General features: G+C 41.2%; 9 protein-coding genes across 9 annotated transcripts in view; 4 read left to right on the forward strand and 5 right to left on the reverse strand.

The window, feature by feature from the left end:
- fads6 (fatty acid desaturase 6) overlaps positions 1-3,181 on the reverse strand; it is a 6,513-nt gene extending 3,332 nt beyond the window's left edge. The window contains exons 1-3 of the mRNA XM_063002734.1: positions 2,823-3,181; positions 1,279-1,445; positions 1-33 (exon numbers count right to left, since the gene is read on the reverse strand). The exon at positions 1-33 is cut by the window's left edge and continues 148 nt beyond it. Of these exons, the coding sequence (XP_062858804.1) occupies positions 1-33; positions 1,279-1,445; positions 2,823-3,063 (441 nt within the window). The 5' untranslated portion in view covers positions 3,064-3,181. The remainder of the gene's footprint in view (positions 34-1,278; positions 1,446-2,822) is intronic.
- A 1,471-nt stretch (positions 3,182-4,652) lies between these two features.
- Positions 4,653-8,554, reverse strand: ush1gb (Usher syndrome 1Gb (autosomal recessive)). The gene is made up of 4 exons (XM_063003504.1): positions 8,391-8,554; positions 6,432-6,882; positions 5,495-6,034; positions 4,653-4,931 (listed from the first exon to the last, which is right to left on the reverse strand). The coding sequence occupies exons 1-4, from the start codon at positions 8,552-8,554 to the stop codon at positions 4,653-4,655; spliced, it is 1,434 nt and encodes a 477-aa protein (XP_062859574.1).
- Positions 8,555-10,721: 2,167 nt separating this feature from the next.
- On the forward strand, positions 10,722-14,773 carry LOC134321572 (proton channel OTOP3-like). The gene is made up of 4 exons (XM_063003380.1): positions 10,722-11,011; positions 11,854-12,559; positions 13,838-13,963; positions 14,426-14,773. The coding sequence occupies exons 1-4, from the start codon at positions 10,722-10,724 to the stop codon at positions 14,594-14,596; spliced, it is 1,293 nt and encodes a 430-aa protein (XP_062859450.1). The 3' UTR covers positions 14,597-14,773.
- Positions 14,774-60,515: 45,742 nt separating this feature from the next.
- chst3b (carbohydrate (chondroitin 6) sulfotransferase 3b) lies at positions 60,516-62,517 on the reverse strand. Its single transcript, XM_063003505.1, has 2 exons — positions 62,438-62,517; positions 60,516-61,716 (listed from the first exon to the last, which is right to left on the reverse strand). The coding sequence occupies exons 1-2, from the start codon at positions 62,515-62,517 to the stop codon at positions 60,516-60,518; spliced, it is 1,281 nt and encodes a 426-aa protein (XP_062859575.1).
- An 8,998-nt stretch (positions 62,518-71,515) lies between these two features.
- Positions 71,516-76,159, forward strand: ghitm (growth hormone inducible transmembrane protein). Its single transcript, XM_063003507.1, has 9 exons — positions 71,516-71,608; positions 72,608-72,757; positions 72,912-73,014; positions 73,312-73,423; positions 73,525-73,666; positions 73,818-73,926; positions 74,204-74,392; positions 74,487-74,658; positions 75,466-76,159. Exons 2-9 carry the CDS (start codon positions 72,641-72,643, stop codon positions 75,551-75,553), a joined length of 1,032 nt encoding a protein of 343 aa, XP_062859577.1. The 5' UTR covers positions 71,516-71,608; positions 72,608-72,640; the 3' UTR covers positions 75,554-76,159.
- A 3,125-nt stretch (positions 76,160-79,284) lies between these two features.
- On the forward strand, positions 79,285-90,301 carry LOC134321573 (cadherin-related family member 1). The gene is made up of 17 exons (XM_063003381.1): positions 79,285-79,345; positions 81,163-81,240; positions 82,290-82,435; positions 82,503-82,553; positions 82,912-83,001; positions 83,342-83,428; positions 84,285-84,401; positions 84,506-84,649; positions 85,693-85,775; positions 85,979-86,075; positions 86,402-86,605; positions 86,733-86,885; positions 87,012-87,176; positions 87,605-87,672; positions 88,122-88,350; positions 88,770-89,024; positions 89,699-90,301. The coding sequence occupies exons 1-17, from the start codon at positions 79,285-79,287 to the stop codon at positions 90,299-90,301; spliced, it is 2,631 nt and encodes an 876-aa protein (XP_062859451.1).
- A 989-nt stretch (positions 90,302-91,290) lies between these two features.
- Positions 91,291-93,755, reverse strand: LOC134321694 (leucine-rich repeat, immunoglobulin-like domain and transmembrane domain-containing protein 2). Its single transcript, XM_063003508.1, has 2 exons — positions 92,977-93,755; positions 91,291-92,078 (listed from the first exon to the last, which is right to left on the reverse strand). Exons 1-2 carry the CDS (start codon positions 93,740-93,742, stop codon positions 91,291-91,293), a joined length of 1,554 nt encoding a protein of 517 aa, XP_062859578.1. The 5' UTR covers positions 93,743-93,755.
- Positions 93,756-96,401: 2,646 nt separating this feature from the next.
- lrit1b (leucine-rich repeat, immunoglobulin-like and transmembrane domains 1b) lies at positions 96,402-100,727 on the reverse strand. The gene is made up of 5 exons (XM_063003382.1): positions 100,603-100,727; positions 99,473-99,933; positions 98,843-99,148; positions 97,986-98,378; positions 96,402-96,448 (listed from the first exon to the last, which is right to left on the reverse strand). Exons 1-5 carry the CDS (start codon positions 100,725-100,727, stop codon positions 96,402-96,404), a joined length of 1,332 nt encoding a protein of 443 aa, XP_062859452.1.
- Positions 100,728-102,237: 1,510 nt separating this feature from the next.
- Positions 102,238-105,462, forward strand: rgrb (retinal G protein coupled receptor b). The gene is made up of 7 exons (XM_063003383.1): positions 102,238-102,310; positions 103,050-103,206; positions 103,514-103,635; positions 103,901-104,060; positions 104,316-104,433; positions 104,520-104,633; positions 105,334-105,462. Exons 1-7 carry the CDS (start codon positions 102,238-102,240, stop codon positions 105,460-105,462), a joined length of 873 nt encoding a protein of 290 aa, XP_062859453.1.
- The last annotated feature ends 32,031 nt before the right edge of the window (positions 105,463-137,493 follow it).

The following is a 137,493-nucleotide window of genomic DNA, read 5'->3' on the forward strand; positions in this document are numbered from 1 at the left end:
TATACCTGCCCTCGCTGTGAAGGCACCACACACCTGCAACACACACACACACACACACACACGCACACACACACACACACACACACACACACACACAATTACAGGAGAAGTGTGTAGTACAACAGTAAATGAGCTGAAGGATCCATGAAGAATGTGAGACTGGAGGCCTAAAGATGAAACCACATGCAAACAATGAATGAGTTAAATTAAAAACACCCACAGAACCCGGCGGGCACCTGGACCTGGCACCTGTCGTGCCATGGCTGAATGAACAATGACTGGGTGTGTAATCACTTTTGTGCAAAATCCCATTAAAAAAAACACCATTCATGTTTATTTATTTATTATTATTGGTGTTTTCTTTCTATTTGTATTTATTATTTATATATAGTTTTTTTTAAATTATTTTTATTTATTAATATTATTGTTGTTTTTAGTTTTGTCAGTAATAAAATAATAAAAATATTTATAAAAAGATTTACATTAAAATAGTCTGAAATAATTATTAAAGATGCTTTTTTGTTTAAAATAACTATTATAAATAAAATAAATAATACTAATAAAATAAATAAATAAATAGAACATAAATAACAGAAGCAGCAACAAAAATAACATTAAAAAACCTAATATAATAATAATAAAACAAGTTAACATTTATTTATTTATTATTATATTGGTGTTATTATTATTAGTAGTAGTATTTATCTATTTATGATTAATGTATTACTATTATTAATATTATTATTTTTGTTGTTCCTGGTTTTGTCAATAATAATAATAATAATAATAATAATAATAATAATAATAATAATAATAATACCAAGTTAACATTAAAAAAGTTTGAACATATTATTAACAGAATTATTATTATTTATGGTCAAAATAATTATTAATAATGACAATTGTAATAAAAGTAAATACTTTAATTAATTGATTAATAACAGAAGACACGGCAGCAGAACAGAACTGATTTTAATAGCATTTAAATTGGAATTTTGGACCCAGTGAGGATGAGGATGGTGACTTAAATCTACACTTTAACACTCCAGAATTATTATATTATTTTTAGATAGATAGATATAGATTTGTAAGACCCGTGAGAGCAGTTTTTGCTGATTGTTGTGGCTCGGCTGTGAAATAAGAAATAAAAACCACTGATTTGATCAGCTCAAGAGTTATTTGCCTTTAAACAGCACTTTGTATTTGATTGTGGGTTTAAAATAAATGGTTGTATACAGTGATGCATTAGAAACACTACTAGGATGCAGGACGCGTCACCTCGATGAAGAAGACGGCCCAGAACTCGGACCACGCCGCTGATTCGCTCAGAGCTCCGTGACTGGCCAGGTGAGTTCCTTTTACTGTGATCACCGCATGAGCGAACCCCATCAGGAACAAACCCAACAGGAACCAGACCACCTGAGACGAGGACAGGAGCAGGAACGCTGAGAACGAGACAGAATAACACAGTCAAACAACTTTGTCCGTGGAACATCATTGTGAGGTCATTAGTTAGACTCCTGATAAGGCTATGGCTATTTGGGTTGGAAGTCTAGGAGGGCACAAAGCACCTTCACCACCCTCCCCTATCCTGCAACGTGATGAGTATTTTGGGCATCTGTGACTGTATAATGTATCCAGAATGAAGCAGTTAGAGCCTCCAGTTGTGCTGCATAAACAGCAGTTCAAGAAGCGACAGTGGATTCACATGACTAGGAGGAAGCACGTGTTAACCATCAACTAAAATTGGGGTAAATGGAGTTAAAAGAAAGTCTTAAACCAAAACTCAAAGAGGAATCGTCTGGTGTCAAGAGCCGCCCATCACGGATGGTGTTTACCCAAGTGAACAGTGATCCCCACCCCAGCACACAGGGTTCATCGTAAAGTTCACTGATGAATTTTTAGTCTGTTTAAATAAACACTGCAGTCTTCTGCTCTCGCACCGCGACTGAACTTTGGATTTTCTGTCACTTTGTTGATTAAGGAAGAATTTGGGATTTAGCAAGAGTTCGCTGGTTCAGTGACAGAGGTTACTAGAGGTTACTGTACACGGAGTTCTGGCTCTGTTTGAACTCTGCAATCATTATGTTGTCAGATTGTTTATTGGACTGCAGTTTGGGACTTTGGTGGTGCTATTTAGCAGATGCTATATAATTTATCCCCTGTTGCTCAGGGGCCCAACAGTGGCAACTTGGTGATGGTGGTGCTCGAACCAACAACCTTTTGATTACTAATCTAGTACCCTAATCACTGATCTATTAGTTTTAAGCCACAAACTGCATTTTTTCCTGTAGAACATTGGAATGAAGTCAAGCTCAGTTAATGTTCTCCAGTCATCGGATCTTAAACATCTTTGAAGCTTCTAAGGAAGTTCTGGAGCGCCACCTTATTCAAATGTGGAAGAACTGGAAAGTTTTCCACTGGAAGTAGCTTCATCATTTCATCCAAACATTCAGGACATGTGATGAAGCTTCTTTCAATTAAAACCATCCACGTCTTTAAGAGCTAAATGAGGCAGCGCTCCAGAACTTTTTTGAAGCTTTGAAGAAGTTTAAGATTTAATTACTGGAGAACATGGATGGAGCTCGACTTCATCCCAATGTTCATTAACGTTCTATGAAAAAAAAAAATGCAGTTTGTGGCTTAACTGCATAAACAGGGAAGAATATTTGCACCATAATGTCCATAAAGTCTACAAATGAGTGAGATTGTGTAGGGAAGCCCTGCAGCTCCAAATTCACTGATGTTTTTCCTCCTGTATCAAAAATGTCCTGAGTTGTGAACTGTGTATATCCTTACACTGGTGTGTGTGTGTGTGTTACCTGCAGGCAGGCTAATGAAAGCCAGTGCCAGGATGGTGCAGTCAAGTCCTCGCCTCTCCCACCAGCTGCTGTCCCTCACCGTCTTCTGGACCAGACGATTGAGCTCCATCATCAGCATCTCGCTCTCCTCCTTCATCTTCTCCTCAACTTCTTCATTCCCTGCTTCCCTTGGCCGTGGCCCAGTCTCGCCTGTTCCTCCTGTCTGACGCTTCTCCTGACACTCTGCCGGGACGTTCTGCATGCTGCGGATGCCGGCCGGATTACACCCTCACACACACACACACACTCACATGCATACACACTGCAGACGTCCTTCAGCCACTCAGCCTACACTGTTTGCCAGACATGATCCAGTTTCAGACTGAGCAATTTGATCTCTCTCTCTCTCTCTCTCTCTCTCTCTCTTCATCTCTCTCTCTCTCTGTCTCTCGTCCTTTCCCACCGTTCACTCCTCCCACTTCCTTTCTTCCTTCTTCCCCACATCTGAAGACCTACACACCCAGGGGAGCTGCAGACAGGAGACTAGGTTGTGTTTTTGTCCTCACATCAACCCTCAGTGCCGCTCCTCGTCCTCTTCCCTCTGCACTGTAGACAAGTTGGGACGGGATGCAGCAATTGTGCACTACTGTGATCAAGTTCGGGTTATTCAGTCACACCCAGTGCAAACAGTTATATTATTATTATATATTGTAAACATTTTATACATTAAAACATTGAGGCATGACTGTGAACCTGGGCACCAAGAACAGTCCATGATGCCATGGTTTAACAATTCTGGAGAGCAGGAGCTGCCTAAAGCCCTGACCTTAACCCCACTGAACCCTACTTTCAGAATTAATTTGAACTTTGGACCTTAAAAAAGACTCCTTTGACTAAAAGGGCACAAACAAACTTTGTGAAAGACCCTCCCAAAAGAGGGAATTGTTTATTATTTGATTTTGTTAGGATTTAACGTCATGTTTTACACACTTCCATTCATCCATCCATCCATTCATTCTTTCTTCCATCCATCCATCCATCCACAGACTGTCAAGGTGGCTGATCTACAGATGGATGGATACTGGTGTGGCTACAACATCTGGACTATTGTGTCCACATACTTTTGACCATATAGTCTAACTGTATCTTGGCTTCGTGATTCGATTCTGTCAGTGTCCACCAGGTGGCGCAAAAAAGCTCAAAACATTTCAATACTCGAATCATTTTCAATGATTTATTTGATGGTGTAGAAAGTTGTATAATGTTATTCTGCTTACTGATTAGAATTATAGACAGTTTATGACTTCTCTGTGCCCCTAAAATAGGGCTGATTTAAAGGAATTAATTATGAAGTGTATGGAAGGGGTGCTCAGGTGGTGCAGCGGTAAAATACATTAGTGCACTATCTAGGATTCAAATCCCAGCAGGTTATTGGCATTTACATAGGCATAAATGGCTATGTCTGAGGGGGGAGGCATGGCTGGCCGATGGGAGGTAAACTTCTCAGTGCGCTCTCAGTGCCGGTCCCAAGCCTGGATAAACAGTAGGGTTGCATCAAGAAGGGCATCTGACATAAGGTATGTGGATCAGAAAGAGCCACTGTGGCGAGTACATGGAACAGTGGTCTCTACCTAGGATTGTAAGGAAAATCCAGTCACATTATGCAATGATCACTTTCGTGTGTATTTAGAGAAGCCACCAGCTGTTGGATGTATATTTTTGATCCATCAGATTTTCAGAAAACTATCAATGAAATGAATCAATGTGCGTTTCGATCATTCAGTCACAGAAAAAGAAATCACTGACATTCCAACACTGGTGTATGTAAACTTTTGACCCTAGACTGTGGATCTAGAGGTGTGTATCGAGCATGGCCCTGAAACGCCGCAGCGTGTGTGTACGCCGGCTGCAGGCCTCCAGCAGCTTCTTTCTAGGACTGAGCGGAACGTCGAGGACGGCGAGGTCAGCCTCAGAGCAGAGGACCAGAGCATCCAGGTCCATCCGTTCCTTTAGGAACAGAGAGTGGAGCTCACCAAGACCGTGCGACTCCAAAAACACCTCGAGAGGAGACGAGGAGGACTGCAGGTTCTCTTCATCATCACAGTCGAACGTATCATCACACAGCAGATCCTGAAAGAGATGCTCATCATCATCTTCATCATCGTTATCAATCATGATACACTAAGAACATCACAATGCAACGTCTAGACTGTCTGCATCTTTATAAGTGCGTGGAAGGGAAGGGTGTGTATAAAGGGGTGTGGCTAAAATGCCTTTACGTATTAATTAGAGCTCAGCACTGCTACTGGTCGGCTGGGCGCCCCAGGGCCTGCAGCAGACAAAATTGGCCATTAAGTCTGCCGGGTGGGAAAAGAACGGACCGAAAAGTGGGTGGGATGCTTAATGCTGCAGAAGGACCCTGCTTAGTAGACCAAGGCACCTGTACATGAAGGGGAGGAGTCTGGAGATCAGGGCGTGGCTCTCTGCACACAAATTTACTAAAGGTGTGGACTAGGCAGGCAGAGTTGCCCTCTTTGGATGCGACCGGGGTCTCCAGCAGTGGAAGACGAAGAGAAAATGCATAAACAGAATACCAAAAAAACAAAAAAAAACGTGATATTTTGAAGGGGTGTCCACATACTTTTGACTACATGAGTAAACCTGTCTAGCCGTGAGGTTGTGTGTTTGTGTACCTGTGAGTTTTCCTCCGGCAGACCTGCGGTGCTGCAGGTGCTCTCCTGATCGAAACTAGGTAAACGGGGTCGTACTCGCCCTCTTGATTGAACATTCGTCGTCAGCAGCTTCCCCAGTGTGTCGCTGCCGGCCAGGCTTTCCGAATCGAATCCCGAAAGCCCGTCGTTGGTGTAACTCCGGCGGAAGATCATGGTCCCCAGACCAGGCCTGGAGAACAGAGAGTCTCGCCTGGAGTTGGAGAACATGCTGGTGTACAGACCCAGATCGCTCACTGCATCAGAGACAGAGTCCACGTCTGAGTCCGCATCATCATCATTCAGGTTCTGAGGGAACATGTTCCTGACGTGGATCCTCTGCCGATGGCCGGAACACGTTCCCTGTTTCAGGAACATCACGTCGTTTCCCATCTGCAGGCCGGAGAGAGAACGGACGCTCCTCCGGCCCCCCTCGGAGATCTTAAATGTGCTGTCACTTGGCTTCTTCTTCTCCAGATGTTTCTGGATCTTTGTCCTGCTTTTGGATGTCGAGTTCAGCATCGCCTAGAGGGGTACATGTACAATCGGAATCTTTTTAATGCACATAAATATTACATTTATGTGACCCAGGCAACACAAACAATGCTTCTTTCTCTCTCTTCTCTGCACAATCTGGTCCCACTGTGGTTTACAAGATGTAACATAAAGCCTCCACTAGGGGGCGTTCGCGTACAAGTTCATTTTGCGTTTATGTGCTGGTTAAAATTTGTTTATTAGTGTGATTGCAGTAGGCATGATAATGACCCTATGACCTTTATACAACTTTTGGATACACACACCCGCTCAACTGCCACGCCCGTTTTTTTTGGCCCATTCATTTTTTAAAACTCTAAATTGCCCATCCCGATGTAGACAAGCCCACCAAGAATCCCCCGAAACCACAAACACACGACACGTTTACCTGCGTGTAGGTGATGCTGGACTCCACGCTGCTGAATTGTGGGATTTTGTGTCTCACGCTGCTCCTGTATCTGGAGAAGCTCTTGGAGACGGTCGCTCCGGACTCCATCGTCTCCCTCAGGAACTGCTTCTCCATGCGCCGCTGGTGTTGGTGCTGTAGTTCGGCGTAGCGTTTTGCTCGCTGTTCCGCGTTGTGGAAGGCGCGCTCCTTCAGCTTACGCACCAGTTTGGGGTTGAGGGCGCTCTGCTTGGCGGCCACGGAGTCCAGGTAACGCACGGAGGCCATGTGTCCGTGTACGGCGGCCGCGTCCAGCGGGGTGTGGTAGTCGTTATCCAAACACCACACGTTGGCGCCGAACGAGACGAGGAAGGACAGGCAGTTCAGGTGGCCGTTCGCTGCGGCTAGGTGCAGAGGGGTGTTCCCCCAAATGTCGCACCTATCCGGGTCGCCCCTGAGGGATGGACGGGGGGAGAAGAAGAATCGAGTTACCCACATGCACCTGGTCAAACCAAAGGACACAGAGAAAACCCAGAAGATGCAAAACTCCTTACAGACCACCGTACCCAGAGGCAATGATTGACCGCGTACCCAGGACCCGCTGTACCAGCTGTGCCACCGCGGCTTTTCGCTCCCAAATATGAGTGGCGACGCGCAAATGTGATCTTATTAAACCTTTAGGTGATGCTTTAATATTTGCATACAATTTTTATTTGCTATGGTCAAAAGTATGTGGACGCACCGTCACCACGTACAGAAGAACGCACCAGGCTCCCTGTGTTCCTTCACTGCATCAACCTGACAGTAGGTGTCGCTGTTTCAGCAGCAAGGGGGGTGTCTCCTAATCCAGCCTTTACTCCCTCAGACACGCTGGATTGTCCAGTACAGCTTATGCTTGACCGGGTGTCCCTGCAGAGACGCCCTCAGGGTCCTCCGGGTTTCTTCTAGATACTTCTAGAAACATGCCAGTAGGTGATCTGATTGCTCTAACTCTAATGTGAGTAAGTGAGTGTGTTTCCTGTGATGGATGAGCACCCAGTGACAGTGGAGTGGTCTTTTTTTTATTATGAACTGTCCATAAAGACGTGGTTTGGTGTGAAGGAACCAGAGAGCTCTGACCCCAACCCCACTGAACATATTTGGGATGAATTAGAATGTCCATAATGAGCCAGGCTTTCTAGTCCTTTCATCTAAACTGGCACAAATTCCCGCAAACACTTCAAATTCATGCCTCTGGTTTCGGAATGGCATTTCGAGCTCATAGTTAGGCGTCCACATACTTTTGGTCATGTGTCCATTTTCTCTTTGATCCTCAAAGGAATAGACGGTGGATGAGTGATGCCTGAGTAATCGGACACGCCCACAACATGAACTTTGACCTTTATTATAAGTGGATAGAGGGTGGATAAATTAATTCTCAGAGAATTGAGTCATAAATACTGACTCATAAAGCTGTCACTGACCTTTACACACACACACACACACACACACACACACACACTATACGGCCAAAAGTATTTGGACACCTGACCATGATCTTGTCGGACATCCCATTTAAACAAACTGAAATCAGCTGCTCTTATGAAGGTTTCTCACAAGACTTTGAAGCATGTCTGTGGGAATTTGTACCACTTCAGATATTCCAGTTAATTCCAAAGCTTGATTACCTTTGATCTAATGTGGCCCGGTCAGAAACAAACAAAGGGCCGCATGTGACCCAGTGCCCAGTCTGGTACAGCTGGTTCTGAGACCTGAAGTAGTCGTATTAATATGGACACATACTAAATAAACAAAACAAGGAATTAATCATCTAGGTCTATTTTGTTTGTATTTCCAGAAGATTCAGTCACAGAAACAGAACAGTTGCAGAAATCAGATGAAGAACAAGTCATGCATGTTCCTTACAGTAGTATATAAACACTTCAGCATTTGCCGCCTGACGTTGGTCGATTTTGTACTCACCCTCGTCCCAGCATCACCCGGAGAGCCTCCAGTTTGCCATGATGTGCAGCCCAGAGCACCGGGGTCAGACCGTCTTCGTCTGGCATGTTCAGCTCCTTCCTGTTGGCCTCCTTCAGTAAGGACAGGAACCCGTCTCTCGCCGCTCTGTGATATTTATCGTTCATCTCTGCAGGAGCGGGAGTCGATGCACAGAAGAAGATAAGAGGTGAAATGTTGGCGGTTCCTCTCTGGGGAAAAATAGGTATAGATGGGGGTGGTGTGAGGGGCGTCGCGATGGGAGGACGAGGACGCTGGAGCCATAAATCTGAGGTGCATTACTGGCTGAATCCCAAATAGCTTCGAACACACCACAATATCACCCAGCAGGGTCTGAATACACGGACACCAGTGGACACTAGAGTGGATTCAGAAAGTATTCGGACCCCTCGATTCTTTGCACAATTTATTGTGTTGAGGATTTAATTTTAAATGAATAATGAATTTTTAATTTTAAATGAATTAATTGCCATTTTTATCACCAATTTCCACTTAATAACCCAGAATAACAAAGTGAAAACATCTTAATATTGAAGGATAAAATAAAAATAAAAAACTCACTTGTTTACAAAAGTATTCAGACCCTTTACTGTGGGACTCCAAATTGTAGTCAGGTGCATCCTGCTAGCTTTAATAATCCTTGAGATGTGTTTAAAACTCAATTGGACTCAAGTGATTGTCCTGATGCAGTGTAAGTTGGAGGCCCATGTTTGCCTTTCCAAACTACGTCCAAACACCAAGCCATGTCTATTAAACTATTGAACATCTGTGGAGAGACCTGAGGGTGGTAGTTCCTGCTTTCTGACATGCACAACGGGATGTATCTGGATGTGTTTAAGAAGACTTGCGGCTGTAATTACCACCAAAAGGGGCTTCAACAAAGTATTGAACGAAGGGTCTGAATATTTTGGTGAAGAAGAGATTTCAATTACATCTTAAGATGTTTTCTGGATAATTGAATGTAGACTGATGTAATGTTAATGGAAAAACTATTCAAAATCAAATCCACAACACAGTATGGTCTGCAAAATGTCAGTGGTTACAAGATAAGTCCAATGTAAACACTCAGCAGACACAATAGGCTGAGAAGGAACAGTGACTCCTACTGTCTGGTTGGAGAATACAGACGGAGTGAGACGGCCGGTGTAGCCGTGCTGGTTGGATGTAACATTGAACTTAGTTTTAGTTATAATAAATGAATTGGGGGCGTCCAGTGCCGAGATTCTAAACTCTCAACTCAGTCTGAGTTTGAGTCTCAGCTTTGCTGCTGGTCGACTGGGCGCCGGCCTGGAGAGCGTGGAGATGAGTGCGTGACTCTCCATGTGTGAGATGGCCTCATGCACAAATCCACCACAATATGGGTGAATAAATTAGGAGAAAAATGGAGAAAATGCATAAATAAATTAATAAAAAATGATTTATTTATTATTTATTTATTTATTTATTTTGTTTACTGGAAATTTTGACCTCATTTACTCAAATCTAGTTGGGTGCTGGAAAACCAGTCTAACCACTTGCAAGAAGATTCACGGCTTTTATGATCTGATTTGAAAGGGAAATTCTGTTATTGGAACTCTGACAGTTTGTTGATGAAGGCGAGTGTTACAGTGATACGGAAAGTAACAAAAGGAAGAACGGTGCAGGATTTGGAGGGACTTTAAACATTGACTTTTTGATAAGATGAGTGTTTGGTGTGGTGCGCTGTAGCGTTAACAGAATTAATGACCATGTGGGAGTTAATGTGTGCGCTTCTGCTTCTGTCTGGACTTGTCATTGAGACTGCTGACTGTACGACTACAGCACCACTCAGCACCATTTTTCAGACACTATATGACCAAAAGTATGTGGACACCTGACTGTGAGCTTGTCGGACATCCCGTTTCTAAAGCAAGTGGTATTAAAACAGAGTGACCTGTATGTGATCTTTTCAGTTATAACAACAGCCACTCTTCTGAGAAGGCTTCTCACAAGACAAGACACAAGGCAAGTACATCTGTAGAAATTTGTGCTTACCTTACACTCACTTTTCTTCCCTTTATTTCATCTTTCCCTTTGGCATTAGCCTTCACATGCCAGAGATCCGATAAAGCTGATGTATTGTTGGAGCAGTTGGAATATTTACCTGTCCCATTTTCGGCAGTCAGACACGCCCAATCTCTGACTACAGAATATAATCTAGGTGAGTCACCTTGTACTCACACACTTCCACTAAAATATTTTACCTCCACGACCTTTCCTATAAACTACAGGGAGAAGCCAGAGAGCCGGAGGTACATCAGGACGAAGGATCGAGGCATGCAGGCTGAAATGAACCAAAACGAATGCCTGGAGCTGGAAGAAACAAAACACTCTAAAGACTTGGATGAAGACTCGGATCAGGTAGACGGTGCGGACGCAGACTTGGACTCGGCATTGCTGCGGGTTCCCACCGAGCGCAAGCTCATTTCAGGACTGGTAGGGATAAACGTGGTGCTGCTCGGAAGCACCCTGGTGGCCGGGGACGCCTTCCGTCCTCTTCACCACCACGAACCTGCTCTGTTTCTGTTTTTGATTGTGAAAGAGACTCCAAACTTGCAACTCTTCTGGTAATAGCCTAGTGGGTAGGCTTTGGGCAATCAACTGAGAGGAACCACTATTGGGCCCCTGAGCAAGACACTAAGGGCGCCGACTTCCAAACAAGCTGGGATATGCGAGGAAAGATTTTTGTTGTACTGTACATCTGTATATGTATATATGACAATTAAAGGCGTTCTCTTCTATCTTTGTGATGTGAGATGTTTAGATATAATTGGCAGAGAACCAGATTAAATGGCCAGTGGTAGGCTGGAGATCTTTTAAGGGAACTGCATAGTGAATTCCAGAGAGCCCTAAGAAAGGACAAGGTCAGTACTACAAGAACTACAAGAACATCTGTACAGAACAAAAACAAGAAGAGTTCCAGATGATACATGAGATCAGAAATAGATTTTAACCTTAGTTTTGTATGGTAACAAGTAATGGAAGCAATTAAAGGGATAATGAACAAACCATTAAGAAGCCAATAGACCCAAACAATAGACAAATACCAGATCCAACATTAATGCTTTACTTTGACTGAATGGGCACAGGTTTCTACAGACACAGCACAAAATCCTCTGGAAAGGCTATGCAGATAACTGAAGGCTAATATATTGCTAAGGGGAGGTGGGACTGATAACTCAATATTTATGGTTTTGGAATGAGATGTCCAACAAGTGTATGGTCGGGTTTTGATCAGCGCTAGATTAGATGGTTTATGGAAAATCTTTACTCAGGAAAAACCTGGCAACCTCATATATTAGAAGTGATTTGTATGTAAATAGGCAGCATAGAAAATGCAAAATATAATATTTTTTATTTATTTATTTTTAGAGGAGCAGAGTGACAATGTGACGCGATGCCATTGCAGCGGGCTGCCGACGTGCATGGTTCTACGCAAAGGCTACGAGGTCATGTACCCGTTCAACATGGAGTTCAACCTGATGGCCGGATGCATGCTGTACATCATGTGGAAGAACATAGGACGTCACATAGTCGGGTCCCAATCCGGCCACGCCCAGAAGATCACCTTGCGGATTGTGTGGTCCGGCGGCGTTCTGATTGGTCCTGTTCTGGGCACATTGGTGCTGATTTCCGGGGTGGTCATGTTTGTTCTGTACCAGGTGTGGGTGGGGCAGGAGTTTGGCCGTTTAGACGCTTTTTTGATGTTTTATGGGTTTCATGTTTGTGTGATGCCCGTCATGGCCGTGTGCTCACTGGCTGGAACGCTGGTGTACTGCCACAAGAAAAACAAATCAAGGGGGCAGCATGAAGAGGGTAAAAGACATAAAAGTAAAGAGAGCAGAGCCAAGAACCCGACACGCAGCCTGGACGTCCTGCTGCTGCTGGGTGCCGGAATCGGGCAACTCTCGCTCTCGTATTTCTCTCTGGTGGCTGCCATCAACCTCGGAGCAGAAGGAATTATGGGAGGTTTAGACCTGTCATATTCTCTGCTCAGTTTGCTGGAACTGGTACTGCAGAACATCTTCATCATCCAAGGACTGCACTCGCACACACACTCACATACACGGAACAGGACGGGGCCAGAAAACACCACGATGGACGTCACCTTACAGGTAAATTTCACTTCACACTTTTGAAATCAAACGTTTACACACACGCACCTTAATGACCAGTTCATTAGGAACATCTGGATGTATATTCATGTCTTCTGCTTCTAATGAGTGTCCTAATGAAAAATGACATGAATATGCATGTTTACAGGCGTTATTGATAACGTGAGACTACAGTTCTTCATGCAGTGGGGGACGAAAGTCTAAGACCACCAGTAAAAAATACTTCTGTCTTGCATTTTGCAGTGTTTTTTTTCTGAGGATCCACATTCTTCCAGCATCATCTCACAATACTTCAAGGATCATCTTGTGATGTCTCTCTAAATGCTCAATTTTGCCCATGTTCAAGTGGCTCCATAAGTGCTAAACTGGGTTTAGATCAGGAGACTGTAGATGAAATAACATGATAGTGAACAGTTTACACCTTGGCACAGTCATGTTGGAACAGAAAGGCGCTTTACCCAAACTACTAAACAAAACTGGTAGTGTATAATTGATTTTATATGCCTGTTAGCAATGGGTGTAAATAAAACACCTGAACTTAATAATTATATGGGTGTCCACATATTATAGGACATATAATGGATGTATTATATATAATATCCTATAATATCCTTGCAAGTCACATTTACATCTAAAAGTCACTTAAAACAAAATAAAATGCATTTATTTAGTTGTATTGTAGTTTTATAAAGCTAGCACTGGTTTATAATGCTAAGAAGACCGGGAGAGATTGTAGTTGCACGTTGGCGCCCTCTAGCGGTGATGTTAAAATCTTCACCCAAGAATCAGTTCATGTCTGGTTGCTCCACACGTCATGTCTTATCTGTCCAAAAAATAGTGATTCTTACTTTTATCGGCACTCAGTAACATATTCATATGCAAATTAAAGAAAAAAAATCCTATAGAGTCCTATAGACTTGACCCTGTGCTCAGAAACAAGCTGGGATTGCAAAAGAAATAATGACAAATGATTGCACTGTACACCTGTACACTGTCCCCTTCACAAGTACTGACACACATATTTTTAATTAAAACTTATTTAGAATTTGTTTATAAAAACTTGGTTTATAATTCCTGATTGTGAATCTGATCCTGCTTGCACAACCCCTGATCTGATCAAGGACAGCCGCATCACTCTGACTCATGTCCAATCTGCCGCTTCTTTTCACCGACCAGTGTTCGCATACACAAAACCATGCTAATAATAAAATTCTAAATAAATTTGGCTTTGGTGCATCTTGACGTCCTCAGGCTTAGTAATTTGCATTTTTGGAGCAGGAGGGGAGGAGTGGTGTGGACGAGGAAGGAGGACAAACGTCCCTACAGAAGAAGAATGAAGCTCAGAGCTGGAGTAAGAGACTGATCCAGGAGATCTGCTCCTTCCTCATCCTTTCCAACATCATGGTAAGAACAAATCTGGAGTGCAATGATAGTGTCCAGACATGTAGGAGCCCACAAAGATTGTAGAATTACATTTAGTTACATATTAAGGGCTGTTAAAAAGTATTTTTGCATGTTATTTATTAAAAGAACAAAGGTTTCCAAAACCCAAATTACCCCGACATAAACCAACAGCCCACCTGGTTACCTTATCAACCGGTTAACCAATCCCAGTTGGGCAAAATGACGACAGTCAGGCGTGTTTAGATACTCTGAAGATTATAAACTGCTCTTATCTCAAACCTTTCCATCAAAGTCAAGCAGTAACAGTGACGTTTTTGTGGACGTGGTTGACGCTGGTGTGCTAGTGAATTAGATCTAATATAAAATCAGTTCCAAAAAAGGGTGCAATTACTTTTTCACACAACTGTACAAATATTTGTTCTGTCAAGTGGCTCAGTTCTCCTTGTGTGTGTGTGTGTGTAGTTGTGGATTATACCAGCATTTGGAGCTCACCCTCAGTTCGAGATCGGAGTGGGGAAGAGGTTTTTCGGGTTCTCTGTGTGGTTCGTGTTGGTAAATCTGGGCCAGCCGCTCATCGTCTTCTACAGGATGCACTCGGTTGGAGCTTTGATGGAACTGCTCATCTCAGCATGAACACACACACACACACACACACACACAGAAGGGAAAAACAGCAGGTGTTGTGGTAAGGTGTTAGGCCGCCACACAGTGCCAGTGTGGGTTGGCATCAATTGTACAGTTTTTGAAACTGCAGTGGAGAAACAGAAGAACGTTCCACCAATCATCGATCTTCAGCTCTGCTCTTGTGCATTTCATGACCACAATTCATTCTTTAATTTAATATAATTTTATTTCATTTTATCCTACAGTAGTTTGTTTTGTCCTTCATTAAACCAGAACAGATTCCTGAAACAGATCTGTAACAGACACATTTCATTCCACAGTAATAAAAGTATTGGGACACCTTTTCTAATTATTAGGTCCATGCATTTCAGTTTGCTTAGATGTGTATAAAACCAATTATATACATTATATGCATATAGTTTTGTGGCAAGTTTAGGGAAGGCCCTTTATATATATCTCTGTGAACTGTGTATCGTGTGGATACGTAGTGATTATATATAAAAAAGCTTGTTTAATATTTTATTTATGAACTGCTTTGTTTTTTTAATGATGTGTGTTGTTAATGGGGGACAGGTCTGGAATGCAGGCAGGCCAGTCTAGCGACTGATAGCAAGTCCCAGACATGGACACACTCTTGCTTGTAAACAACTGAGCCTTTTTATTAATGCTCCTTTTATATCCAGTTATGATCGAATCACCTGTAAAAACTTACAAGAAGATGCTTTACATCATGAGATGATTTTTTATTGCTCCTGTCTCAACTTTCTTGGAATGTGTTGAAGGTATTAAATTACATATCAGAGTATATTTAGAAAAATGATAAAGTAAAACATTTAACTACTCGTCTTCATGCTGCTTTCAATTAAATCACTGCTTTCTGTTTTTATTTGCATTTTACTGACTGTCTTAACGCATCTTAATGTTGACTGCTATGCTGTGGGTGACTATGACCTGAAATAACCAGTTCAGAGACACCACAAAACATGTGACATGAAAACACACAGTTCTTTAAATTCTTTATAAACACCAGGTCTCACATGCCACAGCTATTTAACTTTAGGAATGAACTGGTTCTGGGAACTTTTGCTATTTCCTTGTGCACACTTTTAAGCCCTGTTTTCAACTACAACTGTTTTGATTCTCTTTGATTTTAATTATTTAAGATTTATTTGAAATTTAAGCCAGTACTGACTGAATACAACAGTGGCAGTGGTGGGGCTTAAACCAGCAACCTTCTGATTACTAGTCCAGTACATTAACTACTACATTATTGTAGCCTTGCAGCCAGATCCACTGTTGTCTAAAACGAAATTGCACATTGCATTATTAAAAAATGACATACAGATTATGTTATATATGTATAATACAACCCTCCTATCTATCCTGACTTGGGACCGGCACTGAGAGCCAAACCACCAAACAAAAAAGAACAGGTCCGCTATGAATTTAATTAAATTTGCTTGAACGTGGGTTACACTGTTCAAAGTCGAGCAAGTTTTGCATTTTCATGGGCATCAAATGTCAGACCAGCTTTAGGGTGCTGATTTTGGATGTTTGGAAAACAATGTCCTCACACAATATAAGAGCAACTGCTTTCACTGATGGCACTGAGGTCTCCACCCTGCTTCTTAATAGTGTCAGGGTTATTAACAGTATTAGTGAGAAAGTCTGACTCACAATCAACATTCCAATTCCTCCCAAATGCTTTATTGATTTAGGAATCAAGGTTCTGTGCAGACCACTGAAGTTCCTCCACACATGACCATGTCTTTATAACCTCACTGTACACACAAACAGCACAGTCGTGCTGGAACAGTAAAGGACCTTCCCCAAGCTGTTGACACAATGTTGGCAGCACATCGCTTGTTTTATACAACAGTTTGTTGGGTGCGGCAAGGATTATATGCCGCAAGGATGCCAGTGCAATTCACATGGATGCCGAAGCCAGCGCGGTTCGCAAAGGCAGCACGGATGCCAAAGCGGTTGCGGTTCTCATGGCCAGCGTGGATGCCAAAGCGGTTGCGGTTCTCATGGCCAGCGTGGATGCCAAAGCGGTTGCGGTTCTCATGGCCAGCGTGGATGCCAAAGCGGTTGCAGTTCTCACGGCCAGCGTGGATGCCGAAGCAGTTGCAGTTCTCATGGCCAGCATGGATGTAGAAGCAAGTGCGGTTCCCATGGTTCTCTAAGTTCTCAAGGTTCCCAAAGTTCTTATGGAAGTCAGAGCGGCCAGCTTATGCCACTTGGACACCAAATGTTTGGAGATCTTTCTCTGATGGCGAGGGAAGCTGATACAATACGGGAACAGGTGATTTCTCCTTTTAATTATTTATAGGTGCATAAGGTAGAATTTTGTGGTTAAAAGGTAAATGAAGTGAATATTAAGAGGATGAACCCTGTCTGCATGAGTGTAAGTAATACGATAGGTGCATTTATAGAGAGCAATGAGTTTTGTAGTGTTTTACACTTTTAAATCTTTACATTTTGTAGCTCTTTTATGCTCAGTAACCCAATACGATTGGCTAAAGAGTCTGAAGGGCTCATATGTGGTGTTTTTATGTTTTTACATGATGTGAATGTTTACCTCATGTTGTTACTATGCAGTAAATCGTTTTTTTCTTTTTTTCTTTCTGCAGTTCCAAGCGAAGTACAGTAAACGCTCATATGTGATGGATTCGGATGGGAGAATGAAGGCTGTGGAGTAAGTGATTTCTCTCTTTCTCTCTTATGGCTGAATCATATCTGAGAAAGTCCAATGTATTTTTAATCATAGGAATACTCATTTTTAATAAAAGATGTAATTCTGCCCAACAATCAACGGTTCTTGGATCAGAATGAAGCAGTTAGAGAAAATAAATTAATAATAAAGTATAACATTATGTTTCAGAAATGTTAAAAACTATAACATCTAGAAGTTTTGCATTCTATACAATCTTCTAAAAATACATATTAAAACATGTTAGATTTAGTTTGTATTGTTTGTTTTTAAACTATTTATTGCTGATTTCTTTTCCCATCAGTTTCAGTCAGTCTCGTACAGTGAATATAAGAGGTTTCGGTGAAGATTCTGATGATGAATATTAAAGCTCAGGGGAGAGAAGTTCCATCTAAAATAAAGTTCTTTGTGTTTGATATCTAATCTGTCAGTTTATGAATCCAGGGTAAATTCATTTTCTGTGTGAGATTTATTTACTTTTCTGTATCTAATAAGATCTTTTATTTTCTTATTGTTTTAAATCTAGTCTGTATGATAATAATCTATAATGTGATGGTGTTGTGCTGTGTGAAGCTTTCTGTAAAGCTACAGTATTAAGTTTTAGACTCAGAAATGTCAGAAATGACTTGAGTAATAAATTGTTGTGTAATAAACTGGACGGTGGATCAACATGATGTTTCTCCTGCTGGTTAATAGGACAGATTAGTTAGGATTTATATGACTAAATATATTCGAGCTCAGCATCTTTGCCTTTGTTTAATGTTGTTATTTCTTATTTACGAGTCAACTTGTTCAATTAAACACTGAATAAAACTGTTAGATAAAAGACAACAAACACCTGATTCACTTAGTGAGAAAGAAACTATCGACCACTGATACACCTGAACACAGTATTAGTAAAAGAAAGTTCTACTAGAGCTAAAGACTCTATATTATATATAAGGGTTATTTATAGTATTAGGGAGAAAGTCTGACTCGCAATCAACATTCCAATTCCTCCCAAAGGTTTATATTGATGTTGAGATCAAGGTTCTGTGCAGACCACTGAAGTTCCTCAACACCAGACCATGTCTTTATAACCTCACTGTATACACAAACAGCTATAACACAATTAAAGCCCAAACCAGATTGTGTGAAGCTGAAACTCACCCTACCAGTCAGTCATTATAGTTAAAGATGTTTTTTTTTTTTTTTTTTAAATAAAACCAGCATCAGGTCATTTCCCCGTGTCTGTGAGGGTTTCTTCTGGGTGCTCCAGTTTCCTCCCACAGTACAAAGACATGCACTCAGGTTCACTTGTGATAGACTGGTGACGTCTCCAGGGTGTTTCCTGCCTTTCACCCAGAATGTACCCACCATGACCCTGAAGGATAAAGCGGTGATAAAACAGACAACTTTACTGTAATTTGTTGACAAAAGAACATTTAGAATTTGATGACTGCAACAAAGTTGGGACCAAGGACTGACCAAACACTCAGTCTGTACCAAAACGTGGGGGGGGGGAGGTCATGGCTCACCACTGTGTTCCAAATGTGACTCTTGCGTTGTGTTTTTTTTCCTCTGCTTTAATCACGACAGACACCAGACTGAGATGATGCAGTTTTATTATCATCTGAAGGGAATATGACAACCAGAGTAAAAGTCTTCTATACTGTTTTCAGTCAGCACACAACTCAGGAGCACAGTCAAACTACTGCCTCTACATCCTACTGATAAATTTTACAACATTAATTAAAAAATAACCATACATTAAAAGTGTGCAGCTACATCACCCTTATTTTAAATAAAAAATAAATTTAAAAGAATATAGTGAATACATGAGAACATGGCGAACATGGAAAAATACCGACTGCATGGCATGGTACAAACTAATTAGCATTACATTTACATTTTCAGCATTTAGCAGACGCTTTTATCCAAAGCGACTTACAGTTGTGACAGTATACTGTTTTAGCAATTGAGGGTTAAGGGCCTTGCTCAAGGGCCCAACAGATGCAACCTGGCAGAGGTGAGGCTTGAACCGGCAACCTTTCCTTTTGATTACTAGTCCAATACCTTAACCACTAGGCTACAGCTGCCCTCGCACAGATCCACAAAATATATATTTTAAACACAATAAAGTACAACAAAACACATGAACATACCTGAAGGGAATATGACAACCACAGTATAAGTCTTCTATATTGTTTTTGGTCAGCACACAACTAAAGAAATAGCAATAACTAAATTAACTTCAGATTAATTAATAAAATGTCATTTTCAATATACAGATCTCTATTATATATATTTTTATTTAAGCGGATTACTGAGATTTCATACAATTCTAATGAAGCAACTATTGTACACAGTTACACAAACATCATGAAAGCATCATCGATCAGTTTTACTGCAATTCCCAAAATATTTTCCAGAAATCTGCTTTGTACTCTGAAAAGGTAAAAGAAGGGACAGTCAATCAAGCCCTATTTATAAGGGCACAGAGAAGTCACCAGCTGTGGCTGATCACAATAACTAAAAACAAATCACAGTATAAATTCATGTCACAACTTTAAACGATATTAGAACCAAAGAACAGAAATCACTGAAATCCCCAAACTGACATACAATCCACGTCTTTATTTTAACTGTAAATGATTTCATCTGTTTTTATCTTGAACTTCATGATGAATGTTTCTGCTTTTTAAGTGATGCAATAAACAAAGTGAACAACTACAGATCATAATTCACCAAAGATCCTGATAATCCAGTACAAAACATGTGAAAAGGAAAGTAAAATAGCATCAAGGTGCCACAACCTGTCAGTATAAAAGCAAACAGGAAGTTTTTTTTTCACAACAGAATTGATTCGTCTGAAGGTGAGAACAGGTGAGAGACCACAGGTAAGAAAATTATTTCAATCAAAATAATTCTAAATAATTTAAAGATCGTTCTCAAAAACTCAGTGGTACAATTTGAATGAACCAAACGTTTTAGCATTAATAAATAAAATAATGTATATATACTTCAGTGGAACATGAGAACAGGACACAGGGACAAAAACCAAAAACCATGAACAAGAATCAGGGAGCCGGGCAGTTTTATGTTGGTGGGACTTGAACCAGTGACATTTTGATTACTATTCTAGAACCTCAACCACTTCATGTGCACTACTTACACAAACACTAATTATGAAGACAGTGGAGAAATAGATGAATTGTATCTTTATTTATAGATGATAGAATATTTGTTTATTGCATGAAACAGATTTTGTGACTATTTTAGTTTTGGTCCTCATCTTCCTCTTATGTTACTATAAACACTGTATTCTGTTGATGTTCTTTGTGAAAGTTCATATTTTAATATGATGTATCTGGAAGTTTTATATGAAATATTGTATTCAGTAACCTCTGTTAGAACATATTAAGTTAGTGAGTGAGATCCATTTCTCTTCAACTGGTAGTTCTGTTGAAGATATTTTGCTAAGGGCCAGTATGTCCCCTTGGGGCATTCTCACATCTGGGTTGCATTATTTGTGAGGCCTTGCTGGCGCCATGGGTAATGATGAAGACTGTGTCTCATCTATAGGAGATGGTTGATTAATGTATACAATCCTGGTGCCTGGTGACCCCTGAGGAGATCAGATTTCTGTTGGGGTCGCATGGGGCAGTAGGCAATCTAGAGCTAATGTTTTTGGTAGACAAGAGGCCACAGCACTCTTTCTTTGTGTTTGAATGCTATTGAAAACAGATGTGCTGTATGTAAATTACTGGGGTATTTAAACCTAAGGTTGGCGTAAGGAAAGCAGAGAGCAGCAGATCCGAACACAAGCTCTCTCCGGACAAAGCCAGGCTGTCCGAGCGACACTGCTATTATTCTATAATAAACTTCTTAATTACAAATAAGCTGTGTCAACGGAGTCGTCATTTCCTCATCAAACACCTCATCGCTAAAGCAAGACAAAAGACACTTCAAAATGGCGCCCAACGTGGGGCACTGATGTGGATACTTCACCACTGATGACATAGCGACATCAGGTGAGCGTTCTATTTTTTGTGATGATAGGGCGTGAGCCTGTGTGTTGTAATCTGTGGTGTTTGGCTGCACTGAAAGATCTGGTGTGAGCTATGAGGTGTGGACGGTGGAATGATGCTTCGTCTAAATTTGAGGTTTATTGCATAGTCAACTTTGCAATAATGGGGGGAAATATAATTAATAAGGATAGACAAGGAAAAAGTTTAAGTAGAAGTAAGAGAAGAAAAAAAAAAGTGTGTGGAAAGCCTTAATTAGTAACGGTTACAGTGTGTTAATACGCCATGCACGTTATAAAGTACAGGGCCCAATTGGCTTTATAAGCTGTAAGACATGAGTTTTAACCATTGCGTGAAAAGTGGCTAGATATAGTTGTGTTGTAAACTTTGCAATGAGGGGAAAAGAGGTAACATGGGAATAGAGATGATACAGAAGGAAAATAAGTTTAAGAAAAGAGTTGAAGAGAAAAAAAAAAAAAAAAGAAGAAAAATAGCCTTCAGTAATAGCGATTAAGATTACTAATTGCGCCACGTAAGGGAATATTGCACAGGCCTGTTTAGCATTATTAACGGTAAATCGTGAGTGTTAGTCTCTTGTCGTTAGGAAATTATAAGGTGAGAGTTAATTGAAGGTAAGGATTAAGAGAAATAGAGAAAATAAGTGGTAAACACAGAGGTAAATAAGAGGAAAGTGAAGAGATTCAAGGTAACAAAGGAGAAGTAGTTAAACAGGAACTAGGAAAAAAGAGGATTATGCTAGTTTAACGGGACCTTTGAGAGCTATGATTAAAGATACAGGGAATGCGCAATTGCATTGTAATCTTTCGTGGACACAGGATGGCCTTTTGGCTTTTGAGACGATCAAAGGGAGGTTACAGGAGGTTCCAGCGCTAGCGCTTCCAGACTATTCTAGGAATTTTCTGTTGTATGTGTCTACTTCTATTGGGGGTAAATATGCATGTGCAGTTCTTTGTCAGCCAACAGGAACAGGAACAAGCCCTCAACCTGTTTCTTATTATTCTACTGCGTATTCAGAAGTAGAATTGGGGTTACCCCTGTGCTATAGAGCAATGGTGGGAGTTTCTTTGATGTATGATAAAGCATCATCTGTTACGATGGGATATCCAGTGACAATTCTTACCCATCATAGCCTTAGAAATCTTTTGAATTATGGCAAGTATACATTGACTATGCCTAGGCTTAGGGACTATCATAGACTCTTAGAGCAGGAAGATGTCACTGTAGTGAGGTGTGTTACGGTGAACCCAGCTGAGACTTTGCCAACTCCTGAGGATGGTGAACCACATGATTGTGTTAAGGAAGCAGAGAGGTATATGAAACTTAGGTCAGATTTGCAAGCTCTCCCACTGCATGAAGCAGATGTAGAATATTGGACTGATGGTTCTTGTTATCGTGTGGGAGATAAGTTGAGTGCTGGTTATGCAGTAGTGAAAGCCCAAGGAGCTGGATTTGTTATTGAGAAGGCTGAAATAATACTGCAGCCTGCATCTGCGCAGCTTGCTGAACTTGTGGGGCTAACTGAAGCATGTTTGTTGGCGGAAGGTAAGCGAGTGACAATATATACTGATTCCGCCTATGCGCACAATGTGTGTCATTTGTTTGGATCAGTGTGGAAGAACAGAGGGTTTAAGAAAACTGATGGTTCCCCAATACAGCATCATGCTCAAATAATGAAACTGTTGTATGCTATGATGAAGCCCAAGGAAATAGCAATAGCTAAATGTGCAGCACATAAAAAGGATATGTCAAGGGTCACACAAGGAAATAAAGCAGCTGATGAAGCTGCAAAGGCAGTTACAGGAGCAGACAAAGTGGGTGAAGTGTTTCTGGTTACGCATGAAGTGAATTTGGAAGAGAAAATTACACTTAAGGATGTGATTTTACTTCAGGAAGCTGTTCCTGATGTGGATAAACAGTTGTGGCTAGACCGAGGTGCCACCAAGGATTCTACAGGTCTTTGGAGAAATCATGAGGGATTGATAGTAGCACCTCCAGACCTGTTAGGTCTAATGATTCAGGAAGCACATGGGTTGGCTCATGTTGCAAGAGGGGAAGTTAAACGTAAGATTACAAAGGAGTATGGTTTTTGGGCACCATGTCTGCTTGAGCAGATTGATTATGTTATAGGTAGATGTACTATCTGTCTGAAAAATAATGTTCGAAGGGGAGTGATGGTTCCTCCTGGTTATATTCCAACACCGAGAGGTCCTATGCGTGAGTTGGTTGTGGACTTTGTGGATATGATAAAGCCAGTTGAAGGAAAGAGGTATATGTTGGTTGTTGTGGATAGATTTTCACGATGGCCTGAGGCTTGTCCAACCAAGCGAAAGGATGCCCAGTCTGTTGCTAAGTTTTTGTGTAGAGAGGTCATAAGCAGGTGGGGACTTCCAGATCGGATATCCTCAGATAATGGGAAAGAGTTTGTGGATAAAACAGTGAAATTGATTTTGCAAAAATTGGGAATTAAACAGCGTCTTGGTGCGGTCTATCATCCGCAGAGTCAAGGGATTTGTGAAAAGATGAATGGTGTTTTGAAAAATCGCATTGTGAAAATTTGCCAGCATACGGGGTTGAATTGGATAGCAGCGCTTCCATTGGCGTTAATGGTGTGTCGCTCGAGTGAGCTGCGTGAGTTACATATGACACCTCATGAATTGATTACAGGTAGATTGATGCCGATGCCTTGTTTGCGTACAAGTGGAAAGGGTCCAAGCTTAGCCCTTTTAGAGGATGAAATGAGAGCATATGTTGCGTATATGGCTAATCTGCATAAAAGAATATCCGCGTACGTTTCTGACAGGCAAAAGAAAGAGGAGGTGCAGGAGAGACTGGACGAACAAAGGAAGTGTTCAGTGCAACCTGGGGACAAGGTGTTTGTGAAGGTATTTAGAAGAAAGTGGTATAACGAACGTCGTGAAGGACCATTTGAAGTTGTTCGCAGTACAGGAACTGCGGTTCAGGTTAAGGGGTCTCCAACGTGGTACCATTTGTCGCATTGTGTTAAAGCGCCAAGTGAGGAGGTACTAGATTCACAGAGTCAGGAAGTTGAAGGTTCAAGAAAGTTAGAAGGGAATGTTGTGGAAGATAATGTGGAAGATAATGTGGAAGATGTTGATGGGAGTGTGCATGTGTCTGATGATGTCAGAGATGACTCTGCAGTTAGTGAGCAGGAAAGGAGATTTGGAGACATTGATTTTCAACATGTCCCAGGAACAGCAGAGCTTGTTCCTGAGGAGTGTGAAGCGCCAGAGGTTACAAAGGGAAGTGATTCTGATGCAGGAGAATGCAGAGACACAGGTAGACAAAGGAGTCCAAGACCAGCTAGGAAAAGGGTTAGACCAAAGCGTTATGACGACTAGAGTGGTAGGAACTTCAGGGAAGTGTAATCTTTCAGCACTGAATGATTCTGAAAGTATGAGTGTGTTATGTTTAACTACGGTAGCGCCTCAGATGGTGACAATGGTGTCAACTCTTAAGAAGAAGGTAGTTAGAGCCAAGTTAGGGGGAGCAGTTTATCTTCCCTGTAAATGCTCGAGGTTTAATGTTGGTGGTAATAATTCGCCTGTGTGGAGCGATAGTCGTGGTAAAGAAGTGTTGCTAACAGGACCTGAGGTTGATACTGTGCCTCTTGATCAGAGGAAATATATTTTGCTGAATGATGTAAGGTGGTTGACAGTCAGTGATGATTGTACACTTTTTGTGAGAAATATTACTAGAGAAGACCTAGGGGAGTATACATGTACTTATTATGAGCCGGAGTTTAAATTCATTCCTTTGGTAAATAGTTGGAGAGGAGGTTATATAACTCGTAAAGTGGTGGTTATGATAGTAGATTTGAGTCCTGTGGAGATGTTTACGGTTGCTAAGAGAATTGAGGAGCAAGCCACTACAGCGACTACTCTAGGGGTAAATAGAACACGGATGAGGAGTATTACTTTAGTTCCGGAAACAACTAAGAGTGTTAATACATCAGTGGAGATTACTACTGTAGCTTCGACTTTGAAGGGAATGGAAGCTACTACAGTGATGGTGAAAGCATCTACTTTTGTCACTTCTGGAAATACTACAAGTAAGGTTGATATAAGGGCAACCTTTGTTAATAATTCGGTGACGACGGTGTTGCCTAAGACTTTTGTAAGAGTGACTCAAACACCTGACATGACAACTTTGAACTTTAAGGAAGTGGAGAATATAACTCAGAAGCCTATGTTGAAGCTAAAGCTTAGTGTAAATAGTAGTAGTAAGATGTCTGAATCTGGAAAGCAGATGGAGGAAGAGAAGGGTGTAGATTCATCTGTGACAACTCAGAGGACTGTTTTAGATGTTAAAGATCAGTTCTTAGATTTTGACTGGACATCAGAAGAAATGGCTGACCAGTACCGTTCATTACAGAAGAGAGAAACTAAGTGGAAGGCATTTGGATTCGATTCTTCAGTGTTACAAATCTCAGACCCATGGGCAAGTAGGAATTTGTGGTTTCAGCAATTAACTCATTCAGTAAGATCAGTTAGACGACTGAATGGTCCATGTATAGTGAAAGTTCCAACGCCTGGGACATGGCCTTCAATTTTGGAAACGGAACCAGAGCCGTTGCTTTCTATATGTCAATACTATGTGCTGTCATGGTTATTATTTCAGCAGCAATCAGGAGGAGATAGATTGATGGCTTTGTCAGTGCATTTGTTTAGACCTAAGAATAATTGTTCTTGGTTGAGAGATTTGCCATATGTGAATTTACTTGATCAACATGAGAATGTGTTGACAGCGGTTCCTGATGAAATAGAGGTAAGATCTGTTGGAGCTAAAGATTGTTTTTGTTCAAATGAAACTAGTAAAGGAACTAAAATGTTTATGGGAATATCAGATTGTGACAATTATATAATGGACTTGGGTGAGCGTAAGCAGAAGGCTAAGAGTGATTTATTTAAGGTGACTTTTTATATGCCACACCTCAAAAGGAGTAGGACTTTGATGGTGCGGAATCAGATTTTGCCTGGAAATGTGACTATAGGAAATTTTAAAGATATTTGGTGGGTTTGTGGTGATAAAGCTTATATATTTCTGCCATATGGATGGATAGGATGTTGTTACATGGCAACATTGAAGCTGCCATATGAGGTTTTTACTGTTCAGAGAGGTGAAAGACCGGATGAGAGCCGATCTGAGGCTGTTTCTGGAAGTAGAAAGAAAAGGGACATGGCACAATTTCATAATCTAGAGGCCTACCATTGGAGAATAAGTATAGGAGAAAAGTGGGGTATAGGCTTATTTCCATGGTATGGTGTGACATTTTTAGCAGATCACATTGATAATATTACCTACACCCTACAGGGTTTTGCGAATGAAACTGTGAGAGGATTTGAATACTTATCAAATACTCAGAAAAGTCACAGATTGACGTTATTGAAACATGATATGGCTCTTGATTACATTTTGGCCAAACAGGGTGGCCTATGTGTAGCTTTGAACTTGACAGGAGATGCCTGTTATACTTTGATTCCTGATAGTTCAGATAATATGACTAGTGTTATAGATGCATTGAAGAATATAAGGGATGCGTTTGGAGCGTCAGAAGGAGCTGGATGGTCTGCGAATGCTTGGTTGCAGCAGAAATTAGGGCCATTGGGAGCAGTGTTAGTTCAGATTTTGGTAGCGGTTCTTCTGTCATTATGTGTGATGTTTTGTTTTTGTACGTTATTATTGACCTTTGCGAAGGCTATGATAATGAGATGGGTAGGTGTTGTGATGCCTGGTGATAGGATGCAGATGCCTTTATTACAAGGGATTGACATGGATGATGACGGAGAAGTAGTAATGGAAGGTGAACTGATGGAGACATATCCATTTTGAATATGTAATCTCATTATGGTCTTATTGTGTGGATGTGGTCCCAGCATTTGTTTTAGTTATTTTGTTTACTAGTTTTGCTGTTTGAGTGATGTGATTAGGGGGAATATGATAGTATGATAGTATAAGTTTTACATTTATGTATGATGTTTTAATTTTGCATCTGATGTTTTTGCAAAAGATACTGGTTTGTTTGTTTTTTTCTTTCCTTTTAGTATGAAAGGGGGGAGACCACTTTTTGGGTGATTGATTAGTCGAGGACCCTGATGTGCTGAAGGGGTTCATACAGCTCACATGAGGACAATAAGAATGGACTGAAGGACTCTGAACAAGGACTCTGTGATGAATGTCAAGATTCAATACATCATCAAGACTGCATGGAGTCACATGGAGAGTCAATGCTGCTGAGGAGCTGCAGTGTGATACATTCTTATGTCTTTCTTATGTTATACTATGCAAATAGATGTGTGCTGTTATAATTGTAGTATGTAATTATGAGTACTTAATGTGATATTATGTTGTTTTTGGGGGTATTAGTCTTTAATGGAAAAATGTTCAGTTATGAGGTAGGTACATTGGGGACCTCAGAGTTTTTTGTTTGTTTCTCGATGGATTAGGGACAGATTGATTAATAGGCAGGGACAGGTCCTTATTGACGGTCCGATGGGTTGACCAGCCGGAATTGGGACATTATTGATTTTCTTTTCTGAGGTTTTCGAATGTATTTGCTAAAATCATAATCTTATCAAATATAATAGTTCCACTTTTAGTTTGGGGTACAATTGGACGTGATCCTTTCAAATAGAATGGTTCCTCTTTTAGATTCTGGGGGAAAATTGGACTGGAATACAATATGTGGCCGCCTGGGGCAGAGGGGTCGCGAGTGAGTTTTTTCCTATCTTGATTGATTGATTGATTGATTGATTGATGGTCATTTTAGAAAGACAATACTGCCTGATAGGTTTTTTCACTCCCGCATTCCATAAAAGTCGCTAAATGCTGCTTTTAGGTTGGAGATATATATATATATATAAGTGGAACAGGTATTATGTTATGTTTATATCCATTATTTACTATGTTATTCTTTGGATTATTGAGACTAATTAGTCTCAAAGGGGGGAATATGATGTATCTGGAAGTTTTATATGAAATATTGTATTCAGTAACCTCTGTTAGAACATATTAAGTTAGTGAGTGAGATCCATTTCTCTTCAACTGGTAGTTCTGTTGAAGATATTTTGCTAAGGGCCAGTATGTCCCCTTGGGGCATTCTCACATCTGGGTTGCATTATTTGTGAGGCCTTGCTGGCGCCATGGGTAATGATGAAGACTGTGTCTCATCTATAGGAGATGGTTGATTAATGTATACAATCCTGGTGCCTGGTGACCCCTGAGGAGATCAGATTTCTGTTGGGGTCGCATGGGGCAGTAGGCAATCTAGAGCTAATGTTTTTGGTAGACAAGAGGCCACAGCACTCTTTCTTTGTGTTTGAATGCTATTGAAAACAGATGTGCTGTATGTAAATTACTGGGGTATTTAAACCTAAGGTTGGCGTAAGGAAAGCAGAGAGCAGCAGATCCGAACACAAGCTCTCTCCGGACAAAGCCAGGCTGTCCGAGCGACACTGCTATTATTCTATAATAAACTTCTTAATTACAAATAAGCTGTGTCAACGGAGTCGTCATTTCCTCATCAAACACCTCATCGCTAAAGCAAGACAAAAGACACTTCAGATAAGAATCAGTCAAAAGTAATTTGTTTCATGTTTTTTATGTTGGAAGGTGAAGAAAAATGAGTTTCTGCTGCAGTTGCTCTCATTCCGATCACGGCATTCGCCAATGTGATGCTCGTTCACTGCAGGGACGCCAGTGCAAGTGTGCTGGTTTTCCGCAGCTCCGATTCAACAGTCCGACCAGTTCGCCACAGCATCACAGAGTCCAAACCGAGTATGCAAGTAGAACCGCCTATATAAGGACACGAGATGGGGGACTGAAGGCTGTGGAGTATGTGAAATATATTATTTTAGATTATATTTAATATTAGATTATATTTCATACATTATGTATTTTTAGATTTTGTAAGATTATTGCTGGTAGCTGGATCATGTCTGATGAAATCAGACGGTGTCTTTTTAATTATGTGAATAAATCTTTTAAACGAAAGGTTTAATTCTGCCCAACACTCAACAGTTCCTGGTGGTTTTATACACAGTGGGACCTGGAGTAAGCAGTTAGAGAAAAAAAAAAAAAATATGACAAAAGGTTTCAGAGATGTTAAAAAAATTAAACTGAAAGTTTTGCATTTTATACAATCTTCTAAACACGTGTACTATTAAAACATGTTAGATTTAGTTTGTATTTTTAAGATCGTATTTGTTTTTAATCTATTTATTGTTGATTTCTTTTTCCATCTGTTTCAGTCGGACTGATATGTTGAAGAAAGAATTTTTATCATCCGAGTGTGAACACACTTTAAAAAAGGTGTAAAAGATCTACTTCAAAAAAACGTAGGAAAGTTTTTCCACGTTAAAACTGCTAGTAAATTTAACAGACCATATATTCAAATAAAGGTTACTCACAATTTTATCTGAATTTTACTAGAAATTCTTCAGTAAAGGTCACTTATGCGAATTTGTATTTGAAAGACCCGGGGCTACAGCCTCTTACAGATTTATTCTCAAGTGCCAAAAATGGGTTTTCATAATCATGAGACAAAAGAACTATTTTTGAACCAACATTTTAAGTTCATGTACATTAAACGGAACATGTTATCACGACTAACATAACTACATATCATTAATTCTGCGATGCTAACAGACGCTAATTTGGCGCAATGAGTGTAGAAAGTTAAACAACGTTTTAAATATTAATAACTGGCACGGTAATATATTTTCTTAAAAATTGACAACTTACCATAAAACAGTCCCCAAAATGATCAAAAACTCATCAGGTGCTTTGCACTCGTGAGTGAAACATGTCCAGACTTTGCCAGCCAGGCAATCGCACTGCGCATGAGTAGAACGTATAAGTAATATTTACTAGTAGTTTTCAGTTTTGTTTCGCTTTAATCCAAGAAATAATAAAAAAAAAAAACATAGTAAATTTTACTTTGGTATTTAAAATAAAACTTACGAATGTATTTCATGACAAATAGTTACAAAGAAACACCAAGTAACACACTAAATTATGTTTGAATTTCTTAAGTGGCAAGACTACTACATTCTTGTAGAAAGTACTTAAACAATCTTCACTCTATTTACTAAGTAAAAAAAAATCATTTTTTGCAGTGCATTGAAGCAGCACAGGGGAGCAAAGTTACATCTTATATAAAGTTCTTGATGTTTTAATCTGTTAGTTTTTGAATCCAAGGTAAATATGTTTTGGTTTTTTGTGTGAGATTTATTTACTTTTCTGTATCTAATAAGATCTTTTATTTTCTTATTGTTTTAAATCTAGTCTGTATGATAATAATCTATAATGTGATGGTGTTGTGCTGAGTGAAGCTTACTGTAAAGTTACGATACAAGATAAGATAAAACAAGATAAGATAGCCCTTTATTATTGGGGGGGGGGGCAAAGAAATGCCAGAAATGACTTGAGTAACAAATTCTTGTGTAAACAATTGTTGTGTCAACATGAGATTTCTCCTGCTATTCACAAGTCATCTTATTAAGTTAAGCACTAAATAAAACAAAAAAAATTTGAAAAAGTAATAAAGTCAATTGTTAAATGACACTTTTTGTATTTCATTCAGTTTTCTAGACACTGTATTGGTAAGACAACATTTTAATACATTAAATCCACACCTGTCATACACACCTACACATCTGTACACACACACACACACACACACACACACACACACACATATATACTGTATATTTATATATATATACAGTGGGGAAAATAAGTATTTGATCCCCTGCTGATTTTGTAAGTTTACCCCCTTACAAAGACTTGAACAGTCTATAATGTTTATGGAAGGTTTATTTTAACAGAGAGAGACAGAATATCAACAAAAAATCCAGAAAAAAACCACTAAATAAAAGTTATAAATTAATTTGTATTTAATTAAGGGAAATAAGTATTTGATCCCCTACCAACCAGCAAGAATTCTGATCCCCACAGACCGGTTATGTGCACAAAAGGCACACAAATTAGTCCTGTCCCTGTATAAAAGACACCTGTCACAGAATCAGTTTCTCTTGTTCAAATCTCTCGACCACCATGGGCAAGACCAAAGAGCTATCAAAGGACGTCAGGGACAAGATTGTAGACCTGCACAAGGCTGGAATGGGCTACAAGACCATCAGCAAGACGCTTGGTGAGAAAGAGACCACTGTTGGCACGATCATTCGAAAATGGAAGAAATACAAGATCACAGTCAATCACCCTCACTCTGGAGCTCCATGCAAGATCTCACCTGGTGGGGTAAGAATGATTCTGAGAAAGGTGAGGTCAGTCCAGAATTACACGGGAGGAGCTTGTCAATGATCTCAAGGGAGCTGGGAGCAGAGTCACCAAGAAAACCATTAGTAACACACTTCGCCGTAATGGATTGAGATCCTGCAGTGCCCGCAAAGTCCCTCTGCTCAAGAAGGCTCATGTACAGGCCCGTCTGAAGTTTGCCAATGAACACCTGAATGATTCAGAGAAAGCTTGGGAGAATGTGATATGGTCAGATGAGACCAAAATTGAGCTCTTTGGCATCAACTCCACTCGCCGTGTTTGGAAGCAGAGAAATGCCCGGTGGGTGATGGTGTTCTTGGGGTCATATCCAGCATTTCTCTGCTCCCAGCTCCCTTGAGATCATTGACAAGCTCCTCCCGTGTAATTCTGGACTGACCTCACCTTTCTCAGAATCATTCTTACCTTACCAGGTGAGATCTTGCATGGAGCTCCAGAGTGAGGGTGATTGACTGTGATCTTGTATTTCTTCCATTTTCGAATGATTGCACCAACAGTGGTCTCTTTCTCACCAAGCTTCTTGCTGATGGTCTTGTAGCCCATTCCAGCCTTGTGCAGGTCTACAATCTTGTCCCTGACGTCCTTTGATAGCTCTTTGGTCTTGCCCATGGTGGTCGAGAGATTTGAATGGAAGAAACTGATTCTGTGACAGGAGTCTTTTATACAGGGACAGGACTAATTTGTGTGCATCATGTGCACATAACCGGTCAGTGGTCAGAATTCTTGCTGGTTGGTAGGGGATCAAATACTTATTTCCCTTAATTAAATACAAATTAATTTATAACTTTTATTTAATGTTTTTTTTCTGTATTTTTTGTTGATATTCTGTCTCTCTCTGTTAAAATAAACCTTCCATAAAAATTATAGACTGTTCAAGTCTTTGTAAGGGGGTAAACTTACAAAATCAGCAGGGAATCAAATACTTATTTTTCCCACTATATATATACAGTATATATATATATATATACAGTGTATCACAAAAGTGAGTACACCCCTCACATTTCTGCAAATATTTCATTATATCTTTTCATGGGACAACACTATAGACATGAAACTTGGATATAACTTAGAGTAGTCAGTGTACAGCTTGTATAGCAGTGTAGATTTACTGTCTTCTGAAAATAACTCAACACACAGCCATTAATGTCTAAATAGCTGGCAACATAAGTGAGTACACCCCACAGTGAACATGTCCAAATTGTGCCCAAATGTGTCGTTGTCCCTCCCTGGTGTCATGTGTCAAGGTCCCAGGTGTAAATGGGGAGCAGGGCTGTTAAATTTGGTGTTTTGGGTACAATTCTCTCATACTGGCCACTGGATATTCAACATGGCACCTCATGGCAAAGAACTCTCTGAGGATGTGAGAAATAGAATTGTTGCTCTCCACAAAGATGGCCTGGGCTATAAGAAGATTGCTAACACCCTGAAACTGAGCTACAGCATGGTGGCCAAGGTCATACAGCGGTTTTCCAGGACAGGTTCCACTCGGAACAGGCTTCGCCAGGGTCGACCAAAAAAGTTGAGTCCACGTGTTCGGTGTCATATCCAGAGGTTGGCTTTAAAAAATAGACACATGAGTGCTGCCAGCATTGCTGCAGAGGTTGAAGACGTGGGAGGTCAGCCTGTCAGTGCTCAGACCATACGCCGCACACTGCATCAACTCGGTCTGCATGGTCGTCATCCCAGAAGGAAGCTGACGCACAAGAAAGCCCGCAAACAGTTTGCTGAAGACAAGCAGTCCAAGAACATGGATTACTGGAATGCCCTGTGGTCTGACGAGAACAAGATAAACTTGTTTGGCTCAGATGGTGTCCAGCATGTGTGGCGGCACCCTGGTGAGAAGTACCAAGACAACTGTATCTTGCCTACAGTCAAGCATGGTGGTGGTAGCATCATGGTCTTGGGCTGCATGAGTGTTGCTGGCACTGGGGAGCTGCAGTTCATTGAGGGAAACATGAATTCCAACATGTACTGTGACATTCTGAAACAGAGCATGATCCCCTCCCTTCGAAAACTGGGCCTCATGGCAGTTTTCCAACAGGATAACGACCCCAAACACAACCTCCAAGATGACAACTGCCTTGCTGAGGAAGCTGAAGGTAAAGGTGATAGACTAAACCCAATTGAGCACCTGTGGCGCATCCTCAAGTGGAAGGTGGAGGAGTTCAAGGTGTCTAACATCCACCAGCTCCGTGATGTCATCATGGAGGAGTGGAAGAGGATTCCAGTAGCAACCTGTGCAGCTCTGGTGAATACCATGCCCAGGAGGGTTAAGGCAGTGCTGGATAATAATGGTGGTCACACAAAATATTGACACTTTGGGCACAATTTGGACATGTTCACTGTGGGGTGTACTCACTTATGTTGCCAGCTATTTAGACATTAATGGCTGTGTGTTGAGTTATTTTCAGAAGACAGTAAATCTACACTGCTATACAAGTTGTACACTGACTACTCTAAGTTATATCCAAGTTTTATTTCTATAGTGTTGTCCCATGAAAAGATATAATAAAATATTTGCAGAAATGTGAGAGGTGTACTCACTTTTGTGATACACTGTATATATATATATATACACGATGATACAAGTAAATTTACATTTACGGCATTTAGTACACACTTTTTATCCAAAGTGACTTATGACTGAACACAATAAATCATTCTTTAACATCATTTTGCAATTAGAGAAAAAAAGAAAAAAGCCCAGGCCTTGTTTTCAAGTAAATGCAGAACAGATAAAAATATAATCTACATTGTGACCTAGTCAGACTATTGAAATTACTCTAAATCAATCAACAGCATTCATACTGAATGTTATAATTAATGTTAGGGCAGGCCTTCAGTCATAATTGTAAGTTGCTAATGTAAATGTAAGGTCCTTGCGCCCAGATAAACATCTCAGTTGTCAGTCCTACTTTCTACAGAACTACTTTCACTGATGGCACTGAAGTCTCCACCCTGCTCTCTGATAGTGCCAAGCTTATTAATAGTATTAGTGAGAAAGTCTGACTCACATTCACCAGACCATGTGTTTATAACCTCACATTATAAACAAACCGCAGTCATGCTGGAACCATAAAGGACCTTCCCCAATCTGTTGACACAATGTTGGAAGCACATCCCTTTTTTCCCCAAAACTGTTTGTTGGGTGCGGCTGAGAAATTCAGCTAAAATATTTTTTTGCTACTTCTCAGGAAACTCATGAGAATTAAAGCCCAAAACAGATTGTGTGAAGCTGAAACTCACCCTACCAGTCAGTCATAGTTAAAGATGTTTTAAAAAAATAAAATAAATAAAACCAGCATCAGGGCATTACCCTGTGTCTGTGAGGGTTTCTTCTGGGTGCTCCAGTTTCCTCCCACAGTACAAAGACATGCACTCAGGTTCACTGGTGATAGACTAGTGACGTCTCCAGGGTGTTTCCTGCCTTTCACCCAGCATGTACCCACCACCACCCTGAAGGATAAAGCGGTGATTAAACAGACAATTTTATTGTAATTTGTTAACAAAAAACATTTAGAATTTGATGACTGCAACAAACTCCAAAAAAGTTGGGACAAGAGCAGAAAAACTTTCACTATAAGCGGGTGAGTTTGTAACAGGTGAGGGAATCATGATTGGGTAAAAAAGAGGATCAACCAAAGACTCAGTCTGTATCAGAATGGAGGGGTCGTGGCTAACATTAGGAAAAATTCATCAGTCAGTTTTATTGCATTTTACAAAATGTCCCAACTTTTCCAGAAATGTGGTTTGTACTGTGAAAAGGTAAAAGAAGAGACAGTCAATCAGGCCCTATTTATAAGGGCACAGAGAAGTCACCAGCTGTAGCTGATCACAATAAAAACAAATCAGAGTATAAATTCATGTCACAACTTTAAACGATATTAGAACCAAAGAACAGAAATCACTGAAATCCCCAAACTGACATAAAATCCACGTCTTTATTTTAACTGTTAATTATTTCATCTGTTTTTACCTTGAACTTCATGATGAATGTTTCTGCTTTTTAAGTGACGCAATAAACAAAGTGAACAACTACAGATCATAATTCACCAAAGTTCCTGATAATCCAGTACAAAACATGTGAAAAACATGTGAAAAGGAAAGTAAAATAGCATCAAGGTGCCACAACCTGTCAGTATAGAAGCGAGCAGGAAGTTTTTTTTCACAACAGAATTGATTCGTCTGAAGGTGAGAACAGGTGAGAAACCACAGGTAAGAAAATTATTTAAATAGAAATAATTCTAAATAATTGAAAGATCGATCTCAAAAACTCAATAGTACATTTGGAATGAACTAAAGGTTTAAGAATCAATAAATAAAATAATGCATCTATACTGGAATCAGTGGAACGTGGGAACAGGACAAAAACCATGAACAAGAATCAGGCAGTTTTATGTTGGTGGGACTTGAACCAGTGACCTTTTGATTACTATTCTAGAACCTCAACCACTTTATGTGCACTACTTACACAAACACTAATTATGAAGACAGTGGAGAAATAGATGAATTGTATCTTTATTTATAGATGATAGAATATTTGTTTATTGCATGAAACAGATTTTGTGACTATTTTAGTTTTGGTCCTCATCTTCCTCTTATGTTACTATAAACACTGTATTCTGTTGATGTTCTTTGTGAAAGTTCATATTTTGATAAGAATCAGTCAAAAGTAATTTGTTTCATGTTTTTTATGTTGGAAGGTGAAGAAAAATGAGCCGCTGCAAGTGTTGCTCTCATTCCCTTCACAGCCTTCGCCCATGTAATGCTCTTACACCACAAGGACACCAGTGCCAGTGTAATGGTTTTACGCAGCACGGGTTCAACAGCCCGACCAGTTCACGTCTGCATCACGAATTCAAAAGCCCGACCAGTTCACGTCTGCATCACGAATCCAAAAGCCCGACCAGTTCACACCTACATCACGAATTCAAAAGCAGGTTTGGTGTGTTTGGTTTGCTAAGTGAGCTGAAAAATCCGCTAAACCCTTTTGGAAGTCAGAACAGCCAGCTTAAGTCACTTGCAAACCCAATGATTGGGAACCATTCCTCTTCCACGGTAAAGAGGAAAACTGAGACAAAACGGGAACAGGTGATCTCTCCTTTTGAACTGGATCTACTTTAAATTATTTATAGGTGCATAAGGTAGAATTTAGTGGTTAAAAGGTGAATGGGGTGAATATTATTAAGAGGATGAACCTATTCGCATAAGGGGTGGCGGAGTGTAAAACATTACAAAGTGCATCTATAGAGAGTTATGTAGTGTAAAAGGAGACCAGTACAGTCTGTAAATCTTTACACTCTGTAGCTTTTCTTTCTGTGTAACTCCTTTATGCTCTATTACCCCTCTGCACTTGGTTAAAGAGTGTGGAGGGGTTACTGAGTGTAACGGGGTCATACCTGGTGATTTATATGTTTTAGATAATTTTATGCAGGTAATTTGATAAATGATCTTATTTCGTACTATGCAGTAAATCATTCTGTTTTTTCTTTCTGTAGCGCCAACCATCGGTCAGTAAACACGCCTATATAAGGACTCTAGATGGGGGACTGAAGAGTGTGGAGTATGTAAAATATATTATTTTAGATTACAGTATATTTAATATTAGATTATATTTCATATATTATATTTTTAGATTTGTTTTAGATTATTGCAGATAGCTGGAACATGTCTGATGAAATCCGATGGTGTCTTTATAATCAGGAATTCTTTGGAATAAATCTAATAAAGGTGGAATTCTGCCCAACACTCAACAGTTCCTGAGGGTTTTATACCCAGTGGAACCTGAATTAAGCAGTTAGAGAAATTTTTTTTTTTTTCAGAGATGTTAAAAACTAGAACATCTAGAAGTTTTGCATTTTATACAGACTTCTAAAAACATGTACCATTAAAACACGTTAGATTTACTTTGTATTTTCAATTAGTTTAAAGGTAGTATTTGTTTTTAATCTATTGTTAATTTCTTTTTCCATCTGTTTCAGACAGAGTAGCACGATGATGAAAAAAAATGTCCCTCTTTCATCCGATTGCACATTCTGAAGATTGCACATTCATCTAATATAAAGTTCCTGTTGTTTTATATCTAATCTGTCAGTTTATTAATCCAGGGTAAATATGTTTTGGTAAACAGACAGTTTTCTGTGTGAGATTTATTTACTTTTCTGTATGTAATACCATCTTTTATTTTTTTATTGTTTTAAATCCAGTCTGTATGATAATAATATATAATGTGATGATGTTGCTGTGTGAACTGCTGGTTTTAGACGCCAGAAATGACTTGAGTAATACATTTCTGTATAATAAACTGGACAGAAGATCAACTTGATGTTTCTCCTGCTGGTTAATAGGACAGATTTACAGTTATTTTTTGGGTTGAAAAAACTGCTTTAGATCATGATATGAAATATTGCTCCTGTCTCAACTTTCTTGGAATGTGTTGCAGGTATTAAATTAGAAATCACTGTATATTTAAAAAACGATTACATACTTGTAAAATGCACTTTAAAATGCACTGCTTTCTGGTTTTATTTGCATTTTACTGACTCTCCAAATTTTTTTGCAACTATACCACACTACACTGTACACCCAAAATGGTCGACTGTCCAGAGTTAAGCTAACCAATGCCATCTGTTTCTTTGCCAGTTGTACTGCCCTCTAAACAAGCATTCAATTTATTTAATTTAGATGTGTACATCAACAAAAGATCTTCAATACTTCAATACAATTAAATTATTTTTTCAAGTAAATGAAAAAAAAACACTGCTGTGTCTGTTCCACTTATACCAGCACAACACACACTAACACACCACCACCATGTCAGTGTCACTGCAGTGCTGAGAATGATCCACCACCTAAATAATACCTGCTCTGTGGTGGTCCTGTGGGGGTCCTGACCATTGAAGAACGGCATGGAAGGGGGGCTAACAAAGCATGTAGAGAAACAGATGGACTACAGTCAGTAATTGTAGAACTACAAAATGCTTCTATATGGTAAGTGGAGCTGATAAATTTGAATTTCAACGTCTGGTAAGCTCAATGAAGCGCTTTTTTTGAAACATTTTTTTTGCACACAAACTTCAAGTTAAGAAGTACTTAGTGAGTTACGAATTGGTCAGACTACTCGTAATTTATGAAAGATTTTAAGTACTACTTTAGTTACAAGGGTTTCAGGAAACACTCCTAAATTTAAGAATGTTGTTAATTAAGAGGTTACGAAGTGCTTAGCATCACGAACGTTTTGGGGAACGCACCAGACTGAATGAACTAAAATAACCAGTTCAGAGACACCACAAAACAGAACATGTGACACAACAACAAAACACACAGATCTTTAAATTCTTTATATATTTTAACGCCCTGTTCATCAGTGTAAACCACAGCTATTTTTCGCTGGGAATGAACTGGTTCTGCCATTTCCTTTTATTCATTTCTCAGTCCTGTTTGCTAACTTCTACTTTTTTATTCTCTTTTATTTTAATTATTTAAGAGTTATTTAAAATGTATCCCAGTAATTTACACACTTACATTTGTGACATTTATTCAAAGCGACCTACAATTATGACAGAATACAATTCGAGCAACTGAGGGTTAAAGGCCTTGCTCAGGGGTCCAACAGTGAAACCTTGACAGTGGTGGGGCTTAAACCAGCAACCTTCTGATTACTTGTTCAGTACTACACTAAGCCTATACTGCAGCCTTTTATACATGTAAATGTGGACCAGATCCTCTGTTGTCAAGAAATTGCACAAAGCATTATTAAAAAAGCAATTTTATGCTATGAATTCAGTTAAATCTGTCTAAAGTCGAGCAGGTTTTGCATTATCATGGTAACAGAGGCTTTTTTAAGTCGTGTTGTAAGCAATAATTGTCAGACCAGCTTTAGGGTGCTGATTTTGGATGCAAAATCAGTTCCCTAAAGCTGGACTGACATTCGTTGTTTACAATACAGCCAAAAAAAAAGCAGATTTAATTGAATTCATGGAATAACACTGTGATTTTTAATAATGCTTTGTGCAACATATGATCTGGTGCACATTTACATTTATAAAAGGTGCAACTATTGTAGTGGTCAATGTACTGAACTAGTAATCAGAAGGTTGCTGGTTTAAGCCCCACAACTGCCACGATTTCACTGTAAGACCCCTGAGCATGGCACTCAACCCTCAATTGCTTAAACTGGATTCAGTCATAATTGTAAGTTGCTAAATGTAAATGTAAGGTCCTTGCACCCCAAAAAACCTCTCAGCTGCCAGTCCCTGATGGTGCCAGGGTTATATAAGAGCAACTACTTTCCCTGATGGCACTGAAGTCTCCACCCAGCTTTTTAATAGTGCCAGGCTTATTAATAGCATTAGTGAGAAAGTCTGACTCACAATCAACATTCCAATTCCTCCCAAAGGCTTTACTGAGCTTGGGATCGAGGTTCTGTGCAGACCACTGAAGTTCCTCAACACATGACCATGTCTTTATAACCTCACCTTATACACAAACAGCACAGTCATGCTGGAACCATAAAGGACCTTCCCCAAGCTGTTGACACAATGTTGGAAACATATCGCTTGTTTTATACAACAGTTTGTTGGGTGCGGCTGAGAAATTCAGCTAAAATATTTTCTTGCTACTTCTCAAGAAACTCATTAGAATTCTGCATAAAACAAATAAAGGTTTAAAACCAGATTGTGTGAAGCTGAAACTCACCCTACCAGTCAGTCATCATAGTTAAAGATGTTTTCATAAATAAAACCAGCATTACATAAAATCACTCTTATTCTTCCACTGAAGCCCTGTTTACTGGTAATGGAGGTTATTTATGCTTTCATTCAATAAATGCTTCATCCTAATCAGGGTCACAGTGGGTCTGTACCACCTGCAAGCACGCTGGGCAGTTCACTCATTCATTAAGACAGCACACACTTACCCCATTCACTCATTCACTTCAAACTTGCATCAAATGTGTTTGGAAGGTGGGAGGAAACCTCAGGTGAAACCTACAGGACACGAGGAGAACATACTCCAAACATACTCAACTCCAAAATGACCAAAGCAAAGTGTTTTACACGCTTTCTTTCATTAATTACAATTCATAGATATAATAGTAATTGAAGAGCAGCAGTGGCAGTGTAGAAGAATGTGTTGGTGCTGCACAGCTTCAGGATCCTAGAGACCAGGGTTCAAACCTCACTCCTACATTCCTGTAACTGTACACTGTAATAAAACTGATTTAGGAATTATCTGTAGATAAATGTTTTATGTTTTAAATATATTTATAATTAATCTTGATTAGACCAAAATCACTACATTACAAACCCCATTTCTGGAAAAGTTGGGACATTTTGATTCATGCATTAAACAGAAGAATCTGTTATTTGTTCATTCTCTTTATTTGTTAATTATCTTTATTTACTAACAAAAGTAGAAAGAAAATATTGTCAGTGTTTCACTGGACATGGTGGCTTGATGGGTAGCACTGTCGGATCACAGCAAAAAGGTCCTAGGTTCAATTCCCAGAAAGATTCACCAAAGACTCAGTCTGTACCAAAACGTGGGGGTCGTGGCTCACCACTGTGTTCCAAACATTATAAAAGAATTAAGTTTAATTTATAAGGACACAGAGGAGCCACTGGCTATATCTGATCACAATAACTAAATAACAAACTATAAATTCATGTCACAAAACTGACATAAAATTCACGTCTTTTTTAACTGTGAATTATTTCATGTTGAACTTTATGATGAATGTTTTTGCATTTTAAGTGACACATTAAATAAAGTTCCTGATAATCCAGTACAAAAAAATGTGAAAAGGTCACTTCTTCCAAAGAAAAGGAAAGTAAAATAGCATCAACCTGTCAGTATAAAAGCGAGCAGAAAGTTTCCTGACACCAGAATTGATTCGTCTGAAGGTGAGAACAGGTGAGAGAGCACAGGTAAGAAACTGACTTCAATAGAAATATTTCAAAATAATTTAAAGATCATTCTCAAAAACTCAGTGCTACAATTTGAATGAACCAAAACGTTTTAGCATCAATAAATAAAAGAATGCATCTATACTGGAATCAATGGAAGATGAGAACAGGACACAGGAACTCGAACCAAAAACCATGAATAAGAATCAGGGAGCCGGGCAGTTTTATGTTGGTGGGACTTGAACCAGTGACCTTTTAATCACTATTCTAGAACCTCAACCACTTCATGTGCACTACTTACACAAACACTAATTATGAAGACAGTGGAGAAATAGATAAATTGTACCTTTATATATATATATATATTAGGGCTGTCAAACGATTAAAATTTTTAATCGCGATTAATCTCAGAATTTCATATAGTTAATCGCGATTAATCGCATAAAAAAAAAATCTGTGTAAGTGTTATAGAAAACAAGGATTTTTATGTGAAATGTTACAATTAAAATGGTGAACACATTTTATGCTAAATGTACTGATGTTAAAAACTGCTGGGACAAGAGAAAACTGTAAGGGAGTTTTATTCACTCACATACTAGGCAGTAAATGTCAGATTGTAGTTTAGAATTTCTCCATCAGCAAACATTGTAGATCAGCGGTGCTTTAGGTGGGATAAGGCGTAGTTATTGTAACAGACTTTTCTGTGGTTGTATTGTGACAATGGTTTGATGGACGTTTCTACACGAAGTGAGTGTGTTTTGACCCTTTGGGGCTTCCATAGTTCATGGACTAACGTGCTTGACTCAGCTTTCCGGTATTTGGTACCTTAACAGAATAAGTTAATAAAAGTGTTCTGCTCCTGACAACTTGTGAATATAGCGTGTATTTATTTCTTTATAAGTGCATCACTACAACGCTCGGTTACATTATGCTAACAAACCGCAAATGAAAAACGGTGGCAAGACTAGAGTCAAGTCTCAACATTAACTAGAATTTGCGTTAACGGCACTATTATTTTTAATCGCGTTAAATTGAAATCGCGTTAATGCGTTATTATCGCGTTAACTTCGACAGCGATAATAACGCATTAACGCGATTTCAATTTAACGCGATTAAAAATAATAGTGCCGTTAACGCAAATTCTAGTTAATGTTGAGACTTGACTGGTAGAACTACAACGCTCGGTTACATTATGTTAACAAACCACAAATGAAAAACGGTGGCAAGTCCGACATTAAAACGTCGGACTTGCCACCGTTTTTCATTTGCGGTTTGTTAACATAATGTAACCGAGCGTTGTAGTGATGCACTTATAAAGAAATAAATACACGCTATATTCACAAGTTGTCGGGAGCAGAACACTTTTATTAACTTATTCTGTTAAGGTACCAAATACCGGAAAGCTGAGTCAAGCACGTTAGTCCATGCACTATGGAAGCCCCAAAGGGTCAAAACACACTCAATTCGTGTAGAAACGTCCATCAAACCATTGTCACAATACAACCACAGAAAAGTCTGTTACAATAACTACGCCTTATCCCACCTAAAGCACCGCTGATCTACAATGTTTGCTGATGGAGAAATTCTAAACTACAATCTGACATTTACTGCCTAGTATGTGAGTGAATAAAACTCCCTTACAGTTTTCTCTTGTCCCAGCAGTTTTTAACATCAGTACATTTAGCATAAAATGTGTTCACCATTTTAATTGTAACATTTCACATAAAAATCTTTGTTTTCTATAACATTTACACGGATTTTTTTTAATGCGATTAATCGCGATTAACTATATGAAATTCTGAGATTAATCGCGATTAAAATTTTTAATCGTTTGACAGCCCTAATATATATATATATATATATATACAGTGCCTTGCAAAAGTATTCAGCCCCCTTGAACTTTTCAACCTTTTGCCACATTTCAGGCTTCAAACATAACGATATGAAATTGTAATTTTTTGTGAAGAATCAACAACAAGTGGGACACAATCGTGAAGTGGAACGAAATTTATTGGATATTTTAAACTTTTTTTAGAAATAAAAAACTGAAAAGTGGGGCGTGCAATATTATTCAGCCCCCTTGCGTTAATACTTTGTAGCGCCACCTTTTGCTGCGATTACAGCTGCAAGTCGCTTGGGGTATGTCTCTATCAGTTTTGCACATCGAGAGACAGAAATTTTTGCCCATTCTTCCTTGCAAAACAGCTCGAGCTCAGTGAGGTTGGATGGAGAGCGTTTGTGAACAGCAGTTTTCAGCTCTTTCCACAGATTCTCGATGGGATTCAGGTCTGGACTTTGACTTGGCCATTCTAACACCTGGATACGTTTATTTGTGAACCATTCCATTGTAGATTTTGCTTTATGTTTTGGATCATTGTCTTGTTGGAAGATAAATCTCCGTCCCAGTCTCAGGTCTTTTGCAGACTGCAACAGGTTTTCTTCCAGAATGGTCCTGTATTTGGCTCCATCCATCTTCCCATCAATTTTAACCATCTTCCCTGTCCCTGCTGAAGAAAAGCAGGCCCAAACCATGATGCTGCCACCACCATGTTTGACAGTGGGGATGGTGTGTTCAGGGTGATGAGCTGTGTTGCTTTTACGCCAAACATAACGTTTTGCATTGTGGCCAAAAAGTTCGATTTTGGTTTCATCTGACCAGAGCACCTTCTTCCACATGTTTGGTGTGTCTCCCAGGTGACTTTTTATGGATATCTTTGAGAAATGGCTTTCTTCTTGCCACTCTTCCATAAAGGCCAGATTTGTGCAGTGTACGACTGATTGTGTCCTATGGACAGAGTCTCCCACCTCAGCTGTAGATCTCTGCAGTTCATTCAGAGTGATCATGGGCCTCTTGGCTGCATCTCTGATCAGTCTTCTCCTTGTTTGAGCTGAAAGTTTAGAGGGACGGCCGGGTCTTGGTAGATTTGCAGTGGTCTGATACTCCTTCCATTTCAATATGATCGCTTGCACAGTGCTCCTTGAGATGTTTAAAGCTTGGGAAATCTTTTTGTATCCAAATCCGGCTTTAAACTTCTCCACAACAGTATCTCGGACCTGCCTGGTGTGTTCCTTGGTCTTCATGATGCTCTCTGCGCTTTAAACAGAACTCTGAGACTATCACAGAGCAGGTGCATTTATACGGAGACTTGATTACACACAGGTGGATTCTATTTATCACCATCAGTCATTTAGGTCAACATTGGATCATTCAGAGATCCTCACTGAACTTCTGGAGTGAGTTTGCTGCACTGAAAGTAAAGGGGCTGAATAATATTGCACGCCCCACTTTTTAGTTTTTTATTTCTAAAAAAAGTTTAAAATATCCAATAAATTTCGTTCCACTTCACGACTGTGTCCCACTTGTTGTTGATTCTTCACAAAAAATTACAATTTCATATCGTTATGTTTGAAGCCTGAAATGTGGCAAAAGGTTGAAAAGTTCAAGGGGGCTGAATACTTTTGCAAGGCACTGTATATATATATATATATAAATTATATATTATTATATATAAATTATATTTATTATTTATAGATGATAAAATATTTGTTTATTGCATGAAACGGAGATAATTTTGGTCCAAACAATGTATTCTGTTGATGTTCTTTGTGAAAGTTCATATTTTGATAAGAATCAGTCAAAAGTAATTTGTTTCATGTTTTTATGTTGAAAGGTGAAGAAAAATGAGTTTCTGCAAAAATTGCTCTCATTCCGATCACAGCCATCGCACATGTAATGCTCGTTCACTGCAGGGAGACACGTGCAGGTGTGATGGTTTTCCGCAGATCGGATTCAACAGTCCGACCCGTTCGCTACAGCAAGTACTCCAAAGCCCGACCAGTTTGCGTCTGCATGAAGAATTCCAAAGCCCGACCAGTTTGCGTCTGCATGACAAATTCCAAAGCCCGACTGGTGCGTTCGGTGAGCTGAAACATCAGCTGAGCTCTTTTGGAAGTCAGGGCAGCCAGCTGGCAAACCGATTGACTGGCTCTGCCTCTGCCGTGATGGAGAGGAAAAGTGAGGTAAGACATGAGGAGGTGATTGCTGCTTTTGAACTTGATCTACTTTAAATTATTTATAGGTAGAATAAGGTATAATTTATATATGCTGTAAGGTAGAATCTAAAATGTAAATAGGGTGAATATTAGGATTGAGTGTAAGGGGTGGACGTGTAAAACGTAAAGTAACGAATTACATTTACTCGTGTTACGGCAATTGAGTAGTTTTTTTTTTGTGTACTTGTACTTTTTAAAGTAGATTTTTCAACTAGTAATTTTACTTTTACTTAAGTATGTTTTGTATTAAGAATGGTAATTCGCTACATTTTAAAAGATACGATTTTAAAAGTTTAACATGTTTGGAGTTTGCATGATGTTTCGTTATTTGATAACATAGTCTGATGTAAAAGAATGGCAAAGTTTTGTCTTACATCTTGGAGGTTTTCTTTGGGTCATTTAGTGAAAGTCACAACACCTGTAACCTTGACATGTTTTGAGTTATGGATTTGCAGTAGGATGTTGTTTGGTATTTGTTGGTGATGAAAAGAAGGCTGGTCTATAGAATCCACAATTAATCCACATTAACTTCAGTGGTTATACAGTTTGAAATAGTTTTATGGGATGATCAACATGTTTTCTTCTATTATATATTAATTAAAAACAACTATTGTGAGATTATATCCACTTGTCCTGTTTGCATTACACAGAAGAGACCCCCCCTGCTTTTAAAAAACATTTTCATTTTAAATTAGTTACTTTTTACTTGAGTATATTTTTAGACTAGTAATTGTACTCGTACTTAAGTAAAAAATCATTAAAGTAATAGTACTTTTACTTGAGTACAATATTTTAGTACTCTTTCCACCTCTGGTAAAACGTTACAAAGTGCATAAGAGTTATGGAATGTAAAATGAACCCACTACACTCTTTACACTGTAAATCTTTACACATTGTAGTTTTATGCTCTGTAACCCTGCTCTGTTTACCTGATGTTGTTACTATGCAGTAAATCGTTCTCTTTTCTGTACAGCACCAATCGTACAGTTCACACTCGTATTCAAGTTCTTCGAAAACTGTATCCTCGTCTGTGAGGTAAGTGATTGCTCTCTCACTCTCTTATACAAATATAATATTTTATATTATGTATAAAATTAGATTATATTTCTTATATTTTATTTAGTTCTTATATTTTTTATTTAGTTTTTAGATTGTTGCAGATGTTTTTTAATCATATAAATTCTTTGGAATAAATCTTTTTAATAAAGGGTTTAATCCAGCAATCAGGCAGACCTGGATCAGAATTAAGCAGTTAGAGGAAATAAATGAATACATAAAAGATTAAAATATAATATTATGATCCAGAAATGTTAAAAACTAAAACATCTAAAAGTTTTGCATTCTATACAATCTTCTAAAACTTGTACCATTAAAACACTTTAGATTTAGTCTGTATTTTTAATTATTTTTAAAAGTCTTATTTGTTTTTAATCTGTTTATTGTCGATCCCATACCCCCCCAGCTATTCCAGTAGCTCTCGTGTGGTGAAGAAAGGTTATGATGAAGATTACGATTGTACACATTGAAGAAGCGCAGGGGAGCAAAGTTCATCTAATATAAAGTTCATTTTGGTAACCAGTTTTCTGTGTGAGATTTATTAACTTTTCCGTATCTAATAACATATTTTATTTTCTTATTGTTTAAATTTAGTATGTATGATAATAATATAGAATGTGATGGTGTTATGCTGTGAGAAGCTTTCTGTAAAGCTACAATATTAAGTTTTATATTCAGAGTTGCTGGTTTGGATTTGGCACAAAGTTTTGGGCTAAAAAATGCCAGAAATGACTTGAGTAATAAATTGTTGTGTAATAAACTGGACGGTGGATCAACATGATGTTTCTCCTGCTGGTTAATAGGACAGATTTACAGTTCAGATAATGACGAGCATCATTCTTGAATTCTAGCTTTTGTTTTTCGAAAAGGCCAAAAGCGCTCCCTATAGGCCTGAACATATAAAACACATTGATCCTAAACTTTAAACCCAAAAGAAAACATACTACAGTATAATGAACATTAAACCACTGGGTGGCGCTGTAGACTATCATGATATAAACTGTGTGGTGTTGAGTTCGGGTTATGAGGATGTATAATGGTTTAGGTTCTGTACAAACCTTTGTATGTGAAATGTTATCTATATTCAATTAAACCCCATTTAAAACACTTGAAATGTGTTGTTTTATTTGATAAACTTGATTTGTTTTAAATATATGCTCATTTTAAACATATAAATGTTCCAAAAAAAGTTGGGACAGCAACTACACTTAGGCCTAATGATTGCAGAGGAAGATGCTTATGAATTCACTTTTAAAAGTTTTTAAAGTATTTTTGACATTATTCTGTCTTGCATGCTGATACAGAGCTTCATTGTTGTATTTTGTGCTTTATAATAGATAGATAGATACTTTATTTATACCAGGGTAAATTATTGGCCTTAGCTGAACAAGAGGAAAAACTAATACAAACACAAATAAAGTAAGTATGATGTAGCAAATGTACAATGTGCATATAAAGAATATACAGTATGCAAAAAATATGTGCAATGTTGTTTTAACTACACCCAAAAACAATAACAGCAGCAGTAGTATATACGTGTATATTTAATAAACAATATATTCACATATATTACCATAAATCTAGAAAAAAAACATACAATGTATTATTTAGCAATAGTTAATAAAATAAAATAGATTAGATATCAGAAATATCAGACCTATCACACATTTAGATATGAATATAGTATAGATTATAACACACCTCACATTTTTAATAGGGGACATTTCTGGAATGCAGACAGGCTAGTCTAGCAGCCAATAGTACCCTTCGACTACACAGCTTAAATTTTGCCATGTGTCTTGACGTTGCCATGAAAAAAGACATTACTGCATTTTCTATTACATGAAAGGTGAGCTCATTTATGTTTTCAGCATGTAGCAGACACTTTAATCCAAAGCGACATACAGTATACAGTCTAAGCAATTGAGGGTTAAGGGCCTTGCTCAAGGGCAACCAGACAGTGGTGGGGTTTGAACAGGCAACCTTCAGATTACTAGTCTAGTACCTTAACCGCTAGGCTACACTGCCCTCACATGTTGAGATCACATGTTAAGATCACGTTTCCAATGTACACTGATTCATCTAAGGAGGGCTCTAAATCATCAGAATTGACACTAAATGGTTTGGATGAGCACAAAAAAGCCAGGCAACACCACTGTAAAATATGGCGGTGGTAGCATTATCTCATGGGGATGTTTTTATAGCAGCCAGAATGTCTCTCACAGTCATCAACCTTACAAACACTCTTTGGACTAAATGGCCACAAATTCCCACAGATATACACCAACACATTGTGGAAAGTCTTTTGTGTGCACAGCAGCAGTGAAGCCTCCTGCATACCAACCTGCCACATTTCACACCGATTCGAGAAAACACCAAGCACAAGCCGTTCTGCTAATCTGGGAAACATTTCAGATGTCGTACCTGAGCGAGACTTCCTGTTAAAATGACCGAACACTGAATAAGCGGCTTATAAAAAAGCAGGATTTTGTGCCATGGATGGTCAAACTGGCTCTGTTTAAATGGGCACAGAGAAGTGTCAGCTGTTAAGGACAACATTCCAGAACTTTCTACACACCCAAGTTTTAATTTCATAGCTCTGCTATTGATTGTCAGGGCGCCCTCTAGCGGGCACAATTGGCAGCGCCTGTAGCAGGCAATAATTGGCCACTAAAGTCTGCTGGGTGGGAAAAGACTGGACTGAAAAAGAGTGCGGGGTCTTCGACACTGTGTACGTACCCTAGTTAGTAGCCGGAGGTGACTGAACTGAAGTGGAGGAACATGGAGATTAGCGCGTGACTCTCCATGCGCAAGACTGACCTCATAGACTGAGCTTACAGATACACACTGTTGGTGTATATCTGTGGGAATTTGTGGCTATTTAGTTCAAAGAGTGTTTGTAAGGTTGATGACTGTGAGAGTAAAGTTAGACTCAAAATCAATGTTCTTTTTGGTCCATTATTTTTTTTTATCAACCAACATTCTGGCTGCTTAAAAAACATCCCCATGAGATAATGCTACCACCACCATATTTTTCAATGGGTACAGTGGTGTTGCCTGGCTGATGTGTCTTTTCAGATTTACTCTGACCTCACGAGGGAGTAAACCAAAAAGTACGGGTAAATAAGAAGGAGTCAGTGGACTATACTGTATATATATACATTCTGAAATAAAATTCGGAAACTGCCACGCCCCTTACAGGTGTGCTATGCCAACTTGTGACCTCTATTGTGCTGGTGTTTAACTCTTACTGATGGGCTACTAGCACTTTATTTTACTAGCTAAGGCAGCTAAACCGTTCTTGTGAGTATCACTGTACACAGATCTGCCCGGGAGAAACCATCCGTCCAGCTCTCTGTTAGCACAGTTGTCAGATTGTCCTGCTGTCCTGTTTGTTTTGGAAAAGCTCCTATCTTTAAATCAACAGCCCCGTTTGTGACCCTGCGAGGGGGTGCCGAGGAATCCGAGGGGTCGAGGAGCTAAATCAAGCAGGAGTGGACCTACGGGAAGTGACGGCTTCTGGTAAGTGTGTGGCAGTGAGAAAGCAACATGAAAATGGGAGACCCCAAAAGTTTATACAGGAGTGTATAAATGAGGGTGCTGGAACACGATATCAATCTAATATTCTTTATTTGCAGTTTCTTTTGATAAAATGAGGAACAGTAATGAAGTATCAACCTGATTAAAAAGGCTCAGAATATTTTGTGAGCTGTTAAAAAGGCTCTGAAGTCTCAGGGACCCCAAACAGAACACGAGGCTTAATTGAATAGTCTAAAATAGTACAGAAATATAGAGAAAATCCACCAGACACCCTGTCGCGCCTGGTGCAAACGTTTTTCATATGAATCCGACAGTAGGTGTTAAAAACATTGATTATAATGAACATTTCAGGTTGCCAAGTCATCACTTCAGAGAGATGAAAACAGATAAATTATACACTGTGTGACGGAGGAATGCACAAACTGAAGCATTAACCTCCAAACTGGCAGAAAGTGTTTTTAATCTTCACAGGTTAAATTGCAGGGAAGAGAAACAGTAAAATGTTAAATACTACACTGGAAATCATTCCTCTGCATAAAATGGTCTGTTTCGGGCAGACGGAAAGGGGGGGGGGGTAACTTTAGTCGCTCAGGTGGCTCAGCAATAAATTACACCAGGGTTTTTCAAACCTGGAATGGCGACCTGTCTGAACCGGACCAACCTCAAACCTAAAAAGGAAAATGCCATGGTTAAAATATAAAATATAATAAATTGATAAATAAATGTTAATTTTGTGAACCTGTTAGCAGTGGGTTTGGCTACAATTCCTTAACTTGGTCATTAGGAGGGTGTCCACATACTTTTGGTCATATAGTATATATAAGTTTCCTTTATGGAGGGGGGGGGGGGGGTATATACAATAATCATCATATTATATATAAAGGAATGTAAGTATGCAGAAATACACTAAGCCTGATTTGGTAAATCAGCCAACTGACAAGATATGTGCTATATATTAGCCTATAAATGGTTACAAAGCCATTATAAAGGCACTAGGACTCCACCGAACCACAGATATTATTATTTCCAGTCATTTTCCAGGCATCCAACTGAAGGAAACATGGAACAACAGAGTAGAAAGTGAAAATCTGTCCCGAAAGTTACTAAAAATCTACAGAGCTCCAAACGCTTCTAGTCTGGCTAAGGTCAGAGACTCGACGCTGACAAGAATGAACCATTTCTGACGTTTTCACATCACCGTGTTTCTCTAAGCTGAGCAAACGTCCCACTTTAAAACGAGCTGAAGATGGAAAGAAACAAAACAAACGTTGGTGCTAAAAGAAAGCGGCTATAAAAAGCCCGCAGGGGTTTGAAGGGTGTGGGGGAGGAACTGCAGGAACTCTCAGAACACAATGTTGACGTTTCAGGCTGGGGCCGTGTGGACAGGCTGACCCGTGTCATTTCCTCTGCCGGGGTTTCAGTAGCTGGAGGATTTTTCTCCTACACAAACAGAAGCATCTGAACCAACAGAAGAATGTGCATTTTTAGTCATGCCCACATGCCGCTCAGATTCTGCAGAGTTCTGGTGACTCAGGTCTAAATATGGAAGCAGAATGAGACGAGGCCACAGCTGAGCGCAACCAAATTACAGGACGGTGGTTTCACAGGGCTGGACAGTCGGATGGAATAAGTTCTCAGGCCAGGTTGTGAAAACAGTTGCAAAACATTTGTTCAGTGATCTGAACAGACCCCCCACACCCACTTTCAACAACATTAATACTTTTATATGTTTTTACAAACTTGCAAATAATGCAAATAATTACAAAAAATGCAAATAAAATAAAAACACTTCTTACATTCTTACATTTACTTTGACTTTTATTTGATGTCAGACAGGATGAACCTGAGATATTTCATCTTTTATCTGCTCAACTTCATTTCATTTATTAATAAACATCCATTCCTGCATTTCAGGCCTGCAACACATTCCATAAAAGTTGGGACAGTAAAGCATTTACCACTTTGTAATGTTGCCGTTCCTTTTGACCACTTAAAAGAGTCTCAATGTATTTTTCTGCATTAATGCTGCCATCACAGAAGTGTAAATGACCTTTGCCAAGGGCACTGACACAGCCTGGCTTTTGGACTTGTTGTTGATAACAGTCTGGATGGTCCTTTTCGTCTTTAGTCTGAAGCACACGGCGTCCATTTTTTTTCCCCAAAAAAGACCTGGAATGCTGATTAATTCCACCACAATACATGTTTCCACTGTGTGATGGTCCATCCTCGATGTCTCCAAGCCCAGAGAAGTCGACGCCGCTTCTGGACATGGTTAACATAAGGCTTCTTTTATTGACAGCCCAAAGCTCCACCCACTGGGCTACCAATGTCCCAGAACACTGAAATAATCTAACCATCAGAAATGAATATATCTAATATAATATCTAACATACAGAAATCAAACAGATGAAAAAAAAAACATCTGTAGTAATATCACTAATTTGTGCATCAAAGGAGAGTCTGAATCCTCATGTTGAGCCTTAATGCGCTCTCTGTGACTCCCAGCTCGGCTCAGTTATAAAGAAAAAGGCAAACAAACAAATGTTGGGGTGTTAGAATGGATTCACGGCTCTCCTAATATAAACAAGCGATTCATTTAGAACCCGCGGCAGGTCTGTAGAGTTAAAAGGACTGATGTAGGGTAACAGACGAGGGTGGATTATAAAACAAAATCCACCGCTGGTTCTGCAGACTAAACAGCCTGAGTTAAAGGCTTTAATGGCATGTGGTAGCGGGTAATCGAGTTTGACAATAACACACACTAACCCTACCCCAAACGTACTCTAAACACACATCAGTGATGAAAATTAGACACTCACAGTCACCGCAAGTCTTTGTTTTCTATCCTGTAAGAGCCGCCGGCCTGAGCGGGATTTCTCATTAATAGCATGTTAAATATTTCTGCTCTGTACTTATGATGCACCTGTATTTTTAAAGCCCCAGGTCTACCACGTTACCCAGCATGCACCAGAACACAAACAACCTGGACGTTTGATTAAAGATACGTCAGTTCAGTCAGACGATGTTTGCTGAATTCTGTTTCTTCAGCTTTCTACTGGAGCTACAGTACATTGCTAAAAACATTAATATAAAAGTTCACTGAAATTGCTAAAGTGTTATATTTTAAATATAGGAGTTTGTGTTGCTGCCTTGCACCCAATGATGCCAAACCCAACGAGACCCTGACCAGGATAAAGTGGTAAAACATGGAAATGAAGTGTAATGAAAACATAAAAAAAAAAAAAAGAAGATTTACACTTAATTTTAAGAAATACTAAATATTAAAGTGAACGTTTTCCTTTATTAACTTTAAATTTTTAATACGCCTGGACTGCAGGCAGGTCAGTCCAGCACCCAAAGCATTCTGCGATTACACAGCCCTGCACTCCCCCCACACACACTCATGCCAGTCCCGGAGTTTGCATATCTCAATGTCAGCTGGAAGTGACACCATTCCAACACCCTGCAGTGGTATGCTAGTGCATTAGGCTGCTGCGCCCTGAGCACCCACTGCAATCCTGACCAGAATAAAGCTGCACATATATACAGTATATATATAAACTACCCACAACAGATTTAATAAAGCTCGAACACTGTACAGCTGCTGAAGTAAAATAAATTATAGTGAAATAAATCCTGAAATAGACACTACAAACACTCACGTAAAATTAATGACACTGCAGTAAACCAACAAACTGCTCCTATTAAACTACAGAACAGCAGCAGTGTGTATTTTGTATGTGTGTGTGTTTGTGGTGTAGAGTAAATCTACTGTAATGTGTAGTGAGTGCATACTGTGCAATGTGTGTAGTGTAATTTATCAATAACTATTTATTTACTCTTTATTTAACTAGTTCACTCTTTATGCTATACTGTTTTTGTATTATTAGCTAGATAAGAGAACCTCAGCTCTATTATTAATTTAGTTTATTAACTCAGCAGCAGAAACACAAATTTGTGTACAGAACAGTTTCAAAATCAAACCAGGATTTATACCTTTATGCACTTCAAAGCAAAACAGAACAGAAAAGCTACCGGGGCAGGAAGTGAGATTGTGGTGAGACTGTGGTGAGATTACAGATATTTTGAAAAGTGGGTCGCTGTTCAAAACAGGTTGAGAAGCTTTAATGAAAAGTTTATAGTGAAGGCAAGGAAGGTGTGTACGTTTGTGTGTTGATAATGTGTGTAGCCTGAATGTGTGTGGGTTTGTGTTTGTGTATGTTTGTGTGTGTTGATGATTCTGTGTAGTCTGAATATGTGTGTGTTCGTGTATGTTTGTGTGTTGATGATGTGTTGTCTGAATATGTGTGAGTGTATGTGTGTGTGTTGTTGATGTGTGTAGTCTGAGCATGTGTGTGTGTGTGTGTAATCTGAGTATGTGTGTGTATGTGTATGTGTGTGTGTGTTGATGATGTGTGTAGTCTGAGTATGTGTCTGTGTGTTGGTGTACAATGTGTGTATGGGTGATATGTGTAGTCTTTGTATGTGTGTGTATGTTTATGTGATGTGTGTTTTCTGAGTATGTGTGTGTATGATGTTTGTGTACATTTGTGTGTGTTGATGATGTGTGTAGCCTAAGCAAGTGTATGTGTAAGTGTATGGTGTGTGTATATATGTGTGTGAGTGTAATGTATGTGTATGATGTGTGTTTGTGTGTGTTGATTGTGTGTGGTCTGAGTATGTGTGTGTATGTTTATGTGATGTGTGTAGTCTGTGTGTGTGTATGTGTGTTGGTTGTGTGTAGCCTGAGTGTGTGTGTGTATGTTGATTCTGTGTGTTGCTTAAGTATGTATGTGTGTGTTGATTATGTGTGTTTTCTGAGTGTGTGTGTGTGTGTGTGTGTGTATGATGTTTCTGTACATTTGTGTGTGTTGATGATGTGTGTAGCCTAAGTATAAGTGTATGTGTAAGTGTATGATGTGCGTCTGTGTGTGTTGATTATGTGTGTAGCCTGAGTGTGTGTGTGTGTAGTCTGAGTATGTGTGTATGTGTCAGTGTGTAGTGTGTGTGTTGATGAAGGTGTGTGTTGATAATGTGTGTTGTCTGAGCATGTGTGGGTGTGTTTGAGTGTATGATGTGTGTCTAAGTGTGTGTTGAAGTGTGTGTATGTGTGTGATTGTATGATGATGTGTTTAGTCTGAGCATGTGTGAGTGTAATGTGTGTGTGTGTTGATGATGATGATGGTGTGTGTGTGTGTGTGTATATGTTTGTTTGTGTGTGTTTGATGTGTGTAGCCTGAATGTGTGTGATTGTGTTGATGATGTGTGTAGTCTGAGTATGTGTGTGTGTGTGTGTGGTGTATTTAGGGTGGAGCTGAACGCCCCTGTGTGGCTGCTGAATATAAATCCAGTGTGGACGGTGGTTTAGCTTGTGCTATATTTGCTGCAGACCGAACACACACTCCACCTTCAGCATGTGGAGAACTTCAGATCTTTTGAACTCTGTGACCTGAATCCATAACGGTACACGCAGCATCTGATGGAAATCCAGCAAATATCAGGCAACTTTTCAGGGTGAAGTGCACCTTCTGGTGCAAACACTTCTTCCTGATGATGATCCAAATTCCCTGAGGATAAAATCTTTACACATGTTGCTTAAAATATTTTACCAAGAGCGGTTCATTAAACACCAGGATGTAGTTGAGCTTCTTCGATGTGAACCAGATTTTAGCAGGATTGATGCTTTGTGGAAAGTTCGGGAGAGCAGACCTAGATCACCACCTAAAACATTCAGAGAGGAATTAAAGGTTCTGTAGCACCTTCCTCATGTTCTGTCTTGTTATGAGTTTCCAGTGTTATGTGACTGAGGATGTGCGTGCAGGAGCCTGGTCCCAGCTCTTCTCTGTGAGTGTGTGTGTGTGTGTGTTTGGGTGTGTGTGTGTGTGTGTTTGGGTGTGGTCGGCTGAGGTTAACGCTTCCCCAACACAGATTTAACTTGAGCTAAATTACTGAGTCGGTGTTCAGACAGCGACTGCAAATAGCAGCGCCAGAGCTGCCGTAAACACCCGCTGCTCCATCACGAGTCTCACTGGTGAAAAGAAGTGAGAGGGGCAGACTGGTAAAGAAAATGGGCACAGAGACCCCCTTTGTGACTGCCTTTGTCACCCTTGAGGATTTCAGATTATTAATGAAAGCACAAAGCTCAGAAACGTCTGAGAACATCATCTAAATTATATAAGGAATAAGTTATCCAACAACTATATCACCAGGCTGGCTAAGTTGCCACCTTGGTTATTTAAACAATCAGTAGTCACGATTTAATCAGTTCTGTAGAATATAAACCTCAGTCACCTTAAAGTCTCTACAGGAACACTACATGTTGCACTCCAGCAGACCACTGTGAGAGCCATTATGTCCAAATGGAGGACACCATTAGCGGCCAAGGAAGCCACACCAGGTTCTACTCAGGTCAATAACAGAAAAGTGTTGGACTCTTGATAGAAAGGTTGAGAATTCAAGACCCAATATTGCTAATCTGCCCCTGTGGGCCCTTGAGGAAGGCCCTTACCCCTCGGTTACTTCTACTGTGTTATAAATTCATTGTTTAATTGTTGCTAAATGTAAACGTAGGTCACAATAATGTTTGTAATTAAATACAGATCATAAAGAACATTTTAATCCTTCTTAATCACTTTCCTCTGGTCGGGGTCAAGGTGTAACCAGTAACGCTAATGAGGAGCAGGGAATACTTTGAAGTGTGAGTTGAGAGAGGTTTAGGAGGGAGCAAAACTCTGGTACCAAGCAAGAAGCCACCGAGCTATTTTAGAAATCTGAAGGATGGGCGAGGGTGCCGGAGTGATGATGGTGCCACTTTGGGGTTTCCTTCGATTCCTAATCTGGATCTTAATAAGCAGTTGCAGCAGAAGTGGGTTGAAGAAATCCTCAGAATTAAAACCAGTCCAACCTATCGTGAGAAGCTGCTTCACTCTTTGACTGTTTGACTTCTCTAATTTTAGATCCACACCTAATGAAGTTCATTTTACTGCTCGTACAGCTTTAGCGATGAGGCTACAGGGTCCATTATAAACTGTGTGTGTGTGTGTGTTGTGGACCGCAGTGTTTATAACGGACATGATCTGCAGGAGCTGAGGTACCATCTCAAGTGAGCGAGTCTGTGTGGTGAGCTTGTGGTCTGGTCAGGTCACCACAGATAAACTCGATTTTTTTATCATTTCCTGTCCGTGTCACGCAACACGTTGCTAAAATAAAGATGAAATGCAGCTACAGGATACAGCGTTGGAGCCTATCCCAGCTTTTCAATGCGCGCAAGGCACACAGTAACACCCTGGACGAGGCGTCAGTCCATCACAGGGCAGACACACACACACATTCACCTGTAGGGCAATTCAGTGTCTGCAATTAACCTGATTGCATGTTTTTGGACTGGGGACACATGCAAACTCTACACAGAAAGGACCCAGACCACCCTACCTGGAGATCAAACCCAGGACCTTCTTGCTGTAAGGCGACAGTGCTACCCACCGAGCCACCATGCTGCCTGTTGTATTATAACATCTAGTAAATTGTGACTAGACCAAAAATAGAGGTGAAAATAGATAGACTGGATGAGCACTGGAGAGCTCGAATGCGCAAGTTTGAATCTCAGCAGAGCTGCCGACCTGGCCGGGCGTCCACATAAGCACAGTCGGCTGTGTTCTTGGGAGGAAAGGTTGGACAGTGCATCTTCCCACTTACCTCTGTGGTCAGGATAGACCTCAGCTTCTTGCCATTGGGTACTGGTTGAAAGAGCATATGTGAAAGAGCGTATGTCCCAGGTGGAGGGGATCAGCCATGATGGTTCCTGCTCACCTCAATGTTCTGGATCTGGATCAATCACTTTCTCAGAAGAGATGATGCACTGCGGTCTGCCCTTATCCTTTACAGGGGTAGCAGGGTACCAGAAGGTGATGGATTTCTTCAGATGTTGCTGGAGGTGCATCCTCTACCGCACTTTCATGGTGACCCACTATGCTGCCAATATTGGTCTATAAACATTATAATAAGGTCTTAATTATGTCAACAGACAAGAATAACAAGAATACCACATATTGGTGTTTTTTTAGTTTATTTTCAAATGTCGACATAAATAAAAAGAACAAAATGACACAAATTATTTTAAAAAACCTCATAATGTTCAAAAAACTATAAACCTTAAATTTAAAACTGTAAAAAATAAAGAACAGGCTGTGTTCAGTCCTGTGTTAAACTTCACCTGGTCTACTTTCCATTTCATTATCTTCATTACAGCAAGTTATACCAAACTATATTTTACTAATCGGCCACAAGTATGCAGACACCTGACCGTAACCCAGCTGGACATCCCATTCCAAAATAATTAGCATTAATATTAAGTTAGCAATGCCTTAAAGTGATAACAGACTTCGTTCCACTGGAGTGTTTCTGTATCTACATTGAATTTGTGCACATTCAGTTGAAAGATCATTTGTAGAGTTGAGTGTGTAGGAGTACAGTCAAGCTGGAACATCAATTTGAACATATAATTATAATTTAGGTACAAATTTGGTACTGCGACTTGTTAATGAATCAGCTTGAAGGCAGATTTTGTACACACAAGGGATCTTCAAAAAGTTTCCGCACTTTTATATTTTAGTTATAAGCGGTGATGGTGGGAGGGAGGAGGAGTAATCGGTCGTGACTGAGAGACGCTTATAGTCCGGATTTAGCTCCATCTGATTTCCACCTATTTGGACGTTCAAAGAAGCTTTAAGGGAAAGAAGATTTGAAAGCAGCGGTGCATTAGTGGCTATGCGCTCAACCACCAACATTTTTGCTGCATTAAAAAGTCGGTACGACGCTGGAACAATGCATCGGAAGGTGATGATGTTGAAAAATTATAAAATTCTCACTCACACTGTCTTAACCGCACCTATAGGGCAATTCGGTGTCTCCAATTAACCTGACTGCATGTTTTTTGGCCTGTGGGAGGAAACCGAAGCATGCAGACACGGGGAGAACATGTAAACTCTGCACAGAAAGGACCCGGACCGCCCCGCCTGGGAATCGAACCCAGGACCTTCTTGCTGTGAGGCGACAGTGCTACCCACCGAGCCACCGTGCCGCCGTGATAAAATCTGTTGTTGAAATTCTTAATAAATAGAGTTTAAAAAAGTGTGGAAACTTTTTAAGGAAGTCTTGAACATCTATAAGAAACGTCTAACTCATCGCAGTTCTTGGATTCCGATGATCTATATCTTGTTTGACTGCTCCAGTGAAGTTCAAAATGCTCTGCACACGTTTACAACAGTGGATCATATATTCTCTTATGTTAGATGTGTAATTTGGAGCCATTTACAAGGAACTTCAGGTACAAAAACTCTTCAAACAGTCGTCTATCAGTACAAATAACAACACTGTATGGAGCTAAAAACCGAACTGAAACACAGAGACGCGTTGGAACATCCCAAACATATTTGAGTCTCTTGTTTATCATCATCGGTCAAGTGGCTTGTGTGAACAGTCCGGCCACTGATGCTGATGCTAAAGTCACATTTCTGCAAACCAGCTGCAGAAAAGTACAAAGAGTCCCAGCAAAAACAGTCCAGAATTACCAGAGTAAACAGTGGAGGCTAGTTAGAATAATAAGTTAATCGTGCACGCTAACACAAACTGCCATTCACTGGAAGCATGTTAGCACTTGGAGTGTCTGATATTACAAAAAAGAGTTTAAGCTTTGGAATAAAAGCAGCACCCATCATGACGTTCATTCCTACAGGGAGCAGAAACAAACAGATGTTTTCTGATATGTTCGATGCTAATGCTACAGGACAATGCTCGCTATTCCGTTCAGATAGCAGCTTCTAAGGCAGGCGGTATTTTTTTGACATCATTTTGCACTCCTGAGATGGAAACTGTCCCCGAGGACGGCCGTCGTGCACGAATATGACTTAAGTATCTGTGGTTTGAATGAATAGTCGTACGTTGTACATGTAATGTATGCAGCTAACTTGCTAACAGCAATCAACTAATGCTAGTTTGCTACTTATCTTAGCTGGGCGCCTCCTACCACTACGGTTTACCACTCTTCCTTCCTTGGAGCACTTTTGATAGATACTGACCACTGCAGACCGGGAACACCCCACAAGAGGTGCAGTTTTGGAGATGCTCTGACCCGGTCGTCTAGCCATCACAATTTAGCCCTTAAATCCTCACGATCGCCCATTTTTCCTGCTAGGTTAAATGTTCACTTGCTGCCTAATATATCCCCCCCACTAACAGGTGCCGTGATGAAGAGATGATCAGTGTTATTCACTTCACCTTTCAGTGGTCATAATGTTATGCCTTGTGTGTGTAATTCTCGTTCATAAGAAGGTCCTTCCTTCAATCAAACTGATCAGTTTATTGGTGAGCATTTCTTCGTTCTCAGCGAAGGTGTATCCAAACAGGTTCATCGCCGGGCCACAGACTCTCTGCACCATCTGCACCAGTTTGAAGGGCATGTTGAAGCGCCATTTCTCCACCTGCTGGGACGAGTCCTTCTGGGTTGAATACACTCCGCCTGACGGATTGGACGCCTGCGTGTTCTGCAGGATCCAGTCCTTTACCTTCGAGGTGAACGGGACGCCCGTGAACCGATACATCTCCACAGCTTTCCGCATGGGAAACATAGCAATGTCCTCGTAGCGCACGAGCATGTAGCGCCCTCGCAACCAGTGGGGCTGTCTGAGACCCGCCTCAGCGGACATCCGGATGTTCTCGCAGTTCCCTCTCAGCTTCCGGACCTCGTCGTCGTCCTCTGGAATGTCTCCGGCCCTTTCCCACTGCTTCCAGTGCTCATATTTGCTCGCGAAGGCTACCATGCGGGACGCTAGCATGGCTCGCGGGTCCCGGACCAGCTGAATAAACTTCATGTCTAGTCGAGGATCTTCTGCTAATGGGCGCAGTGTCTCGACCTGCCTGATGCGTACAGACTTTACAGCATGGTGCTCCTTACCCAGACAGGACTGGGACGCCAGGGTGAGGTTGAGCGGCCCGCAGTGCCGGTTGCGGCAGTGGTAGCGCTCGTAGACCTTCCTCACGAACGGCGTGCAGACCGGATCGTCACACAGCGATTGGCTGGATTCTCTGCGAAACAGAGACACCGTCAGATGGTTCTTGGGCGGCGGCTGGATGAAGTCCTCCAGCATGGAGAAGTCGCACAGAAAGAGCTGGCGAAGAACGTCGCGGTAGATCTGCGTCAGAACCGAAGCGTTGGTCCCTTTGTTCTCCACGGTCAGCATGCGCTCCACGTGCCAAAGCGGCTCATACAGGTAGAACATGTTGTCTCCGTGCTGATTGAAAAACTGGCCCACGAACGAGGAGCCCGTACGTGTCATAGCCAGAAGAAGGATGTGTTTCCCACCCGCGCTGGGCTCCGTGGTGTTCTTCGAGTGCCATTTCGCTTCCAGGTAGGTTGAGAAATCGATTTCAGGCAGGATCTGCACACTGGAGACATTCTGCCGGAGATGAAACCAGGACAGGGGAGTCTGAGGTGTCTGCTTCAGAGAGAGCTTGTCCGAGACCCTTAAAAACACAAAGAACGTCAGAATTTAGAAGGTTTTTTACCAAATCTCATATAAGTCCTGTCTTGTAGTGAGAATCAGCCTTACACACACATAAAAAGGGCCAAATAGGTACTGAGATCACCTTGGACTGAGGACATTGTGCAGTAAATTTGGTCGTACCCAATTACCCAATTGCATTTTGCTTTCTCTCTACTGTTGCTGACCGAGGAGAGTCGAGACTAACACGCCCCTTCCGACACGTGTGCACTAGCAGACCACTTCTTTTCACCTGCACGAGACACATTCATACGGGGCTCATTCTTGCATACGGAGAGTCACACACCGATCCCCATTATCCTTCATCTCTGTGCAGCACCATCGAGGTCGTTATGAGAAATCCCGCCCGGCATCCAACCCAACAGACGAACCAATCATTGTCTGTGCCGGTAGCAGAGCTGCGATTCAAACTCATGAGTTTAAGATGTTAGCTCTGGTGTGCTAGTGTGTGTAGGGCGGTTGTAGCCTAGTGGTTTAGGTACTTGACTACTTGACGTGAAATCAGAAGGTCACTGGTTCAAGCCCCACCACTGCCAGGCTGTCGCTGTTTATTGTTTAATTGTCATTGCTGTGATAAGGTTGTGCAACCACTTATTAGGTTAATAGGGTGAATGCTTTTTCACAGGTGATATGGGTGTTGGAGAACTTTGTCCCCTAAAATAATGAACCAAATTTTGACTCACTTGGAGAGAATGTTGCTCTCCTTCTCGATGATGACCACGGCTATGATGAAGACGAAGGAGATGGTGTATTTAATCTTCATTCTCGTTACATCTGGAGACGTTTCCCTGGGCTGCAGCAAGAACCTCCGGTCTCTGGTGTCTCCCGCTTCACCGAGGTGCATTCCTCTGAGACGGACACGACCTAAACCTGAAACACGGGACACACATACGGTCATTCAGTATCAGTATCGGGATGTGGGATGAACTGGACGTCATGCTCTGCTTCCACTGTGAAGTATTGGGACACTCCTTCTAATCCAGAACAGTTGCTTATAGGGGTAATAAATTCTGTATACAAAGCAAATTATATCCTTCCAGTTTTGTAACAACAGTTTAGGGAAGGCCCTTTCCTGCCCTGTTACAGCATGACTGTGTCCCTGTGCACAAAGCAATCTCTATAAGGACATGAAGAAAAGCTCAGTTTAAAGACCTCAGCCTCACTGAACAGCTTTCGAAAGAACTGGAATATCAGTGCCCAGCCATGCAGATGCTCTTTTAACTGAAGGGGCACAAATTTCCACAGACAGCAGAAGAGGTCGCTCTACTTTAATAATAATAATAATAATACATTTTATTTATATAGCGCTTTTCAAGATACTCAAAGACGCTTTACATAAGACAAATAATCAAAACAAATACGTACATACACCATACAAATCATAGTACAAAATCAAAATAGTACATCAACATCAAGAATAATTAAGATAAAAACAAAGAGAGCAGCATAATACCATTTGTCTTTGAAATGGGACGTCCAGCAAGCTCATGGTCAGCTCATTATTTATTAATATAAAAGCTGCAGGAATAACACCAGGACTGCCGTGACGTGTGTGTCCTAATGGTGTACGTAAACTTTTGACCCGACCACATGTGCAGTCAGGGGGAGCGAGGAGTGTTTGGGCGGAAAGCAAACACGTGTCAGCTTGTACTGAAGTTCTTCAGAAGTGAGACAGACACCAACCAACTGTACATCCTGGAGTGATAACAGTCTGCTGCTTTCATCCTGTCTGTGTGTGTGTGTGTGTGTGTTGTAGCGCTGATAGTGTTCAAGTTCAACCACTTGTAGTAACTTGGAACTCACCCAGAACTGCGGACCTGGCCGGGCGTCCAGACAGACACAAATGTCTGTGTCTGAGGGAGGGAAGGTGGGACGGCGTCTCTTCCTGCTGACCCCGAGAACATCTGCACGAGTGTGTGTGTGTGTGTGTATGTGGGGGGGGGGGGGGGGGGGGGGGGGGGGGATCTGTGTTTGTTATACGGCTCTGTTTGGGAATCCAAGACTGGCAGGTGAAAAGAAGTGGCCGCAGATGTCGGAGGGTGCATGTGATGATCCGGGTCATTATCATACATCAGGGTTGTGCAAGCAGCAGCAGATTCACAGTCAGAAAGACCATCACATACAGGATGGAGAAACCCAACCTTCACAGAGCCCGGACTTTAACCCCATCCACCCATCCACCTCAGAGATGACCTGGAACATCGTCTACCGTCTAACAAGTTTGCGTGTGGTGTAGACGTAATGACCTGGTGTCCACATACTTCTGCATAGCTCATGAACCCTAACAGACAGAGGAACTGGAGTGGCGGGAGGTCTTTTTAACCAGAAGTGGTTACCAGACGGTTTATAATCACAAACAACACGCTGCTTCCCCTCAGAGATAAACATAGTCTCACCAGTCACAAAGACACACACACACACTATATGGCCGAAAGTATTTGGACACCGGTCATCTGTCTGTAAGCTGATGCTGAGGGGTAAACAATAACAAAACCAAGTTCAGCTTTGAATGACCGAAACTCCTTAGACCAAAAGTCTAAACCAAGTCAGGGGGTTCTGGTCTTGTCTGTTGTACCATGTTAGAGAAACATGGCTGGTAATGCCACCCTGTATACACCAGTTAGATGAGGGCCACAGGTCAGCAGGGTCAAAAGAAACACTACAAGCTCTGTAGTGATAAAAGCGGAGCATATACAAACACAGCTCCCCCCTTTAATAACTCCAAAACCGCAGTAATTAACACAGACCCGGCCGCTGCCCCCGGTGCTGAACGGCTCTCCCTGAGATTTCGGAGCGTGTTTGCCCGCCTGTACCCGGTCGGAATCACCAGCACGACTCTTGGTGGAAATTTCCGCGTCCGGCTTGTATACTCACACAGTCGGACAGGAACACTGCACACTGAGCGTTTTAGTTCGGCTCCGGTCCTGAGAGGAAACGGTGAGTAAACATTCAGCACATGCCAACATCAGCTGAGTTACACTGAGGACGGGTTTCAGGAGTGTTCCTCCGAGCCAGGGACAGATCATGTTTACAGGAAAATCCCCCCTCATATACAATATAGTGTTGATTTTAATGGGTGTTTGCTAGGGATGTAACGATTCACCACAAGACAGTTAATAACCGATTCAAAAATTCCACGATTCAAATCGATTTGACATGTAAAATGAATCGATATTCACTTTAAACAGCAGAGGGCGCTGGCGCGATTCACCTCGTCTGGTTGACGTCACCGGTGCTATACGCCTGGTTGCCAGATTCGGGGTTTTTCCAGCCAAATTGTTTTGCATAGTTTGTACCTACCTCAGAAGTAAAAGGATATTCATTATTTACATAAATAAAAGATAAGCACAAATACAATATTTTATTTTTTAAGAGAAATAATAAAAGGAAACTTAATATAATATAATTAGCCTATAACATAATTTGTCTTCAATTTCAGTTTAAAAAAATCGGGAAAAAATCGTATCGTGAACCCAGTATCGTGAATCGCATCGCATCATGGGTAGAGTGTATCGTTACACCCCTAGTGTTTGCAAAATACATGCTTATTAAGTCATTCTATTCTATGCTTGTTTCTGATTGGCTGAAGATGTTCACATACTTGTCATGCCAGTTGTCACATACTTGTCATGCCAGTTGACACACACTTGTCATGCCAGTTGACACACACTTGTCATGCCAGTTGACACATACTGGTCATGCCAGTTTGCTGGTGAAACACAGACAGTAAGTCAGCAGCAGGAACTCCAACACAATGATTTTATCACGCCCTTCCATTGTGTCTGATCAAGCGTAGAGATCAGAGGCACCGTTTACGCATCGTTTACACACATCTAGAACAAACGTGTGGTGAACCTGTTCAGCTGGCTGGTTATAGGCAAAAGTATGTGGACACAGCATATGTGTGTTCAGCTAAACTGGTGTATAAAATCAATGATGTGCTTCCAGCCTCCCTATTCCGGCATGACTGTGTGCCATGCACAAAGCTAGTTCCATAAAGACATTCCAACAGTGGCAAACTGGCAGTGGTGGGGCTTGATCCTGCAAGCTTCTGATTACTAATCCAGTACCCTAACCACTAAGCTACCACTGCTCTGGTCTGATGAGCTCCAGTGACCAGCACAAAGCCCAGATTGCATGTCAACACTATTGAACATCTTTGGGATGAATACGCTATCAGTTCCTGACATCAGATACGTTCTTTTGACTGAACTGGCACAAATTCCCACAGACACATTTCTCAAAAAAGTGGAGGCTGGTTCTGACTCTGTGCAGGACTCTATGGTCTTTGATTTGTTCACATAGGGGGCAGAAAAGCTCCTTCCCTAAACTGTTTCCACACAGCTGAAAGCAAACATTCTGGTACAGTTGATTCATCATTAGGAAGGTTGCAGTGTCCCTTTTCACTCATGGATAGGGTGAAGGGTGACAAGCAGAACATAACATAGTAAAAATAACAATTAAATCTAGCAAACAAGCAGCTGAGTGAAGATTACTATGGCGTCTGAGGAGAATCTTACTTCTAGGTGACTGGACGTCTTGCCGTGCCTGGTACCCCCCGACTCTCCTGTGTTGAAGCTCACACAGAGGTGTTTACGAGCCTTTAAAAGTGAGTCTGTCTGACAAAATTACACAGCAGGTTCACCGGTCTGGATTGGAGGGGAGCAGGTGGGGGTGAAGTCTGAAGATTCAGCTTAAACAGCAAACTAGATCTTGACTAGAATTTTTGGGACTTCAGACTCGAAAACAACAAAGGAACCCCAAAAACTGTAATGTGTGTGGTCAAAGACTCCTCTATCTGTGTATATGGTCAAAGACTCCTCTATCTATATGGTCAAGGACTCCTCTATCTACGTATATGGTCAAAGACTCCTCTATCTATATGGTCAAGGACTCCTCTATCTACGTATATGGTCAAGGACTCCTCTATCTACGTATATGGTCAAAGACTCCTCTATCTATATGGTCAAGGACTCCTCTATCTACGTATATGGTCAAGGACTCCTCTATCTACGTATATGGTCAAAGACTCCTCTATCTACGTATATGGTCAAAGACTCCTCTATCTACGTATATGGTCAAGGACTCCTCTATCTACGTATATGGTCAAAGACTCCTCTATCTATATGGTCAAGGACTCCTCTATCTACGTATATGGTCAAGGACTCCTCTATCTACGTATATGGTCAAAGACTCCTCTATCTATATGGTCAAGGACTCCTCTATCTACGTATATGGTCAAGGACTCCTCTATCTACGTATATGGTCAAAGACTCCTCTATCTACGTATATGGTCAAGGACTCCTCTATCTACGTATATGGTCAAAGACTCCTCTATCTACGTATATGGTCAAAGACTCCTCTATCTACGTATATGGTCAAGGACTCCTCTATCTACGTATATGGTCAAAGACTCCTCTATCTATATGGTCAAGGACTCCTCTATCTACGTATATGGTCAAGGACTCCTCTATCTACGTATATGGTCAAAGACTCCTCTATCTATATGGTTCGTCTTAAAGACGATAATTCTCTCCGGGTTTCACCCCCCCTCTTCCCAGCGTCCACAGAATTGTTTGGGACTTTTCCAATCCACTCGTGTTTTTAGCTGCTTTACACTTCGACATCTCGGACATTTTGACCAACCGATTGCTAACTGAATTGCCGTAGGACTGCAGATTAACCAGTAAATGTGAGACACCTGAACGCAACACGGAAAATCGTTAAAAACTAGCCTTAAATTCTACATTTCACAGCAAGAATATCCTCATTTCTCTCTCACAATCACCTCCTATGCAGTAAAATAAATCAGCTTAGCGAGACCATCAGTGAAATGAATGCACCAGACCCCCCAGACCCCCCCACAGTGTTTATTTCACTCATTCTTCTACTCCCTCTCACTCCCACCCCCCACAATTTATCTCCCTCATTGCCCTAAACACTTCCTTTCTCCTCCCCGCCCCTATCCCATCCCCCTCTCATATTCTCTCTAACCCCCCCGGTGTTATTTGATTTCCTCTCACACTCACTGGGTCTATTGTTATCCCCCTTCCCTATTCGGAGGTTATTAAGTGAGGGTTATCCCAGAGGAACGTCACTCCACAGAGCACATGTGCAGCACTGCGCATCTGCCATGCAAACGAGGCTCAGCATCATCGGTTTCCCTTTACAGAAGTGTGATCAAATTACACACGCAAAACATGTCTTGACGCTGTGTGCATATAATCAAAAGTATGTGGACGCATCTCCTAATCATCGACTTTAGGAGTTTCAGCTACACACGTTGTTAAGAAATGTATATAATTTATTTTATAATGTAAAGGAGATTTTCCCACATTTGTAGCAACAGTTCAACAAGGCAACCCTGAACCCGGTCCCTGGTTCAAAAGTTTGGCCTGTACAGAGCTGTTAACTCAACCCCATTGACCATCTCTGGAGTGAATTAGAATGTAGACTGTAAACAATGCCTTCCTGTCCAATGTCAGTGTCTGACCTAAATGCATTTTTAACTGAAAGGGCAGAATTTGTGAAAAGAGCGGGGTCTGTTACACCTGCAAGGAGGGACAAGCTCCGTATTTATGCCCACGGTTTTAGAATGGTTTGTCCAAAAAGCTCTTTATCAGGTGTCCACATATTTTTGCCCATACAGTGTATGAGTTCATGTGCTGTTTACCCCCCACCATGTGCACTACTTATAATATTTTCAGTTTTTTTCTTTCTCTTTGTATTCTGGGATCCAGGGTTCGATCCACAGCAGTGCTATCGGCCAGCCAGGCATCTAAACAGACATGACTGGCTATGTCTGAGGAAGAGGGGACGGGTGAAGTGTTTCAGCTTGATTTCTGTCTGTTATATCTGTAGCTTATGTACAGTCACACCCACAAACCCACAATTCATAAGAATACACGGATATGTGTCGCTTCGCCCTCTGTGCAATAAAACTGCATGGAAAGTCTATAAACGTAACACAGTGGGTTTACAAACAGGAGGTTTGTAAAGTATACAGTGAGCGCAGGGAGATCCAAAAAAAGAAATCATTGTGGGTGGAAAGAAATATCCCAGTCAGGGCACCCGCCTCGCTCCTGCAGAACCCAAGTGCCAGATGCTTAAGTAGAACAATACTGTGGCAAGAAAAATAAATAAAAAGAGGATACAATCGCAAACAGATGAGGTGGCCAAAATAACAAGAACAAAGTAGCAAATGAAAGACATAAAAACATCCACATCCCACAATGGGGAAAGTGGATAGAAAAAGGGAAAGAGCAGAACTGGGAACAGGTTGCTTTGTCTTTGACAACCCATTTTTCAACAAAAAAAAGAAAGACAGGAAAAGAAAAGCAGGTTGCCAACGGAGGAGCTGGCAAATCTGTGAGTAAGAATCTGTAACAAACAGAAACACTTCCACCTGGAGCGAATTAACGTTTGCCAAGGTGACAACATGTGACTGCCGACATGTCAATAATCTGCACCTCCATGCCCCCTCTGCTGGCCATAAATGGCAAAGCAGGAAGTCAGGAGGACATGATTGTATAACGAAAACTTCGTGCCCTTTCCACCCTGGGTTACGACACTGATGCTAAAAATAAATAACAGGGCACTGAAGCTAAACATTGGGCTGTTAACCATAACAAAGGGTGAGTAAAGAAACAGCTCTGTAAAACATCCCTGAGGGAGGAAAAACAAACAGTAAGCCTATTTCTAAAATGTAAAAGGCTTTGGGGTATACAATCATTGCAAGGATTTTTCCATAGTTTGGTGAACAACTTTACATTCTTTTGGCATTTTATTTATTTGCAATGTGTAAACTAACAGCCAAGTGTGACTGCAACATGGGTCACCCAGACCTATAATGCACTTAATAACCAACTGAAAGCAATCTCCCCCAAATGCTGGGTTCTTTAGAGATCATGACTGGCCTTCCGACACCATCAAGCAGTGGGAAAAGTCTACTGTACTTCCATGACTGCTTTTAAATAATGAATCAAGGTCCATGATCCATGATGCATCATGCAACCACACTGATTCCTGAAGGCTGAGTTCTCCCACTTAACTACACAACAAAGCAGTTTATAAAGTATCTGTCTGTCTGTCTGTCTGTCTGTCTGTCTGTCTATCTATCTATCTATCTATCTATCTATCTATCTATCTATCTATCTATCTATCTATCTTAATATACAATAAATTAGTTATAATAACAGGAGCAAAACAGTTCTGTTAGAATAAACCTAACCAAAAAAGACAACTAAGTTAAACTAAGTTAAATTAAAGCAACATTTACATGAATCAACAGCAGGTTTCTGTGTTTTTCTGTTTACGTTTTCACACTAAATATGTTTTCCACTGACTACAGTAGAAGTAAATAGTCAGAATAAATAATTAAACATATTACATACCATGTGGACTATTTTCCAGCCCACAATCCAGCCGATGAAGAGTCCTGACAGTTGATAATAATCCTCATTAATCCATAATGTTCCTAATTGGCTTGAAATGATCCCCAGATTGTTCTGTAGGTGTGATCTGTGAGTTCCATCACATGTGAACAGACTCTCCGCATCCCACAGACTAATGATGATAAAACGAGATTCTTAATCAGACCGACTTTGTGATGGTGTAATTAAAACACAGTTCATGTTTATTGTATTTTATATTCGCAGTGAATCGAAACGAAAATAAAAACCTGATGCGCGCTCCCGACGCGCTCTCTGCGCTGCGGCTCCAGAGTAAAAGCGCGTTCACATTGCGCTCTGAATTAAAGCTCCGGGTCACGTGGTACAGGCTACTACAAAGAAGGAGGGAGGGGCCACAAGCCCCGCCCCTCAACGCGGTTTAGGTTATTTAATTTTATTTAATTTTGCTTTATTTTACTGCGTTTCTCAAATAATCAAGCGTTTTACATACAAAACTGCACATTTATAAACAGTTGTTTCTGCATAAACAATGAAATAAGAAAAAAAATTTGTTTTTAAGCTTTTGTTTTTATTTTAACTGTTTTTTTTACAGTAAATATTCAACATAATAAGATTCATGCCTGATTACATTTTAATTCTATTGTTAAAAAATCAAGTTACTTCTAGTAATCCTGTTTGTCTAATGATTAGATGTAGGTGTTCCTGCCACATCCATTGCTAACAGGTGCATAGAAATATAGATGAGATGCTTTTAACATTGTGGCAACAGTTTAGGGAATTCCCATTTCTGTTTCAGCATGATTAAGCTTCAGTTGCCAACACAGAGCCCTGATCTCAACCCAACTCAACACTCAACAAGAACTCACTACAGACTTTATCACAGACTGCACTAAATAATAACTCCAATTATTTTTTGCTAGTTATAACTTTTAGTTTATTTTAATTTGTGTGTGTATAGTTTGTTGTATTATGCTACTGGGGCTTTAATTTCCTTCGGGATCAATAAAGTATCTATCTATCTATCTATCTATCTATCTATCTATCTATCTATCTATCTATCTATCTATCTATCTATCTATCTATCTATCTATCTATCTATCATCTATCTATCTATCTATCTATCTATCTATCTATCTATCTATCTATCTATCTATCTATCTATCTATCTATCTATCTAACTTGATTTGTGGCAGCATATTCTCTGTTCTTTTTTTAATTAGAACTGTAAAATTGAACAATAACGACATTTTAACATATTTTAGCTGAATAACAATGCAACAGCTTAGCTTAGCTTAGCTTTTCAGTGAACTACAAGTTCCAGAATGCATTGCGAGCTCAGCCTCGACTGCGCATGATGTAACTGAACCAGCGAGAACTTTCAGAAAAGCTGCGTCAGAGTCTTCTGTAATAAAGGTGAAATACTAATAAACAGCTTCGTATTCGGTGAGTTTATTTTGTTATTTTGTTACAAAATGTCTTATTGTAGTCAGATAAAACACAAAGACATGTTAGTTGTTCTTTTCGGCCTTCAAGATGTTTGTAGGAGATTAATCTGAACTATGCTAAGCTAACTGTGGCTGTGCAGTCATGCTCAATGTTATTCTGTCAATACTATCTGTTTTAAATATATTAATAGATAGATTCATTATTGATGTGTAGCAGTCTGGATAAATCACCGTACACAGCCATTTTACACACGTTAGCTGAGAAACATTGACTATTGATGTAATTTTCTTTATTAATTTCAATTTAGTTCAGTGCATTCACAGTGTTCCGTACAGCTGAACTTCATCAGCAAGGTTTGAATTAATTAATCATACTGAATTTTTGCCTCTTTTAGAAACAAACAAACACACAGAAATGAAACTGCTTAATTGGTGTGGATATAATCCATTTAAATTCCTGTAATTAATCTAACTAAAACATTTGATGCGATGCGTGGTGTACGGAACACTGTGACCCTAATGTAAATAGCTAATGTAAATTGTAAGAAAATCCAATTAAACTTAATTTTGGCAGTGAATTTAAAGTAGTTGAAACATATATAAATATATAAGATAGTATGGAAGCAGAGAGTATTAATGTTTTAATTACAAATGATGTCTGTATCATATCTGATCTTGTATCATATAATATACAACTGACATCTTTCTAATTTATTACCTCAAATTCTGTCATTTGTGTTTCTTGTTGTTTGGTTTAAACCCACTCTCAGTTCTTTCTGATCTGATGTTTAATTATTTGTAGTGTGTTTGTTTACAATGGTGCATAATGCTGTCCTGCGTCAACCTGCTTGACCGAGGCAGTGTCCCAAATCACAGAATAGTGCACGACGCAGTATATCAGCATTACCACCACATTATTTCTTATTACACACACTAAAAAGACTTTCATGGCCAAAAAGACATGGAATCGTATTGATTTATTGTGTTTATTCTTCAGATTGCGTCGGAGTGTCAGTAAGAACTCACAGAGATGTTGGTGGCGAGGTTAGCATGCCTGCGGACCGTCCCCGTGGTCGGGCTGAGGTCGGCTCTGACCCCCCGGGTATCTGCTCTCAAACCCGCTCAGCCTCTGATCAAACCACACCAGGTGAGCGCAGTTCTCTCTCTCTCTCTCTCTCTTCACGTACTGTTGGTCATATAGTGTGTATATTACAGTAATAACTCTGGAAATTAAATGACATTATTTATTTTTTGGCAGATCTTCACATGTGTTTTTTTTTTTTTAACATCTTTTTTCTCAGACGTATTCGACCAAAGCCAGGTTTGGATTTCGGCGGAGCAAGACGGCCAGAGATCAGCTACAAGAGGCTGCGTTTCAGCCAGCTACCGACACGGCTTTTAAAGGTGAGTACTATAGAGACATACATGTATGGCCAAAAATATGTGGACACCTATTTGATTATTGCCCTGACCTCATTCTCGTTGATTACAGATCGTGAGACAAGCCTGGTTGTCCACTGTCTGACCTTATCAATTGCCCCAAAGTGGGGGCATCTCTATATTAATGCAAATGAGTCCAGCAAGCTCATAGTCAGGGGCTCACATGCTTTTGGTGATATAGTCAACATCCAGTGCTAATAATGTTCATTCATTCAAACCTGTGTGGAGTATAACAATCTCTGTCTGTCTGTCTGTCTGTAGTTGATCAGATGGGGAGGATTCTTCTGGCCGGCGGTGCAGCAGTCGGACTCGGAGCTCTGTGTTATTACGGACTGGGCATGTCCAATGAGATGGGCGCTATAGAGAAAGCTATGTAAGATTGAACAAGACAGGGCCTTCCCCAGACTGATGACAGATTTTAGTTTCAGATGCTTGTTAGATATGAAGGGCTCATTCCTTCTTTCTGTGTTGCAGTATCTGGCCGCAGTACGTGAAGGATCGGATCCACTCCACCTACATGTATTTCGCAGGCAGCGTGGGTCTGACGGCTCTGTCTGCCGTGGCTGTCAGCAGGACTCCAGCTCTCATGGGCCTCATGATGAGAGGATCCTGGCTGGTAAGCAACTCCTGCACCCACACACCCTTCTGAGACTCTAAAAATACACACAACCCAGTGAAAATTACATATCCCAATCATTATGATTATTAAAGCTGATCAGATCAGAATGGGCGTGTTTCAGAGCTGGTGTGTTTTTTTCATCATCTAGGCTATTGGAGCAACGTTTGCTGCCATGATTGGTGCAGGGATGCTCGTGAGGTCCATCTCATACGAAAACAGTCCCATTCCCAAACATATGGCATGGATGCTGCATGCAGGTAATCACTACTACCACTGCAACCACTCTAGCAAGCGACTATAAACTATAAATGAGATCAATTCTAATGAATTTCATCGTTAGGAGGCTGTTTAGTGGATATTTTGAACACCAGGTGGCAACAGTGCGTTAGTTTAACTGGCTCTTCTGAGACTCAGATCCCCCCTCATGGCTGCAAGAAACATCAATACACATTTTACACTCTTCCATAATTAGGAATCCACATGTTGAGAAATCTGATTTACCGAACGTGTGTCTGTCTGTGTGTGTGTGTTTAGGTGTAATGGGTGCCGTGATCGCACCCCTCACCCTGCTGGGCGGTCCACTGATGATCCGCGCGGCGTGGTACACAGCGGGCATCGTGGGCGGACTGTCCACCGTGGCGATGTGCGCCCCCAGTGAGAAGTTCCTCAACATGGGCGGCCCTCTCGCCGTGGGCTTCGGCGTGGTCTTCGCCTCCTCGCTAGGTCTGTACTCTGTGCAGCGTTCGAGAGGTCACACGTGAGTTTAATTTGAAGAGTACGTGTGCTAGTCCTACTCTGCCTGGTTTTTCCCCCACAGGTTCCATGTTCCTGCCTCCCACCTCGGCGTTCGGGGCGGGGCTGTACTCGGTGGCCGTGTACGGCGGTCTGCTTCTCTTCAGTATGTTCCTGCTGTACGACACACAGAAAGTGATGAGGCGCGCAGAGACACACCCGCTGTACGGCATGCAGAAATACGACCCTATTAATGCGTAAGTACTCACCCACTTTGGTGGGGTTAGAGTCAGATGCATTTATAGTTCTTTTCAATTAGATACTAAGTAATTATGGGAGGCAATTAACAATGATGTCAGTTTAGCTTATTCTTAGTTTATATCTAGTCCTTTCCAAGTCCTGTCATAACATTGCCTTCAATATTGCCATGTGGGTGCCTCATCACATGCCTAAAGTAACATATCTTGAGGGGTTTGATGTGGTTTAGTAGCTCTTTTTCTGTTCTGGCCATCTTGTACAGATGCTCAGTGGTCATCATCTTCCTCCATGAGATTTTTCTCCCAATTTAGCGTAGCCAATCCGCTGCTGGGGACCCCAGCGGCGTCCAAGTAGGGTGTATATACAAAACTCGCCCTGGGCAACCGAGGTCCTTACACAGCGTTTGAAGACCCCACCCACGTAGTCCAGTCTTAGACTGGAGGCCAATTTTGTCTGCTGCAAGCATTAGCCAATTGTGCCTGCTAGAGAGCCAGCCCAGCCGACCTGTAGCAGAGCCGAGCTTCAAACCCGGGAGCTCAGAATCTCGGTTTTCCTTTTTCTTTGAAGTCCAGACTTAATATCAGACTTAATGCAAATTGACTTGTTTTTCTATATCCTGGTCAATTTGATCATCACTGCCCATGTCTTGCCATTTTTTTGCCACTCTGCATATGAGCGTCTGCTAAATGATTAAATAGTCAGGGCTGTTTTTGGTGGCAGGAGTGGGACCTACACTATACTATGTAGGTGGATTTAATGCCATGGGTGGTGGGTGTATGTTTATAAGGTGCGTTATCTTTTCGCAGGTGTATGGGCATCTACATGGACACACTCAACATCTTCATGAGACTGGTGATGATCCTGGCTAACGGTGGTGGTGGAAAGAGAAAGTAAACTTCAGCAGGAGGAGGAAGAGGAGGGGCAACCATAAAGCGAAGCAGGATTGTGAACTGTTTATAGGACAAATTCAACCCCATTCCTAATTTTAGGTTTTGTTCTTGATTAAACAGATTCTCTGTTTAAGTGTGATGGAGCTGGAAGATAAATGTAAGAATGTGATCACGTGGAGCACCATGCTTGGATAAATACAGAGCTGAGCTTATACTAGCATTAGCTTTCTGTTATTACAGCAGCGTATGTAAAGTTTTTTAGTTAACGCTTGCTTAAGATTACATGCACTTATTTATTTTAAGAGCTCGACCCCCTCCCAGTCCGATCATCTCTGTTCTTCTACGTAGGATCTGTGTTCTTTATGTTCAGTGGTTTGGAGTTGTGATTAACGCAGCGTTCAGAGGTGGATGATTAAACTGTGGTCGTTTCTACTCTAATAAACATCTGCAGATCACCTGGTGTGTTATGATTTTTGGATCATTTATCTAGACATAAGGGCGGCTTGGTGGGTAGCGCTGTCCTCTCCTAGCAAGAAGGTCCTGGGTTCGATTCCCAGGTGAAGCACTCTGGAAACTTGTGTTTGAAATTAAAAACTTGTGTAACCAATAACTACGTGTCCTGTCATGAATGTAACCAAAGTGTAACATGATGTTACAATCCTAACAAATAAATACATTTTACCTACTGAAACATGCAGAAGGTGGATTGGCTGCAGAGAATAAATAAAGGACAATAATACGGGGCAGTCTGGGACATGTTTAGGTCAGTCGCTTGCGTTCTTCTTTCTGTCATGTCTCTAACCCTGTCTCTCGCAGTACCAGCTGATGACCGGATTACTCCCACAATCCTCTTGTCCACCATCTGCGTCCTGCTCTAAATTTAAGCTGAAGATGCAGAAGTGTGTCAGCAGACTGTGACATCGGTCCTGACACACACCGCCTTCAGCTTCAGAATATATAACACACAACCAAAACACCGAAACACACACTGTCATTTATTCCTGCACCGTTCAGACCAGGTCACGTTCACCATCCCACTGGAGTTCCTCCACACCAAACCCAGTCAAACCATCTCCTAATTGACCCTGGAGCAGTTGGCACATATTGTTTTAGTGCCTACACATTATTTACATATTCATCCATTCCTCATATCCAAACAGTCCTCCACAGTGAAGCCAATACACCTCAATTTTGTTTCTACATAAATAAATAAGTAAATAAAATAAAGCAAATACAGATGCACAAACCTCCAACTTTAGTTTTTGTTATATAGTCTTGTCAGCAGAAGAAAAATGGCATTACAGTACTTATTAGGGTGACAATGACAGACAAAGAAAAAGTAAACAGTAGTTTAATGTGTAGTACATCGTTACAGCATCACAGTATAATAATTAATGATTAGTTTCTAAAGATTCTATTACCAATATAGTCCTAAGAATAGTCCAAATATTTTACCCTCATCTAAGGTAGTATCCACAAAATTGAAAGCATGTTATGTTTTACAATCATATAATATATACCAAGGCGGCACGGTGGGTAAGTGGGTAGCACTGTCACCTCACAGCAAGAAGGGTCTGGGTTCGATCCCCAGGTGGGGCAGTCCCGGTCCTTTCTGTGTGGAGTTTGCATGTTCTCCCCGTGTCCGCGTGGGTTTCCTCCGTGTGCTCCGGTTTCCTCCCACAGTCCAAAGACATGCAAGTGAGGTGAACTGGAGATAGTAAATTGTCCAAGACTGTGTTCGATATAACCTTGTGAACTGATGAATCTTGTGTAACGAGTAACTACCGTTTCCTGTAATGAATGTGACCAAAGTGTAGAACATGATGTTATGACTTATACACGAACGCACCCTTGTGGAGGCTTTCTGTTGCATCTTGTAAACCACAGTGGGACCAGATTGCCAGTTACAAAATCAGGGACAAAATGTGGGTTTGAATAACCCTAATTTATACAGTCACTGAAACATTCCACCCCTAAATAAAAAAGGTCTAAATGTCTCTGCAGAGCTGGAGTTTGCTTTAAATGACGTCTATAAAGTAGCAGAATATTTTGTTGTCATAATTCTTTAACTATACAGCAAATCTATAGGATCTAAAGTTGGGTTACAACATGATGAAACCATTTAGATGTGATATCCAGCCCTCAGCTGTGATGTAAGCACGTAACAACCAAGGACTTCACGATCGGACTCCACGAAGCATTCTGATACAGTCTGTTGGACCAAGTTATAATCATGTTATTACTGCATGGTTAATACTATCCAGTTACTACGGTAACAGTTGTAAACATGTATAACCACTTTACACTTTTGTAAACTTAAACTCGATTCCTTTGATTATTTTCCATCAGTAGGTTCCAGTTTCTCCCAGTAACTGCATATTTCAGGGCGTGATGGAACCGGATTGGTTGCTTTTGCTCTCGTAACTGTGTGTCATTACTGTGCGTCACAAATTATTTTTACACCTGTGAAAAGTGTGACGGTTCGAAAACACACACACACATACACACACACACACGCACACATAGTTGTATGTGAGGACTGGGCCTGTGTCATATTCATGAGGTGATTCATTAATGCATCCTGATGTGTCAATGTTAATGTTTGATTTAAATGTGCAACTATATGACTGCTTCTCAATCACTGATACACAAAGCACTGCTGGGTTGAACTTCACATGGATGCCTGAGAGAAAGATGCTATGTTTAATTAATGTCATTAAACATACCTGTTTAGAATGACAAGGATTAAGGAGGATTGAGGAGGATGCGCAGCATCACAGACGGCACAGAGTGTCTTAAAGGGCTCAGAGATGGAAGGAAAAGTTAGGGATTTACTTTCACTCAGAAGGTCCTGGGTTTCATTTCCAGGTGGAGTCTGTGTCGGTTTCCTCCCACAGTCCATAGACGTGCAAGTGAGGGGAACCTGGAGACACAAAATTGTCCATGACTGTGTTTGACATGAAACTTGAACTAATGAATCTGTTACTGGTGTCACCAGTAACAACCTGTCCTGTCATGAATGTAACCAAAGTAAGCACATAAATAAATGCAGCATCACTGTAAAACCTTCTCCAGCACTTCAGGTGTGGTTCTTCTCTTTAGCCTCACATGAGGACATGTAACATCTCCGTAACATCACATTACTTTAGTTAATACATAGTGTTACTGTTTCTCCAACCATTTTTTACTTGTTTGTACTCTCAGGTATTTAAATCCTGGATTCTAGTTACTGCTGGTGCCAGATCTTCTCATGTTGGCACCATTTCCCTCTTTTAAACACTGAGTATAAAAGTGCTTCTTTTTATTTTCATCACAATCGTAAATGTAAATTACGCATTTCAGAGGTTCAATAATATGTAAACACCCCTACTAATAATTCAGTTTAGGTGATTCAGACACACCCATTTCTACCAAGTTTATAAAGTCAATGATATAAAATTAATGAAAGCAGTTTGAAAGGAGCAGAGGCTGTTGTTACTGCAATGGGGGGGGGGGGGGGGGGGCCCATATTAATGCTCATGGATTTGAATATTATGAATTGGTGTGTTATTAAGCTCCATCACCTTCCGTGTTTTGGTTCCGTCCCGGGTCTCGGTGAGTGTGAAGAGCTCCAGAAGGAAGGAGGGGACGTCAGCAGATTAGTGTGTGTGTGTGTGTGTGTGTGTGTGTGCGCGAGCTGGAAGGCGTCTTCAGAAGCTTTCTCTGTCTGAGTGAGATTCACACACAGAGTTCAGGATGAAGAGTAGATCCACAGTTCAGGTCTCGCTCCTCTTCGTTGTCATCATCGTCACTCCAGGTGAGAAGGACTTTAATCTTTATGAAGTGTTTTATACTGAAGAGGTTGAGGTTTCAGGTGGTTGTCCTAGTGCTGATGATCCTGATAATCCTATAAGTGTGAGCACAATCCCGTACAGTGTGGAATTAACGCTGCTTGTAGGGCTCGTTACATATGACTTTAATTAAGGTCATTAATTAAATGTGATTCAGTGAAAATTGGGTGATGATTCCACACTGTGGGTCTGTGAATAAAAGAAAATGTTGTTCGGATACGAGAATTCTCCTGTTACCTTCAGCCCTTTGTAGTGTGTGTAGTGAGTCTAATGTGTGGTGTGTCTTGAGTGTCCAGTGTGTAGTGTGTCTAATGTGTGGTGTGTGTAGCGTGTCTAAAGTGTGTAGTGTGTCTAATGTGTGGTGTGTCTTGTGTGTCCAGTGTGTAGTGTGTCTAATGTGTGGTGTGTGTAGCGTGTCTAAAGTGTGTAGTGTGTCTAATGTGTGGTGTGTCTTGTGTGTCCAGTGTGTAGTGTGTCTAATGTGTGGTGTGTGTAGCGTGTCTAAAGTGTGTAGTGTGTCTAATGTGTGGTGTGTCTAGTGTGTCCAGTGTGTAGTGTGTCTAGTGTATGGTGTGTGTAGCGTGTCTAAAGTGTGTAGTGTGTCTAGTGTATGGTGTGTGTAGTGTGTCGAAGGGTGTGTATTGTGTAGAGTGTGTAGTGTGTCTAATGTGTGGTGTGTCTAGTGAGGGTAGCGTGTGTAGTATGTGGTGTATGTAGTGTGTCCAGTGTCTAGTGTGTTTAATGTGTCTAGTGTGTGTTGTGTGTCTGTGTCTAGTGTGTGTAGTGTGTGTAATGTGTCTAGTGTGTTTAATGTGTCTAGTGTGTAGTGTGTGTAGTGTGTGTAATGTGTCTAGTGTGTTTAATGTGTCTAGTGAGTAGAGTGTGTAGTGTGTCTAATGTGCGGTGTGTGTATTGTGTCTAGTGTGTAGTGTGTAATGTGGTATGTGTATTGTGTCTAGTGTGTCTAGTTTGTATTGAGTCTAACGTGTGGTGTGTGTAGTGTGTCTAGTGTGTATTATGTAGAGTGTGTAGTGTGTCTAGGTTGTGGTTTGTGTAATGTGTCGAGTGTCTAGTGTGTGTAGCTTCTCGTTGGCTCATTTGTGGTGGTTTAAGATGTAATTCAGTGCAGTAAGAGTGTTCAGTGGTTGAAAGTGTGTGTGTGTTGCATCTACACACATCATGTTATTTCTGTATGTTTTTTCTCCACCAATCACATCGTTGTGGTGTTTTGCTGACCTGCTGCTACAGCTCGTGAGTGACTGAATTATTACTGTCTCTTTTTAAATAAATAGTATTTATATAGCTTTATATATTATTATTTTTATTATTTCATTTTTCTGCAGTAAAGGTCCAAAGTTTACAGTAAAAACATTTTATATACTGTATAATAGATGCACCTAAATGCCCATATGCACCGATCCCCATATGAAGTCGACTCGTGAACTGCACCGACACGGAGGGGGGCGTGTGTTAGTCACGGCTCTCCTCGGTCAGAGTGGGGGTCAGCAGCAGTAAATCGGGTAGTTGGATATGACTAAATTGAGAGGAAAATGAGGAAAAAAGCAGAAAATTTGACTAATTCCTTATTAGTGAAAATAACAAACCACAGCTGGTGACTTCTCTGTGCCCAAATAAATAGGGCTAATCTGACACATCAGACTGAGTAACAAACATGACAGTAAAGGGCTAGATTAGGAAGAGCTGGACGCGCCCCGGTTATATAATCTGGTGATCTGTGTTATTTTTACACCTGATTTTAATGTGTCTAAATTTCGTGTTCCAGGACAGTCGGACTTCGCCCCGTATTTCTACGACAGCGGGAACATGGCACTATTTAGCATCGCAGAGGACACGCCAGTCGGTGAGAAATGTGTGGTTTATAGCACAGCAAAATTCACACCTTTGCAAAACATCTGTTTTTAATAGCACATTTAGCACACACTGCTATCCAACTATGACTAGAACAATGCAAGCGATTGAGAGGCAAGGGCCTTGCTCAGGGGCCCCACTGTGGCAGCTTAGCGGTTGGACTTGAACCAGCAGATTTTTTTATCTATACCGCTGAGCCACCACTGCTGTTATTCATTAATGCAGAATGTTTTTTCTTTCTTTAAACACACTTCGCCCAGAGGGTTATTTTGCTAGCACACCAGCACCGAGATTCTGAACTCCTCAGTTTAAAACTCGGCGTTGCCACCGGTTTGCTGGGCGCCATTTAGCGGGCATAATCGGCAGTGCCTGCAGCAGACACGTTTCTGCTAGGGCGGGATGCCGGACTATTTGGGCGGGGTCTTCAAACGCTGTGTAAGGACCCTGATTGGCAGATAGAGAGGCGACTGCGCAGAATGCATGGGTGAAATAGGGTTCCCATTTCCCTAAATTGGGAGAATTGGGAGGCCAAAAGTATGTGGACACTTTGCCATGAGCTTTTTGGATATCCTGCTCCAAAAAACAGGTATTAATATAAATGTACCCCCCCCCTTGCAGCTATAACAGCCTTTACTGTAATCAAAACAACCAAACACAGGGAAATATGTGACCTTTTGGTCAAAGTGTTTATGAGGTCAGACACTGCCACAATCAAGGTTCCAATTCATCCCAAATGTGTTAATCTTAAAGGCGTTCATTATGATGGGTGTCCGAATACATTAGAAACTGGTTCTGTGGGCGTGAACGTGCAGACTGTGGGGTGATGAGGTGCTGATAGGAGAAGGTGTTAATTAGTATAACACGTACTGATTCCAGTCGCCACTTCCACCAGCACCCAGTCGTCTCCGTCTCCGTCTCCATTTCCAGCCGGCGCTCAAAATACCACATAGTACTTTGATACATACAGACCCTTGTCCTGAATCCACTGTTCCATATAAACGGGTCATGTTTCATGTCATGCGTTTCTGTGTTCCTCTGCAGGTTCTCAGGTGTACACCCTGAACGGGACAGACCCCGAGGGCGACGAAGTCCGCTACGACATCGTCTACGACAAAGGATCGAAAGCATACTTTAAGGTGGAGCCCGGATCAGGATGGGTGACTCTCATCCAGCCGCTGGACCGAGAGGTGAGGTGCTGGGTTAAATTCGGGATGTTTAATGATGTTTTGGTGATGATTTGTGTTTCGTATGCAGGTTGATGATGAGATCTCGGTGCTGGTCAGCATCACGGACGGCAGGAATCAGGTAAGGCTGCTGATCACATGCTTTAATAAAGGTTTGATATAGAGTTATCCCTACGCAGCGATAACAGTCTCCACTCTTCTTATTTTAATATTTTAAAATATTGGAATGTGTTTGCTCTCTTGGACGAGAAGGTCTGGCTTTCAGTCAACATTCTAATTCACCCCAAAGATGTTTAATGAGATTAAAGCTCGCAATTATTGGACGTTCAAGGCTTCCAATGTTGATTGAGAGCCAGGCTTCTCGTCCAATGAACATGGCCCACAAGCTCCAACAAGCTTCTGGTCTGGTGTCTACATACTTTTGGCCATACAGTTTACCTGATAAAGAGTCAACATGACCCTTTGTTTTATTTTCTCAGGTGGTTGAGAAAGTGCGAGTGTTCGTCTCCGATGCTAATGACGAGAAGCCAGAGTTCCTCCACCTGCCCTACATCATCGACGTCCCCGAGGTTAGGAAGCAAATATTACAATACTAGCTCCATGCTCAAGGGCCCAACAGTGGCAACCTAGTAGTGGTGGGGCTTGAACCAGCGATTTTTTGATTACTAGTCCAGTACCTTAACCACTGGGCTACAACTGCCCACATCCATCTCTAGTGCAGCCACCTCGACCAGCAGCAATAAAACCTTTCTGACCTCCCTTCCCCCCTCAGGCACAGCCAATCGTGTCTGTTTGGACACCCGGCCAGGTCGACAGCACCGCCCAAGATTCTAGATCTCTGGGACAGGCTTGTACATTAAAAAATGTATCATGATGTTGCGGTAATTTGTGATTCATGTTGTGTTGCAGGATGCGGATGCTGGAAGCAGCATCTTTAAAGTTCAGGCCGTGGATAAAGACCTGGGTTCCGGAGGAAGCGTGGCTTATTTCTTACAGGTAAAATATAATATGATAAAATAACTCTATTTCGCTACATTACGACCAAAACTATGTGGACACCATGACTAATTGAGATCTGGCTTTTCAGCCACACCCAATGCTAAATTAATTAGTAAATAAAAAAAACCAATTATATTAATTATTGGGGCAGAGGTAGCTCAGTGGTTAAGGTACTGGACTGGTAATCAAAAGGTTGCCAGTTCAAGTGCCACCACTGCCAAGTAGCCACTGTTGGGCCCCTGAGCAAGGTCCTTAATCCTCAATTGCTTGAATTATGTTCAGTCATAATTGTAAGTTGCTTTGTTAGCCATATTTAAACGTCACACTTTGCATAAAAGCTTTTGGATTAAAAGACAACAAACCAACCGTAGCTCAATCCATGTTTCTGTTCTAACCTCTGTGACCTTGACCATGCAGAGCAGCTTATGTCCCAATCATGTTAACTCATTCGAGTGGATTTTCTGTACTAATGGTATTGCAAAAGACCATCAGGAAATGTGCTGCTGCTTTGCTGGATTATATTTCGGTTACATTAGTGAGCTTAGCTCGGATTAAACCTGCTAACGACCGGCGCTAAGCACACGGTTCTGCTGTTCACATGGTTCTGTTTACACTAACCAGAGCAGCTGGGCGTTTGGATCGCGACAGCTAGCGTGGTGTGTCTTTTGGACCACATAAAACTATAAATGAGTCCCAAAATAATAATATACAAGATATACAAGATCATTGGGACCTTGATAGAACACATGGCCTCATGTATGTGGCTGCATTAGTATCCCTATAGAACATTGTAACCTGATTAATAAATAATCATTTTTACTGAACAATTTAGCAATTGTTGCTTTTTCTCCAGACAACTGGCAACACAAAGTTTACCATAGACGGCCACAGCGGGGTGCTTCGCATCAAAACGGGCGAGTCACTGGACTTCGAAACCTCCAAGACTCATTTCATCACTGTGGTTGCAAAGGTGAGAGATGAACGACAGAGACCTCTGGTGGACAGGTATAGAAGTGACATGGATTAATGTCACTGGATTAAGATCTGATTTTTTGTGCCCTCTGACTTGTTTAGGATGGGGGCGGTAAATACAACGGGAAGCACCAGGTGATGACGTCATCTGCCACCGTAACTATCAACGTCCTCGATGTCCAGGACTCGCCACCGATCTTCATAGAAACACCGTATTTCGGATATGTCTACGAAGTCTCAGTTCCTGTACGTATGATACAAATGTGCATGTTATATTCCATATACTTGTACAATGACAATAAAGGTATTCGTATTCAGAAATTATGAGCCCACCTGCTAAGGAGATCCACAGTGGGAATCCACAATGATGGAGATCCCCAGTGGTGGAGATACACAGTAGTGGCGATCCACAGTAGTGGAGGTCCACAGTGATAGAGATCTGCAATGGTGGAGGTGCACAATGATAAAGATCCACAGTGATGGAGATCTGCAGTGGTAAAGATTCACAGTGGTGAAGATCCACAATGATAGAGATTAACAGTAATGGAGATCTGCAGTGATAGAGATCTGCAACGGTGGAGGTCCACAGTGATAAAGATCCACAGTGATGGAGATCTGCAGTGGTGAAGATTCACAGTGGTGAAGATCCACAATGATAGAGATTAACAGTAATGGAGATCTGCAGTGATAGAGATCTGCAATGGTGGAGGTGCACAATGATAAAGATCCACAGTGATGGAGATCTGCAGTGGTGAAGATTCACAGTGGTGAAGATCCACAATGATAGAGATTAACAGTAATGAAGATCTGCAGTGATAGAGATCTGCAACGGTGGAGGTCCACAGTGATAAAGATCCACAGTGATGGAGATCTGCAGTGATGGAGATCTGCAGTGGTGGAGATTCACAGTGGTGGAGATCCACAATGATAGAGATTAACAGTAATGGAGATCTGCAGTGATAGAGATCCGTAGTGTTGGAGATCTGCAGTGGTGGAGATCTGCAGTGATAGCGATCCTTAGTGTTAGAGATCCACAGTGTTAGAGATCCACAGTGGTGGAGATCCACAACGATGGAGGTCCACAGTGGTGGAGATATACAGTAGTGGCGATCCACAGTAGTGGAGATCCACAGTGATAGAGATCCACTTTGGTGGAGATCCACAGTAATAGAGATCAGCAGTGACGGAGATCCACAGTGGTGGAGATGGTGCCCCCATGGATTGGGATATTCCTGCCCTGTGGTCAGTAGTTATGAGAAATGTTAAATATTGGTTCTTCATGTGTGCAGGGATCAGAAATCTTTACTGTATCTGCTAGAGATGGAGATCAGGGCGATCCGAACCAAATTCATTACTCAATCATTAATGGTGAGTAACAAGATCATGTAATAATATTGATTTTGTTATAATATTAATGTTTTTTGATGTTTATAAACCCTCTTCTTCTTTAATGAGGAAGGCCACGTTCAATAAGGAATTGGAACTGGATAAACTGGGAGGAAAAAGAGGGAAAATAATAAAAAATAGAGAAAATGGTACATCGGTGACATATTTCTTTTTTTACTAAACAGAAAGTGATGACTCTTTCAGCATCAACAGCACGAGTGGCTGCATCACGCTGATGTCATATCCTGTCCAGCTGAAAAGCGAGCTGTATGAACTTAAAGTCAAGGTACTTCATCCACATCTCTCTAATGATGAATTTAATATGCAGCAGTTTTACATGTACTGTAGGGGTGTAGGACAGGTATTGAAAATACCTTCATGTGCTCCCCCATAGGAGCAAAAGAGCAAAATACATGAATTCATTGTTTTGTGTTGGACGTGTGTTTAGAAAAGTTACATCATAAACAATATAAAGTCTGGACACCCGTCCTCCTATAGGTGTTCTATACACATCACCATAGTATCTTCTAACTAAAGTTAAAGGGCCTTGTACAGCAACCTTCTGATTGCTTGTCTAGCTACCACCGCCCGATCTCTCTGTTTTAAAACCAGGCCTCAGAAGTCGGAGCAGACGACGAGCTGCTGGACTCCACAGTGACGGTGGTGACCATCCGGGTGGTGGATCTGAACAACCATCCGCCCACCTTCTACGGCGAGAATGGCAAACAGAACAGATTCGAACTGACCATGTATGAACATCCACCTGAGGGAGAGATCCTGAGAGGACTGAAGATCACCGTCAATGATTCTGATCAGGTAAGTGCTAATCATATGGACAAAAATATGTGGACACCCCAAATGCATTGCTTACAGGGATATATAATAATAATGATGATGATTTGTAAGAGTTATTTCATTATTGTTTGTGTGTTTTGGTTTTTAGGGAGCGAATGCTAAGTTCAGACTGAGACTGGTGGGACTGGGTCGAGTTCTCCGTGTCGTCCCTCAGACTGTCCTCAACGAAGCTCAAGTCACCATCATTGTAGAGAACTCCACCGCCATCGACTACGAAAAATACTCTTTTTTAACCTTCAAGGTATTTAAAACCATTACATATGAATTCTTGGAATATAAAGAACATAAAATGGCATTTAGTTCAAATCAGTTCAAAAACAAAACAACCCCTAACCCATTACTGACTGTATTATTGTTAATGTTTCAGTTGTTAGCGGTTGAAATCGACACCCCGGAGCGCTTCAGTGCAACAGCGGATATCCTGATCACTCTGTTAGACGTAAACGACAACACGCCCAGGTTCTCCTCGGAGTTCTACATCGCCAGGATCCCTGAGAACTCACCCGGAGGATCCAGCGTCGTATCTGTTACTGTGAGTGCAACAGGGTTTGCCCCTTGGTCCGTTGTGGTTTTACATAATTGATGCCTACACATACCCAAAATAGTAATAATCATGAAGCTTATAATAGTGTAATACTGTACACAGGAACAGACAATAAATCAGTAAGATGTAAGAAGTATTCACACCATTTATAATTGGACGAGGAACTGCATCTCATTTAATACATCAGCTTTATAAAAAACATTACATTTTTATAGTCAGGATCAGTTAAGGACTGAAGGTGATGTAGGTTCTAGCAGGTTCTAAACAAGAGGCATTAATACTTAAGAAAATTTGACATTTAGATACAGTCTTGTTTCTTTTTTGGTCCCGGGTTCCAGGTTTTGATTATAATTAATGTGATACAGAAAGTGTTAGTATCATTTCTGACTCACTTCTTTAACTTTTCTTGGTTTTAGGCGACAGATCCAGACTCTGGGCTTTGGGGAGAAGTGAAGTTCTCAATCTATGGTTCAGGAGCTGATCTGTAAGTGTTGATGTGCTTTGAGGATGTCATTCGGGGCTCAGACTCACTGTTATTCCTAGTTTGTTGTTCTCCTCCCTAAACATCCACATAGAACCGGAACTAAACGATGCACTAAGCTTGTAATTGGATTGGGGGGTAAAAATAGACCCACAAGGCTCCGTCTGTGACTCAGAGCCCAATTAGCATGGCATGTGAGAGCCGCGGGTATGTCAGACAGGCAGCCTGACAGAAGCAGCGGCGCATGGTAAATGCAGAAACCCGCTAATATATGCCTCGCATGCCCGTCCCGGAAGCGAACGTGTGATGGAAATGTGAGAAAGCTTGAGGGTTTCAAGCAGCTTGTTAATTTTCACCGGCTGAGCCCCGTCAGAGGCGTGGAGAGAGCAGCTGATTGAGAAACCGGACTGTTTTTAGAGGGTATAAAACTGACGACACTCCATGTATTCCAGGTTCCTCATCCACCCCACGTCAGGGACCGTCTTCACCCAGCCGTGGGCATCACTGGACGCCGAGATGAAGTCCAAATACAATTTCTATGTGAAAGCGGAGGACGGTGAGGGTAAATACAGCCTGGCTGAGGTGTTCGTCAGCGTCCAGGATCTGAATGATCACCCTCCGGAGTTCAACCAGAACTTTGTGGAGAAGACCATGATCATCGGAGCTCCTGTTAAGATAGAGGTTTGTGTTTTACTGTGTTCTGAATTTGGCTTGCCATGACAACACTAAGGGTCTGTCCGAAAACCCAGTGAGCTGCCCTGCTGCCTACTTGGGCAGCTGCCTCAGTTGAGAGAGTTCTAATAAGACGTCGAACTCGCAAGGCAGATTGCTTTCAGTGCTAAGGAAGCATCGGATGCTCTCTCATTAATAAGTCAGATTATTGTGTTGAATTAAGGCACCTCAGTAGGCAGCATGTTGGAGCACCTAAGAATTTAGACTTCTCTGGAGAGGGTAAAATGCGTCTATGTAGACTATGCAACTAAGTTTTCGGACAGACCCTAAGCACAACTGTGCTATGTAGTGCAGAAGAATGGTAAGCGGTTTGGGACACAGCCTTTATTTTCCATAATAACAAAGCTCCTACGTTCATTGCCGTTTAGGCAGCAGACGACGACGCCGAGGAACCCAACAACGTCGTCGAGTACTCCATCATGAAGGCAGAGCCGGAGAACGTCTTCGACATCAACACCAGCACGGGTGAAATCAAGCTAAAGCCGTTCATCAAGTCCATGCAGATGGTGCAGAACATCACCAGGCGTCAGGACTGCAAGTGGTCCGTGGTGGTCCAGGCCCGAGATCGGGGTTCTCCGTCTTTCGCCGCCACAGCTGTGGTCCAGATCGACATCGCTGAGGCGGTAAGATCGATGTGTCAGATGTTCTAACTGTTCTGATGAATGAGTTCAGGTGTCTCAACCACACCCACTGCTAGAAAGTGTAACAACAGGGATCCACCAAGGATCCATCAAGGATCAAGGTCCATAGAGACATGGATTGTTGAAATTAGTTTGGAGGAAATCCAGAGCCCTTCCTCTACCCCTCACACGTTTGGTATGAATTGGAACGTCCATGACAAGCCAGATCTTCTTATCCAACATCAGTGCCTGACCTAAAAATGCACTTTTGACCTCTCAATATTTTAGAAATAGTTTAGAAATGGGTCCGACAAGGGCATGATCAGGTGTCTATATACTTTTGGCCATATATTTATAGTCCAAATGGTCAGCTGTAGTCAAAGAACCACCAAAAAAACAGGTCTGTTATTTAATAAAAGCGCCTGGAACATGGGTAACACTGTTCACAGTCAAGTGAGCTTTACATTACCAGGGTCTTAGAGGCTGGTTCTTGATCTTCTAAATCTTCTCCAGCAGATTAATCATCTAATTTACAGGCCAATGTGTTTGAGAAGAAGTAAAAAAAAATGGTTTCCATTATAAATGAAAGGTCAGGTTTGGGTGTTGCTGGTTTTCCCAGAATTCTGCACTGCATTTGTGTCTTTTTAAACCCTCATGAGCTTCGTTCTCTTTTCCAGAATCATCTCGCAGGTCCAGTGACGGCTTTGTTGATGCAGAGTAGAGACAAACCCATGAAGGCTTTAGGTTTGGCTGCCGGGCTCATCGGTGTCCTGGTGATGGTCACGATCGTGATCTCAACCGCCATGTACATGCGCAACACCAGGTCCAACCGGATCACCCCGGCCCACCGCGTCGTCCGGCGCAGACGCAGGGAGCAGCGGCGGCGGTGGAACTTCCCCTTCAGAACACCGTTCAGGAACTCGGACAGTCCCGACAGGTTCCTCACGCATGACATCGAGAGCAACGTGAACTCAGAAGGATCTCTGAAGGTGCAGCGCCCGGCGCCACCTCGAGCACCACCTGGTGCGCCACCTAGTGCTCCAGCTTTACCCCCACCGCCACCAAGGATGAGTGAGAAGCATCGAGCCGTGCCGACCGTTTCAGGATCACTGAGCTCTGAATCCGGCAGTTCCAGTCTGAGATCCGTCAGCAGCGAAGACACAAAAGACGGCGGCGCTAATCAGGGAAGAGAGAGCAACATCAGCTCAGCGCTGGTTTCTGAGTTAAAGAAAAGGCTGGAACAGAAGATCATGGAGGCTAATAAAGGCTACTACTGCTAAAACCTAGTGAGCATAAGCACACGTGCTCAGTGCTGATGCTAACGGACTAGCATTAATGGTAGAGGTTAATGAGGTAAATGCTAACTACTGTAGCCACAAGGCTATGAGATTTTATGTGGAGCTTTTACGCTGCGGGTTTTTCTGCTAGATTAAAGTAGACGGTGCCAACCGGTCCGAGCTAAGATCATGCTAATTCAAAACAATGCACGGTAATGTATGTATATGCTATCATTACTAATGTAAAGCTAATATATATGTTATATATATGTAATTAGCTGACGCTGTGTACAGGCTTTTTAAATGTAGTAGCTTTATTTATCATTTATGTTGAGTGTCAACAACAAAGTGTCAACAAACTGGAAAACAAAAACAGATAGTAATCATAGACTATATGGCCAAAAGTATTGGGACGCCCCTTCTAAGGTGTAATAAATTATTTATATAAAGGAAATCAGAAGCTTTAACTTTAAAGTAACAGGTGGCAGACGTCTAAATAATCTGCCTTTTGAGTTTGACGTCTGATTAGAATCTTCTCTACTAAGGCAGCTGCCCATGTAGGCAGCAAGGCAGCTCACTAGGTTTTCGGACAGACCCCACGTCTTTATGGACTGGATGCAAATATTTTATTTCATAGAACTGATCTTATATTCACTCGTCAGCAATGAGTGCGGCTTCATTTTCATCATTTTAATCAGTAGAAAGGGTGTTCACATACTTTTGGCCATTCTGTGCCCATATAAACAGGGCTAGTTTGACTTCACCCATTAAAGAGTACGTGGAACATCTCTTGTATGCTGAAGGAAATGATTCTGAATGGTCTGTTATTCAATAAAAGCTGCTGGAACTTGGGTGACACTGTTCACAGTCAAGTGAGCTTTACATTTCCAGGGTCTCCAGCAGATTAACGATCTAACATCAGTGTTCCATAATAATTTCAGGTTTTTATACAAATAAATTAATGAAAACGTTTGCAGATCTTCCGACGTTGGTTAGTAAAGTTGGGCGCTGTTGCCCCTCGGCGTTTTATCCTCCGAGTGCCTCCTCGTCCTCCTGTCGTCCCCCGAATCCCGGCACAGCTTCTCATCGCTGGCTGCTTGAAGACTATCGAACGTCCCCTGCCGGTTGTTTTCCTTTTCCTCTCGGTCTCTGCGTCTGATCCTGCCGCAGATCTCGGCGCAGCAGCTGAAGCAGCTCGTCCTGCTGTTGGTGGTGCAGGCGAACATCCCCGCCGGGACGGCTAACACCATCGCGCAGACGATGACGATGATGTGGACCAGTCTTTCGCGCTGCTCCAGTTCGTTCGTGCTGCTTCCCGTCACGAAGACGATGCACTGCTCCGGGCGGGGCGGTTGGTTCTTCAGCGAGACGCACACCTCGTACTTGGTGGCCGGGTGAAGATCGTTCACCGAGTATCTGTTGACCCCCGGGCCGACGTACAGAGTCTCTTTGTTCGGCGAGTCGTACCGACCGAAGTGGACGGTGAACCAGGTTTCGGAGGGGTTCTCGGTCACCGCCTGCCACTCCACGGCGATCCCGTACACCGTCTGTTTAACTATTCTGATGTCGATGTAAACGTTCTCGCTGATAGAAGGCGACGGGAAGGCGGGAGACATCGGGAAGGAAGATTTGGCGGGTAAGACGTCGAGCCGAATGCTGACGGAGGAATTCCCGATGAAGTTATTGGCGCTGCAGGTGTACGTCCCGCGGTCGGCCGAGTGAACCGACGGGATCGTCAGAGCCGAGCTGATCGTGTCCTCGTCCAGCTGAGACTGAGAAACTGCAAACAACATAAATATGAAGATATCGTGTAGATCCAAGAACACAAAATATGAATTGTTTGTATTTTGCATGTGTTTCCATTGTTGGGAATAAAATTAACAGTTAATTTACACTAAAAGTATTAAAACGTAATAAATTACTACCTAGAAAGTGTAGATAAGCTTAGGTCATGATTGCCAGTAGTCATATTCCAAAAATCCAAGAATAAACAACCATTATTGAGCTTGTTGGACATTCTGTTTTATAACTGCGGGCATTATTATAAGTTTCTCCACCACCTTTGCAACCATAACAGCATCCACTCTTCTGAGAAGGCTTTCCTGTGTGTGATTTTGGAGAGTGTCCCAAATAAGTCACATGATCCTTTGTTTCCTCCCACAGTCCAAAGACGTGCAAGTGAAGTGAATTAAAGATACAAGATTGTCCATGTCTTTGTGTTCCTGGCTTTGTGCACATGGGCACAGTCAGTAATTAAACAGGGTGTCCACATACTTATGGCCATGGAGAGTATCTGGATAATCAATATGAAGTGTTGTTTTTAAAGCTTAGGTCAAGGTTTGTTGGGCTTGTTGGGTGTCTTTAGCATTTATTCAGTAATTAACATTAATTAAAGTATTAATGATCAAAAAGCCCCCTCCCCCCAATACAATAACATGTATTTAGAAAGGGGGCAAATACTTTTTCACAACACTGCACACGTAAATAAAATGATGATAATAATAATAATAATAATAATAAATAATAATAATAATAATAAAATAAAATAAAAATAAAAATAAAAATAAAATAATAATAGTGATAATAATAAAAATATTTATAATAATAATGATTATAATTAAAATTAATAATAATAATAATAATAATAATAATAATAATAATAATAAAAATAATAATACCTGTAAATCTTCTGATGGCTTTAAGACTGTAGCTCCATTGTACCGCAGCATCAGGCCTTGCCTTCACAAAGCACCTCAGTGTCATGTTCATCCCCAGCGGAACCGTCACGTTAGCGTCCAGCGTGAACGTTTCTGGCTTCACGCAGCTCTTCAGTTCTAGCTCGTGGAAGAACTTCCCAGCTCTGGATTTGGGTCCCGAACACCTCAGGTACGAGTTCATCAGAATAATGGGTGGACTGATGGACCTGACGAAGTCGACGAAGCCCCTGAGCCGACAGTCGCAGAGCCAACGGTTATCGTGCAGCGCTAGCACAACGTTAGCGGCGCTCGTATCCATCCTGTCGTGCTTTTCTGGGTGGTGACGAGGCCAGCGGAGGAACACGTCGGGGGACACGACCGTAAGCTGATTGAAGGATAAATCTAAGTAGGTCAGCGCGGGAAGGTGGTGCAGAGCCGACTCTGGAAGCATGTCCAGCAGGTTGTGTTTCAGATCCAGGATTTTGAGTTTGGGCGTTTCCTGAAAGGCCGTCCACGGTACGAGCGCGAGTCTGTTCCCCTCCAGGTGAAGTTCGGTCAGGTTGTACAAACCCTCCAGACTCTTCATGTGGATTAAAGTGATGTGGTTAAAGTTCAGCCACAGGGATTCCAGGCCATCGAGGGTGTAGAAAGCTCTCGGAGGGATTTCTGTCAGGTGAGAGTTCTCGATTCGGATTTTGATCAGATCAGGAGGGATATTCGGGGGAATGGAGCCCAGCGACGATTCCATACATAATAATGACCTGAATAAAAGAACAACACATTAATCAAGTTAGCATGGGCCAAAAAGACGCCTGCGTTCCAAAATCAGCACCAATGAAACAACGATTCACCACAATGAGCAGAGGTTTGTTTAGAGGAGAAAAGTTGAAGCAAACCCAACATTACTGTATCTACTGTAAAGCATGGTGGTGGTAGTACGTTCTGGGGCTGTTTTGCTGCCACTGGAACTAATTTATTGCAGAAAATGGGTGGAATGGGTCATTCCAGAACGACACTGACTCAAAACAAGCAGTGAATTAATGAAAGGACTCAAATTCAAAGTAAAGTGCACTATATGGGCAAAAGTATTGGGACAGCCCTGCATCTGTGCACATAACAAAAACTATAAACCTATAAAGAAAAGCACAGTTTAAAGAAACTTCAGTGTCCTGCACAGAGTCCTGACCTCAGCCTCATTGAACAGCTTTGGAATGAACTGGAACATCAACTGAGGCTTTCCTGACCAACATCAGTGCCGATTTTGACTGATGGGCACAAATTCCCACAGACATACTTCAAAATCTCAGAAGAGTGGCTGTTGTTAAATGAGACGTCCAACAAGCTCATGGTCAGATGTCCAAATACTTTTGTCCATACAGTGTAAGTGACCTCAGCAGTTCTCTTGATTCATTAGATCCCCATGAACACCAGTTATTAAAAGTAAAGTGCTGGTCACTCACCGTCCGAAGCGGTCCTCAGTACACGAGCATCCTGTCAGACAGAACCCCAGAGCAGACTGGAACCGAGTCGGCGCTACCACTGCGCTCAGAGCTAATAAAAACACGAACATGTTGGTTTTTTGAGGGAAGCGTGAAGGCCGAGCTGGTTCTACAGAACACGTCTCTCACACACTGGACGTTAATCTGATCGTACTTAATCCGGACTGACGCAACAACTTAGGCTGATGATACAGATAAACTGAAGGAGCTTCTGTGTACCGTAACACCACTATCACTAATTAAAGAAACGGATTTGGGTCAGAAACCATACAAGACAATAAACAATGACCAGGCATAACATTATGACCACTGACAGGTGAAGTGAAAAACACTGATCATCTCTTAATCACGGCACCTTAGTTAGTGGGGGGATATATTACGCAGCAAGTGAACATTTTATCATCAAAGTTGATGTTGGAAGCAGGAAAAATGGACGAGCGTGAGGATCTGAGTGAGTTTGACGAGGGCCAGATTGTGATGGTTAGACGACTGGGTCAGATCAGAGCATCTCCAAAACTGCAGCTCTTGTGGGGTGTTACCGGTGTGCAGTGGTCAGTGTCCATCAAAAGTGGTCCATGGAGGGAACAGTGGTAAACCACCGTCAGGGTCATGGGAGGCCAAGGCTCATTGATGCATGTGGGGAGCGAAGGCTGAAGCATTGTTGCAGACCATGTACACCTTTTCATGGAAACGGTATTCCCTAATGCCACAAAGCAAAAATGGGTCAGGATTTGGTTTGAGGGGCACAACAATGAGTTTGAGGTGTTGACTTGGCCTCCAAATTCCAGTGGAGTCCATGCCTCGATGGGTCAGGGCTGTTTTGGCAGCAAAAGGGGGTCATAATGTTATGCCTAGTCGGTGTATAAATGCCTGGTAGGTATGTACTGTATATATATAAAACCATATATGGACAAAAGTATTGGGTTACCCCTTGAATCCTAATAGCATTTGTTTTTAAACTGGAATGACCAACAAGCCTCATGGCCAGGTGTCCAAATACTTTTGACCATATAGTGTAAATAAATACTCTACATACAAACAGTTAGGCTGCGTTCATTTCTGCTGGCTGTGCAATTATTTCTTATGGATCTTACCTTGAGCCTCATGCACCGCTTTGACGCTCTGTTTGTACCGCTTGCCCCTGTGTTCAGTGTTTAATCTGATTAAACTTTGACCCACGTTGCCGCTGACCTTTCTAAATAGCCACCAGTCGGACAAATTGTTTTGATGACGTAGTCCGATGTGAAGCAGACATGTAGGGGAGAAACTGATTAGATCCGGCACGGCAACTAGTGAGATGTGAAACAATCCCTCTTTCATAATAAGCCAATCATGTCTGTGTGGACTCCCGGCCAGCAGATAGCACTGCTGAGATTCAAACCCAGATCTCCGAGGTGGTGGGCTTGCATAATAGACCGTTGTGCCACCCGAGCACCAGTAGAGCATAAACCAGAGGGGTAATTAACACCCATTGTTGCCACTGTATTCACTCACCATTGTAAGGCTGAAGATGTAACAAACATGCTAGCTAAAGAAGCTAAATGGCTGCTACGTTGTTTACATTTGCGTTCATAACCACATTTCATTATTTAATGCTAATCAGGTTGCTAAAAGCTACACATAACAAATAACCAGACTGATCTTTTACCTGAGTCTCAGTTTCTTTTCCTTTCTTCATTCAGGAACGGCCGCAGACCTCAGTCTAACTAAACTTAACATGTTAGCTCTGTTGCTATCGTGCTAATTTCTGTCTAAAGAAGCTCCCGCGCTTCAGGGCTTCGGGAAGGTGAATCGAATTATCTTTAATCTGATGTTTTGCAGCCTTGGCGAGCTCCTGATTTAGATCAGACCTTAACAAACCCGGCGTCTCCTTCCCAGAATGACCAGCTCACCTCAAACTTCATCCGGTCAGAGATCGAGTGTAGCAAAAATAGCCGTGTGGCTACGAGCTGATGCTAAAGCATCATATCAAGACCAAGCACTCACAGAGAAATGTTTTATTAGAGTTTATTAGGGATGTTTATACAGTTTTGAATGACCACAAGAACAGATGACCGTGGGATCATGGGAACCTGAGAACCTATAGTATATGGTCAAAAGTATTTGGACACCCGATCATGAGCTTGTTGGACATTTCATTTCAGAAAACAAATGCTATTAAAATAGAGTGACCTCTATGTGATCCTTTATATTATCAGTTATAACAACAGCTATAATCGCAGGACTTTGAAGTATGTCTGTGGGAACTTGTGCCTGTTTAGTGAAACAAGCTTTTGTATGGCTGGGCTGCTGATGTTGGTCCAGAAAGCCTCAGTTGATGTTCCAGTTCATTCCAAAGCTGTTCAGTTGGGTCATGCTGGAACAGTAAGGGCCCTCCCTAAACTGTTGCTGCACAGAGGCAAATCATTCACTCACGCAGGGGGGTGCTGGAGCCTATCCCAGCTTTTCAGTGGGCGCAAGGCACACAGTAACACCCTGGACGGGGCGCCAGTCCATCGCAGGGCACACACACACACACACACACTGATATAGGGCAATTCATTTTCTCCAATTAACCTGACTGCATGTTTTTGGACTGTGGGAGGAAACCGGAGCTCCCGGAGGAAACCCACACAGACACAGGGAGAACATGCGAACACCGCACAGAAAGGACCCGGACCGCCCTGCCTGGGGATCGAACCCAGAACCTTCTTGCTACCCACCGAGCCACCGTGCCACCCAGATGCAAATCAATATTTTATTAATATAATTGATTTATTACACCTGGTAGCAATTTCTGATACTGAAACATGTAATTAAAAAAGGTGTCCCGATACTTTTGTCCATATAGTGAATATAAAAAAAATATTATTATTATTTTTTTAATGATTAAATGTCTGTTACAATCAGTCAGTTATTGAAATATACACAGTATAAAACATTAAAACGCCCAGAAATACTTTTCCCTCTATGTAAACATTCGACTTGCATTCATCAGATCTACGCTTTCAAAAGTAAATACACTTCTCTAGATTTATAAGGTAACAACAGATAATAAAAATTTATTTTATTTGTATTTTTTGAAATGCATTTTCTCCCGAATTTTCTAGCGCATCCAATTTTTTACCCAATGCTGCTGACACCCGCCCTGATCGAGGAGAGCAAACTGACACAAGCCCCCTCCGACACGAGGTGAGTTCATATGCGGATCAGCCTTGTGCACGGAGAGCCACACCCTGATAAACATTATTCCTCGTCTCTGTGCAGGTGCTATCAATCAGCCAGCAGAGGTCGTAATTGCATCAGTTATGAGGTCCGTCTTCGGCTCCCTCCCTGGATGAACAACAGCCAATTGTTGTTCATGTGGCCACCCAGCTCAGATGGATGGCAGAGCTGAGATTCGATATGATATGTATTCGAAATCCCAGCTCTGGTGTGCTAGCGTGTTTTTTTTTTTTTTACCGCTGCGCCACCTGAGCGGCAATTTTAGTTTTATAATCCTAACAGAAATACTCATCAGGATGCCCCTCGGTCCTGATAACTGCCTCCGAATCGACGCTGGACCGAGCCGAGAGGAGGCGATTGGACTCATCCTGGTTGAGCTGGATCCATTTAACAGCTCAGAGACGGGGACACCCACCGACGAGCTGCTCGGTGGGACGTTCTGTGCGACGAGTTTGTCCTGATATGCTGCCCGTCCGGTGTCGCCGTTCTTCCTGCCGCTGGTTTTCTTTACCGACGTTTCACCGACTTGCCACGCGTCTGTGATGACAAGGGAGATGACGGCGGTGGTGCTGCCCACGAAGTTAGCGGCTCTGCAGACGTATTTGCCCGAGTCGTGATAGGAGACATTAGGCAGACTAAGGATGGACCAGGTGATTCCTTCGTTTGAAACCTCCTGAAGAACTGTAAACAAAAAAGCATTAATAGTCGTTAATTACACGTTAATTCTGATGCAATTACGACCTCTGCTGGCTGATCGAAGGCACTGCACAGAGACGGGGGATAATGGGGATCAGTGCATGACTCTTAATGAGTGAGACTGAGCCCCATATGAACTCATCTTGTGCAGGGGAAAATAAGTGGTTGGGTACTGCACACATGTCAAAGGGGGCATGTGTTCACGGTCAGTGGAGGTCAACATCATCAGGTCAGGTCATCAGCCAAACGCAATTGGGTAATTAGGTATGACTAAATGCAATAAATAAATATATAAATAAATGTTATGCTTTCAACTTTGTGGAAACAGTTTGGGGAAGGCCCTTAGACAGTTGTCCCTGTGCACAAAGGTTCATAAAGAAATAGGCGGCTGGTCCTAATGTTTTGGTTCTATTAGAACTTGTGAAGCTGTTGACGAGGAGTCGACTCACCGGTGCCATTAACTGTTTTCCCATCTGCCCGGGACCAGGCGAGCTCAGGCGTGGGCACTCCGACCGTGCCGCAGCGTAGCAGAACGTCGTTGCCCACCGAGCTGCGGACTTTAGCCACGGCGGTGTGCACCCGCGGTACCTGGCACCTCTGCAGCTCCACATCCGAGAAGAAGACGCCGGATAAACTCTCGGGTTCTGAACAGCGCAGACCGGTGTCGATGAGCGCTGATGTGGAGGACGGGGACGTCTGAAACTGTACCAGGTCAAACAACCGACAGTCGCACTGCCACGGGTTTTCATGCAGACCTGCAATGAAAATAAACAATTACACAACCATACAAATACTCATCTGACTGAAGGGCAAAGTTCCCACAGACACACTTCAACGTCTTGTAAGAAGAAATTGGGTCTGGTTCTACCAGGAAACACAAAGCTGGAAAAACCCTGAACCAGGGCGCCAATCACGTCTGTATAGACACCCAGCCGACCAATAGCACTGCTGAGATTCAAACCCGACTCTCAGTGGAGGTGAGCTAGTGTAACAGACCGCTGTGCAACCTGAGCGCTGTGGTGGTAGTTCTAAATCGTTAGAGTATAAAATAAACATTAAAAAACGATAATTAAATTTACCCAGAATGATTTTGGAGTTCTCCGCCACAGTTGGAGGTTTGGGAGCGAACCACAGCGTCAGTACCTCAGGAGGAAGTGTGGCGAGGTTGTTGCTGGATAAATCCAGGTAGGAAAGGTTCTGGATGAAGGTTGCGGCCTCGGCCGGGATGCTGAAGATCTCGTTGTTGTGTAGATCCAGCAGTCTGAGGCTGGACATGTCTGATAAACTCTCCCAGGGGAATGAGGTGATCAGGTTCCCCTCCAGTCGAAGCTCGATGAGATCGCTGAGGCCACGGAAACTGTCCGAGTGGAGGAGCGAGAGAGAATTAAAGGACATCCAGAGAAACTCCAGGCTGCTGAGGGAGGTAAAGGCCTCGCTGGAGATTTGGGTGATGGGTGTTTTCTCGATTCGGAGTTTGGACGTGTCAAAGGGAAAACTGGTGGGGACGGAGGTGAGATCAGGATCGTTACACAGTACGCTCCTGAAAAATAATAAATAAAAAACTGTTGGTTCTAGTAAAAATCTAATAATAATAATAATAACAACAATAATAATAATAACAATAATAATAATAATAAAATAATAATAATAATAATAACCACAATAATAATAATAACCACAATAATAATAATAATAATAACCACAATGATAATAATAATAATAATAATAATAATAATAATAATAATAATAATAATTATAATAACAATAAACACAATAATAATAATAATAACAATAATAATAACAACAACAATAATAATAATAACCACAATAATAATAATAACAATAATACTACTACTAATAATAATAATAACAACAAAAAACAACAACAATAACCACAATAATAATTATAATAATAATAATTATTATTATTATTATTATTATTGATGATGATCAATAATTATGGGTGATTTTTATTATTAGTGGAATCCTTGCATAATGAATAAGACGAATGTTTATATGTAATATTCTGTGTATTGTTAGTGATATTGGACGTAACCAGACCTGCAGCTGAGCAGTTAATGAGGCTAGAAGATTAAAAAGCACTCACAAGTTAATCTCACATCAGGCAGACAGGAAAATCTGTCCTGAAATTAATCCTGACCTAAAGAATAAAACAAAACCAGCAGGAAATGATTCTGAAGATTCTCACCGAGCTTTAGATCCGCCACTGAGTTTGTGATAGAAGCAGCTACACAGTGCAGGACAGGTGAGGCTCAGGACAGGCAGGCAGCTCACGAAGGTCAAACACAGACCCACTTCCAGGCGTCCCAACATTTTAGCACTGAAATACGAGTCTACAAGTCTAGACCGGCTGGTATAGATGGATAAAAACAGATGAACGAGCGTTCGGTTGGTGTCGTGGTCGTGTGCTGTGGTGTCTCAGTAGTCCACGTCCACACTGCGCCTCCCGCGCTGAATCCCCAGATAAAAAGGATAGAGGAGGATTAGAGAGAAGCACTCGGGTTATTTTCATTTACACGATTATTTCCTCCCTGGAAGCTCATAGGCTGCGGGCTGGACTTAAGTTTATATACAGGACAGAGACACATAGACGTCTGATTGGACAGTTCAGGAGAGTTTGGACGCAACTGGAGTTTGACTTTGGACAGACAGGCAGATTTAATAAATTTCCTTAACATCAATTCCAAAAAAGATGGGACAGCAGGAAAATGTGAATAAAACAGACACCTATGATGTATTCATTCATTTTCTTATCCGCTTATCCATTTAGGGTCGCGGAGGAGGGGTGCTGGAGCCCATCCCAGCTTTTCAATGGGCGCAAGGCACACAGTAACACCCTGGAGGGGCCCTAGTCCATTACAGGGCAGACACACACACACACACACACACACACACACATACATTCACCTGTAGGGCAATTCAGTGTCTCCAGTTTATCTGACTGCATGTTTTTGGACTGTGGGTGGAAACCGGAGCTCCCGGAGGAAACCCACACAGACACGGGGAGAACATGCAAACTCTGCACATAAAGGACCTTGACTGCCCCGCCTGGGGATCGAACCCAAGACCTTCTTGCTGTGAGGTGACAGTGCCACCTACAGTGCTATAAGGCATGAAAAAACTACTGAACAGCTTTGGGATGAACCGGAACATCTGCTGAGGCTTTCTTGACCAGTTGTTTGACTGAACGGGCACAAATTCCCACAGACATACTACAAAGTCTGGTGAGAAGCCTTCTCAGAAGAGTGACTGTTATTATAGCTGATGAGATCACACAGGTTGCTCTGTTAATATTGTTTATTTAGCTCAGGTGTCCAAATACTTTTGGCCAGAAACACCCTGGATGGACCACCAGTCTAGCACACGGTGACAATCACTCATTTAATCATGTGCTGCCAATCCACCTTCTGCATGCCGTTGGGGGGCCGGCGGAAACTGCACAGCTCCTCACACACCGGGAGGATCAAACCCAGGGCGTCGGGGTCCGTGTTGCTGTGCAGCATTCTGCTGCTGTGCTGTAATGCTGTAATGAATCCAGTGCTTGACGGAGCTGTTGGACTTTTGGACCAAGCGCAGATCCGTCCACACACACACACACACACACACACACACACACACAGATAAAAGTATGGACTGTATGTTGTTATCCAGGTCCACTGGGTGGTATTAAGACATTCCTCTTGGATTTACCCCCTCTAAGACCCCTCAGATTATAAAAGGAGGTTTTCGTTCCTCTCCTGAACTCTGCCATTTCGGGTTCGGTTCCTCTCAGGACGTGTGGTTTTGTGGTTTTGTGTTATTGTGCTTCTGTGTTTTTGATAAAATGGCGCAAACGTTACCAGAAGGATTCAGTGACTTTGACATGTTCTCCTTCGGCTCGGTGCTGCTGGTGGGCGGTAAGTGAGGAAACGTCCTCACATTCTTTTCTGTTCCGCAACTGAAGGAACGATGAACTTTCACTTCTGGATCTCACTCACTCACTCACTCACTCACACAGACACACTTTCACTCACTCACACACACTTTCACACACTCATTCACTCATTCACTCACTCACTCACTCACTCACTCACTCACTCACTCACTCACACACTCATTTATTCTATAACATACACAGAGCCACCAAGCACCTGTTCATGTCTTTATAGAGCTTACTTTGTGCACAGGGATACAGTCATACTGAAAATGGAAAGGTCATTCCCTAAACTGTTACTGCAAACTAGTAAACAATGTCCTTTACACAATTGATTCATTACGTTTTTATTTTGCATCAGTCTGAGAACTCGGCGCCATTCCTGGATGTTGTTGATATTTGGTTTACCAAATGGTTACCAGCCGTGTTAACTGCCAAGAGTTTTCTGAAGGATTTAGTTCAGAAGTCAAAGGTCACGTGCACTCAGTAGTGATCTCTGGTGTCGTTCTTTACACACACAGATCTCACCAGATATGCTAAAGCAGCGGTTCTCAACCAGGGGGCTGAGGACTCCTAGGGGGGGCCCATTGCGTTTAATTGAAAAGAGTAAAAATAATCACACGTGATGGGACGTGATCTCTTACTACCGATAGCCTTTGAAAATTGGTTTGTGTTAATGGTATAGTGTTATGTCGTGTGTGTGTGTGTGTGTGTGTGTTTAGGTCTGCTGGGTTTCTTCCTGAACCTTGTCTCCATCCTGGCGTTCCTGAATATGAAGGAGATCAGGACACCCAGTAACTCCTTCGTCTTCTGCCTGGCACTCGCTGATCTGGGTCTGAACTGTAACGGACTGGCATCGGCCTACGCCAGTTACCTGAGGTACGAAAAACCACTTCACATCACTATACACTGATAGGCCAAAACAATTGGGCCACCCACTTAACATACTGTTTGGGAGGTACTTCAACCCAGTCCAGGCCGGTTTCTTCCTTCGGATCTGCTGCATTCAACAGGTGAACTATGAGGAACCATCATCAACACCAACATCTGATAGATCCCTCACCCTCACATGCACCAGTGGTACCCATTATGTATTGGCATGCACATATTTGGGGTTGGTCCTAATGATTCCGTGAAACATCAGCACAAAGCTTCATGTTCTTTTTTCTCATCACGTATATTTCAGATACTGGCCGTTCGGCCCCGAGGGTTGCCAGATCCATGCTTTTCAGGGACTTGTCTCTATCTTGGCAGCAATCAGCTTTCTTGGTGCTGTAGCCTGGGACCGATATCACATGTACTGCACCAGTAAGTAAAATTAAAATCTAATTAATTTACTACACTAGAAATCAATGATTAATTTGGTGCATGGTGTAGAAAAACATTTCCTCCTAATTCATCATTATTTATTATTACTCACTATAGCTGGTGACTTCTCTGTGCCCCCTATAAACAAAGCTAGTTAAACTATACTTATTACACAGTATTCTTCTTAATTCAATTGATAATATAGTACTGTGGTTAATAAACCTGATAACAGTTTAAAATATTGTGACATGTGGTGTGCTTCTAGAGCAGAAGATGTTCTGGAGCACGGCCGTGACCATGAGCACCATCATGTGGCTTTTGGCTTCGATCTGGGCGGCTCTACCCTTACCCTTCATCGGCTGGGGCGTATTCGACTTCGAGCCCATGCATGTTGGCTGCACGTTAGACTACACCAGAGGAGACCGGTGAACTTTAACACTTTAACGCTGCTAAAATATACAGTGTGGCCAAAAGTATGTGGACACCTGATCACAAGGCACTCCACTATTAATAAACCTCACAGGAAAAGAGAAATGCAATGGTACTGACTGAAACACAATCATTAAGAGGTGTCTACATACTTTTTGACACATTTCCATACGTACTGCAGACACTGAGCCTCCATATAAATGTTACTTGACTGTAATTTTCTCATGATTTAACACATTTGTGTTATACAGAGAGTACAGGACGTACACGCTGGCGCTCACTTTGCTGTACCTGGCCTTCCCTCTACTCATCATGTACTCTTCTTATTCCTCCATCTACGCTTACTTCAAAAAAACACACAACTTTAAGGTAAAGTTGAACTTTAATTATTGATCAAAGCTGTTTAATACTGTATTATGATTCGTTTACATTTGGTTTTTAATTCTGTCCTGCAGTTCAACACCGGTCTGCCCATAAAGAGCCTGCTGGTGTTTTGGGGTCCGTACGTGGTCATCTGTCTCTACGCCTGCTTAGAGAACACGAAGGTCCTATGTCCAAAACTCAGGATGGTGAGTGGAGATTCACACTTTATGTGATGGGTCAAGCCAGAAGTATGTTGATACCATTTGTGTTAGCAAGATTGTGGCCCTGTGCTCAGAGTTGGCTCTGGAGGAGCTCTGACCTCAACCGACCTTTGAGATGAATCTTTGGGATGAATTGGACAAATGAACCGATAAATAACTTTTTTTTTTACCAAATGGGCACAAATTCCAAGCAAAATTTTGTGAAAAACTGCAAAGGGTGGAGTGAGGGAACAACACAGAGTGTCCAACACAGGATCGCTCATGTTCGTGTCCACATGCTTTTCGCTGGAGTAGAAAAGGTGGCCCCATTATATAAGCAGCATTATATTACCTACAATATAATACTACCTTAAATAAAGTACAAATTATTTGTTTACTGAGCTCAGGTGGTGAAGCAATCTATCTATCTCAGTGATGCTATCAGCCGGCCGGGTGTCTACATTGACATGATTGGCTATGTAAGTATGAGGGGAAATGGATTGCCGCCCTGTGCAGGCTATTACTGCCCTGCGTCCAGTGTTTCCCGGTGGAACTAGACCCGCTGCCACTCAGACCACAATAACATAGTTGATGAAAATGGAATGAAGCTGTTTGCCAGTTTAATAATCATTACTGTAGATACTTTAACACAACCAGACATGCACACATTTTCTAGTAGTCATTTATGGTGTTTGTGTTTTTACAGGTTCTCCCAGTGCTGGCTAAACTATCTCCCATCTCCAACGCTTTACTCTACGCGTACGGTAATGAGTTTTACAGAGACGGAATCTGGCAGTTCGTCACCGGACAGAAACAAGTTGATAAGAAGAAATAAAAATTCATCACATGCTTTCAGTGTCTATAAAAACAACATGAATATTGTACATTTTACTTCTAAAATCATTATTGAATGTTTATCCTGAAAAGATAAACCAGATTTATTTTAGTTTACATGTTTTGTTGGTATTTGATGTGAAAGTACAATCCCCATTTCCAGAAAAGTTGGGACGTTTTGTATAGTGCAATAAAAAGAAGAATCTGTGATGTGTTCATTCTCATGAATCTTTATTTAACTCATAAAAGATTTCCAGTGTTTTTACTGATCAGCTTCATTGTTCAATTCTTGCTTGATATGAGACTTTAGCTGCCCAAGAGTCCGTGGTCGCTGTTGTCTGCTTCTTCTCTTCATGATGTGCTGTACATTTTCAACAGCAAACAGATCTGGACTGCAGGCAGGACAGTCAAGCACATGCACTCTGTGTCTAAGAAGCCACGCTGTTGTAGCATGTAGAGAATGAGGGACTTTTTGGGAATAGACATCACCTAGATGGCAGCATATGTCTCTCTAAATGCCCCTGGGTCAGTGGTATCTTTACATATATGCACCCCAAATCATGACAGACTGGCTATTGCACCTTTCTATAATAAGAATAGTAATGACTTTTACCTTCGATCTATCCTGAACAGAGTTAGAGTGGGTCAAGTTTCCACAGAGTCAATGAGAGCCATGTGTATGTGCTGTATGATGTATGTGCACTGCTAGGGATTCGAACCCTGGATCCCAGCTTTAGTGAGCTAATGTTATTCATTGTTGCAGCACCCAGGCTCTACAGACACAACAACAATACAAGATCAAAAAATGAAGGAAACTCCATATTACGTCAAAATCATGATCACATGTCCACATGCTGTACGTTTGGCCATAAAGTGAAAATACAAAGGTTGGTAATCTGAGATCATGGCTATTCAACAAACAAGGGTTCTGTGTACTGCGCGTAAGCCTGGATTAAGATAGCTCAGCCTGGTCTGCTGGTCTGGGTCGAATACAAAGTAGAAGATTAGGCACATCCTGATATTGCAGAGTGAGATGTGGCCCTGTGTAAACAAGGGAGATGCTTAAATTGAAATTGTTCAACCAATCACAAACTAGTGTGTGACATCACAAACAAACAAAATGACATCACCACATTTGCCTAATATTTACTTGAAGACATCATATAGGATCGCTGTGTTAACCCAGAAGCAGTCCATTTTATATTAACTTAGCAGCAAAGTTCTGGAACTGACAGTTTAATGACACAGTAAGCTAGTTAACATATTATGCAGTCCAAGGAACATCATCTATGTGGTCCCAGCGACATCATCTATGTGGTCCCAGGAACATCATCTATGTGGTCCCAGGGACATCATCTATGTGGTCCCAGGGACATCATCTATGTGGTCCCAGGGACATCATCTATGTGGTCCCAGGGACATCATCTATGTGGTCCCAGGGACATCATCTATGTGGTCCCAGGGACATCATCTATGTGGTCCCAGGGACATCATCTATCTTTTAGCGCAAACGTTACCAGAAGGATTCAGTGACTTTGCCTTCGGCTCGGTGCTGCTGGTGGGCGGTAAGTGAGGAAACGTCCTCACATTCTTTTCTGTTACTGCACTGAAGGAACGATGAACTTTCACTTCTGGATCTCACTCACTCACTCACTCACTCACTCACTCACTCACTCACACACACACACTTTCACTCATTCTTTAATACACTATGGACTGCATAATATGTTAACTAGCTTACTGTGTCATTAAAGCTAAACTGTCAGTTCCAGAACTTTGCTGCTAAGTTAATATAAAATGGACTGCTTCTGGGTTAACACAGCAATCCTATATGATGTCTTCAAGTAAATATTAACATTTCCCACAAGCCACCGCGCTCATCAATGCATATTTGCAACACGTGGTCTTAGTGCCATATTAATGCGCGTTTACAACAACGTGGTGCTCAGGCTGTGATATTCACTGACTATGCTATCGGGTATTCTTGAGAGATACTAAGAAAAGGAAAAGAATAGAAAGGACAAAAGAAAGAATACAGGAATTAGTTTTGAACGTCTGCAGTGTTGCTGAAGTGATTCGGGAGCTGTTTAGGTTCATCCAGGCACGATTTCTCTCTCATCTAGTTTTGCTGGTGAAAAATAACAGTAAAAGCACTAAAGGTTAACCTTATTATTATTATTATTATTTACCACACACCATCCTTGCAGCTAACGTTACTCAATATGGGCTATTGAAAAAGGCTATCCAAAGAATTTTGAAGTGTGTCTGTGCGACTCTGCCCATTCAGTCAAAAACACATTTGACAGTTCAGCCACTGATTTTAAGTCCCATAAAACATAGACAATCATGTCACATTATTAGTAGGGGTTGGATTTTAGTTCTATGTATCAAACATTGCTTTGTAATCAGGGGCACAGTTATGTTTTATTATAATTTTTTAATAACATTGTTTATTTGATTCTATTGACTTCAGACTCTTGTTAGTAAAGGGTGCCGAAAACCTGAATGAATTGTTCAAAAGGATTGTCCAATTATTTTTGGACAAATAGCAAGTTAAAGCTTTTGCAATAAAAAAGTTGTGTATCAAAATGTGCAAACTTGCAGTTCCTGTGTAGAAACCAACCACCACAAATGAAATTTGACCAGGGGTGTCCAAACTTTTTAGAAGCTGCATGCCTAATATGCAGACCAATAATATTTTGGTGGGTCATAAACAGAACCACTGTCATTGGGTCTCAAAAGCGCATTTAACAGTTAAGGCACTGATTTTAAGTCCCATAAAACAGTAAATCAAGCCAAACGTTTTCAGCAGGGGTTGGATTTTAGTCCCATGTATCAAACTCATCAAACCTCAGGTCTTTACAGACATAGATTTGTAATCAGAGACATTTTATAATTTATTTATTATAATTATAAACACCTGAATGAAATATTTAGAAGGGGTGTCCACATACATTTGGCCAAATAGTGTACAATGAAGAATTACAAAAGAAGGGTTCACATATCTTTACTTAAAACCAAGCACAAATGAAATTTGACCAGAAGTGTCCAAACCTTTCACCAAAGCTGCATGCCTAACAAGGTGACCGCTAATATTTTGGAGGGCCATAAACAGTGTGATGAGCAGAACTAAATCCTGAAGCATTTTCCCAGTTTTGTAAATCCTGACCTGAAACGTAGGCAGGTGATTTTAGGACAGAAGAGGGTTTCAGAAACACGAACTTCAACCTGGTGGTCTCATGCTCAACACATGTAGAAATAATGTCGAGGGATTATAGAGAAAGTGTAATCTGGATTAGGTTTTATTTACGTAACAGCTCTGTCGGTCCAAAATAAATCTCATTTAATACATAAAGTGTTGGACGAAATATTGGAAACCTCAGACGATAAAGAATTCTGATGCTTTATACGTGTTGAGGTTCAGATTTTACTGTCAGTTCAAATATATTGAAGTGAAAAGGCAACAGTATTATACACAGTTCATTCAGGAAGTATCCAGAGTCCTTTCTGTGGCTCTTTGAACTGTGCTCAAGCATCCTATTTGCTTTAATAAAACTTGATATGTGTAGAGCCTATTGGGTCATCCAATTGGTTTGACTGACGGCTCTCCATAAATCAGGCCTTTATTGCAAAATGGCAAGATGGAAAACATAACTGAATAAACACCCATATGAAAGCCGACTTGGAGTTTGTATCCTTTCATCCACACTTAAAACACAGTAAATTTTGCTCTCTAGATTCAAAACTGAGTTGCTAGTTCTTGTCTCTATTTTAGGCCCTAAAGCTGGAAAGATTTTGTTTATTTTGACCTTGCAAAGGTCCACTGTTCCATGCACTTAGTAGTGTATTAAATACAGCCAGACCTAAAGAACAGTGACCTGCTAGAACTGAAGAATTAATCACTGAGTTATTTTTCCTCTGGTGTCCTCTAGTGGAGGAAAGTACAACACTTCTTTTTCGCTCTCTCTCTCACACACACACACACACACACACACACACACACACACACACACACACACACACACACCTCAAGCAGCTTCTACTCCTTTTGAATGTGTCTGTAGGGATCTGTGCACACAAACTCACTGATGTTGGGCGTTAACCAGTGGTTTGCAATAGACGTTCCAATTCATCTCAAAGGTGTTTCGTTAGGTTGAGGTCAGGACTCTCTGCAGGTCACTAGAATTCCTCCACATCAAACTCATTAAACCACGTGTTTATGGAGCACCATCATGCTGGTTGGAATTTGGTTGGTTTCAGGATCAACAAATGATCACATTCAAGTAGCTGCAGATGCTTTTACACCCAGTGTGTTTCTTACACTTTACATCTAATGTTCTGTCATTTTATCATAAAAAAATATCATCCACATGTGATATTCAGTATATTTTAATAAAACAGTAAAAACATATTGTTAGTAGTAGTAGTAGTAATTACCATCAGTAGTAGTGTTAGTAGTAGTTGGCAGTGGTAGCTCAGTGGTTATGGTTATATAGGTGTTGGACTCCTTTGTTTATGAAATAAATGCAATAATTCCATTTAGAGTGACGAACAGGAGCCATCAGAGAGGGTGATTACTTTTACTAATCACTGTACAGAGGGGTGAATAATGTTGTGTAGAGTGTAGTGTGATGGTATGAACACTAGGTTGCAGTCTTACACTGTCTGTAAAGTTCATTTCCAGTGTTAGTACAGCCTGTTCCAGCGATCCGACTCTCCAAAGATTTTTTTATTACCTTTATTCTTTATGTGCTGTGTTTATGTTCAAATAAATGTTTTAATAATATTATCAGAATATCAAATAATTAATAATTATAATAATTATATCATTTAGTTTGGTTATTAATTAATTAATTAATGTTTTTCCCCCCCGTTTTTTTAAATCTATTACAGCAGCTGATAAAATAGCAGTGTTAAGGTACTTGTGTCCACTTAAATCATTATAAAATAAAACATACATGTTTACTTTTTTACTGCTGTAAAACATTTATGTGTTTGATGTAAATCTGCAATGGTGGCGCAGTCCTTGTGATTTGGGTTCGACCCTTGCCTTCGATTACTGTCTGTAGTGAGTTTGACATGTTCTTCCTGACTGCATGCATGAAGGTAGATTTTATTAGGTGTGTTGGCTGTGCTTGGCTTTAGGTCTGAATGAGTAAGTGAATGAAGAAGTGTGTATTGCCAGTGAATGAATAAATGAAATGAAATGAAAACAAACCCCCCCCCCCCACACACACACACATAATCCAGCCAAGGGTATGTGGACATTCCTTGTAAGCTGACTGTTCCAGCTTGAGTCCAAAAGGGTCCATAAAGACATTGTTTGACCAGATTGGTGTAAAGGAACTCCAGTTTGCACAGAGCCCTGACCTAAACCCCATCAAACACCTTTGGGATGAATTAGAAAGTCAATTGTGAGTTAGATCAGCGCCTGAATTTACAGGTGTTTTTTTGACTAAGTGAGCAAAAAAGAGTTGTGACAAAAAACAAAAACAAATAAATGAACTAAGAGCTAAAAGAAAAGAGGCAAGAGCGCTGAGTGGAACTACAACCGAGTCTGACACATGAGCTACTCGTTCCACCAATGTGCCTTGACACAATCACAGACCAAAGCTTCTCCCCAACCATAAATGAAATGGATTACAAATTCTTTCCTAGATCTCTAAATCAAGAAGGCAAACGTGAACCCCGGGCGTCTTCCTCACCGGCTGTGTTGAGCACAGTGCTGCCCTGAAACCTCTGCTCACTGATTACTTACAGGACTTAAATCAATTACATCCTGTGGCACTTTTCCTGTGTGCCATAATGGAATTAAATCCATTCACAGAAACCAGTAAATCCATAGATGAGCTAATTTAACCGTCGACAGCATCTACAGTTTCTTCTGTCCTGGATGTATCGGTCCCAGCCTTCCTGACGGATGTTCCCGTGTCCTCGGTGAAAAGTTCTTTCTAATTAAACCTGAGCTGATTAGGGGAGGTTCAACACCGTGAGACTGTGTGTATGAAGATGAAGATGGACAATGAGGAGGATAATATGAAGATGATGGGCATTGAGTGTAAGGAGTGTGTGTGTGTGTGTGTGTGTTTAGTCTCTGTGACTCTGGTACCAGTACCAGAAAATTTAGCACTGTCAATCCACCTACTGCATGTTTTTTGGTGGTGGTAATCAAAGTTCCTGCTGGAAAGCTACACAGATGCAGGAAGAACATGCCAAAACCCCCACAAAGTGACCAGAGGTAAAGATCCAATTCAGATACTCAATTTTAAGCGTATTACAGCTCAATCTGTTTTATAAAATTATTAATACCAACTACTTCGCCTTGGTCAGGGTCAAGTTGGGTCCAGTGCCGCGACCCTGACCAGGACAACGTGGTTGATAAAAATAAAATGAAAAACAAAACAAGAAACAGGTGCCAAAATAAAAGCACAATTAAAAGCAGAAATTGAGAAAATAAAATTGTAAAAATAAGGGAAGTTACATCAATACAAACTGAAGAATCAAATCTATAAAGAAAAGTGATAAAAAGATGAAAATAAAAAGCATGATATTAAGATGCAGGGGAGCAATTAAAATTGGGGAGGATTAAAATGAGAGGATTTATTCCTTCTCAGACGTAAACAGCAGGTTTTGACTCTATATCAGACGTCACGGCTGGATGATTCTCTCTTTGACTTCCTGTCTGATGGGTCTGATGTGGGTGACAGTGATGTGAGGGGGCGGAGCTACTGGTGACACGTGACTGACAGGTTCAGGTTCAGGTTCAGTGTGACTGACGGGTGATGAGAGGGTGAGAATACAGAGCAGCGACACCCAGAAATACAGACACTGATAGTGCTTTTCCACCAAAAGAACCATTGTTCTTGAACCGGTTCTGTTTAGATTTCTTCGAACTTTGGTGTAGAGAACCGACGCGTGTTTCCACCAGTTTTTGGGAACCAAGCCTGCGTCATCAACGGTGGGCGTTACACAATGAAAGTAAAGAGTAGTAACATGATGGCGGAGCGTGTAACTGTGGGGATTTGTGCTGCTGTTACAGATGTTTGTTTTTATGCAAAAAGCATCGATAAGCTATTAGTGATAAGAAGACGTAGACGTGTTTGTCGCAGTTGTTGTTTTGTTTGGTTCATTGACGTTCTGTTATTACTGTTATTACTGGTTATAAGCGCTCTGAAATTCATCGCTCATTGTTTTAGTACAACAATCCACGTTTCGCTTTATTTTTCATGTTAAGCGTTCTTCGTACTGTCCAGGTCGCTTATACCACGTCATATCATACAGTTCATCTCTTTGAAAATATCAGCGAATATCAGCGGCAAACTGGATCAAAATGTAATCAGGTGAAGTTTAAAAGATAAAAGTGGTTTAAACTCTATATAATGTTATAATGTCTCATGTGAAAGCCTCCAAACCTCGACACTGACATTCAGTTATTTATTCATTTATTTATTCAGTTATTTACGCTCAAACATTCATTCTTTCACTAGTTTATTAACTTTCTCACTCACTCACTAGTTCGTGCATTTTTACCTCCACTCACTTTCTCACTCGCTCATTCATTCATTTTACTGTTTTATGGTCACAGTGGGTCAGATTTATTGGATGAAAGAGAGGACACACCCTGGACAGGTCGCCAGTCCAACACACACACACACACACACACACACACTTTTAGTAACTCCCGTTGGTCTGACTCTTCGGACTTATCGGAGGAAACCGGAGCATCTGGAGGAAACCCACACAGACACAGGGAGAACATGCAAATTCCACACTGACAGAACCTGGACCACCCGGTCGAGGAACTGAACCCACGTGCAGACTGAAGCCTGGCGCCACGCTGATATAACCACAGACTTTTCGGGAACAGACGTCACTGTGATGGCAGAGTGTGTCTGTAAAATCCCAAAGAACAAATCACACATCCTTCTTTTTACTTCATTTTCGACTCTGTGTGTGTGTGTGTGTGTGTGTGTGTGTGTGTGTGTGTTTGTTTGTGTTCATTCAGGCAAAAATAAAAAGGCCGATCGGAGTGTCCAGCTGTGACGCTCGGTTTGTTGCTGCTCTTGTACTTGATTACTCTGTCAGTTAGTGCTGATGGATAGGTCGTCACTGTGTGTGTGTGTGTGTGTGTGTGTGTGTGGCTCTTTGCTTTGTGTGTGTGTGTTTGTTTGTTAGCTCTTTACTGTAAGTGTGTGTGTGTGTGTTTTATGTCAGTGATTGTGCTTTCCTTCACACAGTATGTGTGTTTGATTTAGCACACCGCTAGCCTCCTCTCCCGTCGGTGCATCCCTCTCTTTGTTTACGACGTTAGCCGTTATTCTGAAAGCTTATTTAGCGGCCGATGCTAAATCGCCCGGTCGGTCCGGCGGCTCGCGCTCGTTCATTTGCATGTGTTCCGGTCGGCGCTTTACGCAGATTGAAGGGGCCTTGGCGAAATGATGGATGACTGTGACAGCGGCCAGCCTTCCACTCCGTAAATAAGGCCACGGCAACTCTGCGCCATGATGGAGTGACCACGCACGTGTGTGTGTGTGTGTGTGTGTGTGTTATAGATATATAGGCTGTTTTGGTGTGTTTTCATTTGCACTTTATATATAGCTCGTGTTTTATGAGCATATAAAGATGCCGCAGTAAATTCTGCACATACAAATATTGCAATTCATATCACACACACACACACACACACGGCCGCTTGTTCGTTACCCTTGTTAGTGTCAGAGTCGGAAGTGGAAATTTAATCAACTCTTCCGCTGACGGATTGATTGTCGGTTGCCGTAAGTTTCCTGTAAAACCCGCTTCTGATTTGAGTGCCGAAGATTGTCTTTATTTATTGATTCCTCAGTTTTTATATTTACGATTCATTCAGCTGACGCTTTAATCCAATTTACAAGTCGAGCCAATAACAGAACTGGTACGGCGGGCGGGGGCCGGACACACGCAGCCCGACATCTTTATTCAGAACAATTCGTTCTGTCTTGTTAACCACAGAGGGTCAAAATATAGGCAAACACGAACCCTTGAGGTCAAACGTTTACGTCCTGGGATCTTATTGATTACTGCAATTAAATAATTATACGCCCACCCCCCCCAAATACCACCAGCCCTGAACCCCCTATTTCCACCATTCGTACCTGTTGGCCGGTGTTGGCATGCCAGTTCTCTGTTCCAGACCAGCTGTCACTCTCTGTTACTGATTAAGTTAATAATGTGTGTGTGTGTGTGTGTGTGTGTGTGTGTGTATTGTTCCCCATCTGGCTCTAGTATACACTATAACAGCTGGAAGTGAACACAACACCAAACAGTCTCTACTGGTATTGTTGAGTTTAATTAAATACAATTAAATCATCCATCTGTCCAGCTGTCCGTTCATCCATCCATCCAATCATTCGGCCATCTATCCCACCTATTCACACATCCTTCCATCCATCCATCCATCCATCTATCCATCTGTCCTTCCTTCTGATTACCCATATATCCATCCAAGCATCAATCCATCCATCCTTCTGTCTGTCCGTCCATCCATCCATCCATCCACCCAATCCATCCACAATGCTTCACCACTGACATGTTACCAGTCCTGATACCTTCATATATACAGTAACACAGAGGAGCTGAACTGCACCTAAAAACGAGTAAAGTGAAGTACATCTACACCTCACTGTTCAGGATCTGATTGATTCTCAGAGGAACAAAATTGTACAGAAGGATGAATGGCAGGAGTCATATCTGTGTATACCAGGGGAAGTGAATTTACTGATGCCCTGTGATGGATTCACACTTTGTCAGGATGTTTAACAACCGTGGACACAGTGTTCACCTACCAGGATTTATGCATTCTATCCGTCTGTAATTCACTTATGCTGAGACCGTTCAAGTCAAGAAATTTCCAGCTGAAGTACAGATGTATACTTTACATTTCTGTCTTAATGAATGATTTGGGGGTTTTTTTATGTAAAATGAATCTTAGGTAATGGTGTAACATTATATTAATGCCAGTGGTTTTACAATGGGATGTCCAACACACCAATGCTCAGGTGTCCACATACTTATGGCCATACAGTATATGTATAGAAAACTAAAGTGAATAATTCTCTCTCTCTCTCTCTCTGAAGGAACGAGTCGAGTCCAATCCTCCAGGGTAATTATTCGTCTGATTGGAGGAGTCCTTGGAGAGCCCTACATTAGTCCTGCTAATTGAGTCAATGTGATTAAACTGTCTTGTTAGCCAAACACTAAACTGATTAGTCTGACTTGTGACTGTGTCACTGTGGCTCTAATGAAATCAGCCTGATGCAGTGCCACCGAGTGCCAGCTTCAAAGAGAAGAAGCAGCACCAGTCGCCCGTTACAGGAGTACAAAGCTTCATTTCAGAAAAGTTGGGGCAGCAGGAGAAACTCAAAAAAAAGCAAAAGGCATCAAATGGTAAACCCATGTTGACTGTATTTAATCTTAAAGTGTAAAGACAAAAAGTAGATTAACATTATTTCATTTTCATCAGTCATTTTACACTGGTCAAGGTCAAGGTGAGTCTGGACACAAGGCAAGAATACCTTTCAATTATCCAGTAATTGATCAATCCATACAATCTTCTATTTATTCTTCCATCCATCCATCCATTTGTCCATCCATTCAACTATTTATTCTTTTATCCGTCCGTCCATCTGTCCGTCCATCCATCCATCTATTTATTCTTTTATCCATCTGTCCGTTCATCCATCCGTCCACCCCCAATCTTCTATTTATTCTTGCATCCATTCGTCCATCCGTACGTGCATCCGTCTGTCCTTCCATCCATCCATCTCTCAATTCATCAATTTATTCTTTCATCCATTTATCCTTCCTTCCAATCTTTTATTTATTATTCCGTCCATCCATCCATCCATCCATCTGTCCATCTCCTCATGGTGGTGTAACAGAACCCTGCACCACCTGAGAGCCCTAATCTGTTGTTTTTTCTAACATATATAAAGTGCTGAAAGTGTGTGTGTGTGTGTGTGTGTGTGTGTGTGTGTGCTTTAGTAAACACCACACCATCATCAGGTGCAATCAGACCAGTCTGCCCAGTTTCCCATCAGCTCTTGCACAGTGGGAGCTCAACCCCAATCACATGTGTCCCTCCCTGGGTTCCTGATTACTGACTGTGGGTTACGGGGATGTTCTGTGAGAAGAACATGCCAATCAATCAGTACAAAATGTGCCCATTCATTTAATTACTTGTTTATTAATTCACTCATTCATTCATCTCCTCGTTCATTCATTTATTTTCTTATTCATTCGTTCCCTTCTGTTCGTCAGCCTCCGTTTCCATGGAGTCACCTTGAGGTCCCTCCCTCTCTCAGTCCATCCATCCCTCTCTGCCCACTTAAGTGCACTTTACTTGATTAAAGGCGGCTGAAATTAATTAAGACCAGACCAGGACTTGTGCAGCTAATGCACACTTTGGCTCCATCTCCAAAATTACAAGGAACATTCCTCATCCACAACCCCCCACACACACCCCCGTATCCACCTCTCTGTACATTCTGTATCTCTCAGTGAGGTAAAATACCATATAAATCAGATTCCTCGCCGAGCCCCGTGACGGTCCATCTTAATGGCTCTTACCCAAACTTGCTTAATTGAATTCCCGCCAGTGACGGAGCGTCTGCCCGCCATCGGGGGAGAAAGTGATAAAACGGGTGGATGAATAAATCTGATAATGGGTGAATCATCGATGACCGATGCGACCCCTCAAAATGTGACGCAAGTCCTGTTCTGTCATCTCAAAGCACACTAGGGGACCTCGATGTCCCAATCTGCCCTCCTGATTAGCTCCTGTGTAGCAGTATAAATTCTCCTGGTCAAGGTTGAGGTGAGCGCGGTGCCACCCAGAAACATGAAAGAATGGTGCTTGGACAGGGCATACATTGCGGGTCAACACACACACACACATACAGGTGGGCCGAAGATGTTATGAGTCGGGGGGCTGCCAACGCATTATTAAAGTGAGCATGTGAACACACACACACACACACACACACTATTAACTTTATCCAACCTGCTGATACAAGCGCTGGACAATTGACCCCTCATGGCACATCTGCAGCACATCTGCATCTCAGTAACCTCATGTCCTACCCGTGGTTCCAAAAATATTAAGAATTGAATGTGACATTTAAGCTTATTTAACTCACCTATTTACACCCGGTGACAATTTTAGAGCAGCCAATCCACCTTTTGCATGCATTTAGGAGGGTGGATGAAGTTAGAGTACCAAAGAAAACCCACATGAACCTAACAAAGAAGATATGAAAGTCCTCTCAGGTCATCAGGACCCGCTGCTGTACGGCAACCGATCGGCCAGCTGTGCCACCGTGGTGCTCATGTAAGATTTAAAAATGCAACAATTGAATCCCATCTTTTTTAATAATCATATCCTGGAACTCCTTAAGATGTTCTTTCTAAATAAATTATGGAAGGTTTCAGCCTTGAAAAGCTGCAGTTTATTTAAAAAAAAAAAAAGTGTAATAGAATAAAAAGTATAAAATTACCTCTGCTATGATGAATCATCTTTAAATTCCTATTTTTATTACAGAGTCGATGTTCAGGTCATTTTGACCCAAAAGAGTAACAAGGTAAAACATCTGTGCTAAAATAAAAAGCTGAAGGTGGTTGTCGCATCTAGCTCTGATTTTCACCATCACCTCTGCTCACATGCCACCTCCATCAGGAGCATCCACGAAATGATACGTAAACGTTAGGAAACTTAATAAACCATGTACTAAAGGACTTTGAAATAAAAGTGTCTAAAAAACATTTAAAACTGTAAAATAATAGTTTAAGGAACCTTGGAAAATTGGCGGTCCGTGTCCTTTCTGTGCGGAGTTTGCATGTTCTCCCCGTGTCTGTGTGGGTTTCCTCTGGGAGCTCCGGTTTCCTCACACAGTCCCAAAAACATGCAGTCAGGTTAATTGGAGACACTGAATTGCCCTATAGATGAATGGGTGTTTGTGTGTGTGTGTATGTGTGTGTCTGCCCTGCGATGGACTGGCGCCCCGTCCAGGGTGTTACTGTGTGCCTTGCGCCCACTGAAAAGCTGGGACAGGCTCCAGCAACTCCATCCCCCCTGCGATCCTTGAAAAACTAGCAACTAAAGAACATTGGAAAACCTTCTAGAACAGAAAATAAATGGTAACCAAACACAATCCAAGCAATTAGAATTTGAGAGCCTTCCTCAACCATGAAAATGAAAAATTGGTGGAAAATTGGTGGTGATGGTACTTGAACCAGTCAACTTCTGATTTCTAGTCATTGCCATAATTGCTGAGCTAACGATGCCCACATTACTCATGGTCAGGTGTCCACATACTTTAGGCCATAAAGTTTATTTATTTATTTTATGTTGGCATGAACAGCACATGGTGGTTAACATGCTGCATGTTTACTGAATATCTAATCATCTGATCATTTTCTTCTCACTTCTTGACTTCTCGCATCTCAAATGTCAGCGTTTGTTTGAGTCTCGGAGGGAAACGACCGCCAGAGCGTTTACTAAATGGATGGCTTTGAGTTTCTTCCGGAGACAAAAGCCGTCAGAAGGTGATGACATTAGGATTGTGAGGATTATGGTAATGAGGTTCTGAAGTGGATCTTCTCACCTGGTCAGTTTAGCCGTGATGAGACGTGTTCTTGACCTTTCACTGTTATTCATCCACATAAACACTCAGTCAATCAAACACACCGTTCAGAACTCAGACAGGAATGAAGCACCACCATCAACTGTCAAAAACACAACAACAGCAAACGGAAGGACTTGCAATTTACTGAGGGGTTATAAATATAACACGTATAGAAAATCAGAACTGTGAACATTTTAAACTAGAGAGAGATTGATGGGAAGTTTCCTGACACACAAGAACATCAATAACTTGTGGCTATAATGGCTTCAACTTCACAGCTTCAATGGCTTTTTGTAAAGGTTTAAGTGTGTATGTTGCAGTTCATGACCGTCCAGACACAAGAGCATTTGTCAGGTTGGCACTGGTGTCAGACAAGAAGACGTGGCTCACAATCAAAGTTCCCGTTCATCCCAAAAGTGTTGAATGTGGCTCTGTGCAGGGCACTGGAGCTCCTTCAATAGACAACATTGGGCAAAACATTGGTAAATACTAGGGCTGTCAAACGATTAAAATTTTTAATCGCGATTAATCTCAGAATTTCATATAGTTAATCGCGATTAATCGCATTAAAAAAAATCTGTGTAAATGTTATAGAAAACAAGGATTTTTATGTGAAATGTTACAATTAAAATGGTGAACACATTTTATGCTAAATGTACTGATGTTAAGAACTGCTGGGACAAGAGAAAACTGTAAGGGAGTTTTATTCACTCACATACTAGGCAGTAAATGTCAGATTGTAGTTTAGAATTTCTCCATCAGCAAACATTGTAGATCAGCGGTGCTTTAGGTGGGATAAGGCGTAGTTATTGTAACAGACTTTTCTGTGGTTGTATTGTGACAATGGTTTGATGGCCGTTTCTACACGAAGTGAGTGTGTTTTGACCCTTTGGGGCTTCCATAGTGCATGGACTAACGTGCTTGACTCAGCTTTCCGGTATTTGGTACCTTAACAGAATAAGTTAATAAAAGTGTTCTGCTCCCGACAACTTGTGAATATAGCGTGTATTTATTTCTTTATAAGTGCATCACTACAACGCTCGGTTACATTATGTTAACAAACCGCAAATGAAAAACGGTGGCAAGTCCGACATTAAAACGTTTGTTTTAACATAATGTAACCGAGCGTTGTAGTTCTACCAGTCAAGTCTCAACATTAACTAGAATTTGCGTTAACGGCACTATTATTTTTAATCGCGTTAAATTGAAATCGCGTTAATGCGTTATTATCGCGTTAACTTCGACAGCCCTAGTAAATACAGAATGCACTTCCCTTAAATATTTAGTAATCCTAATGGTATGGGTTTAGATCTCAGGTGATATAAGTTTCGGTCTTTTATCTTGGTTTAAGGAGGAACGGGTATTGGTCTCTGTCTCATTCTCTCTAGTTTTGTCTTGCACATCAAACATTGTGGATTGTCCTGGTCTTGGGTAATATGGAAACTGGTTTTGTCAAATGATTTTTAATCTTTGCTTTGGTCTTGACTATTTAGGTCCTAGTCGCATGTAGTGTGGATCTTGGTCTTGTCTTGGTTTTGACCATTAAAAGTCTTGGTAATGCTTTTAGTCGTTGTCTTGCTCTTGGAGTGTATGGGTCTTGGTCTTGAAATTTTATGTCTTTGTCTTGGTTGAGGAGGAATGGGTCTTGGTCTCTGTCTCATCCTCTCCAGTTCCATTTGCCCATTAAACATCAAGGCTTGTCCTGGTCTTAGATAATACGGATCTTGTTTTTGTCTAATGCTTTCTAATCTTTGCTTTGGTCTTGACCATTATAGTTTAAGTCTTAGTTACATGGTGTGGATCTTGGTCTAGTCTTGGTTTTGACCTTTGAGGATGTTGGTCTTTGTCTAATACATCTTGGGTTGTATTGGTCATGGTCATGTCTTTGCCTTGGTCTTGTGTTGGTGTGGAAAGGTCTTTGTCTTGCTTGTAACCATATGAGTTTTCAGTCTTGTGCTTTGGTCATGGTCTCATCAACTGAAAAAAGCCCTTGTCTTGCATTGAACAAAAAAGCAATGGTCTTATTACGGTTTAGGTGGTATGCATTTTGGTCTTGTCTTGAGCTTGGGAGAAGCATTGGGGCAATGTTTTTATCTCAGGTGGTTTGTGCCTTGTTTTGGATTATTAAAAGTCTTGATGACCATTTTACCTGCCTTGGTCAGTAGTGATTCTGGTCCTGCTAATGTCTTGATCTTAGCCATGACAGCCTTATCTAAAACACTGTCAAATCATACATCTTTATGCAGCACTTTAATGTAATTTGGTTTCAAATAAATAAGCATGTCTCAGTAGAGTTTTATATTTAGCTCCTGAAGGTCGGAAGGGAGATGGTGGCGGCAGCGGTGGCGGCTTGTTAAGATCAGTAAATATGCAATCTCATCCATTTCCTAATCTACTTAATGGGCTTATCTATAAAAGCCCTCTCCGCTCTGTTCTCCTTTATTGATGGGTCGATGTAACTTGCGCTGCCTCTGCCAGGACTCCTATATTAGATTAACCGAAGCTCTTTCTGCATTTTGGCATCAAACCATCTCCGAGGACGATGTTACATTCCTCAAATGCCACGAAGAATAAAAGATATTAGATGAGACAGGACTGCAGGACTTGTCTGTTCTGTAATTCTCCACCACAGGGTACACCTTACAGACCAAAAAATTGGCATTGTTTTGGCACTTGTCACAAAGCAATGCCTTGTTTTAATTAGGTACTCAATCAGGTATATGCTCGTCCTCTTCCTCTCTTACCTTTAGCTTTTCCAAGCATTATTGTCTTTCAAATGAACTGGTTCTTCTCATTATGTGTCCAAAATAAAACTAGGCTTCCAGTGAGAGGTCAGATTTAATTTGCTGTCCTTGTCATCCAAGCTACGTTCATAAGTCTTCACCAACTTGACCCTGTGCCCTGACCCCAGCCTGCAAACAAGCTGTGATATGCGAAAAAAGAATTTCGTTGTACTGTACATGTGTATCTGTATATATAACAGATTCTACTGTAGAAGATCAGGGTCTGGATGACTCTAATCTTTGATTGGCGGAATAAATCTTTACATCTGCTGAAGGCCGTACACTGTGTGGTATTTCATGACTGCTGGATCAGGAATTACCATCCTGAATTAAAGCTGTCCACCACCTCCACATCTTGTCCATTCATGCTACACTCATTGGTCTTTCTGCTGTCACAACTCTTGTCTTCATTATACTGAGGTCTTCATGATTATTTTTTTAATGTTAGGAAGGTTTAATGGATGGTGACAGTCGGATGGTTTAGGAAATGGCTAAACTGTGAGTACGAATGGAGCTTAGAGGTCTACACAGGGTTTTAAACTGGAGGTTTAATTTAATAATGAAGTGAATTTAGGAGGTAATGACTGTGTTTAGATGCGACATGTGAGGCTGCTGCATTATTAATGACGGCGGAGGTGCGAGAGTTCGGTGAATCTATTTGCTTTAATGTTGTGCTTTGATCTCTAGAGGTTCGACACCCCTGTACTTCCCAAACACCATCATAACCTTTGACTCCACCTATCCCCCCTCCTCTCCGCTCCTGCTGCCATCGCTCTTTTTCCTTTATATTTTTATGGAGTACACTGTATGGACAAAAGTATTGGGACACCCTTATTAATTTCTGAATGTATGTGTTTCAGCTACAACAATTGCTAGCATGGGTAATAAATCAGTTATATAAAGGAAATGATATGCTTCCAACTTGGTGTCTATAGTTTAGGGAAGGCCCTTTACGGTTCCAACATGACTGTCCCCCCATGCACAAAGTTAGGTCTATAAAGAGATGAAGAAGACCTTGTTGCCCTGACCTTAGCACTACTAAACAGCTTTGGAATAAACCGGAATATCAACTGAGGCTTTCTTGACCAGCATCAGTGCCCAGCCTTAACAATGCTCTTTTGACTGAATGGATACAAATTCCCACAGACATACTTCAAAATCTTATAAGGTGAGGTCAATCTAATGAAATGGGATGTCCAGCAAGCTCATGGTCAGGTGTCCAAATACTTTATTTCATTTTTATGTTTTACCAGTGCTTTATCATGGTCAGGGTCAAAGGGGGCACCTGAAAACACATGATGCAATCTCAAATTATCACACACATACACAGGGGTCAGTTATAGCAGCCAGTCCACCTTCTGCATGTTCTTGGAAGGTAGGATAAAATTAAATGCAGACACATGGAGAACCTGCCAAAGTTATCAGAAAGAATAACCAGAGCTGTGGATTTAACCCAGGTTCCCAGAATGCCTCTGCTGTTTGGCATGAGCAACCCAATTTGTTTCCATTCTTCTATTCCTCAGTGCTGCGTCTGAGCAAGAAAGCTAATGTCGCTAATAAGTACTGAAAATCAATAGCCGCCAATTAGCATAACACAACGCTATAACGCAGGACAAAATCAATAGCGAGTCGAGCGGATTACGGACCAGGACGATAAAGGAACAGAGTTTTACGCTGGCTGTTTTACCGACGCTGCGATCACTGAGAAACGTTTATTAATTACAGAATTGATCGAGACTCTTACAGGGAACGTTGAGATTCGCAGCGGCGGGATGAAGACGTACGTTTTCCATGTGCATTATGCTAGCCGCTAGCTATTGATTTTTTTGTGGGAGGCACCAAACCACAGAAGTGAGGAGAGGATTTAGAACAAGTCCTGATTGATGAAACACTCTCTAGATAAACAGACGATCCTGCAGGACGTCTGGGAAACACGACATGTTCAGAGATGAGTAAATCTTCTTTCTGCAGCTTTAACAGGCTCCACTCCTCTGAGAGGATTTCCACTAGATTCTAGAACAGGACTGTCGGGATTTCTTCTAACTTCTAAGTTTCTGAGCTGATGTTTAGTCCCTCGGCCACCAACAGTTCATACAGATTCATCTCTATTCATTCATTCATTAGTGCTGATTACCAGCTAAAAACACTGACCGCATGGATCGAAGGAAACTTTTCCAGGACAGGCACCAGTCCATCACGGGTCACCACACACTCAGACACTGGTCACTGACATTGGTCAATAAAACCTCAGTCAATGTTCCTGTTCATTCTAACGCTGTGATGGAAGAGTTAGGTTGAGGTCAGGGCTCTGTGTTTCTTTAAGCCACTGGAGTTTCTTTAAACCGAGCTTTCCTTCATGTCTTTATAGAGCTTGCTTTGCTGGAACAGGGAAGGGCCTTCCCTAAACTGTTGCTGCAAAGTTGTTAGGAACGATTGTGGCTAAACATATGAATTGAAAAATTAGATAGACAGACAGACCGACTGACAGACGGATAGACAGATAGACATACAGACAGACAGACAGATGGATAGACAGACAGACAGATATATAGACGGACAGATAGACAAATAGACAGACAGATAGACAGACAGACAGACAGACAGACAGACAGACAGACAGACAGACAGACAGACAGATAGATAGATAGATAGACAAATAGACAGACAGATAGATAGACAGACAGACAGATATATAGACAGACAGACAGACAGACAGACAGACAGACAGATAGATAATAGATGGATAGATAAATTATAGATATACAGACAGACAGACAGACAGACAGATATACAGACATGCAGAGAGATATATAGACAGACAGACAGATAGATAGATAGATAGATAGATAGATAGATAGATAGATAGATAGATAGATAGATAGATAGACAGATAATAGATGGATAGATAAATTATAGATATACAGACAGACAGTCAGATAGACAGACAGACAGTCAGATAGACAGACAGACAGATAGATCACTTTGTCAGTTATTACAGCAGCTCAAGATACATTAAAGTAAAAGTGCACAAGTATTTTTGTACAACACTATGAAGCTGAATAAACAGAATAAAGAAATGTAATATATAATATAATTAGCTATTATAAAGTGTCATTAACAGTAAATATTAACAGATGTGTTTCCCAGAAGGGGTGTCCCAATACTTTTGTCCATATTGTGTATTTTTAAATAATCTTGCTGTTAGAGCAATGTGTACAGATGAGTTTATATGATCGGGATTCTCCTAGTTGCTGCTGCGACAGCGACTCCTGCTGTCTGGTCAAGGCACAAGTAGTAGAGGAACACATGGAGCACAGTGTGTCATTCTGTATGTGTTACAGCTCTCTGTGAGAATCAACTGCTGGCTGGTGTAAAGAAGTGACCAGCGAATTCCAAGCGCCTGATCTAGGGGTGGTGTCAGCTGCAGAAGATTTGCATTAAAGACTTGGATATGACCGGAGAACACGGAGGGAAAAAGGGATAAAAAAAAAAAACAGTCACGATTATCACCTTTGTATTTCAGGTCATTTTGGGATAAAGGAGGGGTGTTGGGTATGACGAGCACCCTGCGCTGGGTGTGTGAGGATAAAAGTATAGAAACATGCTGGGCGAGGATCGAATGGGTGCCTGGCGTTAGCCGCAGGATCCGAGCGCGCTCTTTGTAGCCGGCGGGTTTCAAACGGGCATCGGCTCATCGGGTTCGCCTCTGTTCGGTCGCCTCCCCAGAACGAGCACGACCTTTCAGGGACCATCTGTCTCGCAAGCGTCCGTATTCAGGCGCGCCGAACTCGACGGCTGAACCATCGTGGAGTCGCTGCATTCAGGCTTCCAGATCGTTTTAAGCTTAAAGTGAGGAACTGATCTTCTCTAGAACAGCTGAGAATCCTTCTCTGGATGTTTGTGGTTGGATGTTTGAGGTTCTTCAAGATAAATAAGATGATCTACCTTACAGTCTGCACTCCAGAAAGCTTTAATGATGTTCAAATCAGGTGACTGGGAGGAACTTTCAAGAGGCTTCACTTCATCCAGATGTTCACCAAGCCTTTCTTGTTTAACTGAAGCATTTTTATGAAGGTGTTGTCATCCTGGAATGTTGGAACGTCATCCTGTTTGCAGCGTAAAGTCCAACAACAGGCCGTGAAGCTCAACATGCCTCGTTCACTCGCTCGGTCTGCCTCTAAAAGCATCAGGTGGTGAATGAGATGTGGCACGCTGGGATCGACATCGGGCTGGGGTGTGAATTATTAAACGGCCTGGCCTCAACTCCATTACGGAAGCCAGAACCCCACCCATCCATGTGTCGCCTCAGTGTGTCAGTGGGCAGCAGATGCTACGATGAAGAACGTTCAACCAAATCTGATACGGAGAGTAAACCCACGTCAATACCTGACCGGCCACTTTATTAGGAACACTTGTACACCTACTTGCTTACGTATTTGTCTAATCAGACGGTTCATGCTAACATCAAACATCGAAATGAAGACCAAAAATTATCTGAGTCACGTAGTGTCCAATATTTAGAGCACCACGTTCCAAGTTTGCTTTATCATTGGCATCTTCTGGTCTCAGGGTCTTGTATTTCCAGGGTTCTATGTTCCCATGTACCAATATTCTCAGGACCATGTGTGTCTAGGGTCCAATATTTACTAATATTTCCAATATTTTATTTTCTGGGTCATTTATTCCCAGTGCCAATGTTGTTTATTGCCTTTTTTTTAAGAACTTACATTCTCCTACATTCCCAGAAAACTATGTTCCCCAGATCTTATGTTCTTCTTATCCTTTGTATTTTTTTTTCCAAATTGTTGTTATGGTCTTCGAAGGGCCCTGTGCTTAGAATGTTCTCAAGGTCCAATGTTCTTACTGATTTATTCTGTATTAATCTTTTATTCATTTGCACTGTGTTGGTTGGTTCCTAAAGTAAACATTGAGATACATTCAGCTTCAGCTTCAACATCAAAAAAATGCCACCCTTGTTGGATTGAGCTGAAACTCTATTGGGTAAATGCTGATGTTTCTCAGATGCTTTCACCAAACTGGAGTATCAGAATCAGAATCAGAATACTTTATTGATCCCAGAGGGAAATTGCAGAATTGTTGAGTAGAAGATATCAACAGCCTGGTATCATAAATCCTGGAAGCCATGGGCGGCAGTTGTTTATTTTATTCTTTATTTCCCTAATTATCCCCAGTGTTGATGTGCCGGACGATGCCACTCACTAATTGAACACTTGCAGACGATGCTAAGCGCACAGGGCTTCTCCGCCATCTGCCTCCAGTCTGCAACAACACCGTCTCCAGGTTCTCCAAAAAAAAGCATAGCGAAAAATATCTTATTTTCTTTGGCACGGAGTTCAAAGCCTCGTGGGCAGCTGTTTCCACTCCTGCGGTCTTTCAAAGCTGGTGTTTTGTAGGGTTTTGGCTCTTGATCATGTTCATGTTAGGTCTGATTAGATCTACGCATCTGCCTAGCTGAGGCTGGAGCGAAACGCCAGGTTAAGAGAGGAAGAACGAGGCTTGTCTGAAACACAGACATTTATTTACTTATTGTCTGTAAACCAGTCATCCTGGTCAAAGTAATCACAGCACATTATAATTAACACACACTTACATGAAGGAGCATGAAGGAGTTGATTTGACAGATATTAGGTGGGTGGTTATAATGTTTTGGCTCATTCGCGTATTGTAATAATGTAAGAAATGAAGCTAAGCTAAGCTCAAATAATTACTTAAAACTATTACTAATGCTCAGTGTGTGACTCAAATTGTTTACTTGACCTTCAAGCGACAGAATTGAGCTTTTGGTGTTATGGTTCATGGCGCTACGAGGCTAAAGTTTAAAAGTGCCAAACCCGTCAGAAGCGAGAGCGGCACCTCGAGGTCAGCGCCACCGTGTTTTCCTTCTGTCAGATTCTCATCACAATACAGCAAAATTCTTTATTTTATTCACCTTTAAGCATCACTTTTGTTGAAGCTGTCATGAAGATGGCTTTCTGTTCTCTGCTAGCTTCACCTCACCTTGTTTTGTCTGTACTGAAAAGATCATAAGATCATAAAAAGATGGCGAAACAAAGCTGTGAGCTTCACAGTGCAGCTTTATAAACAATGCAGTTTATAGTACAGCGGTACCTTGAAACTCGACATCAGTTGGTTCTGGGAGTGGCGTTGAGTTTCAAGGTATTTTTTCTCATAAGGATGTTTGGGAAACCTGTTAATGCGTTACATTGTCCCGTGAAACTGCATATATTTGAGGCTACTGTAAAATAATTGGGTTGTTCATTGTTAATTGAAATTAAATAAATAATTTTTTGAACACGTTAATTTCAAGGGTACAAATTTCTCGACAAAGGACGTCGAGTTTCAAAGATTTTGACTTTAGGGGACGTTGAGTTACAAGGTACCACTGTACATGTACTTTATTTCATACTACATCTTGTCTTGTACTTGTTTTTCTTGTCCTTATCTTTAATCACTGCTTCAAAAAATATAACAAACCAACTGATTTTTAGTAAAGTAAGTTTAATTTTGGACTTTTACTGTGCAGTCTGGTGTCTTTTCACCTCCCGAAACTCCTCAGTCTCATTCCTGCCAGTCATAAGTACAGCGACTGCGGTCCTTGATTTGATCTCGATTCTTTGAGACATCAAGACTCGTTAAACAAACCTATCAGAGCGAGAGTGCAGATCTGAGATCGGTTCCACGTCTTCTGCATCTTAATGGATCTGATTAGTTTGGCAGATTGAATACATTTCCAGATTAGTGCTATTACTCAGACGATATGTACGGGCCACAATTTCTGTAGGAAGTAGTTTCAGGGGACAACAGTGTTCTAAATGAGTTCAGACTGCATTAGTGTAATTGCTTGTGCCAGTTTGCATGTAGTTAGCTGGTCCCCTCGACCTTTGAACCAGACAGGCGGTATTTGAACTGTATTTTTTGGACTTTGACTCAACAAAACATCAAGTTTTTTTCTACGTTCATTCAGATCTGCAACCTACTGACATCAGAACGGCACCGCTGATTATGGATGCGAATTATTTTTTGTCCGGGGAGCTTCACGGTAAAAACTTTCAGGTCTGTAATTACAGACACAGCTTTAAAAAATCCGAACAGCAGCTCGCGTCCTTCTGTCGAGAGAAACGAGCGGTCTCAGGTGTGCCAGCCGAAACCAGAGAGGAACCTCGGAAATGGAAACGAACGATAAAACTCCTCCATGCGTCACATCATTAAGACGAGCCGTGGCTAAAAAACACGGCCGACTCATCAGACGAGACAGCGGCGGCGTTTAAGGAGCCAGCGGAGCGTCGCGCTAAAGCGGCCCGGGGGACGGCGGGTGTTTATGAGCGAGCTGTTTTTATTCACACTTCACAGATCGGAGAGAAGATCCAACAGATCTGGAGTTAAATGATATCGTTTAAAACAGGAGCTCAGCTCTGACCCACTGAAGTACCGGAGTTTAGGTTCCTCAGACTCCATAAAGGTGATTAGCTAAACACTAAATCACTGGTGCTAACGTCTCAGAGTGACTCAATCTCATCTCCCTCGGGAAGAACTGTAGGGTTTTATTAGCTCAGAGTGCAATGAGGTGTAAAAGAAAGAAGAAATACCCATAATCCTTCTAAACCACATATCGTTGTGCTACTTAGCAATGCTCAGGTTCTGTCCCATTGACCCTCCTCAGATCCTACAGCGGAATATCTTAAAATCCCAACATACTATATGGCCAAAAGTATGTGGACACCTGACCATGAGCTTACTGGATATCCTATTCCAAAGCCATAAACATTATTGTACTATATGGTCAAAAGTATGTGGACACTTGATCATGAGGCTTGTCAGTCATCTAATTTAAAAAAACAAATGCTATTAAAATAGACTGACATCTATGTGATCTTTCAGTTATAACAACAGCCACCTTCTGAGAAGGTTTTGAAGCATATGTGTGGGAATTTGTGCCCATTCAGTCATGCCTTGACACTGGTGTTGGTCAAGAAAGCCTCAGTCGATGTTCCAGTTCATTCCAAAGCTTTTCAGTGGAGCTAAGGTGGCCAAAACAACATAAACCAACGGCATAAACTGGGTGTCACAATTTGGCAAACTGCTCAGAGCACCTTTGACAACCAAGTTCTTAAAAAGAGGAAACCCAGAACATGCTGGTGGCAGCAGTCAACGGGCGGCACCCCACCAACTGACCCAGTCCTTATCCAGCATGGATCTATATTTGGGGCCCGCTCCAGAAAGGGTGGTCACATCACCTCTGGGGAAGCTCACTCATCCAGGGCAGTTCTATATAAATAAATAAAAATTAATATACGATCAATATAAATAAATATGATAAATTGAAGAACTTCCACCTGGATGCGACAGCAGGTGACTGTCAGTTAAGAGGAACCGACACGGCAGTCATCTGCACCTCCACGCCCCCTCTGCCGGCTATAAATGGCAAGGCAGAGGGGCATTATTCTGTAACCCATTACAGTAAATATGTTCTGATGACCCTAACAGCTTGATTTCAGAAGAATTGTTTTATATTTTGAATTGTTTCGATCTGTATTTTTAAACGGAAGGTGACTTAATGTATTCACTTTATGATCTTTTCTTTGGGCATGGTGTCTTCTCTAAGATTCATTGATGAGACTGGAACATCCAGGAACATCCAGCTGAGATGTTTATAGTGGATGTTTCACTGGTATGAACAAGGATTCAGATTTACAGCCACTGTTAAGATGATGATGATGATGATGATGGTGCAGTCAGTGCTTTTAAGTGTTCGTCGGTCTTCTGGAGGCTTTATGTTCGCATGGCTGAGTCTCATCTAAAGAGGACGAGCTAGCACGAGCACTTAGCTTTAGTGTGGTCGGAGAGATGGAGGGCGGGTGGAGGCAGAGATGTGTACATCTTATCTATGTCTTTTTGTTCATCTCACTGATGGAAAATTGTGCTGCTGGGGGAATAAATGAATGCTCTCGATTCTCTTGTCATTTTTTATAAGTGGATTAAAATAGCGACTTTAAAAAGAGCAAAAAAAAAAAAGCAACTACTTGGTCTTCAAGTAGTTGTTGCACAGCTTTGCAGTTTGAGAATCGTAAAAAAAACACACTGTATAACATCCCAGAAAAATTCCAAATTCCAAACAGAAGCATTTCCGGCGGTCTCAGACTCGTCCGTGTCGCTACCGTTCATCATTCGTAATCACACAGCAGTTAACCGGACCAACGATTCCTCACTCATGTCTTTAACTCGGGCTTCATCTCCTGTCGATCATCAATCACTAGGTCAGCGGTGATATACAGTCCTGCGTCCTGCGTATCAACCCATCCACAAATTGCTTATTGATCTAACAATCAGCAAATGTACGGTGTTCCTCATTCGCTTTATAAAAACACTCTCTGCAGGACCTGGTCCCTGTTCCACACTCCCCTCAGGAGAAATATGAGTGCTCCTAGACTCCAAAATACACTGCATGGACCTTGTCTTTAGTGTTTACATGTGTTTCAGCCACAATAATTGCTAACAGGTGTATAAATCAGTTATATAAAGGTAATAATATGATTTTTGATAACTTTAGGGAAGGTCCTTTTCTGCTCCAGCATGACTGTCTCCTGTGCACACAGCAAACTCTATAAAGACATGACAAAAAGCTTGACCTGACTGAACAGCTTTGGAATGAACCGGAACATCGACTGAGGCTTTCCTGACCAACATCAGTGCCCAGCCATAGAATGCTCTTTTGACTGAATGGGCACAAATTCCCACAGACATGCTTCAGTCGTGTGAGAAGTCTTCTCAAAAGAGTGGATGTTATTCTAGCTGGTACGAGTAGCTTTAATAATACTTAAATTAGATGTCCAACAAGCTCATGGTCAGGTGTCCAAATACTTTAGGCTATACAGTGTAGCTCTACTGTAAATACTGCAGATATAAGCAAACAAATCTGGCAAAAAATGAATGTGGCTTATTCTGTTATTCTATGTGAGGCTGAGGGATCTAGTAGATGTGGATCTGATGGAAAGCAGCAGATCTGATTAGCATAAAGACCTGAGGGACTTTGATAAGAACCAGATCGTCACAGGCTGCCATGGTGAGCACCAACAGACTGAGGGAGCTACTGACAGGTTGCTGGGCCACCAAGACTCATTGATGTCAGAGAACATGAAGACTGTGAGGTCTGGTACGAACCAACAGGAGATCATTTTAATCCTGGTGATGAGGTGAATGTACCACAATGCACCCGTCTGTTCCGGGCAAAGTACCAATGTGGGTACCAGTGGGTACGCATGTATCAAAACAATGGAAGAAGGTTGACTGGTCTGATAAATCAGGTGGACGGTCAGGCACGTGTGCAAGACATGAAACCTGGACTCACTGGTGGATAATCCATCTCACACTGTACAGAAGGTAAAGGACTTGCTGGTAACCAACTGGGACCAGTAAACACATATTTGGACAGGATATTAGGTGGTAAAGTTATGGCTCATAGATGTGTATAATGGAACTATAGCAGTGTGTGTACAGTATTTATTCAGGGTTGGTTGTAGATAAATGGTGTGTGTGTGTGTGTGTGTGTGTGTGTGTGTGCTGATGAGGAAGCTGATCTCAGTGTTGAAAAGTGTTCTGTCCACGTCTGATCCAGAGAAGAAAAACACCGCGCAGTCCAATCGTATTAGCTTTGATTTAATACAGGAGACATGAGCCGAGCGTCTGTAGGAACCGGCCTGACCTTTCGCTCCCCTGAACTCGGACCGAGATGAGCAGCAGCATCGATCTGCCGGAGCGGATTTTAACGTGATAAATGTCGGATGTGACGGTATAAATCACTCTTGCTCTTTCATCTAGCACCGCTCACCTGATCGTGAGCTGCAGAGGAAAGACTTTGTAAATCTGATCCGTTACGCTTCATTAGCGCCGACGCTGAAGGCGAGACAAGGCGATCGTTTCGTTGTCACAATTTGATCAAGTTCTGTGTAGAAAACAAAGCGACATTGAAGTACGACAGTAAATGTCGACAGTCAACATGCAAAAGCTACATGATAAAGCCTAGCGCACTTCACTTCTGTATTCGTATGCAAAAAAAGATGGAATCAGTTTGATTTAGTAATGTTTGCTTAATTAGGATTGGCTAATTTTGCAGCGGGCGGCACGGTGGCTTGGTGGGTAGCACTGTCACCTCACGGCAAGAAGGTCCTTGGTTCGATCCCCAGACCGGGTGGTCGGTCCTTTCTGTGTGGAGTTTGCATGTTCTCCCTGTGTCTGCGTGGGTTTTCCTCCGAGAGCTCCGGTTTCCTCCCACAGTCCCCCATGACCCTAATTGGATAAGCGGATAAGAAAATGAATGAATGAATTAATAATTTTGCTTCTTATTATTTCTGCCTTCCAAAACTAAAAACAGGTGCAAACCAGTGTGGTCGTTCAGTGTTGTTATTGGAAGCGGTTGCCATGTCTCTGTTTATCCTGCTAAATGAAATCAATGATCAGATTGTAACTATGGGAGCAGGTTGTTTGTTTTTGTTAGCAGATTATTCTTTGTGTTTTTTTTTCGAATTTCATTAGATTCCTCAGATTAGATTCATTTGTTGCCAGATTATGATTGGCTTGTTTTACAAACGTTAGATTAATTATATACCAAAACAAGGATCTGGTCACCTCTTATTCTCTATATGGCTCAAAGTATGTAGACATCTGACCGTGAGCTTGTTAGACAACTCATTCCAAAAGCACAGGTGTTAATTTACCACAGGTGTTAATTTACCTTCACGCTGTAGCTTGAACAGCCTATTCTCTAGGGAGAAGACTTGTTTCTTTCTAACAATATGCAGAAGGTGGATTGGCTGCTCTGAACTGCCTGTAGTGTTAAGTGAGGAAATGTAGGGTTGAAAGAGTGGTGAACTAGCATTCAGGTTCAGGGTGTGTTTTTGCCTTTCTGGTGTTTCCTGGTAGCTCTGGACTTAACGCTACCCTGATAAAGAAGTTTTGAGGATGAATAAAAAAATTATGATAAAAAATGTTTATAAATTAAATTAAATTAGAATTAAATACATACAAATATATTTAAATTAATTGATTAGAAAAATGATTAAATACATAAAAATATAATTAAATTGATTATTAAAAAGATCAAAAATAATTAAATAAATACAAATATATTTAAATTAATGATTAAAAAAGATAGAAAAAGAATTAAATAAATGCAAATATATTTCAATTAATGATTAAAAAGAATTAAATAAATACAAATATATTTAAATAGTGATTAAAAAAGATAAAAAAGAATGAAATAAAATAAAATTAATTTACTAAAATTAATTTATATTTGGTGATTGTACTTTACCAATGACATTTAACATGTAACCTCTTTATTTCAGCCGCGTTGTTTCAAATATTATTGCCATTTTTTTAAGTTGAGGAAGTTTTGTTGTCTTACAGAGTCACTGGAAGGTGGTTAAAGTCTGAAGGCGCCAAAAATTGAGGTAATAAATGAGATCTTGCAGTACGGTAGCACTTGTAGTCCTTGGCATGTTCTCAGAGCCATTAGCTAATGCTTCCTGCCACCACAGCCAATTACTCCACAGTGTGAGTGTAAAGTGGAGGTGGTGAGCGACTCTGCCCTCTGAAACATCTCTCTCCGAAATGCCAGGACGGTCATTATCGGAGACGCCTGGCCATGAAAAACACGCCAGTTTTACCAACTTTAATTGTTAGATCTCGAGGCTCGGAGGGAGGCGCTGATCTTTTGTTGCGATTTTTCTTTCCTTCTATTTAAAATGTCAACAGTTTAGAAACCCGTGGAATTGATTTCGGCGGGAAATGTCACTGCGTCCGGCGTCCGTTCTTCAATAAAAGAATAACAGAATAGTTTTGCATCTGGAACAATAATCAGGCCCAGAAATAAAAATAAACCAGCTCCGCCGCTCTGTATTTTGGGTTGATGGTGTAAAACGTCTGGCGGTAATTGGTCGTTCTGAAGACGCTGGTTTATTCTCAGACAATAGAGAAGAATAGAGCAGCTAATAGTAAAAATCCTTCTGAGATCTTCTGTACGGACTCAAGGTTGCTCTTACGGATCTCTACAATGCCGTCATGTTGTTGAGAGAAATTACTCCCGATTGAGCCAATCAGCCGCTGAAAGGTGCTCGGCCTTGAAGGACGGACTGACGGGTGGACGATTCATGTTAAAAATTGAACAGATTTTTTAAGCACCCCTAATGAAGTGGCCCCTCTTTTACAGCCTGATCAAGGAGCACATAACCTTGATTTCTGATCAGATCATTCAAGAAAATAAAATTTCTTTTATTTTTTCTCCCAATTTAGTCATATCCAATTACCCGATTGCATTTCGCTTCCTCTCTACAGCTGCTGACCTCAATTTCCATCAACGTCCACCAATCTCACTGTCAACAATCCTGAGTGATCGTATGCGGGAGGCAGAATGAGCCTTTTAAGCATTTGGGAAAACAGGATACAAGCAGGAACTAAAGACGAGAATCAAACCCGCCGCTCAGCATCCGCTTCACCGGGTGCAACACACTGCATGTTCTGGTCCTATAACGTGTCTCCTATGAGACACTAACGGAGCTGTACGGATCCTCAGTGTGTTTTTGGGATGACGTGAGTATCGGTGCAGACCTGATGCAGTTCGATCTGAGGCAGCAGGTGTGTGTCGCCCCTCTGTGTGTGTTCGTGTTGAATTCACGGTAGCCGAAATGTTCCTGATGCTCCAGTCTTCAGGTGGGCTTAGAACTATCGACTGAGGATCCTCCTCATCCTCGTCCTGTTCTTCAGTGTGATCCTGAAGAAACGGTACAGGAGGAACGTCTTCTCAAACAATAACGTTAACCCACACTACACAGTACATTCATTCATCCATCCATCCATCTATTCATTCATCTATTCATTTATTTATTAATGTATTTATTCATCCATTCATCCATCCATTCATCAACCCATTTATCTATTCATCCATCCATTCATTTATCCACCTATTTATTCATCTATTCATTCATTCACCAATGTATTTCTTAATGTATTTATTCATTTATTCATCCACCTATTCATCCGTCCAGTCATTTATCCACCTATTTATTAATCTATTCATTTATTCACTAATGTGTGTATTAATGTATTTATTCATCCACCCATTCATCCATCCATTCATTCATCCACTTATTCATTCATCCATCCATTCATTTATTCATCCATCCATTCATTCATTCATCCATCCATTCATTTATCCACCTATTTATTCATTCATCCACGCATTCATTTATCCACCCATCCATTCATTCATCCATAAATTAATTAATTAATCTATAATTTTATTCATTCATCTATCCATTAACTTATTCATTAATGTATTCATTTATACATCAATTTATTCATTAATTTAATCATTCATTCATTCATTTTTTATGGATTTTTAATTGAATAATGCATCCATACATTCATCCATCCATTCAGTAAAATTCATTCATTCATCCACCTATCCATCTATCCATTAATTAATATAACCATCCACCCATTCATCCATACATACATTCATCCAGCCATACAGTCATTCTGTTAATTGATTAAATTGTTTTAATAACATTTATTACATTTTCATTACATATTTTTTATTTGATAATAAATTAATAAATACACATATTTTAAAATAGGAAGTAAATAAATAAATACATTTAGGTAAAATAAAGTAAAAAAAATAATCCTGACATGGCATTACATGTATTGCATACGTGATTTACATGAACATGTAACATTAACACGTAACACATACACACAATGTTTTATTCATTTTAAACTTTACACATAGACATTTATATTGCACAGTTACACAAATACAAGATCACTTAGATTTTCTCTGTATATATATATATATATATATTTTTTTTTTTTTTTTTTTTTTTTTTTATTATTATTATTTTTTATATATATATATACTGTATATAGCTTGTTCTCTCAGATCTTCAATTAAAAATATGAATATATACACAGTTTATACTATATCTTTTTAATTATACTGTAGAATAAAATACTATTTTTAATATCACAGAGAAAGTAAAATCTCACAATAAATATTTTTACTATATTATTTTTTACACTTATTGCTGTAAAGTTTCTCTTCATCTCATTTACCACAGTAAACTGTTTTAACTGCACATAACGTTCACCAGCTACATGTCATCTTATTTTACCAGGTCCTAAAAGTAAAGTGCAACATCTGCATCGTGACGTGAAGCTGCTTTTGTTAATAGCTGAAATATACAATATTAAAAATAATATTTTATGGTATACACAGGTAAACTGAGATCTGATTATACTGTATAACCAAAATCTCGTCCATATTTTCACATTTCAGTGTTGGCACATGATTATTTTGTGACTCTTTTGAACCAAAATGATCTATTTACATCACAGTACATGACTATTCATGTCCTATTACTTTTACTTAAACAAAATAAAGCTTTTATCATATTTAAAAGAGCACAGTGATTAGAATCCCTTTATACCATCATACCAATAATATACACAGATGAAACATAACATTATGACCACCTACTTAATACTGTGTTGGTCCCCCTTTTGCTGCTGTGCATT

The sequence above is a fragment of the Trichomycterus rosablanca genome, chromosome 10, assembly GCF_030014385.1.
Source record: "Trichomycterus rosablanca isolate fTriRos1 chromosome 10, fTriRos1.hap1, whole genome shotgun sequence".
Lineage (NCBI taxonomy): Eukaryota > Metazoa > Chordata > Actinopteri > Siluriformes > Trichomycteridae > Trichomycterus > Trichomycterus rosablanca.

Bases quoted from the DNA above. Each gene is read 5' to 3' on its own strand.
- LOC134321573 (XM_063003381.1), top strand. From the start codon at position 79,285: ATGAAGAGTAGATCCACAGTTCAGGTCTCGCTCCTCTTCGTTGTCATC. The intron at 84,402-84,505 runs GTGAGAGATGAA...TGACTTGTTTAG, and splicing joins TCATCACTGTGGTTGCAAAG to GATGGGGGCGGTAAATACAA. The intron at 86,076-86,401 runs GTACTTCATCCA...TTTTAAAACCAG, and splicing joins TGTATGAACTTAAAGTCAAG to GCCTCAGAAGTCGGAGCAGA.
- chst3b (XM_063003505.1), bottom strand. From the start codon at position 62,517: ATGAAGATTAAATACACCATCTCCTTCGTCTTCATCATAGCCGTGGTC. The intron at 61,717-62,437 runs GTGAGTCAAAAT...TGTGTTTTTAAG, and splicing joins GAGAGCAACATTCTCTCCAA to GGTCTCGGACAAGCTCTCTC.
- LOC134321694 (XM_063003508.1), bottom strand. From the start codon at position 93,742: ATGGAATCGTCGCTGGGCTCCATTCCCCCGAATATCCCTCCTGATCTG. The intron at 92,079-92,976 runs GTATTATTATTT...TGTTGTTTGCAG, and splicing joins AGCCATCAGAAGATTTACAG to TTTCTCAGTCTCAGCTGGAC.
- ush1gb (XM_063003504.1), bottom strand. From the start codon at position 8,554: ATGAACGATAAATATCACAGAGCGGCGAGAGACGGGTTCCTGTCCTTA. The intron at 6,035-6,431 runs GTAAACGTGTCG...GTACCCCTCTAG, and splicing joins CCAGCATCACCTACACGCAG to GCGATGCTGAACTCGACATC. The intron at 4,932-5,494 runs GTACACAAACAC...CATCTCTTTCAG, and splicing joins TGCCGGAGGAAAACTCACAG to GATCTGCTGTGTGATGATAC.
- LOC134321572 (XM_063003380.1), top strand. From the start codon at position 10,722: ATGCAGGCTGAAATGAACCAAAACGAATGCCTGGAGCTGGAAGAAACA. The intron at 11,012-11,853 runs GTAATAGCCTAG...ATGCCATTGCAG, and splicing joins CCAAACTTGCAACTCTTCTG to CGGGCTGCCGACGTGCATGG. The intron at 12,560-13,837 runs GTAAATTTCACT...TTTTTGGAGCAG, and splicing joins CGATGGACGTCACCTTACAG to GAGGGGAGGAGTGGTGTGGA.
- ghitm (XM_063003507.1), top strand. From the start codon at position 72,641: ATGTTGGTGGCGAGGTTAGCATGCCTGCGGACCGTCCCCGTGGTCGGG. The intron at 72,758-72,911 runs GTGAGCGCAGTT...CTTTTTTCTCAG, and splicing joins CTCTGATCAAACCACACCAG to ACGTATTCGACCAAAGCCAG. The intron at 73,667-73,817 runs GTAAGCAACTCC...TTCATCATCTAG, and splicing joins TGATGAGAGGATCCTGGCTG to GCTATTGGAGCAACGTTTGC.
- rgrb (XM_063003383.1), top strand. From the start codon at position 102,238: ATGGCGCAAACGTTACCAGAAGGATTCAGTGACTTTGACATGTTCTCC. The intron at 102,311-103,049 runs GTAAGTGAGGAA...GTGTGTGTTTAG, and splicing joins CTCGGTGCTGCTGGTGGGCG to GTCTGCTGGGTTTCTTCCTG. The intron at 104,061-104,315 runs GTGAACTTTAAC...TGTGTTATACAG, and splicing joins GACTACACCAGAGGAGACCG to AGAGTACAGGACGTACACGC.
- lrit1b (XM_063003382.1), bottom strand. From the start codon at position 100,727: ATGTTGGGACGCCTGGAAGTGGGTCTGTGTTTGACCTTCGTGAGCTGC. The intron at 99,934-100,602 runs GTGAGAATCTTC...ATTATTTTTCAG, and splicing joins AGTGGCGGATCTAAAGCTCG to GAGCGTACTGTGTAACGATC. The intron at 99,149-99,472 runs GTAAATTTAATT...TTTTCATTGCAG, and splicing joins GAACTCCAAAATCATTCTGG to GTCTGCATGAAAACCCGTGG.